Source organism: Ochotona curzoniae, unplaced genomic scaffold (genome assembly GCF_017591425.1).
Source record: "Ochotona curzoniae isolate NIBS_2020 unplaced genomic scaffold, NIBS_Ocur_1.0 scaffold_3223, whole genome shotgun sequence".
Classification (NCBI taxonomy): Eukaryota; Metazoa; Chordata; class Mammalia; order Lagomorpha; family Ochotonidae; genus Ochotona; species Ochotona curzoniae.
Genome location: NW_024467108.1, coordinates 11114327 through 11258505, shown reverse-complemented (window position 1 = coordinate 11258505; position 144179 = coordinate 11114327). Strand labels below are relative to the sequence as shown.

Below are 144179 nucleotides of genomic sequence, written 5' to 3'. Positions count from 1 at the left end.
AGTGACAAAGCCTTTTATAATAGGAGAATTTCAGTCTCAGATCACTTTCTATCTCCTATTCCCCAGGAGAAAACACACACACACACACTTCTGTTGGATGAGAAGATGTGGAAAGGCTCTAATCTCTCTTCCTGCTTTGGGGATGAAGACATTAAGACCTAGAGAATTAGTGAGTTAGGGCAGTAGAACCAAGGCTCGGACCTAGGTTCCTCCAACTTCCAATGCAATGCACTCTTCTGTCTAGTGCAAAAGGCCTCCCTCTGCCTAAGTACCGGTATAATTGTTTGAATACTGAAACAGTGACTACAGAAACAAAAATGAAAACAGAAGTCCAGGACAGCTTGACCTAAAAAGAAAAGTGAAATTAAATGTAGCCTCTTGCCTTCCCACCCAAATCATGTCAACAGGCATTGACTCCAATAATGAGACTGTATTAATATTACCCTGGCAAGAAATAGGCTCCTCTTCCTCCTGGAATTCTCATCAAATATTTTCTGCGTGAGACACAATTACTGGACATACAGTTGGAATCAGTGTAGCACTCCTTGCAGCTGGTATGTTACCTGTAAATTCAGGTGCCCTGCTGACATCTGCCCAAGTGAAAGAGCAAATTCATAAGTTGATCTGCTCATAGACCTAAAAAACAAGTGGGCTCTGAACAGGGGAGGAGCGTGGGGGAGCTTCTGGAAGTCCTGGCCCAGAACAGCATCCTTAGTCCCTATTGCAGAGGGAATAGGATAGAGGAATAAGAAAGAGTAGAAAGAAATTTCTAGTGGGAGGACAACTCACCTATTCCCACACATCCCATTCCAGTATCTGAAATGGTGACAGAACAGCTATGGATATACCCAGATGCCACTTAGAAACTTAGTCCCCTACCCTAAGACATATATGAAGCCTTTCTCAGGGCTGGGCCACTTCCTAAAGTCTGTAGTACATGAACCAGCTCTCTAATCTCTTGCAACTGCTTCTGTTTGTTCCACACCTATTTCCCCCAAAAGAATCTACTTAGCCTAAGTATGCATTTCAGAGAGGTGAGAAGGAGGGATTCTCTTGATAGAATCTGTCTTCTCTGGGCTCCAGTCCTCTAGGACAGACACTAAGGAAAGCCCATCCCATACACCCTTTGCCTTAATGAGTCCACCAGGAGCAACAACACACAGTTTCTGAGACACCAATGCTACCTGCTTTCCCTTTCTGCTTCTCCTCTCATTGATTTTCTCTGGGACATGAAACTGGCTCTATGCACATGAGGCAGACCTAAGTGCCATTCAGGAACAGTTCTTCACCACTAAGGGGCAAGAGTGTGGAGAAATAGTCCCCTCTCCCTGACTCCAGATGGGCAGTTATACAGCATCTTCAGTACACGGCCTCAGTCCCTTTGGTTCTGCATCCCAGCAGCTCACAGTGAAGCTGCCTCTGTGAAGTGCCTTTATTCTGTCCTCATCTCTCACTCGTGCTTCCTGGGGTTTCCCTCTGGTAAACCTACAGCATGTGGGCCCTTGTCTCCAAGCACAGGACACTCTGCAAGTGCTTCTCTTTTCCCTTCTATAGGACAGGCAAGACTCTCAGAGCCCCAGCTCTCTAGGCAAGCTTGGCAAGAACTCTCTGCACCAACTTTAAGAAAACTACACCAAAATAAAATAATAATTTTTTAAAAAACTACAATTCCCCTCTCCTTAAGGCATGATTGCTTCCCATGTGTTTCCTATAGCAATGGAAAGAGCATATGCTTGTTCTAAACAGGATGACAACAAGACAACACAAACATGACTTGTCCTCATCCAGTTGAAACACAGCTGCTATAACTGGCAAATAGAAAATCTGGGTTTCTGATCTGTGTGTACCATTATCTTACTGGCCTTGACCAAGGCACATTCACTTCTGACATTTGTGTCATTATCTCTTAAAGGGATTTGGGGTAGGAGAGCTAGGAGTTGTGGGGGCTGTAGGAAGAACCAGTTGATGACACTATACACTGAATAAGCCTCTCCAGTTGCCCAGTTTCCACCCCTTGTAAAGCAAGGGAGTTAGCCGAAATGACCTCTTGGCCTTCTCCTGTTCTAAAAGTCACAGAATGGAGGTTCTGGTCTGCACAATCGCTCCTCAACCTGTGGGGATAATTGTCAAGATGCAGAGAGAGAAAATGGTAATTGCTGTCGCTATTGTTTTCAAGATCAGGCAGCCTGCCCTTTGTAGCCTAAGACATGTGGTTGCTAATATTCCCACATGCCACACCCCGCTGGGACCACAGGAAAGGCAGCATGCCTGCCTGACCAGAAAGGTGAGGATGGCTCTTGCCACCTGTGAAGGCTTCACGGCTGAGCTCTCTCTCTACACTGTAATTCATGAAGAGGAAGTTGTTACCAAAGAAAACTAAAGTCTGTGTGGATTCCCCCAATGACATGATGACATAGTATCCAGTCCCCTCCTCCTAAACCAGGCTGCCCTCACAGCTGGGAAGTAGCTACGGAAACACACAGGAGGAAAAACCATTTTCTCTGTTTTGAAATTGTTCTTCTCCTTATGAAAGTATTACATGTCTCCTGCCGGGACTTTGTGAGCCACAGCACAAAGGAGATCCTGCAGACTGGGTCCTGTACTGGGCTCAAGACACCCACCTGCTGGGCAAATCCTTTCATTTCCCCAAGCCACAGACTGCTCCTGGCAGGAAAAGATATGTTCCTAGCAGAGCTGTTGTAAGGATGAAATGGGACCGGTGACACAGGAAGAGCTCCTACAAGTACATCACGCACTTACTTAAGCTCTAGGAAGGTAACACATGGACCCCATAAGCACACAGGTGCTGCAGCCTAAAGGCAGAAAATCAGACTCCAACTGCCACTTACTGGTGATCTCAAGCAAGTTCTTTACCTTTTACGTTTCAGTTTTCTTACCTCCAACTACTATCTCATAGAGGAATGAGGGTCAGCAGTTAAATGTGATCATTTACATGAGGCTGGCAGATCCGTGTTTAGCCAACACAATCCTCAAAAGCATGAAAGTCATTATTTAGTGCACTGTCCACAGGAACAGACCTGGACAAACGAACAAGTCAGCATTTCTAATGCCGCCTCCTTCCTCACCCACCCATGTGATCTCTTCTCCCAGCAAAGCTTTCTTGGTCCCCTCCATTGCACCTCAGCCAATTTAATTCTGAGGTGTGTCCCTGCTTTGTGTTCATTTCCATTCAGTTGTATCTCTCTTCAAACACATCACCCAACCCAGAGGAGGGCTGTGGATTAAACAACAGACCCAGAAACTGTGGTCCTACAAACGGAAACCGCATGTCCTATCCACAACTAGATGGCTTTGCTGACAGGTAGAGAGAACTGCATTTATTACCACTGCGTGGCTATCAGGCACCAGCCCAGAAAGGAGCAGGAGTCAGCTTCAGGCCACGGTTGGTCAGGAAAGAGCTGCCAGAACCTAGGAAAAGCTGGGGGAAATGAAAACTGCCAATGAAGTTGGCACCACACAGAAAAACAATTGAACAAAAGAATTGTTGGCTGAGTTCAGCAGTAATTACATTTTTAGGAACTGCAAGAGGCTACTGCATGCAATATAAAAGATGTGGCCTGAAAAGTCTCAAACTCTACTGCAAGACTTTTCTGGGGCTCAGTTTTCTTAGCTGGAAAATGGGAATAAAATGGTGTGCCCTATTTCTTCTGTAAATGATTGCAAACATCACAGTCAGATAATGACCTTGAAGAACCTGGAAACTTACAAAGTTTCTGCATTTCTGAATTTCTATTTTAGCCATAAGGAAAAACATTCACAGTAACACCTTTAAGCCTGCCCAACTGTGAGCTATATTTGGGCTCCCACTATGTTCCTGCCTCTTAACACAAGCTCCGGCGGCTGAAGCTACTTAAAAAAATATCTGAGAATAAAAAGAATTATTGGCTGATCCAGAAAATCCATTTTCCTAATCGTTAGGACCCACAGAAACATCCATCCCTGCTGTGAAAGAGAGAGAGAGAATGATTTGGTGACTAGGTAGACCTAAGTTCAAACCCAGATTTGACTATTAACAGCTACCTAAGGCGAATCAGTTAACGAACCTGAACCTTTTGGTCCTCATCAGGAAAAAATGGACTAAGACGCCTCAGCGGACCAAGTTGCTGGGATAGAAAATGGCAAGGTAATTCGCGGTAATTGTATCTCCCAAGTCCATCTCTGAATCAAGAAAAATTATAACTACAAAAATTCTTAAGAATGTTTTATTCAAGAATAATTTGTCAAGGTCACAGAGCCCTTGAGATATGTTCCTGTAAGTTGCCTTCCATTTGGGGCAGCTGAGTGCGATCATGGATGCCACAGCCCAGCAGGGTCCTTGTCAGGGGACTGGACCCATTCTCCCCTTACTGGGCAAACCATCCCAGCTTTTTTCTGCTCCTTCCGTTGGTACAGTATTACAAATTGTAATTTTCTGCGGTTCTTGTATAACTTTTGTTACACTCTTTCAGAGCTGCAGATTTTCTTACAGATGTTTATACTTGATACAAATTATTTCAATATTCAGTACTGAACATAAAACCAGAAAGTGTGACTATTACTCCTGTTTTGTAAAATGACTCCACATTTTAATTACCACAATTTCTGTCTGGTTGATTTTCCCCCTGTTAGCGAGGAAGAAAGTCCTGGAGCACATCTTTAGAATTCTCTGAAGCTGCAAAGCACTTGGGTTCTGCATAGCTCGGTGCGTTTCTGGAGGAATGTGCTAATCAACATCTACAAAGCCATGTGCTGCAGTTCCAGTTGAGAAACAACTACCCTGGACAGCCTCTGCTGGGAAGAGCAAATGAGGAGAAAGGCTGATCCAAAAGGTGCTCCTCTGACGAAAGGAGCTCAAGTGCCCATCTTCAAGCTTCTTGTTTGCCTGTCACAGCAGCGAGGTATGGTGACAGCAAAACTTTAGCAGTTTTTCTAAAACACTGCATGGGAATCTTGGCCAGACACATGCAACCCCGCGATATTGGGAGCTATATGAACTATAGGAGGCATTCAATTGGCTTTTCTTCCCCAAAATTCTGGACCAAATCTAAGAAGTGTTTGGAAGACATTGTTACCACAGTGGTGGCTACCATTGCGTACTGGGTGTTCTGTGTTTATCATCTCTAAGTCTCAGAGCAGCCCTGAAACAAAAGTATTATTATTTTTCCATGTTACAGATGGGAAAACCAAGCCTTATAGAAACTAACTTGAACTTAACTTGCCAAGAGGCAGGTATTGTGGTGCAACAGGTTAGGTCATCGCTAGAACACTCACATCCCATGTAAGAGTGAAAGCCATCAAGAGTCATACACTAGGGCTGGTGTAGTTCCATAACATACTCATCTCCTCACAGTGCTCGCATCCCATCTGGGTGCTGGTTGAGTCCTGAATGCTGCACTTTGAATCCAGCTCCCAGCTAATGCACTTGGGAAACAGTGAAGGGTCTTTGGACCCCTGAACCCAAATGAGATATCTGGCAGAAGCGCCTAGCCCCTGGTTTTGGATCAGCTCAGCTCTGGCCATTGTAACCATTTGGGGAGTACTCCTCATTCCTTAGGCTGCTCCTTAGAATGCTGAAATTCCATATGGGTGTCAACTCGAGTTGCAGATGTCCTACTTTTAATCCAGTTCCCTGCTGATACAACTAAGAAAGCAGCAAAATATGTGGGTCCCTGCCACTTACATATGAGACCTGAATTGAACTGGTTCCTAGCTCCTGGCTTGTGGTTCCTGGCTCCTGGCTTTGACCTGGCCCATTTCAAGTCATTGCAACAATTTGAGAGTAAACCAGTTGATTGGAAGATCCCTCTCTCTCTTTCTCTCTCTTTGTATGTATGTATGTTTTTCCCCCTCTTCCTCTGAGTCTTCCTCCACCTTTCAAATAAATAATCTTTTACCAAAACAAAGTCAAAGACAAACCTTGATGCCATCTCAAGTTCCCATCCTAAAGGTTTAGTCTCCTAGGCTAAACCTTCATTTGCTCTGCCAGCATTCCACATGGGCAATGATTCATGTCCCCTCTGCTCCACTTCTCATCCAACTCCCTGGTTGTGGGCTGGGAAAGCAACAGAGGGTGGTTCAAGTGCTTGGGCCCCTGCACCCATATGTGAGACAAAGAAAGAAGCTCCAGGTTCCTAACGTCAGGTTAGCTTAGATCCGGCTATTGTAGCCATTTGGGAGTGCACCAGTGCACAAGTGGTGTTTCTCCTCTGTAAACCTGCCTTTCCAAAAAAATTAACAAAAACAAGTTTAAAAGAGAAATATTACTGCTCTCACCTGACACCAGACTGCTCATTTCATTTTGCAACCCTAACCTTGTGAGCGCTGATTTGAACCCAGAAACTTGTCCTACTAATAATGACATATGAAATCCATGAACAAGCAGACCAGAAAGTGAACTTCACAAACTTTAACTGAAAAAGTGAAGCGTCAGAGTAGGTGTGCATCTCAGAAGAGACCGACAACCCAGTCTGCATTCAGACTAGAGTTTTTAGGACATGAGTATGGATCCCCATTTCCTATCCCCTTCTCTCTTTACTTCTTTCCCTTCTGGGAAAGTCTGAGTGGGATATTTCTGGATGTAGATCCCCTTAAAGAAACCTCTTCACAATACCGGCCATCTGCATCACTCCGTGAGGTCAGTGTATTCCTTTTGGCAAAGGACAGACTAGGGGACACAGCCAAGAGGCTGGGCCCTGCTTTCAGGACTTGTTTTCCAGTTCCTTAGCAATACGGTTTTTTTTTTTCTTAAAAATTTTCTCTGCTCTCCTAACACATAGACTAATACCTACCTAGCTGTGCTAATAACCTCTCTTGGCCCCAAAATAAAAATCTCCCCACTCTTAAAAAAAAAAAGAGTTTAATAGTGGAATTGGAAGCATGATTGTGGAGAGAGGCCTGAAGCCAAGAAATCTCAGCAATGTGTTCCACGTGGTATGGAGCAAGCACATTTGGAGAGTGACCAACAGGACCTATTAGAGAGAAAATAATTGACCTGCCAGAGAAACTGGCTGATTTCTGCATATAACTTGACTTTCTTCAGCTGACAGAGACATGCCAGGATTAAGAAGACATGACTAGTTCCAACACGAAAGTTGTTGGATGGCCAAGGACATTAGTAGTGATTCAGCACCACCCATGCAAGAAGTCGGAGATTGAAAAAGGAACAGATTAAACATTGAGTTGTATTCATTGCAAATCTGGAAACAAATGTATTTTGGGGATTTTAGGGAGTTCCTGACCAATAAGCCCTTGAAGACCACCACCACCAGAGATGGTGAGGCAACGATGTTATTCAGTAGTACTAACCAGCGGTGACAATCTGATCAAGCATGTCTATTTATTGTAAGCACGTATAAACTTGCATAGAATAAGAAGGAAGGCAGAAGGGCATCTCCCGACAATCCTCCTACCCAACAATGATGCTATAAATGGCTATGGAGGCATGTCTATCTGTCTAGACCCTCCAATTATGTCAACATGTACAGCATGTCAACATGTACAACATGTACAACTTCAAGGCTGGCAGGTATGCTGTAGATCACAGGCAGGTAGGCTGTGGGTCATGCACAACACATAGGCTGGAAAGCCAGCCTCAGGTCACATTCACCACGTGTGGCTGGCCGGTAACAGAGACCACACCTGATTTCTCAGAGTTGCTTATCAAGGAAGTCCCAGCACAGCTCATCCAAGGACAGAGAAGACAGACGGGTGCAACCCACTGTTCCACTGTTCTCACCTGTATGAGCAGTGAACAAGCCAGGTTGAGGTCTTGGTCAGCCGAAACTATTGTCAGGGGTTCCCTGGGGACACTGTGTGCAGTATGCCTAGGACTTTCCACATAGGCTAAGCAATCCAGGGGTGATCTCCCACAGGGAAAAATACTATGTGCCAGCTGTAGGCAAGGTCATTGCATATCTTATCTACTTTAAACCCTACAAAAGTTCCCCTTTTCAGATGAATAAACTGAGTTCTTGCAGCTGGTAACTGAGTGCCATGATGAGAACCAGTTTTGTCCAGCTCAAAGTCCTGTGATGATTCAATGCAAAAATGAGAACACTCAGACATGGAAAGATAACCATGCCATTACAGCTATGCGCATAAAACACTCATGGCAAATGCTTACTATGAAAAAAAGTATGTCTGGGTTTCAAAATATTATACACCAAAACAAGTGAGTCTTTGGATACTTTATTCATTAGCTTTTTTACATTTTTTGATTATTATTTTTATCATTATCATTTTATGATACAGTTCCATAGGCTCCTGCCATTTCTCTTATCCCCTCCTCAATTTCCTCCCCCCCCCCACCTAGTTCCTCTATATCATTACTAAAGTGTAGTTCTTCATACACAGTCATATGTCCATCATTGTGGGCATGGACAATGGCAGAGAGTCCAGCATCCTATTGTCAAGATATAATAATAAACAGTTTTATTGTAAGTCCATTTTTGTCTGGAAGTAGAAATGCATACTGCATTGTAGCCTCACATCTGGATATTAGTCTGTTTCACAGCTACTGTATACCCCCTTAAATGAAAAGCCATAATACAAAATCAATAATAGAAAGAAAAATAGAAATTTAAAATTTCATGAAGTTAAATAATATGTTACTAGAAATGGCAGTCTCCATTACACAGCTACTATACATTCCCTTAAATGAAGAGCCACAAAACAAAATCAATATCAGAAAGAAAAAAGAAATTAACAACACCATGAAGTTAAATAACATGCTATTAAATGACTAACGTGTAGCTGAAGAAATGAAAATCAAGAACTTTCTTGCAGAAAATGATGCTACTGCATGGTTTATGAGTCATTGAATGATTTAATCGGAAGAAAGTGTTTTGAAGAAATGAAACCAACAAAAATCATCAAAAGGCATGCAATATAGTTTCCGCTGATTTTTGGTGGCAAAATGTGTCTCTTCTAGACAACAAATGAATGGGCTTTGCTTTAAATTCAATCTACTAATCTATGACATTTGATTGATGAGTTTAAACCATTTACATACATGGTTAATATGTATGGGTGGTACTTTGGTCCTGTCATTTTAGGAACGGGTTGTTCATTGGTTTGGTCTTCTGTTGTCTTTTTACTGGGATGTTCTTCCCATTTGCCTTTGGTTTTGGTGGGTGCTATTCCTCTTTTCTGTCAAGAGAACATCTTGAAGTATGATTTGTAGGGCAGGTATAACTTTACTGTGGAAGAATTTTATTTGATTTTCAAAGACATAAGAAAGCTTTGCTGGGTATGTTATCCTAAGCTGACATTTTTTTTTCTTTTAGAATCTGGAATATGTCACTCCATTCTCTTCTTGCCTGTATTTTCCTGTGAGAGATCTCCTGTGAGTTTAATTGGCATTCCTTTATATGTCAATTGATTTTTTTTTCATGTGCACATTTAAGGATCTTTTTCTTATGTTTAATTGAAGAGAGCTTGATGATCATGTGTCTTGGCGAAGACTGCTTTTGATCAGGCCTTTTGGGAGTTCTGTGCCCCTCCTAGATCTTGTTTCCTAATTCTCCAGATTAGGGAAATTTTCCTTTATTATTTCATTAAATATATTTATAAAACCAGTTTCTCATAAAAGAGTCCCCTCTCCGCCAGCCTGAAGTGGAATTCTGATTGGGTTCTTTCTGAACGCTTCAACCGCTTTTGAGAGAGAAGAAACCCTTCCAGCTGCAACCCTGCGCCAGCACAAGGTGTTCTGCACTTTTGGCTGGCACGCGGAGACGCCGTGGGCAGTCACTATGGAAACAGGGCTCAAGTCGCCCTCGCCGAGGGAGGAGGACCCCTCCAGAGTCCCCAGGAACATATTGTTTCCTTTGCTATGGTTCCCTGTGGTTTCAGCAGCGGCGCAAGCCTTGGCTTTCTGGATTATTGTTTATCGTGCCCAGACGTTGACGATCGCCTGGTCAGAGGGAGGAAACGGCTCTCAAATGTTTGCGATGTTCCCGTCCCAACAGGCTGCAGGTGGCGTTGGCTAAATGAATTTGAATAAGAGTTAGAAGTGTTTTCCAGAACTGGCCAGCCTTTCCCAGAAATAGGATTAACTGTATTGTGACAACCGAGCGACACAGTTTTCAGTGGATGAAGCAGTTTCTGTAACTTGCAAGCAAGCAACTTGAGGAAAAATCTGAACTTGGCGAGTTGACCACGCAGGTGCAGCAGGCTTTCCTGCAATATTTTCAGACAACCAAACAAAAAAAAAAAAAAAAAACCAGTTTCTCCTTCTGCACCTTCTGGGACTACTATAACTCTTACATTAGGCCTCTTATTAGTGTCTTTCAATTCTTGAATACTTTTTTTTGGCCTGATCCAGCTCTGCTTCCAGCTTTTTGTCTGCTTCCCTCTGATGGCAGAAAATATCTTCCAATTCTGAGATTCTTTCTTCTGCTTGCTTCATTCTATTTTGGAGACTCTCCACTGTACTTTTCATTTGCTCTACTATGTTCTTAATTTCAGCCTTGATTTGCTTTATTGCTGCTATTTCTTGTATGAGATATTCCTTAAATTCTTTGAACTCTTGTACGTGCTTCTCATTGTTGATTAGAAGCTTTAAAATGAGTTTTCTGAATTCTGTGTCCCCCATTTTCTTGATGTCTTCCTCAGTTAACTCTGAGGTTGGCAGAGGGTTTTGCTCCTTTGCAGGGGAATTTTCGGTAATATTTATTGTCCCTTTGTCTCTTCTTTTGCTCTTGATCATTATACTTCTGGTTAGCAAAGTCTTCTCCTTGGGGCAGGTTTCTAAGCTGTGTCACCCAAGGTCTACAATGCAATTTTACTTATTGCAGTTGGGACACAACTCTTTGCTTGCAGCTACTTGTGCCACTCCCTACAGCGAGTTCCACGTCTGGATTCTTATGTTGGATTTCCACAAAAAATTCCATAGCCCCAACTCCTGGCTGACCAATCTCCACCCCTGTGATACTGTGCTGAGGCTGCACCATTGTCTGTACAACCTTTCTCCCACTTCCAGTTGGAGCAGGTCCCAGGATTAGGGAGACACTAGGTGTCCTATATAGTTAGGTTGTTGGTGGCGCTGATATTGCCAGAACCTGTTGCACATTAGGTCTGCGTGTTACACAGTGAGTGAAACTCAGTGAGTTCTCACGAGCTCAGCACATGCACAGTTCACTGTCCCCTGCATTCCTAAAACTTTTGCCACAGTGTACAAAATGGCACCTGACGTACTACTACTGGAGTTCTTGATCTGCTGGCCATCAGTTCTGAGGGCTACCCAGACCTGGCTTGGGTGGAACCTGTAGAATGCTACATTGCTGCAGTTCACTGAGTCATAAATGAGTTCACTCCCAGCTCAGCATATGCTCAGTCCTTTCCCTTGCCTTTGCCTCCTTAGGCAAAATGGCACCCAACTCGGCTCTAGGGGACTGACTTGGCTGTGAAATCCACCCTGTTCTTGCACTGCCTGTCTGTGATCTGCTGCTCTGTCTCTGCTCCTGGTCAAGTCAAACGGACCAGCAGGACGGACCGTTCTTTGTCTGGGTTCACCTCCCAAGCTCCCAGTGAAAGTACCTTCCCACCTGGTTGTTGGAGTTTTGGCTGCTTGTGGAGTTCAGATCACCATTTGCTGAATGTCGCTGGATTATCAGCTACTGCAACACCACACTATCGTGTCCACTGCTTTCTTGTGTCTGTCAATCTCCAGGTACCCCTGTGCTGTTGTTCTGTCCTCTCTTATTTCCTGGAATGTGTCCTCTCTGCTTCATCCTGATTAAATGTTTCTCCATCCATTTAAATGTGTCCTTACCCTATTCTGCCATCTTGATTTCCTCTCGTTAGCTTTTTGAAACTCCCTCACAGACCTGCAGTGTGAGGAAGGAAGGGACAATGCCTTATGAGAGGTACATGGCAGCTCAAAAGAGAGAGAAATGGGGGGGAGAGAGAAGAGAGACTATAATGATTGTACACTTACTTAGTGTCAGCTTCCTGACTGGGTTACACAGTTCTTCCTTCAACCACCCTGGGGCAGGGTGGATATGTGGCACCATTTGTTATGCCAACGTTCCATATGAGCACCAATTCAAGTCGCAGCTCCATGTCAATGCATTTGAAAAGCAATGGAGAATGGTCCAAAATCTTGGGCTCCAGAACCCACATGGGAGATCTGGGCTCCTGGCTTTGGCCTGGCCCAGCCCCAGCTATTGCAGCCATTTGAGGAGCATACTGGTGCTTGGAAGATATCTTTTTCTTTCCCTGTCTCTTCGACTGTCTGTGACACTCCCTTTCAAATAACTAAATCTAGTGAAGGTAAGTCTAGTGGAGGGAGTTTAGGCTCTTAGAGGCTTCTTCCTGAAGAAGCTCCTCTCTGGCATTTTAGTTAAGATAGATTAAGATTAAAACAGTTAAGATTTAGTTAAGATAACAAAAGCAGAGTACAGGGAGGCAGACAGGATGATGGGGTTGGCCATGGCAGCACATGTACAGCAGGATTTTCCCACTGAGATAATCAGTCATTTTGTTTGTGAAGAGAGCTCCAGACGCAACAAAGCAGTAGTCAGGTTGGCCAGATTTGGCTTGCCATTAATTATGAACAAAAAGAAAACAGGAAATCCGGGTCATGAGAAACTTGGAGATTTAGGTAAGAAGAAATACAGGCTGTCCATATCCACAGATGACGTATGTGGTGACACAAAAATGCCAAGAGAATCTGAAGTCAGATTACCAAGTCTAGTTACAGAGATATTCTTTGATAATAAAATGAAATGTGGTATTAGTCTTAAAAATGACAAAATTCTGACAGATAAGATTACATGATGAACGCTAAGTGAAATAAACCAGACACAAAAGGAGACAGTGAGTGACTCCTACATTTGCATTAGGTTTTAGAATAGTCAAATTCACAGAGACCGAAAGCAAAATGGTGATTGTCAGGAGTTCAACGGGAAGGGCAATGGGAGTTAGTTTCTAATGGATACAGAATCCAATTGGGAAAGTTAAGAAAAAAAAAAAGTTCTGGAAATGAAGCAGATGTTAAGCTACCACTGGCAACATCTACATCGCATCTCAGAGTGCTTGGGGCCGGAGTTCTGACTCACTCCTGATCCATTTCCTGCTCATGCATGCTCTGGGAGGGAGTAGATAATGTGTACTTGGGTCCCTGCCACCCACATGGAAGACTCACATTGAGTTCACTCCTGCCTTTGGGCTAGCCCAGTCCCAACTATTGGGAGCATTTAGGGAGTGAACCAGTGAGATAGTTCTTTTTTACTCTCTCTTTGTGCCTCTCTTTTTGCCTTTTAAGTAGATAAAATTAATCAGTTAATTGAGTTTTTAAAAATTCTGGCAACAAATAGTGATGTTGGTTGGACAGCATTGTGAATTTACTTAATGTCACTGAAATATACATTAAAATGACTAAAATGTTCCGGGCACGGTAGTGTAGTGGTTAAGGTCCTCCCCTTGCATGCGCCAGGATCCCATATGGGCACTGGTTCTAATACCAGCAGCCCTGCTTTCCATCCAGGTCCCTGCTTGTGGCCTGGGAAAGCAGTAGAGGATGGCCCAAAGCCTTGGGACCTGCATGGGAGACTCAAAAGAGCTCCTGGCTCCTGGCTTTGGATTGGCTCAGCTCCAGCCGTTGGCAGTCACTTAGGGAGTGAATCATCAGACAGAAGATCTTCCTCTCTCTCTCTCCTCCTCTCTGTACACCTGGCTTTCCAACAAAAATAAATAAATCTTTAAAACAAACAAAACAAAAAAAGACTAAAATGGCATTTTAGGTTTCATATTTTATCACAATTTAAAAAATAGAATTTAAAAATTTATGTGCAGGGCCCAGCACGGTGGCGCAGTGGTTAAGGTCCTCGCCTTGCACGTCCGGGATCCCATATGGGCACCGGTTCTAGTCCCAGCAGCCCCGCTTCCCTTCCAGCTCCCTGCCTGTGGCCCGGGAAAGCAATCAAGGACGATCCAAAGCTTTGGGACCCTGCACCCGCGTGGGAGACCCGGAAGAGGCTCCTGGCTTCGGACCGGCATAGCATCGGCCCGTTGCGCTCACTTGGGGAGTGAATCATTGGATGGAAGATCTTCCTCTCTGTCTCCTCTCTGTATATCTGCCTTTCCAATAAAAAAATAATGAAAATAAATCTTTTAAAAAAAATTTATGTGCATAAAGATGCACATTAAGGAATGCCAAGGTGAGGTGAGCCATACCAGATGTGGTTGCAGTGCCCAAACAGCACACATGAGAACGTGGGGGGGGGGGGGGGGTGGGGGGGGGGAGGGCAGAGGCAAAGCCAGCAGGGGAATGTGGGCTCCCCTACTGGACAACCACTCCCACTGGAGAGCATGAATTGGGATGGGAGCGGATCAGGCCAGGCAGGGCTATAACACCTGTGGGCCTCAATTGAGCCAGATTAGGAAAGGGCCAGATTGGGCTGCTGTCCCAACTGGTGCAAGCAAAAATTAGAGTGGGTGAGGGTTGGTTGGGCTTTGCCACATCATCAGATGGCAGAGGCTGGCACTGGGGGCTAATTCTATTAAGTTAACTGCCAGAACCACCTGGAGAGTGCATAATCTGGGAGTGGGAGTGGCCTAGTAGGGAGATAGTGGGTACCTTCCTGGAGGGTGACCAATCCCATTAGAAAGCACAAAAACCAGGATAGGGGCAGGGGTGACTAGACAAAAAGGTACCTGCCAGTAGGTGTGTGGGCTGGATAGTAGGTTGGTTGGGTTGAACTAGGCTTCAATGCCCATTGACAAGTACGAGAGCTAAATGGGATGTGGGACAGACTGAACAAGCCTGTGGTACATACTGGCATGCATGGGAACCAGGGTAAGGGGCAGGCCTGGTGAGGATTATGGGGAGGCGCCCCAACTAGGCTGCAGCTCCCACTGGTTTGTGTGAGGACCGAGTATGAAGTGGGTAGGATCGAGCTGGACTACAACTCCTATTGGTTCAAGTGGAAGACATTACTGGAAACAGAACTGACCCAGCATGTGCATAAACTGATTGGGGCAACAGACGGTGCCAGACCCTGTACTGGCAAACTCACACAAGAATCAGGTTTGGCATCATCTCAGATGAAGTTTCTTTGGAGATCTCTCCAACTGAACTGCTGATCTCAGAACCCCAACCATGAAGGGACTATGTCAGCCAGTGGATTCTGAAGAGGTTTCATCGCGATAGGAATGGCGAAATTGGCGGCAATTCAGACCTATTAAATTATCAAAACTGCTTGAGCAAGATCCTCGGAGTGTGCCTCACATGGGGGACCTGGGATGGGTGGGAGGCTGGGTGGAGCTTTTCCCTTTGTTTCTCCCCTGACTCCAGATACAGGAGAGAAGATGATGATATTAGTGTGGAAACAATGGGATTACCCACTTTCCTGTAGCCGTTGACCCTTTGTACCCCAATCAACTAAGTAAGATTAATAAAAGAAAAAAAGTATGTGCATAAAGAAACTTATAACAGCCATTTGACCACAAGCATTATTCATATTTTTATGCAGTCCTCAACAAAATATCAATAGCATTCTCCACAGAACTAAAAAATGCAATGCTAAAATTTGTATGGAAGTAAAAGAGCCTTGAAATACCCAAGCCAATCTTGAATAAAAAAGAAAAGAGTTGGAGACATCAAAGACTTTACTTAAATATATGCTATACAGCTGTTGACACCCGAACAGTATAGTACTGGAATGAAAGCAACACAAAGGCAATGAATAGAAATCTCAAAAGTGAATCCTCGTATCTGCAGCCAACTGATCCTTGACAAAGTTATGAAACATACCCTGGAGAAGGAGGTCTTTTTAAAAGTAGTGCTGGGAAAATTGGATATTCATACACATAAGGTTAAACCTACATCACAACCACATCTCAAAAAAATAAAGTTAACTTAAAATGGGTTAAAGATCTAAATGTTGGGCCTTAAGCTATGAAACCACTAGAAGAAAACTTGGGGGAAACACTTTAAGACATTGACATATGCAACAACTTTTGGATAAGAGTCCAACAGCACAGGCAACAGAAGCCAAATAGAAAAATGGCATTATATCACATCCAGAAGTTCCTGCACAACAAAGGAAATAATAAATAGAATCAAGATACAATTGACAGAAAGAGCAGAAAATGTTTGTGAACTCTTCATTCAACAAGATTAACATCCAGAATGTATATAAAGAACTCAAGAAATTCTGCAGCAATAAGATAAATAATCCAGTTAAGAAATGGGCAAAGAATTCAAGTAAGAAAATAAGAAATGCAAATGGCCAACAAATGTATTTTTACATGTTCATTGTCATTATCCACTAGGGAAATGAAAATCAAAATCTGTAGAAACAGAAGGATTAGTGATTGCCAGGATTGGGAATAGGGAGAAAATAGAAATTGTTGCTTAGTTGTCATGAAAGTCCCTTTTGAGATAAAAAACATACTTGAAATAATGGTGATTGTACAACATTGCGAGTACATTAAGAGGCACTGAATTATGCTCTTTAAATAGCTAAGATGGTAGATTTTTTTAAATGAGGGAAGAATGTGAACACAATCCCCCACTATCGCAAATGATGCCGTTGTTTTCTGTTCTTGGGGAAACCGTAGGGGTCAGCACATCAGGAGTGGGAAAACCACCTTCAATACCATGGTATCGCCCCTGCTGTGTAAATCTACAATGGTAGATTTTATGTCTCGTGCAATCACAGTAAAGAAAAATACAATTCTACCATTTAAAAAATAATATTTGGAGGAACTTATTGTACATGAGTACAAATGGACATTCTTTTTTTTTAAGATTTATTTTTATTATTTTTTTATTGGAAAGGCGGATATACAGAGAGGAGAGACAGAGAGGAAGATCTTCCGTCCGATGATTCACTCCCCAAGTGAGCGCAACGGGCCAATACTATGCCAATCCGAAGCCAGGAGCCTCTTCCGGGTCTCCCACGCGGGTGCAGGGTCCCAAAGCTTTGGGCCGTCCTCGACTGCTTTCCCAGGCCACAGGCAGGGAGCTGGAAGGGAAGCGGGGCTGCCGGGATTAGAACCGGCGCCCATATGGGATCCCGGGCGTGCAAGGCGAGGACCTTTAACCACTTGCGCCACCGTGCCGGGCCCAAAATGGACATTCTTAAACGTGCAAACTTACAGGTGGGCAGAGAGGATTATACAGGTGGGGGAGATGTGGCTTCCAAGTTCACGACCCTGAACTAGCTGCCTAAGACCACAACAATAATGATAACCTTCCCCTAGACATCTGACTACATTTAACAATGTGCTTTCAAATGAATTACTTCCCTCCTGTTTATCTTATGTTATTCTGAAATCAGATATGTAGTTCACTGAGGGCTCTCTTTTATTCCAAAATCTAATACTATAGATTTGTCTCTACTGATTTATCTGAACCCTCCAAAATATTTTCATGGTCATTATGTTTTTATTATTTACTTCTCTTAACATTATATGCTCAATTCATAGATTATTTTTAATAATGTGTTATTAGATTTCCATGCTAGTTTCTTTCTCTTTTTTCTCATTTCTTGCTTCTCTCTCCTTAATCCTGACTTCAGTTTCAACACTTAGTTCAGCAGTTCTTTCAAAGAGGACCTGTGAGTAGTAAATTTTCTCAACCTCTATCTGAAATTGTCTCTTACTTCCCCTCTCAGTCTCCACTGAATAAGTAGCCATGAGTAGAAACTAAATTGGCAGTTGCTTTCTCTCAGTATTTATTCCCCTGTCTCTTGGCCTTAATTGCTGCCATTGAGAAGTTTACAAGGCATCTGTATGTCAAAGATTTTTAAAGATTATCCTTAAGTGTTGCATGTTTTGACCGAAGTATCTAGCTTCTGTGTGTGTGTGTATTAAATCATGCTTGAGACTCACAGAGTTTCTTGGATCTGAATGATATCTTTCGTAAGTTACAGAAAATTCTCAATCATTGCCTGGTCTGCCTTTTGGGAGTATCTATTAAATCCATTAAGTTTCTCCTTCCATACTTCCCAATTTTTAATATTTCCAGTGTATTTCCCATATCTTTTCTCTCAGTGCTTATTTTCAATGTGCTCACAGACTAATTCAACTCAGTGGATATTTTTATTTTGGCTTTTAGATTTTTTTAAAGAAGCTTACAGACCTAAAAGTCACATGTATGAGGACCAACCAGCATGATGGCTCAACTGGCTAATCTTCCTTCCACCTGTAAGCACTGCACCCTATTTTGCTGCTAATTTGTGTACCAGCTGCTCTACTTCTCATCCTGCCTATGGCCTGGGAAAGCAGTGGGAGATGGCCCAAAACTTTGAGATCCTGCACCCTCAAGGGAGACCTGAAGGCAGATCCTGACACCTGGCTGTGGATTAACTCAGCTCCAGTTATTGTGGCCATTTGGGGAATGAACCAGCAGATGGAAATTCTTTCTGTCTCCCTCTCTCTATAAATCTATCTTTCTAATTTTACAAAACTAATAAATCTTCAGAAATCACGCATTTGCATTTGGTACTATAGGATTTTCATTATATACATACACTGTCTAATGTCCTGAGTAAACATGTTTAGCAATTCGAGTATTAGACATTTCTTTACTGTGAAAATACCATTTGAAATGCCATCTCCTAATGTTTTTGTAGAGAACTAGATAGTAAACTAACAATATTTATCTTCACCCTATTGTGAAGGACTTCTTACTTGTACCTAGTTATAGCCTAGCATGCATCAGTCAACCTTTTCTATTCCCTTCTTCCCTACTTCCCTCTTCAGCCTCTGGTATCCTCAAGTATGTGTAACATCTATAAGCTCACTCACACCTTTTAGACTCCACATATGAGTGCATGTTATTTGTCTCTTAGGGCTTAGTCACAGAAAGTGCGAAATATTTATAATAACATGGATGGAATAGGAAGTCACCATGTTAAGTAAAACAGCCAACAGATGGGAAGTAGTCTTCCCTTGAAAAAAAAATGAAGCCAGGCTTTTCAAAAGAGAAGGTTCTAGAAAAGCACATTGCAACTATCTTCTCACACTACTGACATAATGGAACTTATTAGAACTTATGAATAGAGGCCCAGCATGGTGGCCTAGCAGCTAGAGTCCTCACCTTGCACGCACAAGGATCCCATATGGGTGCCAGTTCTAATCCCAGCAGCTCCACTTCCCATCCAGCTCCCTGCTTGTGCCTTGGGAAAGCAGTTGAGGACGGCCCAGGGCCTTAGGACTTTGCACCCATGTGGGAGACCCAGAGGAGATCCTGGCTCCTGGCTTCGGATTAGCACAGCACGGGCCATTGTGGTCACTTGGGGAGTGAATCATTGGACCAAAGAACTTCCTCTCTGTTTCTCCTCCTCTGTATAGCTGACTTTGCTATAAAAATAAATAAATCTTTTTTTAAAAAAAAAGAACTTATGAATAGAACTTATTAGCTTCTTTTTCAGTGTTCTCATGGCATTTAATTTCATTTATTTATTAACATAATTCTAATTTGCTTTTATATTCTGTGTGATCTGCATATTTATTTGCATTAATATGTAATAATTATTTCTAGGGTACAATGTGATATTTCAAGACATCTATATGACATGTGCCAATCAAATCATGTTAAGTAACATTTCCATCTCCTTATTTCTCTGTGCTCAGAGCTTTTGAGGTCTTTATTAGGTCCCCTCTATTAATGTCATGGGGACCCAAGCATATTAATTAAAAGCCCTCATTTTGAACCCTCAGTGCCATTTGTTTCTGGTTCGTTTGGTTTCTGGGTCCTTCTGTGGAGAGGCTGGGGAGGAAAGGCAGAGTGGAAATCAACCATGAGAGCTGATTACAGACCCAGGTGAGCTGCAAATGGAAGCAGATCCACCATACCCCAAACAGGAAACCACTAATTAGATTTTTGAGCTAGACATAAGTGACTCCTAAATTGCATGTTAATTCCAAGCCTCACTGTACAGTAATTTAATTTTCCTGAAACAAAGATGTGCTGGCTGAATGTGTCTGTACAGGCATGATTGTGCTGAGTATTCTGCAACCGCAGTTGTAGTGATGTGTAAATCATAATGCACCGAGCCATCATTTGCGCCGGCGGCGACGGAAAGCTGTCATCATAAATTATTATTGCTATCGTTCTCTTGTCTCGGCCTTGTGAGTATCTAAAAATGGCCAGGATTTATTTTCCTAGTCAGACAAACAAATCTCTATTATTAGATATAAAACAGGTCTATGAGTTTAAGTCCCTGCCTCATCAACATAACAAATACCTAGAGAAGCTAATTATGAAGGAAAGTGGTTTATCTTGGCTCACAATTTTGTGAGTTCAGAGTCCAAGACGCAATGAGTCCCATTAGCTGGACCACCTGGTGGCTGGAGAATGGCAATGGCAGGAGCAGTAACATGGCACCTGTGCCCTAAATGGAACTTTAATACAGAATCACATGCACACGATTCAATTTGCCTGAATCAAAGAAGAGAAGACAACTACCTTTAGGTATGATGCAGCAACAGTTACACTCTGCAGCAACAGCTGTAGTTAGCAGAGTAGCTTTTATAACCAACTATCTGAAGATATCTCTCTCTCTTTCCCCCTCTTTCCAATCCTCCCTCTCCCTTTCAATAATAAACATTTTTTAAAAGAATTACTTTTTTAAAAAGTAAAGAAAACTGTTCATACAAAGCTTCAGGCTGAACTCAATATTGTCAAGCAAGTATTTTTGAGATACAGAAAACACTCTGACTCATAAACAAGAAAAAATAAGAATAGATTGGAATCCCCCCCAAAAAAAGATATGAGAGGAAATAAGAATTGATTGAATTACAGGAGGAAGTAGGCAAAAAAAAAAAAATAGATGAAACAGTGTTTTTGACAAGTAATACCCAAAATAATATGGAAGTCTCCCCAACCCACACCCACTGCAAGTTTCAGAAAGAAATTCTCTATGGACTCCACTCTGCATTTTCACTCTTCTTTCCCCAGTGTTCCAGCTCCCTTCTGCTCCATCTAGTGCTTATTAGCTTAAGTCCTGTACCACTTTATTATTGCAGCCACCTGGTGAAATCACGATCCGAAGTGCTCTCAACCCTGGAGTTTCTTCAAGTTGCCTTCGGAGTGGAACACTTGCAAAATAAAGGCACTTCAAAAAGCCTGTTGGGCTACAAGATCCCACCCAAAGAATGTCATTTTCCTTCTTTCCACATTCTTTCCAGCTGCAGCAACAGCCAGGATTCTCAAGGGGTGGTACTGGGAAATGGGTTAATGTGTTTTCTCACCCGTTACAAGGCTCACAACTGACACTATTATAACAAAGACACCTTAAGAAAAGAACATAGTAAATTCATTTAATAAAATTTTATGTGATATGGAAACTAAATTGCACGGCCGGGTCTCCCAAAGGTTAACTCCACAGCACAGCTTGTTTCTCAAAGGTGTAACAGGAAGGGCAATCATGGCCTGATACATTTAGCCCATGGCCTGACTGCAATTTCCCTCCTTCCTGCCTCCCATTCTTGCACGTCCTGACTGCAATTTCCCTCCTTCCTGCTTCCCCTTTTTGCATGTCCTTGGGGGAGCTTAGGTGTTGCTTAACCATTGGGAAGATCCTGGGAGGGGCCAAGCAAACTATATAAGAGAGTTCGACTTTGAATAAAGGCCTCACTTCACAAGAATGAGTCTCAGTGTGTTGTGTGTCTTGTGTGTCTTGTCTGTCTCATAACCCTAGTCCCTCCGCTCGACTCGGGGCTCGGGGTACGTGGCAATGCAGGCGTTGCCAACAAATGGAGGTTCCACCGAGATCGAGAAAGAGAGGATACATGACGAAGGGTCGTCCCAGGAGGCTGGCCAGCAGGTAAGTGGGACGTATTGTAAGTCTTTCCTAAACTGGTAGGAAAGGGAGTTTTATTTTGAAATATAGGTAGGTTTAAGATTTATTTTGAAATATAGTTAATGTTTTAGATTTATTTTGAGGCATAGTTAGGTTTTAGATTTATTTTGAAGTAGAGTTAGGTTTTGGTGTTTAATTTATCCTGCGAAAAGGAATATAAAACGGGTTCAGCCTTCTCCCAGGATAAATTGGACACCGAGCTTGAAGAACTTCTACATAAAATGGGGAATGCTGTTGGTCAGAACAGGCTGACCGGAGAGTTAAGCAATTCAAGCAAGGTAGATTCAAAATAAAAGAAAAAAAGAAAAAAAAAGAGTAAGAAAGAAAAAAAAAATGAAAGAAAGACACGTGTTCTGCAACTTAATTTAACAAAAATAATCTGATATAAAGTGGTCCACTGTTGAATTAACCTAAAACATGAGAGGAACCTAAGTACTTGTTTTATAAAATAGCTCCAGGTTAAAGTATGTCAAAGAAGTGTTGGAAATCGCAAAGGGTTTAAGAGTTATATGTCTCTGTTCTGATGTGTTTGGTGTTTGTGCATATGTTTAGTCATTATTGTTGGTGTTCTATTATTTTTGTCCGGACAAAAACTAGATTTTGTTTTATTATTCTTTCTCCAGTTCTATCTTTGTCTTGAGTTGTTAAGTTGTTCTTGTTCAGAACTGGGTGCGTGTGTGACTGACTGACAGACAAGATGTGACGGACGATGACCTACCCCCTTTCTTTCTCCTGGTAAATAATTTTAGAGAGGTCTAACAAATTCAACAGGCCCTGGCCACACCAGACTCCCTACCTCCACTGGGGAAAAGTTCCTATGATGTTTTCTTCTATGATATTTGATCTTCAGCTTACAGTGTTGTCTTGGCATTGAGCATACAGTTAAATGCTAAAGGTATTTTATTATTTAACTCATTAGGACCTCTAAATTCTTCAGAGTTCTAAACCAAGTCTCATGACTTTGAGCGTTCTAGTAGGATCCCTGGAACTCTCAAAGATTGAGACAAAAATTTGAGTAGTGTAATTGTCATTCAAAATAATTTAGATTATCAGATGTTTCCTAATTATGAAATTGGCCCTGATTGTGAATTATTTGTGTTCTTATTTACAAAGAAATATGAGATTTTGCCTTACAGGAAAACAACAAATTCGTTTAAATTGTACAGTGAAAATGGTTATGAGGTGTATAACTTCTGCATTTTGCCTTTAAGACAATGGAGTTCGAGTCTGATTTCTTGTGAGAAACAACAGTGTTGTAACATCTCTTTCAAGTTATTTTCACCTTATTGTTAAGTACTTGAAGTTTTTTGAAGTGTGCATACATAAAAATGCTAGTAAATATCTAAAAACAAAAATATCTCTAATTTTTAAAGCTGTTAAAAAATCAAAGCATTGAACTTTAGTCTCTGTTTAATTGGTAACTTTATCAAATGTCTATACAGGTTCAGTAAGCTCTATTCTTGTTCCAAACTATGAATTTAGTAAAATTCTTAAAAAGTTATGAGAAGAGCTGTGATTTCAGGAGTATTTTCTATTATGTATTTACTTTGAAATATTTGGGTGATCATTTACATGTGATAAAAATTTTTTGATATGTTGCTGTTCAAATCAGTTTGGATATTTTAAGGCCTCTTGGCATATTTAATATGCTTAACTCTTCTGGTTTTGGGACTTCTAGATGGGCCCCTAGCAGCCTCAAAGTCAGAAGAATGTTTCAAAGGTTGGATCTTTTAGTTCGAAAAGTTAATTGTAGGACAGACAACTGATTCAATCTGTTAAAAAAAAAAAATTGGGGGGCATTGCTAAAATGTAATAGTAAACTATAGGTATGGTTTATTCAGATCATTAAAAGCAGAATGTAATTCTAAACAACTGGTAATTTTAACACACTTAAGAGAATTCTCAAGTAACTGTTACAAAAGCAGTTTTGTTTTATAATGTGTTATCTGATATACATGTACATGCTTATGTGGCAAGCTATGTAGTCTATCCTAATTGGCTTATAGATGAAAATATTCATAAATGTGAATTGCTAAGCTAAATCCTTTTGAAAATAATATATGGATACATGATTAAGCTCTTGGAGAGGCATGTCTATTTCTGTTTTCTCAGGACCTACAAAGTTTGTGCAGCTGAATGGTTCCGAAAGAGAAGCCTCTCAAGTGCCAGGACGCACATCAAACACCTGATGACTTCTGCCTTCTAGCAGGAACCACTAGATGGACTGACCCCCAACTGCTGCTGTTACCCAACTGCTGCTGTTACCCAACTGCACCCCCCACTCACCAGGAAGAAGCTAAGAGCTGATGACTACGCCCCTTTCCCTAAGAACTTTTGGGATCCATTTTTCTGTTTGGAAATGTAAGAGCCAGATGGGATGATAAGTAGTTGGGGTCTCCGGTTCCTGCTAAAATTGTGGTATACATGTAACATTTTAGCTCTGTGAGATTCTTGATTGTTGGTATTTTCAACAATATTTGAACATTGTTAAGATCCAAGTGACCCTCATGTCAAGGAAAGTTATTGTAAATGGCATTAACTGGTAGCATGGATGTTTAAGGAATGGAGCAGAGTCTTAGCCTTGGGACTGATGGTTGGTAGCCATGATTGCAATACTGTTTACTCTTCTTTGCTGCCTATGCAGGCAACAAGCCCCGGAGCAGGTCATCATTTGACAAACTATGATGACTTTAGCTGTGGAAAATCCTAGAGCTCAAGTCCGGTTGAGCATGATGTGTATTGGGCAGCCAGAGACGGGTAAGATCTGGCAGAGCTGATGACCAACCTAAGACAGGGACCCCACATGCCCCAGGTGGGGCTCCCCATGACGGGTAAGGCATCAACTGACTGCTGGACAACCTAAGACAGGTGTCCATTAAAAACAAAAAAAAGGGGGACATGCACGGCCGGGTCTCCCAAAGGTTAACTCCACAGCACAGCTTGTTTCTCAAAGGTGTAACAGGAAGGGCAATCATGGCCTGATACATTTAGCCCATGGCCTGACTGCAATTTCCCTCCTTCCTGCCTCCCATTCTTGCACGTCCTGACTGCAATTTCCCTCCTTCCTGCTTCCCCTTTTTGCATGTCCTTGGGGGAGCTTAGGTGTTGCTTAACCATTGGGAAGATCCTGGGAGGGGCCAAGCAAACTATATAAGAGAGTTCGACTTTGAATAAAGGCCTCACTTCACAAGAATGAGTCTCAGTGTGTTGTGTGTCTTGTGTGTCTTGTCTGTCTCATAACCCTAGTCCCTCCGCTCGACTCGGGGCTCGGGGTACGTGGCAATGCAGGCGTTGCCAACACTAAATGACTAAATTTTTATGGCAATTGTACAAAAATATGACTGGAGAATAAAACATCATGATCTAGGGCTTGGTGCAATGGCCTAGTGGCTAATTCTCACCTTCCATCTGCTGGGATCCCCTATGAGCATCCTCCTGTCCCGGACACTTCACTTTCCATCCAGGTCCCTGCTTGTGGCCTGGGAGGGCAGTAGAGTATGGCCCAAGGCCTTGGGATCCTGCAACTGCACATGAGACCCAGAAGAAGCTCCGGGCTCCTGGCTAAGGATAGGCTCAGCTTCAGCTATTGCAGCCACTTAGGGAGTGAACCAGCAGATGGAAGATCTTTGTGTATCTCCTTCTCTCTGTATATATGCCTTTCCAATTAAAACAAAAATCTTTTTTAAAAAGGTGGGGGGCATAATCTAATGGTAATAAATCAGGGTGACCTTTGCAAGGTGATTTTATTTAGATTCCTCTTAGATTCCATGGGTGATTTTTCTTCTTAGGGTGTAAAGCAGGGTACCTGTCACATAAGAATCCTCAAAAAAAAAAGAGAGAGAGAGAGAAGATTAGACAGTGATCCTTTTGCTCCTGGGATTTTCTCAGTTCCCTGCAGCTTAAAATACTTAGAATATCATGATGCCATTCTTTGGGGTATCATGTTCTGAGACTTAATAGTATTATCTATTATTCCTTTGAATTTATAGCAGGACACCGTTACTGAGCTAAATGAAACCTATCATGAAATCCCCTTTGGATGAATGTGTAGAAAAACTCACTAGCATCGTGATATATCAGGAAGCTATACCACTTGTCACAAGAGCATCTCAAACGAACTCTGGTTGAAGTTCTAGCTGCTCTATTTTTCAGGCAGCTTCCTACTAATGCACCTAGGAAAGCATTAGAGGATGGCCCAAGTGTTAGTTCCCCGGCATATACTTGGGAGACCCAGATAGAGTTCCAGGTCCCTGGCTTCAGCCTGGCCCAGTCGATGTTGTTGCAGTCATTTGTAAGAGTAAATTAGTGGGTGGAAGATACCTTTTTCTCTCTGTCGCCCTGAAAATCTTTTTTTTTTTTTTTCAAAAAATAAGGATCCAGAGTGGTAGCCAAGTGGCTAAAATCCTTGCCTTACACACACTGGGATTCCGTATGGATGCCAGTTCATATTCCAGCTACTGCATTTCTCATTCAGCTCCTTGACTGTGGCCTGGGAAGGCAGTTGAGGATGACCTAAAGTCTTGGGACCCCGTACTCATGTGGGAGACCCAGGGAAGGCTCCTGGCTCCTGGCTTTGGATTGGCTCAGCCCTGGACATTGTGGCCACTTGGGGAGTGAATCAGCAGACATTTCCTTCATTTTCAAGGGCGCTTAGGAGCACTGTGGAAATTTACACACAGTCAAAGCTCAAGATTTGTGATTGCTGAAATTCAACCACTGAATATTACTCTGTGTCAATACTTTTGCCATTTCACCTAAAACTCGATTAAAATAAGTTCAGAGAGAAGGTCCCCATTAAAGCATTATCCTGAGATATCCAGCCCCCTCCTCAGTGTGTCTGTGAGCCTCATTCTTCCTCTTGCTGAAGTTGGAGACTGATGTATCGGTCTCCAGGTTGGCCCCCTCTGGTCTCTCTGGCTCTCAGGTGCCTGTGTGGTTGCTTTGAGGTCGCCAGTGTGGTAACCTGCTCCACCGTTGGCTGCAGAAGCTATTCCCCACTGACTGTCATGGACCACCCCGTCTGGCCCCTGAGCTCAGCAGTCAGCATCCCGCATGGGTCCTAATGTGCTCAGGCCACATAACAATTTGTGGACCATGATGATTTAAGGCCTGTCACTTGGACAGTTCCCTCAGCCATCGCTAGCCTGCAGGAAAGGCTGCCTTGCCAATCTGCGGACTTTTCTGAGAGATTTGTAATGCCTTTGAGACCTTGGTGAAGCAAGCAGGATATCAAATCATGTATTTTATATCCTTACACCTCAGTCATCTTGTCCACTGGTCTGCCACCATTCTCAGTGTCTAGTACCCCTACATCTCCCTTCCTCTTCTCCATTCTCCCCTCAGTAACAAGTCTTCCTAATTTGTCTTTCCTCCAGGAAGGAACATTACTTATTCCAGTCTCCTTATGTCATCCTCATGGCCTAGTACTCTGAGAGGAAACATGAGGCGAAACTAAGACGAAGTGAAAATGCAGCAGGAGTTATTTTGAAAGTATGATTTGCTGCATAAAACACTAAGAAGTCTGAGGGCTTCATGTTAACTACTGAATAAAGCACAGTAGGCTTTTAGGAACCTTCAAGACAAAAGCGATCAATAAAGCTTAAAGATCAATAAAGCTTAAAGTTTCAGGAAGTCTTTAGGAGTCAAGCTGGGTTTTGAAAGGTGACTACCCCCTCAACAAGCTGGAAATTTGGACCTTGCATTGCAGGAAGGGAAACCATGGGGAGCCACAGCATGGCACACAATGAGGTATGCCAGCCTGCAATGGAGCAAAGGGTTTGTTTAGGAAAAGAGGGCATGACATGTGAGAGAGGGAGGCGATAGCCAGATCCTGATGGACCCTGAATGCCAGATGAGGCTCTGTCACAAAGGTTGCCTTTTTCACGCTTGCAAAAACCCAGTTCTGTCATTTTACAGATGAAGACACAGAAGTTCCAAGTGACTAAAACCAAATAGTTGGAGTCATTGCAGTAGCATAGCATGCTCATCTTCCACCTGTGGTGCCAACATCCCATATAGGTGCTGGTTCATGTCCCAGATGCTCCACTTCTGATCCAGTTCCCTGTTAACGGCCTGGGAAAGCCAGTCCTTGGGTCCCTGTACCTACCTGGAATACCTAGAAACAGCTCTTGGATCTCAGCTTCAGACTTGCCCAGATCTGGTCATAGAGACCATTTCAGGAATGAATCAATAGATGAAATATATCACTGTCTTTCCCTTTCTCCGTAATCCTTTCAAGTAAAATAAATATGTCTTAAATAAATAAATAAAACAAGTCAATGAATTCCAAAATATTCTGTTATCAAGTCTGAATTTTCTTACAAATAAATAAACTCATATGATAGACACTATTTTTATCTTTCCTCATGATGGCTCCACAATAAGTTGACTTCTCTATACCACAGTCATCTTCAACCTCACCAACACACACACACTGGTCGCCGGTTCTAATCCCAGCAGCCCTGCTTCCCATCCAGCTCCCTGCTTGTGGCCTGGGAAAGCAGTTGAGGACAGCCCAAAGCCTTGGGAACTGCACCTGTGTGGGAATCCCGAAAGAGTTCCTGGCTTCGGATTGGCTCAGCTCCAGCTGTTGCGCTCACTTGGGGAGTGAATCATCGGATGGAAGATCTTCTTCTCTGTCTCTCCTCCTCTCTGTATATCTGCCTTTCCAATAAAAATAAATAAATCTTAAAATATATATATATATTATATATATAATATATATGCTAGCCTATATATACTAGCCTGTATCAGTCTCCCAGAGTTGAGGCACTGTCCTAATCGCTTTCTTCTTGTGGACAGACTCCTCATGAAGGACAGGGAGAAGGCCGTGGGGTGATTAGGGATTCCAGCCATGGCATTAGTGTTTCCTGAAAGTCTCTCATGAGCTTGCACGGGCAGTGTGCTAGGAAACATTACGTTGACTCTCATAGATTGGTCCCTCATGAAGGACAGGTAGAAGGCTCTGGGATAATTAATGGTTCTGGCCAGGGAACTTCCTGATGTTTCCCAAAATTCTCTTGGCTGGACCCCAGTCCCTAATGAGCCTGCATGAACAGGGAGCTGTGAAGCAATTTTTATAGGAACTGTCACTGGGGTCATGGACTCTGGGTGCTTAGTACCTTCTCTTCAGAATCTCCATGAACCTAGCCCATACTAATTCCATCTCTGTCTTACCATCAAAGAGCTGGTGCCTGAGTTTTTAGCATATCATCAGAATGGGAGCAGGAAGCCACCAGTCCCACCCTTCTGATATCCTTTATCTCTACATCTTACTTTGCAAACCAGAGTTATCCTAATGAAAATCTCCTTTCATGTGAGGCAAGAAATGAAGTTGTTGCCATGTTTCATGTTGAATCCCCCACAACAATGTCACCATTACAAACTCCGTTCAATTGGATTTGAAGTGTCATTTAACATTTGCTTGTCAGAAACAGACTTTGAAAAATGAGACAGGGATGTTAACCGAAGCTGATAGGCAATCGTTGCCAAGGCAGAGCTTTGCCCATGGAAGTCCATTGGGCAGGGTGAGAATTTGGGGAAGTAAACAAGTATCTCAGAAGAGACAAAACTAAGACAAACTCTCCTTCGAGCATCCATATCATGCTGGCAACTACACTTTCAATTGGTAAGTAGTGTGCACTGCTCAACCTCTCTACCTGGAAAACTGATACAGGTCTAATTGTCCTTCAAATGTTAACACTTGGTAACTTCCCTTAACCTAATTACTACAGTTTCCATATTGCAATTTGGTTAAGTGTATTTTCTTAAATCTATCTTCTTTGCATCCTAACCAATCTTTAAGCAAGAGCATGGATTTTTGGATTCATTTTTATTTCATTCCTTCTCCATATGTATTTTTAGCTTTTTTCCCCATAACTTCTCTCAAAAAAATGGGACAGAATTCTCAACAGATTATCTTAATGGACTACTAGTTCTGTTTCTTTTGAAAAGTCCTTTCCTTTATATTATGTAATTAGAAAAAAAAACATTGCTTGCATACGCCAATGGATTTGAGGCAATTTGTAAAGTGTACTAAATGTCAGTAATTAAAAAAAAATTGACATATTTATTCAAAAGGCAGAATGACAATGAGAAGGAGAGACAAGGTGAGAAATAGAGATGTTTCATCCTTAGATTTACTCCCCAAATACCCACAACAGCCAAGGGTGGGCCAGGCTAAAGGCAGAAGTCAGAAAGTTCTTTCAGATTCAAGTATCCTGTGAGGGCTCTGGAACATTTCCTTCCTGAATTAGAAGACATTACTTTACAATGGGCCTCTAGGGAAATCTTCACACTGTTAGTTAGAATGACTCATTTACATTTCTGTTTTAGAAGTTACAGGAGAGCAGAAACTATATTAGTCAATGCCTCCAAGCAGGGTACCACAGTCAGAGGCGAATGGCCTGGTAGCCCTCAACCTTTTTTATATCCTCATCAACTTATTGCACCTTAAAAATGTGTCAACAGTGCCTCTAATAACTTTCCAAACATCATAGCTTAACAATACAGCACTGTGCAGCTACCTGGCTGTTTACGCTGATGATCACATGACTGACAGACACTGGCCAGTATCAGGAGACAATATCATAGCACAAATTGCTAGCCCAGAAAAATATGAAAATTCAAAATTCCAAGTACAAATTCTCCTGAATGGTATAGCTTTTACACCACTAAGTTAAAGTTTGTCCATATATATGTACATTCAAGAGTATCTGGGAAAGACCATGAAATTAAAATAAGCAAATGGAATCTATTTCAGTTTAGGCCTGGGAAAGACCTGGGAAAGGCAATGGAAGATGGTCCAAGTACTCAGGCCCCTGCTACATATGTGGGAGAATTGGGAGATCCTCCTGGCTCCTGGCCTTGGCCCTGGACATTGCAGCCATCTGGGGTGTGAACCATAAGATGGAAGATGCTTGTCTGTCTTTCTCCTTTTCTCTAAGTCTGACTGTCACTTCAGTAAATAAACCTTTAAAACACACATACAGGGCCCGGCACAGTGGCGCAAGTGGTTAAGGTCCTCGCCTTGCACGCCCGGGATCCCATATGGGCGCCGGTTCTATCCCAGCAGCCCCGCTTCCCTTCCAGCTCCCTGCCTGTGGCCTGGGAAAACAGCAGAGGATGGCCCAAAGCCTTGGGACCCTGCACCCGCGTGGGAGACCCGGAAGAGGCTCCTGGCTTCAGATCGGCATAGTATCGGCCGTTGCGCTCACTTGGGGAGTGAATCATCGGACGGAAGATCTTCCTCTCTGTCTCTCCTCTCTGTATATCTGCCTTTCCAATAAAAAATAATAAAAATAAATCTTTAAAAACACACACACACACATACACACACATGCACACACAAATTTCACCAATTTAAATGTAAATCACATTAAAAAATACTTTCACAGAAATATCCAGAATAATGCTTAACAAAAAGTATGGGCATCACGGCCCAACCAAGTTGACACATTATATTAACAGTAACAGGGACTTTGATTCATTTGCTTTCGACATTCTTCATTCTTTTCGACATTCATAATACAAGGTGTCTGATGAATGAATGGCTTTGGGCGAATAAAGGAGCAATCTTCTCAGAGGCGTGAAACATCCAGTGCAGTGTGACCCATATATTTTCTTTCCCTTTCTTATTCATGTTTTATTATACGTTTTAAAATATAAAATTTTAAAAAACAATTACAGACTTTCAAAACAATGGCAATGTTCTATTTAAAAAGATTGATTGATAATCTGGACTTTTAGGCAAAAATGCTAAAAACATCCTCTGAAAACAAAACTAGGTCAGTGTCCAAGAGTGAGAAGAGTGATGACATATGCTTGTTCATGACTGGAACTACTTAATATTTTCCTCCATGGCCTTACACCTTCACTGGGCACCTACATGGAATAGAAGTGCACCCAGCAAGGGCTCTTAAGCCATGTTAACTACAAGTAGATATTGTTCTATTCAGGGTTTTATCCTTTAAACTTAGGGACGCTTCTTCCCCACGTTTCCATCCCTTGGTCTATAGTTGACCCTTCAAACTTGACATATGACCCCTGAAGGCAAAGCGATAATGTCAGTAGATAGTTGCCTATAATTTGTGCTAGCTTTTTCCACAACAAACCCAAGACACCAGGCACCACTAGTGAGCTACATGAGAGGTCCTTTATATGGCGAGGGAGATAGCCATGGAGCAGGGAGAAAGTGTGGGCAGAAAGAAACAGAAGAGCAAAGTAGAGAGAGAAAGAAGAGCAGAATAGAGAGAAAGGCACCTTTATAGCTAGAAGTAGGTGTTAGGAGTGTGGGGTCAGGGATTTGGCAGACACAGCTGTAGGTGGACACCAAGGATAAATGCCTGAAGGCATTGGTGGGGCAGGGCCATCAGCATGGAGATCATAAAGTGCAGGGATTGGTGGAGAGCACAGTTTAAACCTAAAAGTCACTTCCTTGGGCAAGTGGGCCTTAAGGGGTCTGAAACCTAGGAGATTTATGGTAGTGCTGGGTCAGCAGGTATTCAAGGTATTCAAGGAGGCCCTGGGCCCAGGATAGTATGGTAGTCTTTGGGGCACTGTTCAAGTTGCTCCTTACAACTTGAATCATATTATGATTAAAAGCGATAGAAGTTTATATTTTTTAATTGATTACATTGCAATATGTGACACATTTTTATAGGCACTGGGATTTCCCCCACCCCTCCCCAAACCCCCCCATGGTGGATTCCTCCACCTTGTTGCATTACCACAGTTCAAATTCAGTTGAGATTCTTTCATTGCAAGCATCTACTAAGCATAAAGTCCAGCATCTTATTGTCCAGATAAGTTCAACGGTTTCTTGGGGAGACCATCTCTGGTCTGACGGTAGAGCCGGCAGAGTATTATCCTGATCAATTAAAAGTCCAACATTACATCAGTAACAATTTATAACGTTATGGAATTAGTTGACATGGTATTGAGTAACCAATGTGTTAAAAGAGAAAAAAAAAGAATGCAAGTTCTTAATAATCTTAATGGTTTCATAATTTTTTTTATTTTTGATGATATTTACATTGCTGATTATGTGGGAAGGGTTGAGAATTAGGGCAAAGTGGATAAGACCATTGTTTCTTCTTTTTTCTTCTTCTTGTATCTGGAGGAAGGGGGGGGGGATAAGAGAAGAAACCACATCCAACCTCCCAACTGCCTCACTACCAGGGAATGGGGAATGGCTACCCAATGTCATCCCAGGGTCCTCAATGTGGAGCATGTTCAGAGGGATCTGTTTCAGCGGTTTCAATAGTCCTGAAATGTTATTGTTCTCACAGATGCAAGGATGAGGAAATCCTTCCAAAGTCCATTGGCTGGCAGTTCACCAGTTCTCCATTTACCCAGAAATTAGCTATCAAGTTTTACTAGGGTCGTTCATCAATTTGTTCTGCCCTACTTCCTCTGCTTCCTCTATGCAGACCAATGGATTCTGCAGCCCAGTCCTGCCCATCACACACTTGGCCCTCTTGTACACCAGGGGGAGCCACAGCCCAGCCAAAGTGACCCCCAGTATTCCCCCACTGGGCTGGCCCAAAACCCTAGTTCCAATTTCACCCTTCAGGTCACTCTTATGCCAGCAGGTGCCACCACCAATCTGGCCAGGTCCAGCCTTGGTTCCCATGCTCACCAGAGGGAGTTACCATCCATCAGAGAGGCACCCACATTTTCCCTAACAGCTCCACTCCCTGCCCCGATCTTGCACTTTCCAGGTGATTCGGTTGCCTAGCTCACAGGACTTTTCCCAGTCCCAGCACTTGCCAGCTGATGCTGTGGCAAAGCCTAACCAGATTGCACTTACTCTGGTTTGTGCCTGTACCAGTGAATACAATCGGTTAGCCCAACCTGGCTGTCCCTTAATCCAGTTCACATGCAGGCCAACAAGTGTTGCAGCCTTACCCAGCCTGGTCTGCCTCCAGTCACAGCTTTCACACTAACCAGTAGGAGCAGGGGCCAAGCAGGAGAGTCCCCACTACTACCCTACTGGGTTTGCACCACCCTCCCCGAGGTCTTGTGTGTGCTCTTGGATGCTGTAGCACAGTCTAGCATGGCCTGTCTCACCTCAGCAGCCAGGTTTGACCCTGCTCCAGCTCATGCTGGTGGGTGTTGCCACCCAACCTGGTCCAGCCAGCACTCAAGTCCTGGCCCTAATGTGAACTGGCTGGTGCTGCACCCTAACCCTACCTGTCATTGCACCACATCTTGGTTTTCAGATCTGCCAGTGGGTATTATAAACTGGCCCAGCCTGGCCTGCCCCATATCTGACCCAAACATATGCTGGTGGGTACTGTAATCCAGCTTAGTCTGTTCTGGGCTGCTCCTTGCCTTGCTTGATTCTTGTGCTCACCTGCAGGGAGTGCAACCTGACAAAAGAGTTCCCCCACACTCCTTTATCAGGTAGCAGATCTCACACACACCATTGGGTCTTTGGCCCAGGCTGACTTAATCCATCTCCTGTCCTGGCAGAAACCGTGGCCATGCCAACTGGCTCATACTCAATCTGATTCTTGCTGTTGGGTGTTACAGCCCAACCACATCTGGTTCATGCCCAGACACAGGGCTCACATGGCTCAGCAGGAGCCGAGATCTAGCCTAGCCCATTCTATACCCACTCTGGCTCTCACGAGCACCAATGGGTGCTGAGCTCTAGCCCAGTCCAGTATACCTCAAACCCAGTCCACACCCATGCTGAGGGACACTGCAGCCATGTCTAGCAGTGGGAACCACAACCTAGCCAGGGCATTCCCTTACCTCCCCAACCTGGCCTATTCCCAATCCCAGATCTGGCATGCCAGTGGTTGCTGTGACCCAGCTTGGCATGCGCCATTTCCTGTCTTGGCCTGTCTACAGCCTGGCCCCTCTCAGTCTGCTCCCATCCCTGGCTCATGCAAATCAGTAGATGTGATAGCCTAGCCCAGCATGTCCTGCACTCCAGCCTGACTCCTGAGTTTGCCAGTGAGCTGAGATTGGCCTAGCCCTGCCCTGTCTGCCCTCCTCAAGAGCCAACCCACACACTTGCTGACAGTGGAGCTATTTCTCCAATTCGACCAATATCCAGGCCAGAATCACATGCTCACCAGCAGGAGCTACAGCCCACCGGAGGAGTTTCCCAAGTTCCCCCATCAGGCCCAGTTCCCAGACCCAGATCCCAGACCACATGCCAGTGGATGGCAGACCCTCATCAGGCATAGACTACCCTCTCCATCCTGGCCTATATATGAGCCATAGATGTTGCAACCTGGCCTGCCTTTTAGGATGTGTCTATGGGTGCTGCAGCCTGAACATAATACAATATTTCATGAGAGTATTTCATCTAACAATAAATAGAGGTAGGTACTCCTGGAGTTGCTTGGGATTTTACCTGATTTATTACAGACCTTTGTTTAATGGTATTGTTGAAGCAGCCACATTGGGATGATTTTTCTAGCATCATTTTTGATAACAAAAATTGGAAACCAAATGTCTCCATCAAAAAAAAAAAAAAAACGCTGCTGATTTAGCATGAAGTTGTTTTTTGTCTTTACTATGCCATTTAGCATGAATATGTTCTACAAAATTAACTGAAAATATACATAGATGGGCCAGGCACAGTGGCTTAACAAACTACACCTCCACCTGCAGCACTGGCATCCCACGTGGACACCAGTTTGTGTCCTGGCTCCTCCACTTAGAATCCAGCTCCCTGCTATTAGGCTGGGAAAGCAATAGAGGATGGTTCAAGTCCTTGGGCCCCTACATCTACCTGTGAGATCCTGAAGAAAATCTTCACTTCTGGCTGCCAGCTTCATACTGGCATAGCTCTGGCCGTTGAGGCCTTTTGGGGAGTGAACCAGCAGATGAAATACCTCTCTCTCTCTCTTTCTATGTGTGTCTCTCTCCCTCTTTCTCCTTCTCTCTATTCTATTTCAAATAGAAATAAATAAATCTTTTTTAAAAAAGAGAAAATATACATGGCTCTAATCAGAAAATTTTCTCCAGACCTACTAGGGCACTGTATTGATGGAATAAATAATATATTACCTTAATTCAGACCCAAAAAATTATATTTACACATCTGGATCTAGAGATTTGTATCAAATATTTGAGGACCCATATGCACTCAAGCAAAGGGACTCCATCAGCAATGAAAGTGAATGACTCTGAAAAATATGTTGAATGAAGAACAACAAGCCACAAAACAAAACATTTGGAATGACACATGATACATAAAGTTCATCCTACCAAACTTAACACTTCACTACTTAGAAATGTACACATCCTAATGTAACTAAAAGCATAGAGGTCATAAACGGAGATACTGAATGGTGGCTTCCCTCTGGTAAACAGGACCTCACTGTTTGCCAGAGAAAGCGGTGCCAAGGCAGCACACTGGCACGGATGCTTGCTCAATCTTCTGCAGACAGGATCTCCACTTTAGGGATAGGAAAAGTGAGTTAGGCTGCATGTCAAGGTAAAGGCCTCTGTGACTGGGAGGTTACTGTTGTTCTACCATAGCTTCTTCCCAAATAGTTGTAGTGTTGAAACTTTGTACCATAGAACTGTCCATTCAGTTTTCTAGAATTTTCTTTCCTTTATCTTAGATTTAACTTCACATACCCTGGCTAGAATAAAATATGGTTGACTTAAATAGGAGCTGCCAATCAGGAGTGAGCTAAAAATGAAGGTTGCAGTTGAATAGGGAGATGTGATAGGAAAAGATGCAATTAATAAACCTCCTCACAACAGGAACTGAGTCATCTCTAAGTTTGCAATTTTGAGTTTATGAACATTTTAAACAATCTGTGAACACTGTTAATGAGAAGGCAAAGCAGATGATATTAAGAAATTTATCACATTAAAAACGGATCACAGTTCCTACCCACTGCCTCCTACCTCATCCAGCTACCAAATACACAAGTCATCTTGTTGAATGGGACTGTGATGGCTGGAGAATTCATTGCAGAATTATAAGATGCCTTACATTAGATAGAAGCACCATCTTAGGAGAACAGTGGGTAGAAAATAGTACTTATCACGTGGACTTGACTACAGTGTTTCTCACTGCAGGTTTTCAACCCCCAATCCAGCCATTCATCCACTCATTCCTTCCTTTGACCATAATCCAGGCACTTATGTAAGACACTGGAGGATGAAAATGTAAACATGATCTTTGCTACTGAAGAACTCCTTATTAGAAAGCACAAAGAGCATCAATAATTAAAAGCAGTGAGTGTTATGATCAAATAAACACAAAACCACCTACTAGATGGTTCTAAAGCCACCAGGCAAACAGCATAAAAGGTGGATGCTGCAGCCTGGAGATGCACATTAGGAGTCCCAGGAATGCTGCTGAAGTCCAAGGAAGAACTGGAAAAGCACAGCAAAGACTCTTCAGGAACATGATGGAGATCTGGATTTGGAGAATGAGTGAGATTGGGTGAATGAAGGGGAGACCAGGAAGTTATGACTAACAGTGCCATGCTGTTCCTTATGAAACAAGGCTTGTTCTTCAAGCTGGAATCATTTAATCATAAATATGTTATGGCTGCCTCCAATCAGTTCCTTCATTTCTGAGACAATTTCATTTTTTCAGCACGTACAAACTCCAATTTGTTCAGGACAAAACCCTTCAAGATCCAATAAATGGAGGAACTGCAACAATCCTGGAGTATCCAGAATCTAAAAATCTATATGAAAATAAACAAATTTAAAGAATAGTGAAAGTAGCTTCCATTACTTGTGCGTCAACTCTACACCAGGTCCTGGTCAGGGTACTTTATGAGCAATACTTTAAATCACCTTCAGTGGTATGCTTTAACGCATTGCAGCTGGAGGCCTGGCACAACGGCTCAGTGGCTAAACCCTTACACACACCCAGATTCCTTATGGATGCCAGTTCATGCCCTGGATGCTCCATTCCCCATCCAGCTCCCTGCTCGTGGAGTGGGAAAGCAGCAAAAAATGGCCTAAAGTCTTGGGACTCTGAACCCACGTGTGAGAACCAGAGGAGGCTACTGGCACGTGGCTTTGGATACATCCAGCTCTGGCCATTGTGACCACCTGGGGAGTGAACAAACAGAAAATCTTTCTCTCTCTCCTTCTCTGTACATCTGCCTTTCCAATAAAAATAAACAAATCCTTAAAAAAAATAATAAGAGACTGTAGCTGAGGCCCAAAGTTGTGAGTTTACATACCCTAGGTTAGGTAGAGGACCCATGTTTGTTTGATTTTAAAACTTGAAGAAATAAACTTAATTTAAAAAATGGTAAAGCTTTAAGGACTCAGAGTAACCCCGTTCTAGCTCTCCCCATTTAGAGTGTTACAGGAGAAACTTGCCATCCGATGCCTCTTATCACCCACCGAAGGACCCACTTCTCTTGCAGGTGAACTGAGAGTAAAGAGATGGTCTTAAACTGTGTCCTCTTGGAAACTTTCCACAAGTGATGCACACTTCTCAGGAGCATTTCCAGCACTTCCTTACAGGCGTCAATCATCAGCATAACTTCCAAGAAAACCACAGACAACAACTCTGGCTTCAACAAAATAATCTGAAGTTACACTGTGTGATTAAATTTATTACTGGTGAGAATTACTCAATTATATCTTACTTTCTCTAATATAGAATAGATGCCTAGATGTGACACCATCCAACAATTAAATGAATAAACAAACAGTAATTCATATTGAACTACGATACCCCACCCCATTCCCAGAATAAACAAGAAAAATCAGCTCTCATTTCCTTTTTTTGAAATTAATTTTATGTATTTGATGGTGTTTACAGGTTTGACCAGTATGGGAAGGATAGAGGAGCAGAAAAAAGTGGGTGAAATCATTGTTCCTGATTCTCCATTTCTTCTTGTCTGTGGATAAAGGCGAGAGATAAAGAAGGAAGCCACACCCAGCCTCTCAGATTTCACAGTACCCAGGGATGGGAAATCGCCACCCAATATCAAACCAGGGTCCCACTATTATAGTGCATGTTCTAAGGGTTCTGATCAAGTGGTTTGGATAGTTCTGAAATGCTGTCAATTTCACCAATGGAAGGGTGAGGCAACCCTCCCAATATCCATTGGCTGCCATAATTAACCTCAAGTCTCCATTCACCCAGATTTTTGCTGTCATTTGCTGGGGTAGTTGTCCAATTTGCCCTGTATTTCCTCTGTGACGTTACCAAATGGGCTGCCATATTCTCCATGTACATCAGGGACTGCATCCACTACTATGCCTTTTTCACTCTTGGGCAGGACCAAGGACCAGGGCCAAGTGATGTGAGCCTCACCAATCCCCTTCCCCCACAGCTTATGAACCCAGCACCCATCTTGCAGGTGGGCCAAGGGACTCACGCCAGGCAACCTGAGCCCCACTGGATCCCCTACCCCTGGGGCTCACAAACCCAGCACCCACCTCACAGGCAGGCCCCAAGACCCAGTCCAAGTGATCTGAGCTCTGTTGGATCCCCCACCCCCCGGGGCTCACAAGCCCAGCACTGACTGCTCAGGTGGGTCAAGGGATCTGGACCAGGTGAACCAAGTCCTTTCAGATCTCCAACCTTGGGGCTCAAGAACCCAACACCCACCTCAAAGGCAGGCTTCAGGACACAGGCCAGGTGACCCAAACCCTGGCAGATCCTCTGCCCCTGGTGCTCTCACACCCAGCATCCACTGACCCCTTGCTGGCATGGCTCACCTCACTTCAGCATCTAGTATCATGTTGCCCTAGTGTGAACTGGCTGGTGTTGTGGCCTGACCTGACCCCTCCTGCACCCTGTCCTGGGTCTCAGATCTGCCAGTGGATGTTATGAAGTGCCCCAGCTGGGTCTGTCCCCAGACATGATCCACATGTATGCCAGCAAGCACTGTAACCTGGCATGGTCTGGGCTGCTCTTTGACTTGGTTTTTACGCTCACCTGCATGGACTGTGTTCCTACAAAGGTGTTTCCCAAGCTCTCTGTTGGGTCTCCCCCCAGTGGCAGATCTCACACATACCAATGGGTCGTTGGCCCAGATTGGCTTTGTCCACCTCTTGTCTTGGCAGCAACAGTGGCCTTGCTCAACAAGCTCACACCCATTCTGGTTCTTAATGTTGGGTGTTGCAGCCCAGCCACACCTAGTCTATGTCCAGACACTGATTTCACATGTTTCGGTGAAAGTCAAGACCTAGCCCAGCCCATTCTACACCCACCCTGGCGCTCATGAGTACCAGTGGGTGTTAGAGTGTAGCCCAGTCTGGCATTCCACAGACCCAGTTCACAACCGTGCTGACGGAAGTTATAGCCATGTCCAGCCCAGCCTGCTGCCCTCAGTCCGGCTCTCATGTTTACCAGTGGGAATCCCAAACCAGAAATGGCATCCCATTAGTTCCCCAGCCAGGCCTGTTCCTACCCACAGTTCTTGGGTGTGCCAGTGGAGATTGCAGTTTCACAGGACCACCCCAATTCTTAAGCTAACAAGCGGGGCTTGTATTTCCACAGGATCACACCCACGGACCCCCCCATATAATCTACCCCTGGACCTGGTTCTTTCACATGCTGGTTAGTATCATGGTCCTGCCTAAAGTGACCTTTCCCCTGTTCCAACATTCAGTCAAGTCCTGGGATCTAGCCCTCCCAGACAAGCCCCCCACCACTAGCTTTCGCATGAATTGGTGCATGGTGGTCAGCAATGTTCTATGCTAGCAAGCCTGATTCAGGACTCCCAGCTAAAAGTGGCCAGTGTGCTGTATCGATCAGGTGCCTAGCCCACTGTCACTTTGTTTTTTGGGGTTTTTTTTTTAAGATTTATGTATTTATTTTTTATTGGAAAGTCAGATATACAGAGAGGAGGAGAGACAGAGAGGAAGATCTTCAGTCTGTTCTTTCACACCCCAAGCAGCCACAACAGCCAGAGCTGAGCCAATCCAAAGCCAGGAACCCAGAGCCTCTTCCAGGCCTCCCACATGGGTGCAGAGTCCCAAGGCCTTAGGCCGTCCTTGACTGCCTACCCAGGCCACAAGCAGGGAGCTGGATGGGAAGCAGGGCTGCCAGGATTAGAACTGGTGCCCAGATGGGATCCTGGTGCATGCAAGATGAGGACTTTAGCTGCTAGGCTGCCATGCCAGGTGGGCTCTCTCACTTTCTTTTAAAAAACACTAAACCATTGCTTTTGCAAAGCATTTCTGAACTGTACATGTAAACAAAAGAAATCCTCCCATATTTGAACTCCCAAGAGAAACAGAACCAACAAAGGAGAGCGAGAGATCCATTTTCAGGAACCAACTAACAAGATCTTGGGGCTGGCATGTCCCAGTGCAAAGCTGGCCAGAGAACTGGAGGCCTGGGAAGGGGTGATGCAGCGGTCCTGAGCTGAAGACGGTCTGGAGACAGACTGTCTCCTTTCCTGTGGGGCCTCTGCTTTTTCTCCTAATGCCTTCAGCTGATTGGATTAGGTCCTTGTATTCTGGAGGGTGGTTTGCTGTACTCCAAGACCATTGATTTAGGTCAACCATACCTTAAAAACATTTTTAGAGCAACATCCAGATTAATGGTTCACCAAACAACCAGAAACCATAGCCTAACCAAACTGCTGTGTCACACTTAGCATTAGGGATCTAAGCAGAACCAGTTAAGCCGATGCCTGTAAGGCAGGCATCCCTTGTGGGCCACCAGCTCAAGTTCTGATTGCTCCACTTCCAGTTCTGCATCCTGCTAATGCCTCTTGGAAAGCAGCAGAAGGTAGCCCAAATACTTAGGTCCCTGCACCCAGCTGGGAGATTCAAATGAAGCTGTAGCCTAATGGCTTTGGCCTGGCACAATCTTAGCCAGTTGGAAGATCTCTCTACTCCATGAAACTCTGCTTTTCAATACAATTAAATAAGTCTTAAGAAAAAGAAAAAAAAAAAAAAACACCTTACCGTCACACAGTCACAGTCCAAATCTCAGTATATGGAGTAACTGCCAAAATAAGACATAAAGAACAATTTAGACTTTTTTTCTCTTTCTTCATACCACAAGCTGAAGGCCTGAAAGTACTAACTCTGAAACGGTGTTAGGGCTAGGTGGCTCCTCCATATCCCCTTGCCTATTACACACCACTGTGTCTCATCTGAATTGTTGAAACAGTTCCCTCATAAGTCTCTGCAATGAGTGCCATCCTCCTGCTATATTTCAAAACCATTAAACTCATTTTCTACCTGAAAATGCTTTGTTGTAGATCATATAAAACTCAATCTCCCTAGAGTATGACCAGTAGGGTTCTTCATGATCTAGCCCCTGCCTGCTATCCAGCTCTACTTCCCACTCCTTACTTTGTTTAAAGTTATTTTTAATTGACAAATAGTGATTGCGTGCATTAATGGGGTACAATGTTTTGATTTATACATTGCACAAATTTCATTTGCTAATCAACACGCACATTGCCTTACTACTTTATTGTTTTGTGTGGTGAAAATGTTAAAAATCTGTTACAGCAACTCTGAAATACATTAACTTTGGTCCCCAAGCAGTGCAATAGGTGACTAAACTTTATTCTTCAGGGAAAATTGCAATCTGATTATATTAAACTAGACAGCTACTTGCAGATTCCAACCATCATGTGCAATTCATGGGCTGCTCCCTCTGCTGGTAATGTCTGCTCCATCTGGAAAATGCCAGCTCCTCTATGGTCACATGCCCCAGTCTCTTTCTTCCCTGACCAGGCTCACCTTTGCACCCACACGTCCCACAATAGGGATTTGTATGTTCCACTTTCTGAGCTCCCACAGTACTTGGTTCCTACTTCTATCAGTCACAGTTTATACATACGTTAAAATGCCCTTCATGGTGGGTCTCAGGACGGGGCGTCTCATGCCTGGATCCCGGACGGCCGCCATGGGCACATGGTGAGCCGTTCTCCCCGGGCCTGCTGGGTTTCGGGGGCCGCTTCCTTCGGGGTGAGTAGACCGAGGGGGGGAGGCCTCCGGGACTGGGCAGGTCCGGGGCCCACCCGCCGCCTTCATGGGGCGGTGAATGGGATTTGGGAGGGGCGCGACCTTGGGCCTGGGTTATTTAAACCTCCAGCACCCGGCTGGCAGCTGGTGGGTCTCAGGACGGGGCGTCTCATGCCTGGATCCCGGACGGCCGCCATGGGCACATGGTGAGCCGTTCTCCCCGGGCCTGCTGGGTTTCGGGGGCCGCTTCCTTCGGGGTGAGTAGACCGAGGGGGGGAGGCCTCCGGGACTGGGCAGGTCCGGGGCCCACCCGCCGCCTTCATGGGGCGGTGAATGGGATTTGGGAGGGGCGCGACCTTGGGCCTGGGTTATTTAAACCTCCAGCACCCGGCTGGCAGCTGGTGGGTCTCAGGACGGGGCGTCTCATGCCTGGATCCCGGACGGCCGCCATGGGCACATGGTGAGCCGTTCTCCCCGGGCCTGCTGGGTTTCGGGGGCCGCTTCCTTCGGGGTGAGTAGACCGAGGGGGGGAGGCCTCCGGGACTGGGCAGGTCCGGGGCCCACCCGCCGCCTTCATGGGGCGGTGAATGGGATTTGGGAGGGGCGCGACCTTGGGCCTGGGTTATTTAAACCTCCAGCACCCGGCTGGCAGCTGGTGGGTCTCAGGACGGGGCGTCTCATGCCTGGATCCCGGACGGCCGCCATGGGCACATGGTGAGCCGTTCTCCCCGGGCCTGCTGGGTTTCGGGGGCCGCTTCCTTCGGGGTGAGTAGACCGAGGGGGGGAGGCCTCCGGGACTGGGCAGGTCCGGGGCCCACCCGCCACCTTCATGGGGCGGTGAATGGGATTTGGGAGGGGCGCGACCTTGGGCCTGGGTTATTTAAACCTCCAGCACCCGGCTGGCAGCTGGTGGGTCTCAGGACGGGGCGTCTCATGCCTGGATCCCGGACGGCCGCCATGGGCACATGGTGAGCCGTTCTCCCCGGGCCTGCTGGGTTTCGGGGGCCGCTTCCTTCGGGGTGAGTAGACCGAGGGGGGGAGGCCTCCGGGACTGGGCAGGTCCGGGGCCCACCCGCCGCCTTCATGGGGCGGTGAATGGGATTTGGGAGGGGCGCGACCTTGGGCCTGGGTTATTTAAACCTCCAGCACCCGGCTGGCAGCTGGTGGGTCTCAGGACGGGGCGTCTCATGCCTGGATCCCGGACGGCCGCCATGGGCACATGGTGAGCCGTTCTCCCCGGGCCTGCTGGGTTTCGGGGGCCGCTTCCTTCGGGGTGAGTAGACCGAGGGGGGGAGGCCTCCGGGACTGGGCAGGTCCGGGGCCCACCCGCCGCCTTCATGGGGCGGTGAATGGGATTTGGGAGGGGCGCGACCTTGGGCCTGGGTTATTTAAACCTCCAGCACCCGGCTGGCAGCTGGTGGGTCTCAGGACGGGGCGTCTCATGCCTGGATCCCGGACGGCCGCCATGGGCACATGGTGAGCCGTTCTCCCCGGGCCTGCTGGGTTTCGGGGGCCGCTTCCTTCGGGGTGAGTAGACCGAGGGGGGGAGGCCTCCGGGACTGGGCAGGTCCGGGGCCCACCCGCCGCCTTCATGGGGCGGTGAATGGGATTTGGGAGGGGCGCGACCTTGGGCCTGGGTTATTTAAACCTCCAGCACCCGGCTGGCAGCTGGTGGGTCTCAGGACGGGGCGTCTCATGCCTGGATCCCGGACGGCCGCCATGGGCACATGGTGAGCCGTTCTCCCCGGGCCTGCTGGGTTTCGGGGGCCGCTTCCTTCGGGGTGAGTAGACCGAGGGGGGGAGGCCTCCGGGACTGGGCAGGTCCGGGGCCCACCCGCCGCCTTCATGGGGCGGTGAATGGGATTTGGGAGGGGCGCGACCTTGGGCCTGGGTTATTTAAACCTCCAGCACCCGGCTGGCAGCTGGTGGGTCTCAGGACGGGGCGTCTCATGCCTGGATCCCGGACGGCCGCCATGGGCACATGGTGAGCCGTTCTCCCCGGGCCTGCTGGGTTTCGGGGGCCGCTTCCTTCGGGGTGAGTAGACCGAGGGGGGGAGGCCTCCGGGACTGGGCAGGTCCGGGGCCCACCCGCCGCCTTCATGGGGCGGTGAATGGGATTTGGGAGGGGCGCGACCTTGGGCCTGGGTTATTTAAACCTCCAGCACCCGGCTGGCAGCTGGTGGGTCTCAGGACGGGGCGTCTCATGCCTGGATCCCGGACGGCCGCCATGGGCACATGGTGAGCCGTTCTCCCCGGGCCTGCTGGGTTTCGGGGGCCGCTTCCTTCGGGGTGAGTAGACCGAGGGGGGGAGGCCTCCGGGACTGGGCAGGTCCGGGGCCCACCCGCCGCCTTCATGGGGCGGTGAATGGGATTTGGGAGGGGCGCGACCTTGGGCCTGGGTTATTTAAACCTCCAGCAGCCGGCTGGCAGCTGGTGGGTCTCAGGACGGGGCGTCTCATGCCTGGATCCCGGACGGCCGCCATGGGCACATGGTGAGCCGTTCTCCCCGGGCGGCCAGTGCGCCATTGGTGCCAGGCTCCGCCTGCTGGCCGCCCGGCCCGGGAGCTCTGGGGATTTGGTTCTTTGAGTTGCTGCTTAATTAGCTCCAGGTTGAACCCATTGTGCTTCTTGGACCTGAAACAGGCAGTAACTCTTCCTTAGCAAAACTTGTAATCACTAATAATGCTGAGCACCAAATACCAGTCATGCAGAAGCTATGGCTTGGGGCTTGTCCTGCACAAGTAGCTCCAACAGCTGGCCAAAGTGTCAACTGGTAATGGAACAGAGTAGATTAGGCACGACTGAGCAAACCTTAGCCCACAAGTAAAACTAGAAACCAGGAGGGAGCAGAGGTCATGCCGAGCTAGGCTCTTGTACCTGCTGGTCTGTGGGAGCCTGGGACGCTAAGCCACAGTGTCTAAGGCAGAGTTCGGGACAGGGGAGGGGCTGTGCCAAGCTGAGTCAGAGCATCCATTGGCAGGCATGTGATCTATGGCTGGGAACAGACCCGGTTGGGGAGCAAAGGGGACAACCCTAGCTGGGCTGAGGTTCCCACCAAGAGGCGCGTGGCCTGGAAGGGGGCTGCGTTCTGATCTGGAAACAGTTGTAGTCTCCCTTGGCACGAGTGTGGACTGGGATTGAATGCACCGAACTGGGCCGGACCCCGACTCCCCCTGGTGTTCTGGAGGACCAGGGCAGATGTGGGATGGACTAGGCAGGGTCTCAAACCCCTACTGAGCCATGTGTGAGCCATACGTGGGTATGGGCAAACCATGTCTGGGCTGGAACATCCAACAGCAAGAACCAGATTGGGTTGAAGGCCAGTCAGGAAAAGCCACAGTTCCTGCTATGACAGGAGGTGGACTGAGTAGGGTTGGCTCATGGACCCACTGGTAAGCGTGAAACCTGGCATTGGGAGAGGTTCTGATGGAGGAGCCTGGGCAACTCCTCTGGCAGGGCACAGACCCAGCAGGTAAACGCAAGAAACATGATAGGAAACAGCCCAGAAAAAGCCATGGAAAACTACCCACTGGCATACAATTGGCAGACGTGGGGGCAAGACCAGGCTGAATCTGTCCACGTCATCCACTGGCAAATCCAGGCACCAGTGTGGGTCGACCCAGGTTCGGTCGCAACAAAGACTAGTGCACATTATGGAATGCCGAGGTGAGGTTGCCTGTACCGGAAGGGACCGCAGCGCCCAACCAGCCTGAGAACAAGAAAGGAAGTGGGCAGAGCTGGCAGGGGAATAAGGGAGGGTTCCTTTGCTGGACAGCTACTTCCACAGGAGAGCATGGGCTGGGATGGGGGCAGACCAGACTAGGCAGAGCTACCACACCTGTGCGCCTCATTTGGACTAGATCAGGGAAAGGCCAGGCTGGGCAGATTATTCCTACTGGTGCAAACAAAATTAAAGTGGGCGAGGTTTGTTTGGGCAGCATCAACTGGAATCTGGGAGTGGGAGAGGCCTGGGAGGGAAATAGTGGGCTCATCCCTCTTGGGTTACCACTTCCATGGGAGGACATAAAACTAAGACAGCGGCTGGGGTGGAATGGGATGTGGGACAGACTGGATTACTGCTACACTTACTGGCAAACCAGGGTAGGGGGTGGGCCTGGTTGGGGTTATTGTGGGTCGCTCCAACCTAGACTACAGCTCCTGCTGGTTTATGTGAGGGCCAAGTATGTGCTGGGCAGAACCAGGCTGGACTGCAACACCCATTGGTTCCAGTGGAAGTCGGGAGTGAAAACAGAACCAACCCAGGAATTGCAACCACCAGCTGATTGGAGCGATGGACGGTGCCAGGCCCTGTACTTGTTAGCACATACAAGAAGTTTCTTTGGAGATCTTCCTAATCTAAATGCTGGACTCAGAACCCTAACGAAGAAAAGAGAGAAGACAGAACAGGTCAACCAACCATCTCAGCTATGATGGACTATGTCAATCAGTGGATTTTTCAAAGATCTCATAGTGCTTGGAGTGGCAAGATTGACAGTGATTCATAACTGTGGCAATATCAAGACCACTTGAGCAAGAACCTCAGAGCATGCCCTATATCCGGGACCTGGGGAGGGTGGGAAATTGGGTGGGCTTTTCCCTTAAATACCCCCCTTTGAATATGAAGCTAACAATATGGAAAACATACTAGTATTATCCACTTTCCTGTAGCCCTTGAACCTTCTTACCCTAATTAACTATGTAAAGAATGTCAAAATAAAATTTATTAAAGAAAAAAAAAAATGCCCTTCATGTGTTTGTCATTGCCATTATTGTGTGACTTGCTAAAGAATCAGATTTTTGTACTACTCATCCTTTATCCTTAGTTCAGAAGATAAAGCTCTGTGTAGTACCACCGTTTAGAAAATACTCAACAAAGGTTTGTAATGGCCTTTTACCTCTTTGTAAGCATTTCCTTTTACATTTAAACTTAATGAAAAGGATGATGGTGTTTGCTTAGTTTGTGTGATGCTTGGTACAGTGTTGGTGGCAACAGATATCCAATAAAAATCTGTCAGTTGAATGAGCCCTTGACTATTAAATTTGATTATCTCAACTTCAAGTATCAATTTCATTTTTGCTTTATCAAATCTTTCTTTGAGGTAGAAAGAGTCTCCTTGGTGTAGAATAAACTACTATTTTGTGATTTTTTTTTCTTTCCAGCCCCTACCTGTCCTAGGGCCTAACACAGTACCTAGTTTGTGCTAGCAATTAAGCCATACCTCTTGGTTAAGTGGCAAATACATTTTATAGCTGCATATTCTTTTCTCTGAATTAGAGTTTTCTTATGTCAAAACTTATCCCTGGGCCCGGCACCATGACCTGGCGGCTAAAGTCCTCACCTTGAATGCACCGGGGTCCCATATGGGTGCCAGTTCTAATCCCAGCAGCTCCACTTCCCATCCAGCTCCTTGCTTGTGGCCTGGGAAGGCAGTCAAGGACGGCCTAAGGCCTTGGGACTCTGCACCCATGTGGGAGGCCTGGAAGAGGTTCCTGGCTCCTGGCTTTGGATCGACACAGCACTGGCTGTGGCAGTCACTTGGGAAGTGATTCATTGGACAAAACATCTTCCTCTCTGTCTCTCCTTCTCTCTTTGCAATAAAAATAAATAAATCTTAAAAAAAAAAAAACTTACCCCTGATCCTAGTACAGTGAACCATAGAAAATTAGGCCAAGTGAATCTACCCAACTAGGTCATCTCTGCCCAGGAGGGAGAGGAAGTATGGGCCTCTTGTGATGAATTTGAACATCTCAGGACAGCAAGAATCTACTCTCCTCCAGAGAACAATATTTCACCCGGTGATCAGATAAAGGATGCAGGCCAGCAGAATAGAGCAGAGCAAAAGGCACTGCTGAAGAGGAGAGTTTATTGCACGTATCTGGGGACTAAACTGAAGTCAGAATCAACTGGAGTAAGTCCAACTTGTGGCCCCCTAGAATCAAAAAATAGCAGCTCATTCCAAATCAAGAAATTCCCTGGTACTGAAACTGAACACCATAATGTAAAAGCAGGACCCAGCCTCTTGTGTCCTTGCTTGCCCCTTATCAAAATGAATTCACGGGCCCGGCGCGGTGGCGCAAGTGGTTAAGTCCTCACCTTGCATGCCTGGGATCCCATATGGGCGCCGGTTCTATCCCGGCAGCCCCGCTTCCCTTCCAGCTCCCTGCCTGTGGCCCGGGAAAGCAGTCGAGGACGGCCCAAAGCTTTGGGACCCTGCACCCGCGTGGGAGACCCGGAAGAGGCTCCTGGCTTCGGATCGGCATAGCATCAGCCATTGCGCTCACTTGGAGAGTGAATCATGGGACGGAAGATCTTCCTCTCTGTCTCTTCTCTCTGTATATCCGCCTTTCCAATAAAAACATAATACAAATAAATCTTTAAAAAAAATGAATTCACTGAATTGAGGGAGCAGCACAATTGACCCTACCATGTTCTGACTCTGTTACCTGCTTCTCTGAGGATAAGATCATTGATGGCCAGTATTCTGTAGATGGCTTTCTCTGGGGAATTCCAGGAGAAAGTGTAACTACTACATTCATGTGACCTCCCCAACCAATTGGAGCCCACATAACCACCATAAATTCCCTAAAGAGCATAGCCTGACCAATCACAGGAAGGTCATGAGCTTCACTGACCAAGGAGGAACTTGCACATGAGCTGATCATGCACCTCTCAGCCCAAAGTTCAGTGTGTAAGACCCTTTACCCCTAACTCCCCAGTGAGCCCAGAAATTAAGCTCCTTTCTCTGCATTTTACAATAGATACCTGCTTTCTTCCACCACTCCAATGTCACTGATTGGCTTTCCACATGTGGGGCGAGTGGGCAAACAGACCCAGTTTGGGAGTTGCAATAATGCCTCCAACCAGTTTGGGTGTTGTTCAGCAATAGTACCTCTTGGGCAAGTAGTCCCTGGAAGATGATGATCCATCTAACATCAAGCATTTTTGAGCAGAGTTCTGGGCATCCTAGCTCCTTTTGCAACTCAAGTCCTAATTCCCACACTTCCACACCCTTACCTGTCACTACTTTCTTGACTGTGCTTTCTGTGTTGAGGTCCAAGGTCAAGTTTCCAGGCCTAACAACAAATATGACTTCTCCATGGTGACCCTCAGCCCCTCTCTCAGGTGGTGTGACAGCTCAGCAGAAGGAGCAGGACCTTTGGAGTCATCACACCCAGGCTGAATCTCCCTGACAAGCTGAGTAACCTTGTACAAGCATCTCAATGCTCTGAACCCTGTTTCCTAACAGGCATAATACTATCTACTCCATACAGTAGTTTGTGTGTTAAATGATACAGTAAGGAGTAGTAACTATTATCAGCATCGTTCACCCTCTTTCTCAGTACCAGGAAAACATTTTCCCATTTAACTTCAATCCCAAAGAGTCAATCCTATCTCCCGGGTATTCCTAGTGCAGACTAACTTAGATGAAATTGTGTCTGAGTCATTAGCCACCCTTTCAAAACACATTGCTCTTCAGAAGAAAAGCTGTGGGAACCTGAGCATGCACTGAAGCTCAGCAAACACTGCCATCTACCGTAGGACTGTGGTATATAAGAGGAAGTACCTTACCTGGTGAGAAGCCCAGGAGGCACACTCACTGACAGAAACCCACTAGTGGCTTCCTCCCTGCCCCCCTTTTTTTTTCCTGATTAGCAAAGTGAGATTAGGGAAGACCTCCAGCTGCAACAATCAAGAAGGGGACTCCAAAAGAGGAAACTCCCCTACTCTTTTTTTTTCTTTTTTAAAGATTTTGCTTATTTTTATTGGAAAATCAGATTTACAGATCGAAGACAGAAAGATCTTTCATCCACTGGTTCACTCCTCAAGTGCTGCAATGGCCAGAGCTGAGTTGACTGAAAGCCAAGAGCCAGGAGCTTTTTCTGAGTCTCCTGTGCAGTTGCAGGGTCCCAAGGCTTTGGGCCATCCTCTGCTGCTTTCCCAGGCAACAGGCAGGAAGAGGATGGGAAGTAGAACAATCAGGACAACTACTGGCACCCGGAAAGGCTGTTGGCACTTGATGCTGTAGGATTAGCCAGTTGCACCATCACATCAGCCCCTATTTATTTATTTGAAAGTCAGAAATACATATAGAGAGGGTGAGACAGAGAGACAAAATGAGAGAGGGAGATCCTCCATCTACTGATTTATTCCGCCAAAGGCTTCGACATCCAGCGCTGACCTAGAGATTCATCCAGGTCTCCCACAGGGGTAGCAGGGATGCAAATATATGGGCCATCCTTGCTACTTTTCCGATGTCATTGGTAGGGAGCATGATTGGAAGTGGAGCACTGGGACACAAACTGGTCCCACATGGGAGCCAGGATCTCAGGCAGCAGCTTTACCTGCCATGCCCCAACACTGGCCCCTCTTCCCTACTCTTCCAATAACAGCCTGAGACTCTTTCCTATAGCTCTCCAGGTTTCTGGTGCTAAATAACAATCCCTCAGAAAATCAACACTCAGGATGCACTAATCATTTTCTTTCTAATAAAAAAAAATTGTTTTTTCTCTGACCATAGGTAGGCAGGAAGCTTTTCTATAAATGATGCACATTCTGGGCCCGGCATGATGGCTAAAGTCCTCACTTTGAATGCGCCAGGATCCCATATGGATGCTGGTTCTAATCCTGGCAGCCCCACTTCCCATCCAGCTCCCTGCCTGTGGCCTGGGAAAGCAGTTGAGAACGGCCCAAGGTCTTGGGACCCTGTACCTGCATGGGAGACCCAAAAGAGACTCCTGGCTCCTGGCTTTGGATTGGCTCAGCTCCAGCCATTTTGGCCGCGTGGGGAGTGAATCATTGGATGGAAGATCTTCCTCTCTGTCTCTCCTCTTCTGTCTATCTGCCTTTCCAATAAAAATAAATAAATCTTTTTTTAAACAAAAATGATGTGCATTCTGATGTGACTCTTTCTAACCTTATGTCTGCTGGAAGTATCTTAACAGGTGTCCTCTTAACTGACCATGGTATCTGGAGATCTTAAAGGTCGTGTAATTCAAAATTGCACAGATACCGAGGCTCAGAGAGGGTATGAAACATGACCAAGTTGCACAGCAGTCAGAACCAGATGCTAGTCCAGCTTCCTGCCAACTGCCTGCACCATTGACAGGCAACCACATGTTTTCATCACCACAATACCACACCTTCAAAGTGACCAGGTGTTACTAACAGACCAAGCTTCAAGGTCACCTTCTTATGTACCACGTGATCCTTTTCTATATGGTACCCCAAACAGCCTCAGCAGTTTTTGAGAGCTTGTCAAAACTATGGACCCTCGCACCCCACTCCTTCTGGATTAGAGACTACTTAATCAAAGATAACTGAGGGACCATCACAACTTGCCCCAAATCATGCGCTTGACAGGAAAGACTGACCTCAGGTCTTACAGAGTACCAATGTCACACGCCCATGACACACAACCTTTAAAACCAAATTCATTTTTCCTAATTTTAATCCAATCTCTGGATTTAGTTTCAGCCTAGTCACACTCACCTTGCCACCTACAAAGACTCTTTAGGTAATTCCTTATTAAATCTGTTCACCTTGCTGTCTACACATGTATTTTCTGGAAGAAAACAAACTCAACCCTATTAGCCATGGAGTCCACTATTTTTAAATGTCAGAAAGTGATCTAACATGTGGTGTCTTTACTCCTTGGAGGGCTGGATTAAAGACAAGGTTGCTGGGGAATCAGAGCACCTGCGGTAATAAGAACCTAGGCCTCTGTCTCCGAGCAACAGAGAGCTCAGGGAGTAATTACAGGCTCTTTCTATTGCACTCCGCAATTTTCAGAGCACATCCATATCCTGTTAAGTCTTCCACACACCTCATGAGGTAGACAGAACAGGAATTATGATTAAGGAGGTTCAGAAAAGTTAAATCATCTTTTCCAAAGTCAAAAAGCCAGGGAACGGTCAGGCTTGAGCCGGAATTGGACCACATTGTTTTTCCCACGCTTTCATGCTTCCTATGACACACAGTGGGAAAGAGCTGGCATCAGCTGAGAATAACGATATACCCAAACCCACTGTCATCGGGAACCTGGGAGGTGTAGGATAGAGAAAGGAGAAAAGGACTCCAAGGCTAAACATCTCAAATGCCATCTTTTAATTGGAGACTGGCACCCACAAAGAAAACCAATCCTCTTGCAGATGTGTCTGTGTCTGCATCCAAATTAAGGGCTGCTAGAGTATAGGAACCTTGTCTCTCCAAGCACTGGCACCCTGCTGGCCACAAGGCAAATTCACATTCAGAGTTGATACATGACTGAGTGAAGGTGTGTCCAGTCTAACTTCTGATTCTGTCTTTCACAAAGCTCTTTCAACACCTTTGGTTTTGTCCCCAGTGTCATTCTTATAGCTGTTCAGGAAGAAAAGAGTAATAGCTCATAAAGGTCACACCCTGGCCCAACACAAACCTCAGCTGCTATAGTTCGGACATATTTTTCAGCTGAGCCAACCCCAAACACTTGTATTACTCATTCTCCTCAAACACATCACATTTGACATTTCTGCCAGGACACAGATTTCCTGTTCCAAAGCAAAGCAAAATCAATACAATTTTATGAGCCATCTGCTGTGATGCATTTACCCCAGATGACAGCCTCTAAGCCCAATTTTGATCACTCCAGAATGAGTCCAAGATACGAAAGGGCTACATCCAAGTGGCTGCCAATCCATAAACCTCTCGATGTGATCCTGAGCAACGTTGCTGATTCCACCAATCATCCCTTCCACTCTGAGCTTCTGCACAGCCTGCTCTCATTCTCCCGGTTCTCCTGCCTTTTAGGGTCTCCTGCATCTGATCTGAACATTCCACCCGCTCTGTGACATTCAGATTCCTTCCAGGGTGGTCTAACTCTCCTAAATGACTTCTCACGTCTACTCTGGATTCTTTTACAAAGCAACAGGATCATTGCCCCAGGGAGAATGGAGGGCACACAAACAACCTACAAGTGGGCCTTTGCTCCTGCAAGTCCCTCTGCCTGGAGTCCCCCCAGAGAGCACTAACGGCCCACTCCCCAGGAAGCCTCTGTTCCCAAAGTGCAGGAGTTTCTCCACCCATCCTTCATGCTTTCTCCATCTTTCATTCACATCTAGACATCTGGCATGCATACCTTGACACCTAACTTATAATTTTTATATATTTGTCTCTCACTCTACTAGAAAACTCTATTAAGATGGATATCCAGTGTTATTCAATATTCATACTTCCTTGAATATCTTATGGCCAAACATGGTATCTATTTCAGATACACAAAAAGACGTGACCTGCACTCAAGGAGTTATTAAGGCTGGTCCAAAACTCTAGAGAACTTAGAAGCCACATTGGTTTAGGAAATTCACATAATAAAAGCTAACAGTTTAGACTTTGGTGCACTTTCTTTCACTGACCTATAACTTTCCCATTCACCACTATTTTTTGGACATTTTTACCTATAAACCTATTTCATTCTTAGTAACTAAGTAAGTAGTATGTAGTATTTCACATTAAATTTATCCTACGGTAAGTATTACTACCACTTCAGTTTTGCAGAGGAGAACATTACTGCTCCATTAAATAACTCTCAGGCAGGATTATCACCATTCTTAATCTATACACCACTGTGGTTTGTGCAATATAATTTTTCACTTTGGAGAAAGAGACACCAGAATATTACACTGAACATACAAACTTACCCCCCTTGAAGTCATTTAGGGCCACAAGAAAGACAGTTTGAAAACAGTAATAAACCAATTGTTATGAGAGGTGGTGTATCATATTGGGTAAACACATAGACACTGGATCCAGGCCAGCTAGGTTTTCATCTCGGCTGTCCACATGACGGCACCCCTCACTCAAGAGGCATATTACCAAGGCTGCACGGGGCTTTCCCTTTCCTGGTAACATGTCGCTGTGTAGAGTAGCTTAACTGTGATCACTTAAAATGTGGCATTCCTTAATAAAGACAACTTAATAGCATCTTCTAATACAAATTAAACTGATACATCTACCAGGCTCCAGATACCAAAATAACGCATTTGATAAAACTATTTTGGAGCCGGTGTTGTGGCATAATGGATTAAGCTGCATAATGAACCCAGAAAGGCAGTGGAAGACTCCCCAAGTTCCTGGGTCGCTGAACCCAGATGGGAGACCTGGATAAAGCCCCTGCCTCCTAGCTTCAGCCTGGCCCATCCCAGGTCATTGCACGCATTTGGTGAGTGAAACAATTAAAAGTGTGTATGTGTCTCACTGGAACTCTGCATTTCAAACAAGTAAAATAAACCTGTGAAAAAATAAAACCATTTTGGATATACCTGCTTTTGAAATAAATGCATTACTATTTCTATTTTATGTATTTTTAATTATTTTTTAATTTGGAATGCAGGGATAGAGATCTCCCATCCACTGGTTCACCCTCCAAATGTCCACAATAGCTAGGACTGGGCCAGGCTTCCCACCAGGGCCCCAAGCTACCGCTTCCTCAGACCTAGGAACCATAATGACTTTCTGATATTGCTAATATCTCGCTATACTTTTGTAAATACCCCCTATCTTAAAAAGCTGCTTCAAGACTCCTAGTTAATGTGGTAAGTGTATGACAGGACAGTTAAGGGGCCACTTGTAACTCCTACATGTCATACTGGGTTATGGTCCCATCCTTACTTCCAGTTCTACCTAATTCCCACCTAGGGAGACAGTCTGTGATGGCTCAGATGGTCAGGCCTTGCCATCCACATACAAGACTCAGAGTTCCAGGCTCCTGGCTTAACCCTGACCTAGCTCTGACTATTGTGGGCATTTGGGGAGTGAAGTGAACCAGCAAATGGAAGATGTGGAAAATTCTCTCTCTCTCTCTCTCTCTCTCTCTCTCTCTCTCTCTCTCTCTCCTTTATTTTTTATATTGTGTACACAGTTGAGAAAGATGAACACTCTGGTGGGCCTCCAATTATGGTGGGAAAGGTCAAGGCATGCAGGAAGGTAGGTGGGACAAATGTTTCACTTTTTTTTTTTTTTTTTTTTTTTTTGTCTTTTTTCTTTCTTGTCTGCAGAGCGGGGAGGAAAAGGGGCTATTCCTTACTGTCAGACTACATCAGCACCTGGAGGTAGGGAATGGTTATTTGATGATGGCTTAGAGACTCTGATGTGGGGAACAATGTTCTGAGGGTATTACTGGAGTGGTTTTCTTAGGTCCGAGATATCGTCAGCTTTTTTCCACTATGGTTGAGAAAATCTTTCCAAGGTCTATTGGCTGACTAAGTCCACATTAGTGCAGCCACAAACCCACACACTTGCTGTAAAGCTTGGCCAAGAGAGAAGCCCAACCTTTCCTACCTTCCATCCTCAAGGCATACAACATCCAATGATGGCCTAGAGGATCTAGCTGTCATGTCCCCCATGTGCATCTGGGCACACTGTTCACAGCACAGGCGTCAGCAGCCAAGTAGGCACATGCCTGATATATACACCCCAAGATTGGAACACATATCTTGTGATCTTCCTTGTAGTCAGGTTTTGAGTCCAATGACCTAGTTGAGGAATCCCTTGCCTGGGGTGACCTCATACTTGACTCGTGTGTGCTGCCAGTACAGGGTCGATGCATCTGCCTGGTCAGTTCTGCTCACAGCCCCATCTCTCACACAAATTGACAAGTGCTGTGGCCTAGCCCAGCCCAGGTCGCCGTAGGCCTGGTGCTCATGCACACCAGCAGGTGCCATGGCTTGGTCGGGCAACCTCTGACAACTCTCACCAGGCCTACCTCCTCATCTCCTTCCCCAGATTTTGTGCCGCTTGTGCTGCAGCCTAGCCTGTCCCATCCCAGCCCTCTGTCTTACTTTTTCTTTCTCTCTCTCCCTTCCCACTTTCAAATAAAAATTTTTTCCAAAAAAGTAATGCCATTCATGTCTTACTGGTACTTGGACTAATCCAGGGACTTAGCAAAAGAGAACAGTTGACTTGATGATGTGGCAAGAGTGAGGAGCTACAAAGTCCTGTGCCTGAGGGCTTGGCCTCTGAGCCTTCGTGCTGTTTGCATCTTGCTGTGCTGCACTGATGTTCCCTCTCCTCCTCTGAGGTTAGACCTTATCTGTGCATCTTCCCTGAACTCCAGGACTGGGTTTCCAAGTCTGTGTTTCTTGTTAGCATGTATCTTCTCAATAAATTCTCCCATTCTCTGGTCCTAGCATTACCTCCATTGGCTAGGCGGCTGTGTTGGCTTGCAGGGCTGGCACGGAATTTGGAAAAGGCACTTTACTGAGGCCAAGAGCAGCACCATGCTGGCTCCATCAGAATGAGAAGGCCACGTGGAGTCTGGATAAGGACCCAGACCCACATCTGTAGACTCCGCAAAACCATGGAGGACAAAGAAACTAAGTGGGAGCAATCTAGGTTCTGTTAGTACAGCAGAGGCCTCTTGCATCACATCCCCCCATGATCAGAGCTGTACCCAGCACAGCTCATCTTCCTGTCATGATGACTTTCCTCTCTTAACATCTTTCAAGGACTAACAGTTCAGTCTCACCTATCTCTTCACAGCCTCATCTACCTAACATCTTATCTGTGCTGCAATGGGAATCAAGCTCTCAGGATTCCTCAGTGTCCTAATTTCATCAACATTTTTAAACTAAATTTTCTATTCTTAACACCTGTTCACACATTTTATCCGGAGGCATCCTGCCACAGTGTATTGACCTGCAAAGTGAGAAACTGAAAACTAAAATACAAGCTAAGATTTTGAACACTGTTAAAATAATTCCATTTGCTCATCAGAGATGCTGGGAAAAGGAAGAAGTTTAGGCAACCATCACAGCTAGACAGCTAACCGCCCAGCCACTCCCAACTCATTGGTCGGCATCATGAGACTCCAATTCCAGCTGAAATCATCCTTTTAAGATCCTTCAGTGTCCTTCTGCTGTCCTAGCAGCAAATCCAGACTCCTCCTTGTAGCATATAAGGTGCCCCAGGTCTTGCTCCTGCTCTGTTAGTCCTGACTCCCCACCCCATGCCCTTCCAATGGCAGTACATTGCTTCCAAGAGAAAAATGAATTCCTGGTCTCTCCTGTCCATCACTACTCCATCTAAGCTGTCTCCAGGTGTTCACAGGTAAACCACAGGACTGGCATTTGCCTTGGTCCCTGCTTTCCCGGAAGAGCTTTTTGGCTAATCCCTGTCCCAATGGAAAAAGCCAGAGACTGAAGCTCAGGGCCTCAGCATGTCCACATAAGCACTGTGTACTTGGCCAGCTCCAAAACACCGTGAGCCCCCATTCCTGTTCACTGCACTTCAACTGCCTAAGACCCTGTCACATGAGAAGCTAACCCACACAGAATCTAAACTCTGAAGCCACTTAGCTCGTGACGTTCCCTTCCCTCCTTCCTCACTTCCTAATAACCCTGTTATTGAAGAACTCTTGCCTTCATCTTACCCCTCACAAAAGCACCTCAGACTACTTCATCTTCCTTGAGGGATATCCAAGAAATGCCAAGCGAACTCCAAATCCAGGGGGATGACAAGAACGGCTTCAAGTCTTAAGGTCTCAGGTCAGGTTGGATGCTGCTTTGGGGCCTGCTTCTGTGTCTGCATGTGGGTTTCAAAGAGCCTAACCTTGAACAGATTTACAACACAGATGATCCAACAGGCCCTGCCCACGCAGCATGCTTCTTTGACTCTGATTCACCTTTAAAAAGCTAACTCAAAGTGAGCCGGTCTGGAGGCAGCATTCTATCTTCACAGCAGTTCTATTTGTGTCAGCACAAGCAGGGGGCTGAAGCATACCATTCTGTTACAATTGCAACAATTACTCCTTAAATGTGATAATTACAGTTTGATCATTTTGCAGTCACAGGGAAGGTTGATTCCAGGATTGCCCCTCCCTGCTGGGACTTCTCTGGAAAAAAAAAAGCACAGCCTATGTTGCAGACCACGGGAACCATTTTTCAGAACCAGCTGCAAACATCTGGTACTACCTTTCCACCAGGGCAAACATTCTGAAATCTCTCTTTCTCTTGTTGTGTTACTATGTTTAAGTATAAAGCAATTTTCTGGATAATTTGAACCAGGAGAATTAGATCTTTACAATGGGCCCAGCAACTCAAGAGCCAGCTCTCTGGTCAGAAACCCTACTGCTATGTTGGTGTCCATCTGATGCAGGCAGCAACATGGTGTTTCTATTCAGTCCCTCTATGTAGACAAGAACTTACATTCAGGTAACATATTTCATAGCAACCTGGATGTCAGAATCTTCTCTGTAAGAGTCAAGATATGAAATCCTGTAACAGCTACAAAAAGAATGAACAAAATGAAGCTGTGGAATGAAGTCTGCACAGACATCCATGCAGATTACTTCAACATAAGCATGATTATATATTAAATCAACCAGTGCAGTAGGAATTTATCTTCAGTAAGAGTGAAATCCCTTGATCTTTAACCTGGTATACCTAAAGACACCTTTCTGCCCAGAAGGTCCTCACCTGTCATCCTGATTCAGGATTATTGCTCTCAAGGCCCCACAGGGTCCATAGGCTGCACATTTGCCTTCACTGACCATCTGCTAGTTTCCAAGTATTTGAGAATTCTTAGTATTTCTATTTCGAGAAATTTGACGTGCTTGCCCTAAGTGCTAGAAGTCACCAAATCAATGGCCTTTGGTCCTTGTGGCCAATATTCCGAATCTAACAATGCCAGCAGCCACGTGGGCTCCAACAGGTTCCTGTCCCTTTGGCTGCTACAGAGATGAGCAGGGCCACATGCCAATTTTCACACCCTCACCAGGTCCTCCACCACAGGCTATGTCTGCCATCTCATACGTGCCCCTGCCTGGAATGTGCACTGTCTCACCTTCTCCGTGCCAACTCCTCTTGTGTCTGCTGTTATTCTTGACCCTTCCCCATCTCTGGGTCTTCCCCTTTACCACTTCCTTCCCGTGAAATTTGGGATATAGAACATGGCTCTGCCACAAAATCACAATTACCAGTCTAAAGCTGAACACAGAATTAATGTATGACCCTGAATTTTCACTCTTCAGTATTCAGCAGAAGAATTTGAAACAGACACTTCAGATATAGTCATAGAAACATTCTTCATAACAGCCAAGAAGTAAAAACACCCTAATCTCTATTAATGGATTAACAAGCTGTGATGTACACATACAATGGAATATTAGCCATGAAAAGGAATGGATACATATTGCTACACAGATGAACCTCTGAAATTAAGTGAAAGGAACCAGACACAAGATGTTACACATGCATGGTTCTATTTACAGGAAGCATCCAAAACAGATAAATCCACAGAGACAGACGGGGACCGGAGTTCGCTAGGGCATTTGGAGAGTGGAGAAGGTGGAAAATGTGCTTCATAGGTGAGGATTGACTTAAGAGAGATGGAAATATTTCAGAATAAGACAGAGGTAGAAGTGTTATTACACAACATTGCGGATGTTCTAAATGCTACTGCTAGTCTACTTTTTAAAAGATTTATTATTTACTTGGAATGCAGAGTGTCAGACAAAGAGAGAGATTGAGAGAGAGCTCTTTCAGCTCTTCATTCTCCTATATCTCCCCCCCAAAATAGGGCTAGGAGTGAGGAACTCACCTGAGTTGCCCCTGTGTGCAGCAAGGAACCGAAGTCCTTGGGCCGTCTTCTGCTGCCTCCCAGGCAAGTGAGCGGGAAGCTGGGCGGAAGCAAAGGTGTGATTCAGTACCTGGCCCTCTAATACAGAATGTGACAGCTCACCCCACTGCTCTGCAATGCCCATCCCAGAATTGCTCATTTTTAAATGGCTAATTTTATGTCATATGAATTTCAACTCAGCAATTTTTTAAATGGGTGAAATTGCAGAAGGGGTGAACAAAAAAAGACCACCTTGAGGATAAGAACTGGAAACAGAATAAGGACATCAGGAATAAAATCAATCAAGGACCCCCAAGACCCCCACCATGGCAGAGACTGGGTGTTTGCAATGGCGCTGCAGAGTCTGGCTCCAGAGTCTGGCACTGCAGAGCTCCAGGCAGTGACAGGAAAGACCTACAGTAGCATGGGAGGCACAACCATCACCATAGGCAGTCCCTCTCCTGAGCCTCATGCTAGGTCAGCGGCAAGCCCAGAGAGCTGCCTCACGAGCAAGCAGAGAATAGGAAGGCCCTCTTAGCCACCACAAAAATGCCACGTTTTCTATGTGGTCCCAGCTTTGAATTCCAGTGAGTCTGTTCTGTGTTCCTGGACAAGTGGCCTAACCTCTCGGAATATTTTTCATCTCTGCCTACCTTAAGCAAATATTGTGAGGATTGAAACTTACATAAGCAAAATGCCCAGCATTCAATTCATGCTCAGTAATTTAAGACTATTATTAAGTAGGCAGGAATAATTCTCTCATGAAAGGAAGAAGTAACAGGAAATGGGCACCACAGGTGTTGAGGATGACAGTGGATACCAGCAGAAATACCACGACCAAGGCAAAATTAGGATAGCCCAATAGGACCTAGAAATGAGATATGCACTCTCCCTTCCCTTTGCTGCAGACATTACCTAGCAATCATGGTATTCTTTCCTGCTGCACTTGGATGGAGCTTTGTTCCAAGCAGCCATTGTCAATCAAAGAATTAGCATTTAGATGGAACCCATCTGCTCCCCCTACAGGCTATTTTTTTTCTTGACAAAACCAACAAAGATGACTTCATTCTTTGTGCTCTGTGTCCAAGGATGGACGGTGGAAGCCCCAGGGATGATTTCTCCATAGAGCATGCACGTTCTGAGCTCCATTTCTTACTTGCTCCAAGATCTGGAGTAAACCACGTCAGCCTTCTGAGCCTCATTTCTCCCTTCAATGAGACAAGAGCAATGGTACCCAGTTAAGAAGTTGTTAGAGTGCTCAACTGAGCCAAAATAGCTGGATAGACTCCTAAAGAGATAAAGTAATCTCTACTTGTCAAAAGTTTTGTGGGGAAGCATGTCCTGTCCTCCCGTTAGGGACAGGAGGGACTCAGGCCTTCAGCTCCTCTGCATCTCAACACAGACCAGAATCCAGAGCTGAGACTCTCAAATCCTGTTGCCCAAGCAGGTTCCTGTGATATCTGAGGCAGCCGCACTGCAATAAGGGGGGTTCTTCTGATCAACTACCTTGAGGTTGCAGCTGTAGGCTCTACAAGGCAAGGAACTCTCCCTGACCAGGAACACAGAGGCTCCGCAGCTGGGCAGCTCCACATATGACAGCAGTGCACGGACTGCACGCCCTGCCTGCTAAGAGAAAAGGCCCAGCTTTGAGGGCTGGGCAAAGAACACGTATCATTTGTTTTCAATGCCACTCTGCAACCTACTGCCCTTCGGGGATGCCTCTTGCTCATGGGTAAAGTAAAAGACCTTAAGGACCAGACCTACCTGTAGTAGTCTCGCTCTCCAAATCCATCTACTCCAAATCCATTAACCCAGTCTACTCTTCATTCCCATTTGAGTCAGGTCCTCTCTCACACACTCCAGGCTTTGGCAATTGTTTTTACTTTCCACACACAGCATACCCGATACCAACACCTACCAAGCCCATTGAACTAGACTTTGTTTTAACTCATTCTCGTAAAGAAAAGCCCTCCTAGGCTTCCGGCTTAGAGTAGAATAGGCTTCATATGCCTTACCTGGACAGTCTGATCTCCTCTCCATCCCCCGCAAAAGGGAATGCCACCCTGGGTCTTCCGTTTCCTCGTGGCTTAACAAAGTGCCTGGGGAACTGCGAGTGTTTATTATTATTATTTTGCTTTTCATAATACAATTACATAAGCTTGGGGATTTGCCCTTCTACTCTCCTAATTGCCACTCCCCCCCCCCACTGTTTTCCCCCATGTTATTACACAATGGCATCGTCCTTCAGCAGCAGTCCTAAGTCCATCATTTTGCTATCTAAGTGTATCCTGACATTTCAGGTGCAGACAACAGCAGAGTCCACCATCCTACTGTTAAGAAAATTTTCACAGTTTCATTGGGCATTCATCTTTTATTTGGGAGTAGAGATGCATACTACAAGGGATCTTCACTTGCCAAAAAGGTTTTCAAAAGGGATCAGCCAAAAGAATAAATGAGTAATCAATGAGAAACACCAGGCTACCACATTGCAGAGTACACAAGTTTTTCAGTGCTTTTTTTGCTTCTTCTAATTATGTTTTCACTTGAAATACTGTAACTGGTGGATGTATGATTCGGTGCTATTGTCAGCCTTCTAGCTCATTTAATTTCCCCAGAATTTCAGGTGCAAGAGTCCGTGGTTATTTTCATGTCATCATTACATAGGGCATGCTAACCTTCTCTGTATCGTTTCAATTTTAGTGCATCGCTGCGGAAGCAAGCACAAGTTGGTGGTTACTTTCAAGCCATGAACCATGTGGTGTTAGTATAAAGCTGTGCAAAGCATTTGCAACAACGAGCTCCTCTGAAGGACTGATTACACACAAACCATAAAATCTGCTTCAGAGGAAGAATCAGGATTGTCTTCTGTTCTGGGCACTGACGCCCCCTAGTGTCAAGATCTCTTAAGAAAGCCAAAGAAGAAAATCAAGGCTTCATTCACCCGCTTTTATAAATATCCCGGGGTTCCTTCACTTCACCTATTGCAAGGGAAAAGGCTGCGTCATCTCTCCATGAGGTCCCCAGAGCAGTGGCTGCAGTGTGAGGTGGCCATGTTCCTCAACAGCTAGCCTAAAACTTCACTGACACTGAGGCACTTCTGGGGATGAAACTGAAAGAATGAAAACAATTTTCTCAGTCCAGGATAGCACAAAGATGGTGAAGAATTGCGACGGGTCTGAAACCTGACCTGACTCACAAGCTATGAAATCAGCCTGCCACAACAGATGCCAGAGAAAGCCATGCTATGCCTTGGCTGGAATCAGTTCTCACACCCAGCACAGCCATCAACAGGAGCATCAACTCAACTGGGTTGATTTCCTTTTGCTCAGCATCCAATGGGCATGATACATACAGGCCCAGGTGAAGGCCTGAGCACATGATGGCTTGCATTGCAGCGAGGAACCCTGAGCATCACGAGGCATTCCGCTTCAGAGGGAGGTGTTGTGTTTCCCAAAGCAGTTCATTATACAAACCACCTGACAAAGACAGGGCATAACAAACAGCAGAGGAGGCTTCTGCTCGCAACACTTGCAAAAGCATTGTTATGGGTAATAATCTCCCAGGCTGAGTCAGATCAGCAGGTGTTAGCACTGCTTATCGATGCTGCTCTGTGCCAGGCTAAGCATGCCCTGTGCAGTAGCCTTTTATTTTTCTCAATAAAATTATGTAAGAACAGTAACAAATTTGGAGGAACTGTTTTATGTAAATTAAGAATGATTTCCAAATGACAACAGTGGAAAATCTAACACCATGCTGAAGCAATAGGGCAGTCTCAGGAAGGAGCTATAGTTACCAGCTGAATCCCAACTAGACTTACTCTGTCTGCTTTCCCTGCTGCTTCTTCATTGCACTTCTCTGGCCCACTGGGTAGGAAATGGTTGCCCCAGGGGCCAGCGCGATGGCTCAACTGGTTAATGCTCCACTTTGCAGTGTTGGCATCCCATACGGACACCAGTTTGTGTTGCGGCTGCTCCACTTCCCATACAGCTACCTGCTTGTGACCTGGGGAAGCAGTGCAGAATGACCGAAAGCCTTGGGACCCTGCACCTACATGGGACACCCAGAAGCAGCTTCAGGCTTCAGATCAGCTCATCTCCAGCCATTGTGGTCACTTGGGGAGTGAATCAACAAACAGATCTTTGTCTCTCCTTCTCTCTGTAACACCTGCCTTTCTAATACAAATAAATATAGGGGAAAAAACCAAAAAGGTTGCCCCAACCCCTGAACCTCTGTGTTCCAGTTCCTACCAGTCCTAGAAGACTACCAAGAATCCCAGATTCTGAGTGATATTTCCACAAAAAAAGCACGATTGGTTCAAATTTGGTAAGGTGAGTTGGGGAGGAAGCTTTGCGGTGATAAAAATAATAACCAATAGGTATTCATGGAGAAATAGACCCACTTTTTCCCTAATCATTACTTAATTTAAGGTAAGTAAAAATACTGTCTCACTCACTGGTCAGTGAACTTTTCCAGTTTATATTTATCATAGTTATAGTCATATGCATACCATATTACAGGGCTTGCTTCAACAAAACACTGTTTTTCAAATTTATAATGGTGCCTTAATGTACCCACACAACCGTTCTGATTTTCACTTTCAATATAAGATTCAATAACTCACTCATATATTCAATGCTTCATTTCAGACTCTGTATTACTTGATTTTGCCCAACTGAATTTACAGTGGCATTACATGCCAATAAAGCCATTATAGATTGAAACTATCGTAAGTCAAAAATGCACTTAACACAACCAACATGTCAAGTATCACAACTCCACCTCATCCACCTAAAACGCACTCCAAACAGACATTAGTCTTCAGTTGGTTAAAATCTCCTGACACAAAGACCATTATAAAAATAGTGGAGTGTGGAATACTTCAGGTTAATTCCCAAAGATTCTACTAAAATAAAAAACCAGAATGGTCACACTTGCACGCACCATTAACATGCACGGCTGATACCACATGGGTCTGGCATGCTGGCAGGTGTGAAGGGCCATTGCCCTGAGGTGTCAGCAGATACCCAGCCTCAGCTGGGAGCTGTTCAAAGCTTTCTTTATTCACAACAGGCCAAGCAGACAGTGGGAATGTATAAATATCTAAAGCAGAGGGAGGGAAACCTTGTTTCTGCCAAGGGCCACGTAAGTAGTTAGGATTTTCGGGTCATTCAAAATCATTGTTGGAATAGATGTTGGAAGATTCTGGGTCACAGAAGTATTGAGTTAAAACTAATAAGCGGGTCATGGGGATGCTTCAGCAACAGTGCCATCCATTTCTGACCCTGAGTCACAGTCCACTGTCAATGCCAGCATCACAGACAGAGCTTGTCAAAAGTCAAGGCTGGGGACTAGAACAGTACTTCAACTCCAATTTCTCCTGAACGTGTAGCCCTCTCACACCATAGTAAAGTCACAAAATTGTAAATCATGTCTGAATTAAATACATTTTAACATGCTTCATTATCATTTTAAGACGAGCTCGTTGGAATGAAACCCTAGCATTATCTACCAGTATATCAGGTTTCATGTCCTTAAGATTTCTAAAAAAGATTTAATGATTTCATCAACTGCAACACGGGACTGATTAGCACCTGCAAGTTATTACTGAATCACTTCTGAATATTCACACTATTTTCTAAGTTTTTACTATTACACGTATCACCACAAAGTAAGCCATCGTTTTTAAGTAACCTGGCTAAAGTTGCGATTATTTCCTAAGACTAGGTTCTTAAAAAGTGACACTAGTGATTCCCTTTTTTTCAATTTAGTGTTCCATGTATATTATTGAACTGCTTTTCTGATACATTATACTAATTTGGACGCCTATCAGCATACACAATTGCAAATTTGGTAGCAAATGAGAATTGATTTTAAAAAATAATCTTTATTGGTTTAAAAAAAAGCACTTTTTTTTTTCATTTTCTCTTGATGAGATTAAACTTTTAAATTTTTGTGTTCCCCATGTTTTTTTTTTTAAGGTTTATTTATTTTTGTTGGAAAGTCAGATATACAGAGAGGAGGAGAGACAGAGAGAAAGATCTTTTGTCCACGAATTCACTCCCCAAATGGCCACAAGGGCCGGAGCTGAGCCAATCTGAAGCCAGGAGCCAGGAGCTTCCTCCAGTTCCCCCATGTGGGTGCAAGGCCGGAAGGCTTTGGGCCGTCCTCGACTGCTTTCCCATGTCACAAGCAGGGAGCTGGATGGGAATCCCGGTGTGTGCAAGGTGAGGACTTCAGCAACTAGACTATCACACCGGGACCTTGCATTGCCAATTTTTAAAAATAGCGTTTCAAACTCTTTCTCTTAAATTGGATGTTAAAGCTCTTGCTGGAAAGAATAAAGTGTTCCCCTTCTAATGTGCCTCAGTGTTTAGAATTTGGTGTTTATTAATTAGCTGACAACATTTTGTGTACATTTAAGCATGAAACTTTGTGTCAACTATTCAGATTCTGGTGAGAAAAAAATAAGCCATAAAAAGCCTAAACTGTACACATTTCCGGAATTACGAAGAACGTTCACATATGTTAGTGCTTTTGACCAGCACAAGTAGCCTGAATTATCAGAGGAATAAATAGTAAAAATCAGGTCCGCTTTGGAAGGGGAGGAACCATCTTCAGAGAGGGATCAGCGCCAGTAAACTAGTCCTCCTGTCCACCAGGGAGCGCCATAGCAAGAACGACCAGTTCGTGGACTGCATTCGTGGCCTCCCGCTATGTGATCTCCCAGAATGCTCAGCGAGCGAGCCCTCCAGGTCCAGGTTGCCGTGCGGGTCATAGGCCCAGTCGCAGAACAACCACTGACTGTCCCCGGGTTGGTCAGGTGTCCGCGTGCCTGGCCCTGGACGACGCGCACAGTCGGGAAGGGCAGCGGGGGACGTGCTAGTGACCAGCTGGGCCTTCCCGAGAGCCCCAGCCTCGCTCGACGGCGGCTCGCGCCTGCGCGTGACGTGGGTGCTTGTCATAGGCTCAAAACCACATTTCCCAGCGTTCCCATCGTATCAGAACTACATTGCCCGAAAGCCTGAGCGGCAGTTCGCGCATCTTCTTCCGCTTTCGCTCCTCGGAAGCTGCGGGGACATGAGGAGTCGCTGCCTGTGGCGGCTCCTGCGCTCGGGAAGCGGCGTCAGCGGCTGGTTCGCGCCCCGCGGCGGCCGCTCCTCGCCGGGCTTGCGGAGAGGTGAGAAGGGGCGTCGTGCCGCGGTGTCCGCACGCCCCGCCGGCCGACGGGGCCCGAGGGTGGAAGGCGCCACGCCCCTTCCCGGCTGCCACGCCTGCCCGGGGCGGGCCCTGCGGGAGACCGCCCTCCTCTGGGGCAGCGCGGGGGCGGGGCAGGCCTGCGGCTCGGGCCCCGCGTGCTCCGCCCTGCCCGCCCCATCTGCCCTGCCCTTCCTCTCCCGGGAGCCTCCCTCTCCTGGCTGGGTGTTGCCCGAGGCCGTCCTGGCGTCTTTGTCGCCTTCACTCGGGGGACCCCCGAGCCCAAAGTTCTAGTAAAACACTGTGAGCGCTGGAATGCACAGGTTTGGCCAGTGGACTCGTTTAAGAGTTTCTGACTTTGAGACCAAGAATGCGGTTGTCCATTGCTTCCTTTTATTGATGGTGTGTCAGGACTGCACCTGCGGGTCCACCCTAATGTTGCTGTCTAGCCGCCATACAGTCGCCAGGCTTTTTGTTTTTTTTTTTTACATTTTTATTTAAACTTAGCAGTTTATCGTATTCGGGTGAGATTTTACAGAACTTTGTGCGTTATAGGGCAATCAAAACAATCTAACAAGCCATATATTAACAGTTGAAGGGTAGGACAGTCTTAAGGTGGGTGAGCAGAGGAATCACCAATAACTTAGCTAGTGAGAAATAACTGAACTCTGCATGCTACCTAGTGAGGTCTAGGAAAAGCCAGATCAGGAGCCTGACCAGTAAGGTACAGACTGAGCAATTATAGGCCAGCTGACTTCTTCCTGTTTAAATCTTTCTATATTAGTCCCTCTTTATCTGAGCTAATTTTGGAGCTCCTAAGCGACCCTGACCTTGGTGGTCAGTGCAAAAGAGGATGGGGACCAGAGAAAGTTCCTCTCCTGGGTCCAGAAGGAAATTTTCACCAGTCATTTGATTACAAGCTTGCAGTGCTTAGTCTACATATTAAATATTCCTGTAGAAACCTGAGGATCTCGAACAATTAGCATTTGTTGAATGCCGCGTGCAGAACGACAGAGCTGTCAGGTCAGGAGTAAGGGACGGGCTCTAGGGGAGGTCAAGGCATGCGGCAGGAGCTACAGACCGCAGCCAGTTCACTATGAAACTGTCCTCTTCTCTTGTCAGGTTTCTCGACCACCGTAACCAAGGAAGCCTATGACAGGCGGCCCGTGGACATAACCCCGTTAGAGCAGAGGAAACTAACTTTTGATACTCATGCATTGGTCCAGGACTTGGAAGCTCATGGTAAGAAACAGTGATACCTTTGAAAGAAAATTGATAATTATTTGTCTAGTTACGATACTATCACTATTAAGTACACTTCAGAGTAGCTATTTAAATAGAAATGCAACTCATACATAGTGTACAGCCAGGACAAATAGTGGTTAAAGTGTATTTACTGATAAGCGAAGTGCTCAGTATGTACAGTGAAAATTATCAAAGTAGAAGTGAGTTAGTGAGAATTTAGATTCTAGTACGCTTTTAGAAAGTAACTTTAAAACCCTTTAGTCTGCGCTGTAGCTGATGCTGCCACCAGATATGTGCCAAGGCCAGGGACAGTCTGGTGCCACAGGGATGAAGGAGAACAGGAGAGTTGGGAAAGAAATGGTGTCCTGAGAGAACCCAAGGGCAGCCCAAGACCAGCTTCTTCAGAAAGCCCTGTTTGGAAAGATCGCTGGCATCCTAAGACATGTGATTACTGGAGCCAGAGAGAACCGTAAAAACCTGGCCTAGAGTGCGAAGGCCAGCTCCAAGTGACCACAGGGGCTCGGCCTAGGGGCCAGGCTCCTGGCCACCCCTGAAAAAGTTTTACTTGGAAAAGTTGCAACAAGAGTACAAAGAACAGATGTGTAATCTTTCTCAAATTCTCCTGTGGTAAACACTTTGCTCCATCTGCTTTACCCTTTGTTGAGTCTCTTTTCCCCCTCCCACTCTGTGGAGGAGATCCTGTCTTCTAAAAAGGCCATTCCTTTTACATGAGTAAGCTGAATCCACCCTCTGTGTTCCAGTTTTGCCAGCTGATCTGATAAGGAACATTCTGGCACTTCCCTCCTCACTTAGATGCAGTCTAATGTGATGTGCTTTATTCGTTTCTCAGGTCTCTTAATCTGACACCTTTCCAGAGTCGTCTTTTGTCTTTTATTATTACATTAAAAAAAGTTGAATGTTTCTCATTTGAAAAAGTGAAACCAATCTAAGTGTTCAAGAGTCTGTTTTTGTCTATGCTGATCACAGTGTCTATTTTTTATAACAATACAAATACCAATTCACTGCTTACAGGATTTGACAAAGCACAAGCAGAAACAATTGTATCAGCACTAACCACTTTATCCAATGTCAGCCTGGATACTATCTATAAGGAGATGGTCACTCAAGCTCAACAGGTAATCCATTCCTTTTTCTTCTGACAGTTTTATTAGATATTCTTTTTCATTGACACATTTCTTTTCACCCACCCACCTTCAAAATACGTGTATCTTTATTTTTCCTTATAAAAGAATCACAACAAAAAAGAACCTTTCATGAAATTATCAAATTAGAATTACATCGTCCATCCACTGGCTCACCCACCAGGTGGCGACAGCTGCTAAGTCTGAGTCAGGAGCTTCCTGCAGGTCTGCCGCTTTTCCCAGGCAGGGAGGGCAGCAGGGAGCTGTGAGCAGGAGTGGAGCAGCCAGGACATGAACTGTCACTCAGATGGACGTCAGTGTCGGAGGCGGGTCATTTACTCACTGCGCCACACAATTCCGGTAACAGAATAGAATTTTGCCAAATCATTGGTTTCGTGTGGTGATTATGTTTTTGAATCAGGGCATATAGTAGGCTGTTAATAAAACAGCTTTTCTGCCACCTCCATGGTATAGCAAGTTAAGCCTCCATCTTCAGCCGCAGCATCCCATGTGGCACTGGAATCCAGCTGCTCCACTTCGGAACCAGCTGTGTACCGTTGTCCGAAAAAGCAATGAATGATTGCCCCAGCGCTTCCTCCTCCCTTCACCCATGTGGGAGACATGGGAGAAGCTCCTAGCTCCTGTGGCCATTTGAGGAGTGAGCCAGCAGGGGTAAGGTCTCTGTCTCCTCCCTCCCTGAACTGGATCACTGATTTATGTCTATTAATCATGAACTAATTCACAGTAGTTAATTTTAGGGACTTATCTCTTTTTTTTTTTTTTTTCTTGTAACATCTGTTTATTTTTATTGGAAAGGCAGACAGACAGAGAGAAGAATCTTCCATCCGCTGGTTCACTCCCCAAGTGGCTGCCACAGCCAGCGCTAGCTGACCCGGAGCCAGGAGCAGCTTCTGGGTCTCCCATGCAGGTGCAGGGTCCAAAGGCTTTGTGCTGTCCTCTACTGTTTTGCCAGGCCACAAGCAGGGAACTGGATGGGAAGTGGAGCAGCCGGGATATGACCAGTCACTGCAGCCATCTGGGCAATGAAAGATGGAAGTTTTCTGGCTCTCTTTCCTTCTCTAATTCTGATTTTGAAAAAAAGAAATCTAAAATATATATATATATTCTTTATAGAGTTTATACAAAAAGGGTTAGTTCAAACACTAGCCCAAATTCCCATTTTTTCGAGTCAGAATTTATTTATTTAATTTCAAACATTTATTTATTTTTATTGGAAAGCTAGATACTCTGTTCAGTGGTTCACTACCCAAGTGGCCACAACAGCTGGAGCTGAGCCAATCCGAACCCAGGAACCCAAATCCTCCTCCATATCTCCCACGTGGGTGCAGGGTCTCAAAGCTTTGAGCCATCCTCAACTGATTTCCCAAGCCACAGGCAGGAGCTGGTGGTAAGCGGGGCCGCCAGGATAAGAACCAGTGTCCATATGGGATCCTGGCGCATTCAAGGGCAGAACTTTAACCGCTACACTATCATGCTGGGCCCAAGTCAGAATATATGACCCGGGTCCTTGTTGGGGTTGCAGTCCCATACTGATTAACGTCAGGGAGGACTGTTTCAACACTGGCTTGATTTTTAGAAAATGGAAGCTGTAACAATTCCCACACATGACCAAGAGACAATTTAACCTTGGTGTGTAGCGTACATAAACCTGTAAGAATGATTTTCAGATGGCATAGTCACAGAAGGCTGAGGTTAAAAAGATTTCTGGGGTCTGGGCCCAGCAAGGGAGCCTAGTGGCTAAAGTCCTCACCTTGCATGCACCGGGATCCTATATGGGAACTGGTTCATATCCCAGATCCTCCATAAGCTCCCTGCTTATGGCCTGGGAAAGCAGTAGAAAATGCCCAAAGCCTTGGGACCCTGCACTCACATGGCTCCTGGCTTTGAATTGGCTCAGTTCCAGCTATTGCAGCCATTTGGGGAGTGAACCGGTGATGGAAGATCTTTCTCTGTGTCTCTCTTGTCTATAAATCTGCCTTCCCAATAAAAATAAATCTTTGAAAAAGAATTCTGGGGTCAGGCTGTCTGTATTTGAATCCTGAGTTATTTGATATCGTTGGTCTCTTGGCAAAAAAAAAAAAAAGCTTGTTAGGCTATTGTTTTGTAGAGAAAGTTTTCACTTTAATCCTGTCATTTTTAGAAACTTATTTTACTTGGGAGCTGGCACCGTGTAGCAGGTAAAGATGCTGCCTGCAGTCCCGGCATCCCATATAAGCACAAATGCTAGTCCCAGCTGTTCCACTTGTAATCCAGCTAATGTGCCTGCTTAAGCAGCAAAGGATGGCTCACTCTTAGGGCCCCTGCACCCACAGTGGAAGACCCAGCTGAAGCTGCTGGCTTCAGACCAGTCTAACTCTGTCTACTGCAACCATCTGAGAGTGAAGCAGTGAATTTAAGAGCTCTCTTTTTGTAACTTTGCTTCTTAAAAAATAATTCACTTTAATCAAGATAGAGATAAAGAGAAAAGAGAGAGAAGGAGAGACAGAAAGAGGGTTGTTCATCTGCTGGTTCACCCTGAAAAACAACTGTGATGCCAGTACTGGGTTACCTGTATCTGCTTTTAACTTTGGCAAAGAAGGATAAACAGTAAGTTGGAAAATTAACAGTCTTATGAAGGAACTAGAAAAGGTCAAAGAAAATTTGCATTGCCTTGTAATTCTACTTTTTCACAAGAACTCCTTGATGCCCCCTTACATTTTCTTTGCAAATCATATCTACAAAAGCTTCTCTACAACAAAGCAAAAGGACTATAATTCCATGTATAGCCCAACTTTTCTTTCATATATTTGTTTCCATGTCAGACATTGGAAAGATACCCAGAAATTTTAAAATTAAAACCAGTTCTAGTCCCAGCTGTTCAATTACATAATGAATTTTCCCAGTGTAGAAAATCCCTTAAAATCATAGTAACAAAATAAACAAGTTTTCAGAAAACATTATTTGTTGAGGAACTCTCAGGGACCATGTAAACATTTTTTGCAGATTCTTTTCATTAAAAGCCCTATATGTTTATATCAACTGGAAAATAGTTTTTCTTTCTTGCGTCTTGTTTTCATTTTGGTGTTTCAAAATATGTAGGTTTTATGTGTGTGTGTGTGTGTATATATATATATTTTTTTAAGCAAACTATATTATATGCTCTGGCATGTAAAACTCTCAAATTTCATGTAATTCCATGTCTGAAGTATACCATTCCATGAATCAGTAAGCTATTTTTACTCTGTCGTTTGTCTTTTAGGAAATAACAGTACAACAGCTAATGGCTCATTTAGATTCCATCAGGAAAGACATGGTCATCCTAGAGAAGAGCGAATTTGCAAATCTGAGAGCAGAGAACGAGGTGACTCAGGTTTTAACTTATTACCAATAAATTAACTAATCTCACACTTATCCTACTCAAATAAACAATAACGCCAGATAATAATTTTACACGTTTGTAAATTGTTTTTTAGATAAAAGAATATTGTTTATTCATACTTAATATTTTAGATATAAATCGTAGTTTGTGTACTAAAGAATGAGTTGTATTTTTCACATATGAAAGATACATAAAATAAAAATCCTTGCATCAGATGTCTAGTGTAGTTCATCTTAATATTCTCAGGGCTGAATGTATCATGGTCCACTTCATGGGTCCTTCCCTAATTGCCTTTATCACTTAAGAGGAATACATGTTTTTTATTAAATGAGAATTTTAGGTTATATAATCTATCATATTTTTTAATTAAGAAGATTATATTTCAAAAGCAGAGTTTAATACTAAATAGTTCGAATGTTTTTAAAGAAATTATTTCCTGAATATGATTGTGTTAATTTTTTTGTTACTCTGTATTAGAAATCAATAGGTTGTTAAGATTTGCTAACCCAGAGTTTTAAATTTTTAAAATAAATCATTATATAAGCTTTTATTTTTATGCTAATTGTATGTGATCTTTATTATACCTAGAAAATGAAAATTGAATTGGACCAAGTTAAGCAGCAGTTAATAGTAAGTGAAATTTGTTTTTTCCTCTTTCTAATTTCAGTACAAGTAGTTATTACAGAATCATTTGTTCAAATATTTTCATTTTGGGGGCCAGTGTTGTGTGGTATGTTAAGTTGCTGCCTGCAGTGCCAGTATCCCATATGAACACAAGTTTTTTTTCTTTTTTTTTTTTTAATTGATTACATTGCATTATGTGACACATGACACAGTTTTATAGGCACTGGGATTCCTCCCTCTCCTCCTCAAACCCCGCCCCCCCATGGTGGATTCCTCCACCTTGTTGCATTACCATAGTTCAAGTTCAGTTGAGATTCTTTCATTGCAAGCATCTACAAAGCATAGACTCCAGCATGTTATTGTCCAGATAAGATGAACACAAGTTTCATCTGATCTGCTCTACTCATCCAGATCCCTGCTAATGCCTGGGAAAGCAGCAGCAGATGGCCCAAGTGCTTAGGCTCTAGCACTGTGTGGGAGACCTGGAAGAATCTCTGGGTTTCTGTCTTTGGCCTGGCACAGCTCTGGCCATTGTGGCCACTGGGAGTGCACCAGCAGACAGAAGATCTGTATCTCTTTGTCTCCCTCTCTGTAATTCTGCCTTTCAAATGAATAAATCTTTACAAAAAAATGTTTGCGTTTTCTTTAAAGCATGAAACCAGTCGAACCAGAGCAGATAATAAGCTAGACATCAACCTGGAAAGGAGCAGAGTAACAGATATGGTAATGAACTTCTAAGAGCATATGCTTTGTTACTCATTCCTTTTAATTCTTTTTAGTCTTTTTGTTGATCTTTTGTTTCATATCTTTTAGTTTACAGATCAAGAAAAGCAACTTATGGAAGCAACCACAGAATTTAGCAGGAAGGTAATTAGTATGTAAAAATTCATCTTATATAATTTTTGTGTGACTTCTTGTATGTCTGTCAGTTTGGACTTAAAAGGCCAGCCAGCCCTGAAGCATTCAAGATGCCTGGCTGTCACTTAACATTTCTCCACCGACTTGTGAAAGCTGCCATACACAGATGGTTGTACTTGAGCTGTGGCCCCTGAATAAGAATCAAGCTTTCTGTACATAGTACTTTAAACTATTTTTATATTAAAAAATAACTTTTTTATAAGAGGCAAACATTCAGTGTTAGTGTTCCACAACTGGTAATTATATAAATGCCTAGGATAAGTTTTAAGATCTTAGTAACTGTTGCTTGAGCATAACTCACATTTCTAACTTAGTCTGGTCATTATATTAAAAGCTACTGGCTTACATTCTTTTCAAGATTTATTTTTATCAAAAAGGTAGATTTACAGAGAAGGGCAGACAATAAGATCTTCCATCCACTGGTTCACTCCCCAAGTGACTGCAACGGCCAGACCAGAACTGAGCTAATCTAAGCCAGGAGCCTCCTCTGGGACCCCCAGTGTGTGTATAGGGTCCCAAGGGCTTGAGCCATCCTACACTGAATTCCCAGAAATGCTGCAGTGGAAGAGAGGCAGCCAGGACACAAACCAATGCCCATATGAGATGCCAGCACAGCAAGGTGGAGGATTAGCTAGTTGAGCCATTGTTCTGGCACCACCAGCCAACCTTGTACTAGACATCAGTCTTGCTCATTTCATAGAAAGGAGCCATTTGTCCTTTCAGGCACCCTATCTTCTTCTTTTTTTTTTTTTTTAAGATTTATTTATTTATTGGAAAGTCAGATATACAGAGAGGAAGATCTTCTGTCCAATGATTCACTCCCCAAGTGAGCACAACGGCCGGTGCTGTACTGATCCAGAGCCAGGAGCCAGGAACTTCTTCCATGTATCCCACACAAGTGCAGGGTCCCAAGGCTTTAGGCTATCCTCGACTCTTTCCCAGGCCACAAGCAGGGAGCTGGATGGGAAGTGGAGCTGCTGACATTAGAACCGGCGCCCATATGGGATCCCAGCGTGTTCAAGGCGAGGATTTTAGCCGCTAGGCCACGCCACCGGGCCCAGCACCCTATCTTCTTATACTTCTTGGTAAAATAAAGAGATAAAAATGAAAATATTAAATTCACTTAGAACTAATTTTTCAGTGCTAGATGCCATCTTGTTTCTGCTCCCTGCCCCTCTGCTCTATGTACATGGCATTTAGTGTTCCCCCTCAGATCTGTTATTTTGGTATTGGTGCCAGTTCAAACAACTTTCCTTTTGTATAATACACTTAATGTTTTAACCATGAATATTCAAAAGACTTTATACTCATATAGTGACAGTTATGGAGCTTTCAAATTATCTTTTGAGGCTTTTAGCAGGACATCCTTACTATGTGATAATCCTAAGACATCATCTCCAAATTTAAATAGAAGAAAGTGATTTGTCACTTTATAACACTCATTGGATTTTAATATAACTGCTTTTACTGTTTGCCCAATTTATAATTTTGTAATGTACAGTTATTAGCCCAGATATTTTTTGTCCACAAAATTGAGTTTCTTTATTGTTTCTTACTACAGGATACTCAAACCAAAAGTGTTATTTCAGAGATCAGTAATAAAATTGACAGTGAAATTGCTTCCTTGAAAACACTCATGGAGTCTAACAAACTTGAAACAATTCGTTACCTTGCAGGTAAGACTTGATCTCATTTTATTTTCAGTGCTGTTCATTCCTACTTCCTTATATAAATATGTTAGCACGGGGTATATAACATACTCCTTATTGCTTGGTACTCTGTAGTGCTGTGAAGCTGTGTCAGGCTATATTAGATTAAACAGGCAACTGCATAACTTGCTAATAGAAGAAAGCAAGTTATGGATGCTGAATATATAAACATAAGCACAAAGTTATACAATGTTAAACTGGGTACTACACCATGAATAGTTTTTTTATTTAGCTTGTGTTTTTCCATAGGATTTGAGTAGAAGTCAGATAGTAAAGTGTAGGTGTTAACACAGCAGTCCTGTGAGAGGTTAGATGAGCTTTTCCTTGAGCCAGCTGAGCACATGCCCCATCCAGATGTCACATGATGTGCCACACACAGGCTCCCCACCTGACAGTTACAGGCCCAGTGAGTTGAAAGAATGCCCTGGTCAAGTGGTAATTATAAATTCTTCATGTAATTCAAAAAGTATTGCAAGTCTTCAAAATCCCCTCCTCTGTGTATTTACTCTTAGTCTGTGTTTCTAGGCTTACTCTTTTGTTTTGTTTTTCTTAAAGATTTATTTCTGTTACAAAGTCAGATATACAGACAGGAGGACAGACAGAGAGGAAGATCTTCCATCCAATGGTTCACTCCCCAAGTGAGCACAACGGCCGGTGCTGCGCCGATCTGGAGCCAGGAGCCAGGAACTTCTTCCATGTATCCCACACAAGTGCAGGGTCCCAAGGCTTTGGTCCGTCCTCGACTCTTTCCCAGGCCACAAGCAGGGAGCTGGATGGGAAGTGGAGCTGCCGGCATTAGAACCGGCACCCATATGGGATCCCAGCGCGTTCAAGGCGAGGACTTTAACCACTAGGCCACGCTGCTGGGTCCTAGGCTTACTCTTCTGTATATAATCATTATATATATTTCAAAAATTTTGTCATTATATTCCACAACTTTGTAGAGTTTAACCAAATATCTTAAATAATTTCCCTCATTAGTATGTATGTACACATTTTATCAGAAAACAGTAATATCCCATTGTATGAAAATGCCATTACCCTTTTATGAAGAGGAATTTCCATTTTTCATTAATAAGAACAGTATTACATGGAAAAGCCGTGTTTGTGTGTGTACCTACTTTAAAATGTTAATGAAAAATAAAACTAAAAGTTCAGGGGGCAGATATTTATTGGTGAGACACCTACATCGGGAGTAACCTGGCTTGCCTCCCCGTCTCCTCCCCAGTTCCAGCTTCCTGTAGCGCACACCCTAGAAAGTAGCGACTCAGACAACCAAATCCCTGCCCCTCACTTGGGAAGGCCCGAATTTAGTTCTCAGCTGGTTTGACCATTATATACATTTTGGGAATAACTCCATAGAGGAACTTGTATTGCAAGTTTATTGTGGTGCAAAACAATCGGAAATCTGCACAGCTTTGTTGTAACATATTTTCTTTGAAGACTTTCTATATCTTTGAGTAAGCACACAAGTCCCTATCCTACCATTGTGCTAATATTTCCATGCAACAAATTTCTATGGCCATTTAAAATTGGGGGGTAAAAAGATACCTTTAAGATTTATTTTTATTTTTATTGGAAAGTCAAGATTTACAGAGAAGGAGACAGAGAGAAAGAGCTTCCACCCTTTGGTTCACTCCCCAGGTAGCCACAGTGGCCAGAGCTGAGCTGAGCTGAGCTGAGCTGAGCCAATCCAAAGCCAGCAGCCAGGAGCTTATTGCAGGTCTCCCATGTGGGTACAGGGTCCCAAGGCTTTGGGCCATCCTCAGCTGTTTTCCTAGGCCACAAGCAGGGAGCTGGAAGGAAAGTGGAGCAGCTGGGATTTAAACCTGTTCCCATAAGGGATCCTGACATATGCAAAATGAGTACTTTAGCTACTAGTTTACCATTCCGGGCCCAAAAAGACTTTTTAAAAAATATATTGATATTAGTATGTAGCTGAATAAATAAAATTTACACCAAGAGTGGTTTTATGGGCCACCACCACTGAATTGGGGAAGTGGTCAAGGAAACCTCCAGCTAATATCCACTTCTCTTGACCAACATTGAGTGGCTCAGTATTTATCTTTTTGGGCCTTCTGTTTAATGTTTGAAGAAAGAATTCTAATGCTACAAAGTTTGAAAACTGTTGTTAAATTCTCTGGAGACATTCAGTTCAACAGCAGTAGTTGACATCTTCTAATTTCCTTGGAGAAAAAGTCATTAGATTATAAATTTTAAACATGATGTGAGACTCAGCAGTTGAGAGACAGATATTCGTAAAGAAAGCGCCCATCTGCTGTTTGTAACACCCACAGTGGCCTGGTTCAGCCACATCTCCCAGGGGGTGGCAAGAGCCCGGTTTCCAGTGCCATCGTTGCCTCCGAAGGTCTGCATCAGCAGGAAGCTGGAATCCAGTCACAGCCAGGCACTCCTGAGTATCCTGACCACTAGGTTAAACTTCATAAGTATAAACCTTAATCAGTTTGCTTATTTACTTCCCCATTGTATATTATTAGTTATCTTTGACTTCTAAATATCATGTATCCAACTTCACTTAGGCATTCAAGGGACTAATATTGCCTTACCATTGAATTCTGGAAGCAGAGGTGTAGTCTACCGCCCAAAAGTTGTAATTTGAACTTACCCTGTATAGTCTGTTCTGGGCAGATGAAAAATAAATTAACACATATGGAATCTTAAAATGTACTGGAAGGGCTAACACTGTGGCATAATAAGTAAAACCGCTGCCTGTGACACCAGCATCCCATGTGGATGCTGATTCGTGTCCCAGCTGCTCCCTGCCAATGGCTTGGGGAAAACAAAAGAAATGACCCTGCTCTTTAGGTCTCTGCCACCCACATGGAGGACCCAGATGAAGCTTCTGACTTGCAGCTTCACCTGGCCCAGCTCTGGCTAATGCAGTCATCTGGAGAGTGAACCAACAGATAGAAGATTTTTCTCTCTTTCAATAAATAAAGCTGTAAAAACTAAAAAAACAGTACCAAGAACGTAGCCACCAAGGCATTTTACATTTTTGAAGAGGCCAGTGGGAGACAGAGGAAGATGAAAAGAGGCCATGGAAGGTGATAGCAAATTCTAAAGCAGTGCTCCATAGTTAGCATGGTCAAGAAGTAAAAGCTGAAGTAACAGCAACATTGAGAAACTGTGTATGTGTTACAGTGACAGTGTTGTGTATTCTAATAATGGAATAAAATATCACTCCTCACCAGAAGCATATGTGATAATCTGAAAAACTAATATTTAGTTTTTTAATCTCTTAAATTAGCAAATGTTATAGTCACACTTTATAAAAATAATAAATTAGATTGAATCTCTCAGGTGTCCTGTATAAATACAGATATCAGAATCGCTTTAAAAATTACTTCAGGTATACCTGATCTTGAATCCTTGCTCCACCTAGTGGCAAAAACTTTGGACTTGTTGCTTCATCTATACATTGGGTTTTAATTACACTTATTAAGACATATGTAATATATGTTTATATGGCTCAGAACACTACTCCACTATAAGGATCAAATGAGGTAACTTATAATTGCCCAGATACAGCATTTCTTAGTGTTAATCTTCTCAATGTCCAGCTTCCCTCTAGTATATTGAGAGAATCGGTCCCACTTTTTAAAATTAATGAAATGATGGTCTTTAATCATTTGCTTTGCTTGCCTAATATCCATGATTTTCCATTTTAAAAAAAATTGTTCTGTGCCTAATTAAACTGGAAACCAGGCAGTTCCTAAAGATACATTTTCATTTGTCATAAGACCTAAAATTAGGATTTATAGTTTATCATCCTAAGGTTAATGATTAATGCTTACATATTCTCACATATACATAGGCTACATTTCTAAATTACTGTATCTACCTAAATACAGGAAGTTTGTTGTTTAAGATGAACTGCCATTAATCTTGCCCTTACAGATACCTTTTATCCTTAGTTAAATTTTCTAGGGAATGAAAACCATAGAAAATTATTTGGATTTCATTTGTTGTTTTTCATTTTAACTGAGAGCTGCATTTCTGTGCCTGCAAGATAACCTCAAGTACATGATTTCTAACGGCTTTTCTCTCCCCACAGCATCAGTGTTTACTTGCCTGGCAATTTCATTGGGATTCTATAGAATCTGGAAGTACTATTAATGCCCCTCGGCTGCTGCCAGTGACTTCTCAGAGCACCACGCAAGGAGGGGTTTGTGGTAACACTGTCGTTTGCAGCATCACTTTACCACAAGATGATTCAGAGTGCATTGGACTAAGGAGAAGTGTTTTAGAATGGGAAGAGGTATTTTTATTTCATTTGTATCAGCTATGTTGAAAAGTTGTCATTCCCAGCCTGATTTATTTGAAAAAGGGCATTTTGTCCTTATTTTGATTGTTCGTAAAAACTAAATCAGCTTTATGTTTGAACGGTAAATTTGTTTGAAAAAACCATTGCCTAACCTAGCCTTATTACTGATAACTGCTGCAATTACATTTTTATATAACATAAAGATTATTAAACAATTGTTTGGAAAGTGACCTCTCTTTTTTTATAGTGAACTAAAATGTTAAAATGTGTGCTTTAGTACAAGTGAATAACCATGTGAAACATATGGTTGCTTTATTACATGGATTTAATATTTTTCATACAAAACCAGTTTATCCCGTATCTTAAGCCAGTGTAAGTTAACCCATCTTACATTTACTACATAAAACACAGCTTTTAGTAGTTTCATTTATCTACTGAAAACTGCAAACTCATGAGGAAATTCACATTTTTATTCAATTTGTATTAGGTCTACTTTTTTTTCCTTGTAATATAATTATGTTCTAAGTTCTTCAATGTTATCCAAATAAAGAAGCAGTGGCCAGAAAGTGCTAAACATTTCAAAAGATTTCATGAATTGGCAGTTAAACTTTTGGTAGTGAATTTTTCAAAATAGCCTTGTCATTTGTTTAGCTGTAAATAGGAACCTGGAATATACAGTAGTCAAGAGACAGATTCATCTGGACCAATGAATGAGTGACAGTAAGATTCTCTTTGTACTCTAAAGAACTCGGTGCTGGAGCGGGCTCTGGGGTTCAATGGATTCAGCCACTGTCTGGGATACTAACATCTACTTAAGACTGGCTGGGTCAAGTCCTGGCTGCTTGCTTCAAGTCCAGCTCCCTAATAATGCACCTGTGAAGGCAACAGACCCAAGTACTTGAATCCCTGCCACCTCCCGCGTTGGAGATCAGGCCAGAATTCCTGGACGGCCGGCGGGGTGCTGAACAATACAGTGCATAGTAACTTCCCACAGGCACAAAAGGTGAACGTGGCTTCCTTCTCATGGAACTCACAATCTTAGTGGAGAAGGGAGACATTAAACAGGTAAATAATTGTTACAGTCTTCAAAGGTACTGAAATGATAAGAAGAAATTCTTTGCTTTATGTGAAGGAAACTATCATAGCATAACATTTTTAGTGTGCTTCGTCCCCTTGTCCACTCTGCCCCAGGTGAAGTAAAATGACTTACCCACAGCTAAAAATTTGGAAGCAGCAGCCCAGCTTACCTTTTCCCCACATCTAACTTGTTGGTCAATAATTTCATTCCATTCTGTTCTATACCAGCAGGCCCTAACTGCTGTCTGCCCCAGGATACTGATATCTGAGACAGGGTACATCTGTCTAACTCTGGAGTTCAGGGATAAGAACTTTATTAGACTGACCATATTCCCCAACATCAGTTTCATCAGTAAGTATGTTTGTTGAGACAAGCATCAGTTTGTCCGTTCTTCATCTCAATTATGTTTACAACTCATATAGGAGGGGCATTATTTACGGGACTTGTTCATAACAAAGACACACAGTCCTCTTATAACCAGTAAATAGATCTGTGTTCATTTTACTGTAGAGATTTAGCAAGTGAAGTGCTTTGCATCGGATAATGAGTAGAAGCATCCAACACACCATACCTTATCCCCATTGCTTCCAGATCCTATATCCTTTCCGCTGACGCTTCATTTTAGTGTTAGTTTTGGAGTTTTTGATTTTTGATTTTGGAAATACCTAAAAGAAAATGACTGAATTATGTTCCCAGGTTCATCAAAACTACACCTCTACGGGCCAGCGCCATGGTGTGGTGGGCTAAGCCTACTACCTGATCCCATTTCAGCAATAGTTTAAGGCCCCACTGCTCTGCTTGTGACCCAGCTCCCTGCTTAATGGCCTGGCAAAGCAGTGAAGGATGGCTCAAGTCCATGGGAGACTTTGAAAAGGTTCCTGGCTTGTGATGTGCTCAGCATTGGCGGTCACAGCCATCTGGGAAGTAAACCAATAAATGGAAGCTTTCTGTCTCTCTAGCTCTTTCAAATAAAAATAAATCTTTAAAAAAAAGGGGGGGAAAAAAACCTCTCCATTCCACCATTTGTACTCTAAACAAAAACAAACAAAAAAAAAACTTTTGTGATTGAGGGCACTTCTAAAAGTTTGGGAAAAATACAAGTTCATTTTTGATAAATTTTCTCTCTGTAGCTTTCATTATATATATATACATGTATACATATATAATTTTTTTTAATTTAGTTATTTTATTGGAAAGGCAAGATCAGATTTACATAAAGAAAAAAAACAGGAAGATTTTCCATCTGCTAGTTCACTCCACAAGTGACCACAATGGCTAGAGTTGAGCTGATCCAAACGCAGGACTTTCTGATTCTCTCACGTGGGTGCAGGGTCCCAAGGCTTTGGGCTGACCTCAACTGCTTTCCCAGGCCACAAGCAGGGAGCTGGATGGGAAGTGGGGCTGCCAGGACACAAACCAGCACCCATATGGGATCTTGATGGGTACAAGATGAGGATTTAGCCATTGAGCCATTGCACTGGGCCTTCATGATATATATTTTCCATGGACTTTTTGAATCACCATCTTTTTCCAGCTTGTTAAATGCCTGCGGAAGAGCTGGTATGAGAAATCTTCTATTGACCTCAAAACTTCTTAGTTATTATATTTGATTATAATACTGTGGGAGTGTTTCATTTATACTGAGTTTAAGAAAAAACTAATTTGGGCATTTAGCTTGTGTCACCTGTAGCTCCAGAGCAGATGCTAACGTTCCATTCATACTGCTTTGGTTAGTGGATAGACTAGGTAAGAGTCAAAAAGCCTTCAATGTAATTTGAACAGTTCAAAGGTTATAATGCCTCATTTGTCAGACTTCAGTTCTATAATAATATTTAAGTAATGTTTTTTTAATACAGATCAAGAAAACGCAGTAGGAAAGGCTACGGGCACCCTCTGAAACTACTGTTAATTTGGAAAATGAGAGCCACTTTGGAATATTTGACAGCAAACATGCTTAATAAAACTCATCTATTTTGGCCTAGCACAGTAGCCTAGCGGCTAAAGTCCTTGCCTTAAACACACCAGGATCCCGTATGGATGCCTATTCTAATCCCAGCAGCCCTGTTTCCCATCCAGCTCCCTGCTTGTGGCCTGGGAAAGCAGTAGAGGACGGCCCAAAGCCTTGGGACCCTGCACCCGCGTGGGAGACCTGGAAGAGGCTCCTGGCTTCGGAATGGCTCAGCTCTGGCTGTTGCTGTCATTTGGGGAGTTAACCAACAAAGATCTTCCTCTCTGTCTCTCCTTCTCTCTGTATATCTGCCTTTCCAATAAAAACAAATAAATCTTTAAAACTCATCTATTTGTCACAGCTGACTTCTAAGAGGGGTGGTATCCTCATTTTACAGCTGAAGAAGCAAGCCCAATGAAGAAACAAGCTATAGGTCACTGAGCAAATAAGTAACCCAGACCTAGGGCCCTTCACTGCTGTAATCTCACACTCTTAATATACTAATATTTTCCAGCTTGAGTACCAAAGAAATGGACAGTCTGTTGGGTCACAGGAATAAAACAACATCCTTTGATATCCTTTTCCCCTCTGTATTTTATTAACATGACAATAATACATAAGGGTGTTATAAATAAGTATGTAATTTGAGGATAATATAACAACTTTAATTTTGCTGCCACAGAATGAATCACAATCATAGTGGCTTACATGGGTTTACTTCATAGCTCTTGTATAAGCATTCTTAGGGTTGGGTTACCTTCATGGAGCCAGGGCTAACCTTACTGCTTGACCATCCTTGGTGTTGTCTTCATTCACAAGGTACAATGACCATATCCACATTCCAGAAGAAAGGGACAAAAGGAAACGGCCCTTTGCTTTTTGGATTATAACCCTAAAGATTTACATACCATTTTTTTGCTCACATCCTAATGATTATGGTTATCTTAACCGTAAGTGGGGGCTTAGAAGTTGGTCCCTACCCCCAAAAGCCACAAGCCTAGGAACAGCCTGTTAACCTCGAAGAGGAGAGCAGAAGACAACCAAGGTGCAGGTTTCTGTTTAGTACTGTTTAGTACTCTTCCGCCTCACTTCAACAGAGACTACAGACACGGCTCTGAGAAAACTGAGCCAAGTGTTACAAACACTTACAGAGCTGGCATCAACGGAAATTAATCACCAGGTCAGCAGGGGCAAAGGCTGTGTGTAGTCCCACAAGGTGAGTTCCCTGAAGTTTATAATTCAGTATTGGTTATGAGAATATAGACTAAACTGCTGCTGCCAAGTTTGAAATCCCAAATTGATGTGTGATCCTAGACAGAATTACTAACTTCCAGCTATAAAATATACAAACTTAATATCAATGTTGTAAGGATTAAAAGACTTGCTTGGCACAGATCTCCCAAAGTGAAGTGCCCATTAAATACTGACAACTATTACTACAGTCTGAAGGCCTTTTGGCAATCACAGATAAATTAGCAAGTGAAAATAAAGTTATTAAAATTTTTTTTTTACCATGTGCTTACAAACCCCTCATCAACTTAAACCAGTTTCAGCAATCAGATGCACTCTCCGCAGGGCCGACTGATCCTGATGATACTGAGCCAAACGGCCTTTGGCATCCAGGCAAGGTCCAGAAGATGTACAGGCTGATGTGAAGTAGCAGCAAAGCCCAAAGCTAACAACCAGATCATTAGTAGGAGGCAGGATCTAAACAACTGTTCCAAGATAGTCACAGATCTTTGCTAGTTCACAGAGGGAAGAGGGGAAGAAAAATGAAGGCATTCAAGTCAAAACTGAAGTATAATTCTGGATCAAACACATTTAAGAGTCAAAAGATGAAGAGAAAATAAACCCATGTGTTCCTAATTCTGCCTCTTTACGTTTCTTTTTCTTTATGGGGACTGCACAGGTAGAATTCGGGAGCAGATTACTTACATAAGTTTTTCTAGCAAGCACACATTTTCCTGTTTTTGCAAGAGCAGATTTCATTTTATTGAAAATTTTCATGTATAAAATATTTGGTTGTACTGTGCTTTTCTATAACTTAAAAATCTTATGTTGCATTGTCTCCCAAGTCTAGATGCTCTTTTAAAAGTCATGGGGTTAGTGCAGTGGTGTAGTAAATTAATCCTGCACCTGCCACACCAGCATCCAGTATGGGGTCAGTTTCTGTCCTGGTTGCTTCATTTCCCTTCTAGCACCCTATTTATGGCCTGGGAAAGCAGCAAAGGATGGCCCAAGTCCTTGGGACTTTGCACCCACATGAAAAATCAGGAAGAGGCTCCTGGATCCTGGCTTTTTGTTTTTTAAGATTTATTTTATTTTGTTGGAAAATCAGCTATACAGAGAGGAGGAAAGGCAGAAAGAAAGATGTTCCATTCATTGATTCACTCCCCAGGCAGCTGCAATGGCCGGAGCTGAGTCGATCCAAAGCCAGGAGTCCAAATTCTCTTCCAGGTCTCCCATGTGGGTGCAGATGCCAAGGCTTTGGGCCGTCCTCAACTGCTTTCCCAGGCCACAAGCAGGGAGCTGGGTGGGAAACAGGGCTGCTGGGATTAGAATAGGCACCCATATGGGATCCTGGTGTATGCAAGATGGGGACTTTAGCCACTAGGCTACCATACTGGGCCCAGATCCTGGCTTTAGATCAGCTCAGCTCAGCTCAGCTCACACCATTGCAGCCACTTAGGGAGTGAACCCATGGAAGGAGGATTTTTCTCTTTCTCTCTGTAAATCTGCCTTTCCAATAAAAATAAATAAATATTGAATTTACAATAGAATTTTTAGTATATAGATTTCTTTCGATCAGCAGATTACACTATCTTTAAATTAGTTCTTTATAAATTTCTTGACATCCCCATAAGAATACTTTGGGATAGGATATATAATTTAAGTCTAATTTTTTTTTAATTCCTGTGACATTTTTAGAATTGACATAATAGCATATCTGAGTCTGAGAAAAGCTTATGTAGGTTAATAACAATTTTTAAAAGAAAAACAAGCTTATTTAAAGATTTCACTCACAGTACCTTCTCATAAACATTCCCCCAGAAGACACCTTTTTTTTCACTCTCCTTTTCTCTTTGCTTGACTCACAGGAGTCATCGTCCTGTAAACAAAGGAAAACCTCAAAGTTTTTAATGCTAGCACACATTTTCATCTTTTGGCATTGTCTGGGGGAGGGAAAGATGCCAAGTGTTTTCAGGTGCATAGATTTTTTTGTAGGGTTTTATGTAAATGAGTTCTCAAATCTGAACTACCAGTGCTTTGTACCATGCTAATCACTAATCAGCAGCACCCTGAGAAATCATGCAGTTCTGTTTTGTGCCAGAGACCTAACTTGTACCGCGTATTATACAATAACCTATTTACAGGTATCCCTAAAAGATAAAACCTTGCTATTTCTGCTTCTATCTTAGCATAAGTTTGACCATGTATGACTAACTTAATTGCAAAAAGAGTTAGTCTCTTTGGGCTGTCTTACAAGCCCCACAATGCTAGGAATCGCAGTTCTTGGCCTCTCTATTCCCTTCCTGTGTGTCCATGCAACCCTTTGTTGCTCTTGTATCATTTCCTACTTGTCTTTCCCCAACAATACACACTACTGTTTCTGAATACTTCTAACCTGTCTTGGTATTCTCATATCCTAGAACAGAAGACCACCAATGCTGTTTATCTACAGGAAGGAGCAGAAAAGACTAGAAGCACAATAGATCTTCTCTAGATGTTAACTACCTTTGAATATTTCTTTCAAAAATGCTTTGGGGGTGAGTGGTGAGGTGACGAAGATGTCAGGACCTGTATCCCAACCAAACATCTTAGTTCATCTTCCAGCTCTGCATTCTGACTCCAGCTTCTTGCTAGTGTGGACCCTACGGGCATGGTACTGAGACCTCAGGTGATGGGTTCCTGCCTCCCACATGGGGTACCTGGGCTAGACTCCTCAGTTCTGGCTTTGCTCTGAACCCCGGGACAACACAGACATTTGAAGAGGGAACCAGTGGGTGCCTTCTCATTAACTCTGCCTCTCAAATAAACAAAAAATGTAAAACAGAAAATGCTCTATATCTAGTTAGGTAGTACAAATCTGAAAACTCAAGAGGACAAAGCACATACCCTTGGGGAAATCCCACACTGAAACTAGTTCCCTAAAGTGTACCTACCCATACTTTATAAAAAGCTCAGTTAATTTAACTTACATGCCAGTAGTGTGTACACTGTTATCTATTACCACCTAGAGATACAGAACCATGCCTCTGTCCCTCCCCTCAGCTGCAAAATTGCTATAACGTATTTTTTAAGGGAAAATTTTCAAAGTAAATTTCCATACATGTATAGTAAGAAACCAAGGGTAAGAGTTTATAAAGGTAGTAATAAGTGGTATTAAAGCAAGAAGTTATGTAGGTTGAAATCATGGCTACACATCTAATAAGCCATATGTAACTTTACGAATTACTATAGCTAATAGACTTGATTTCTTCATTAGTAGAATAAGGATGGAATCTGCTGAAAATGCTCACATGAATCCCAGCTTACAATAAGTACTCAGTACCTGCTGAGGAACACGATATTTCTGAGGTGAAGTTAGATGATGCCATGAAATATTTTTGGTGCTTCAATAAAACAAGCAGCCAAGCTCTAATGTAAATGATTATAAACCATTATAAAGCATTATAAAGGGTGGGGAGAGAGATCCTGTGTGTCTTGAGTGACCAGGAATCAGCAAGGATTCCAGTAAGCAGTGCTGACAGCTTTCAAGGTATACAGTCAGAATGAACAGATGCTTGGTGGTGGGCAAATGTGGAGTAAGAAAAGACAGGCCACATGTAAGGGAGAATAGATTTAAAATAAGGCTAGTGAAGTAGGTCAAGACTGAATGTCAAACTCAAAAATGAGTATTTAATTCATATAAGTTAGATTTGCAGTCCAAAACAAGACAAAAATCAAGCTGGCTGCTGTGGTTTGAATAGGGAAGGACTAGATACAGACATTCTTTTGTATTAGTTAAGAAATCAGGTCTGAGATCACCTCAGATGAGGTTTCTTGGGGATACATACCCACCCCCCAACTGAATTGCTGGACTCAGAACTCCAGCCATACAGAAAATTGCAGATTCCATGGTCTGATCATGGAATGCACGTGTCAGAACTGGGCCTCCTCAGTGGCTTAGAGCAGTGGACAGCATATCCAGTTGCACATGGAGGATATGGCAGCACACTGGAACCCGCAGAGGACACCTGGTACCATAACAGAGGAAGTTGATCAACTACAAGACAAATGGAGATTCTAAAGTAGACTATGTCAACCAGAGAATTCTGGAGAGATTTCATCATGCTTAAAGTGGCGAGACTGGCAGTAATTTGGAACTGTTGAACTATCGAAACCTCTTGAGCAGTGTCCTCAGAGCATGCCACACATCGGGGACCCTGGGATGGATGGGAGGCTGGGTACGGCTTCCCCTTTTCTCCCCTGTTCCCCCAGGTACAGGAAGGAAAAAAAGGGAATTTGGAAATAATGGTCACACCCAACTTCCTGTAGCCCTTGACCTAATCACCCTAACCAGCTATGTAAAAATCATCAATAAAATTTTAGGAAAAAAAGAAAAGATGGCTACTTTATGTAAAGTAAAAAGCTAGGAAGTTTTTATTATAAACAGTTGATAAAATCTGTATCAAAAATAATTCATCCATGATAGGAATTTACTTCCCTATGGAAATAAAATATAAAATGAACTTAAATCCCTACACTGTGTCACAATAAGCTGTCCATGCGGTCACATCACGGTCATCTTCACAGAAAAGACGCCGCCAAAGTTCCCAATGTGCTGTCTGCTTCCTTCTCTCTAAAACTAGATGGCTTGAAACACATCCCAGGCACCACTTGGAATTTCCTGTAGTCACTTTCAGGGTTTTCTACACACCACCTGTTTTTCTTTACTAGAAAGCCAGGGAGTCACAGAGATCTCCCATCCTACATCCTGAGTTTTAAATTCATAACTCCTGTTTTGAAAAGAGCTGAGGCTATGTATTCAGAAGATTATAAACTGAACACTGAATCTAGCATTACAAACCATAAATTCAGACAAGTTACACTTAACCTCTGAGTCCATTTCCTTATAATGTTGAGAGCAGGTGCACTGATATACAGTAAGATAACAGGTGAAAGAACTTTGCACTGGTGAAGTGTTAGATAAAGTTTAGTTTTTATTAATCAGCAAACCTGCAACAGGATGTTGTAATAACTTCAATGCTGGCTCTTTTCCTTCTTTTGGCTTTTTGGGAGGATCTGAAGCTGTCTAAAATAGATTCCATGTAAAGCACTTTATTTTGGCTACAAAATAATTATTAGAGTATTAAAAGAACACAGCCTCCAGCTGACCCAGAATTCTTACTGTTTATTTAAAAAAAAAAAATCGGACCCAGGGCGATAGCCTAGTGGCTGAAGTCCTTGCCTTATAAGCAACTGGGATCCCATATGGGCGCCAGTTCATGTTGCAGCTACTCCACTTCCCTTCCCTGCTTGTGGCCTGGGAAAGCAGTAGAAGACGGCCCAAAGCCTTGGGACTCTGTACCCAGTGGGAGACCCAGAAAGGGGGCCTAGCTCCTGGCTGTGGACTGGCTGCTCCAACTGTTGCAGCTAGTTGGGGAGTGAACCAGTGAGTCAAAGATCCTTCTGTCTCTTCAGTAAATCTGACTTACTAATAAAAATAAATATATCTTAAAAAAAATTCTGGGGTGGGAGGTGGGCTACATCAGGTTAAGCTGCTGCTTGGGATGCCTGCAACCCGTATCTGAATACCTGGTTCAGGTCCCAGTGTCTCCATGCTTCCATCCAGCCTCGCTGATGCCCTTGGGAGGCGGCAGAGGAGAGCCTAGGCACCGGAGTTACTGCCACCCTGTGCAAGACAGAGATGGAGGCCCTGCTCCATGCTGCTGTGAGCATTCGGGGAACAGACTGGGAGATAGAAAATTCTAATTGTCCCTCTCTCATTCAGCCTCTCAAATAAATAAATATTTGGAAACAGTGTTTTTTCCTTACGTGGTACATAATGGTAACAATATCCGCTACACGTCTAAGTCACAGATTGTTGTTGTAAACTAAATATATATAGATATGTATATATATATATGTGTGTGTATGTGTGTGGATGACATTCCTAAATGGAAAAAAAAAAGTTAAAGCCAGACTCACACCCAAACAACCCCATCCAAAGCTTGTACTCTTAGCTATTCTTACACTGTTTCTCAAGAAAATTAAATGTGTTAAGGAAGACACTAACCAAAGGCACGAAATTGGAGACCTGCATTTTTTCCAACATTTCCCTGAGTCTATCCACCTCTGCTCGATGCTCATCCAGCTGACATTCTAATTTTTCTCTGCGCAGTCGTTCATATTCCAACTGGGCCCGCAGCTCTGAGATGGTCCTGTCAAAAAGAAATTTGCTTTCCATTAGCCTCCAGTGTCAACCTACAATTATTTTTAGTAATCACAGAAAGCCCCCACACATTGTATTTAAGGCAAGTAAGACAAATCATTTAACAATTATGTATTGAGCACTTATCTAGGCCAAAACCTCCCTAACTTAGTAATGCAGGAAGACAGACAGTAAAGAAAATAAATGAGGGAACGCATATACATGAGTGAGAGGCTATAAGTCCCATCGGGGGGGGGGGAAAAAAAGTGAAATGTTGTAGATGAGCCAGTTAACTTCATACACAGTGGCTAGGGAAGGCTATACACAGAGAGTGGCTCTGAGTGAAGTCCTAAAGGAAATAAGATGCCTGTGTAGACATGAGGGAAACACCATTGGAGACAGAGTAAAAAACAAATGCAAAAGCTCTAAAGCAGAATCATACCTGAAGAAACTAAAGAAAATCAAGGGGGGATCCCCAGCGCCTATAAAACTGTACTACATAATATAATGTAAGCAACAATTAAAAAAAAAAAAAAAAAAAAAAAAGAAAATCAAGACCAATGTGGCTAGATTAGTAAAGAATTAAAGGAAGAATAGAGTAGCTCAGACATGTAAAAGCCAGAATAAGGAGGGTTTTATAAATTCTAGTAAGGATTGGGCCCGGCGCAGTGGCCTAGCGGCTAAAGTCCTCGCCTTGAACGTGCTCCCGGGATCCCATATGGACGCCGGTTCTAATCCCGGCAGCTCCACTTCCCACCCAGCTCCCTGCTTGTGGCCTGGGAAAGCAGTCGAAGACAGCCCAAAGCCTTGGGACCCTGCACCCGCGTGGGAGACCCGGAAGGAAGTTCCTGGTTCCTGGCTTCGGATCGGCATAGCATCAGCCGTTGCACTCACTTGGGGAGTGAATCATCGGACGGAAGATCTTCCTCTCTGTCTCTCCTCCTCTCTGTATATCTGACTTTCCAATAAATAAATAAATCTTTTAAAAAAAAATTCTAGTAAGGACTCCAGATTTTAGTCTGAGCAAAATGGGAAGCCACTGAGGAGTGTGAGCACAGAGGACATGATCTCACTCGTGCTAACGTGACAGCTCTGCAGGTGTTTGTCCTGCAGGTTGAGATGTTCATGTCCGACACTGGATCATGGAGTTCAATTCCCAACCCTAGCTGACTACCCAGCTTCCTGCCAAAGCAGACCTACGAAGGCTGTAGTGATGGCTCAAAAAAATTAAGTTTCTCACCCATGTATAAGATCTAGATTGAGTTCTCAAGCTCCCCACCAATGCAGGCATTGGGGAGTGAGCCACGAGACGGGCGCTCCCAGTCTCTGAAACTGTTGAGAACAGTCTACAGGATAGGTGATGAGAGCTAAAGGGAGGGACAGGAAGCTGGGTGATAAAAGGAACAGAAATCTCAAGGCATGCTAGGTTGTGTATCGGGCAAAATCTCAAGGCATGCTAGGTTGTGTATCCCCAAAAAGGGCAACTTGAGTAACACTTCGGATACAAAAGCAAATGGGATTAAGACTGAGGACAGGAGAGAATGTCAAGGCTAGAAGTAAAGCAGACAGGGGAAGATTATCCCCATAAGGAGGGAAGAGCCTTCAAAAAGCTTATGGAAAAACAGAATTAGAAAGTAGTGCAAATTTTCCAAGAATTTTTGAATCTCTACCATTAAGCTATGTTTTGTTGTACAGTTTGATCTAAATAATGGATGACAAACAAAATCTAAAGGACATCCCTCAAACCAATACTCTGTAAACAGAGTATACATCCTAAGATGCAGTTAATCCCAAAGTGGAGAACAAATACCAGAGAAGAATTAGAAGAAAAAAAAAAGTTTTAATCTGCAGTGTTAGCTGATAAGAAACTAGATCGGGCAAGAAGGCCAAAGCAATCTTTAGAATTTATACTGAGAGAGCAGCTCACAGAATTGTGAGGATTGTGTGAGATGATGTAGGTACGACACTTAGCACACAGGAGGGCCTGGCCTGCACAGCAATGCTGACAGGTCATACAAGCAGGATGGTGGTAGTAATCCGCTTTAGTAGAGAAGCAAAGGAAATCCAATGTTAATGCTCATTGCTAGGAAGTAACTTTGATCTAAGAACTCTCGAGGAGGTTCTTGGGTCAAGGTCAATATTAAAGTCAGTATCTCAAACTACATTAAGAAGTATAGAGCCCAGCACTATAGCACAGAGTTTTGTAAAGCCACCACCTGGGGTCCCTGCATCCCATATGGACGCCAGTTCATAAAAATACATAAATCCTAAAAAATTATAGAGACAGTAGACAGCTACTTAGCTAATATAATTTGCAAATTATAAAGACAACCTCTAAACAAAAAAAAGTCTGTCACAACTTTCTGTTGTCTAAAGTGTCATTAAGAGATAAGAACATTTCACCTTAGGGATTTGCTACTTGAATTACTAAAATATCCATCCACAGAAGGATAACACATCAGTTTTTATCAATGATTTAGACGTTACTAAGAACTCTCATAGCAGTCTTCTTTGTGAGTAGGTCCAGAGAGGGGCTGAAGAAAAGGAAGTAGGATACTTTAAATATATGAATTACAGATACACAACCAAAGGAAAAGACAGGAAAAGCAGAGAACAAAGAGGAATCCACATGTGGCTCCCCTTATACATCCATGGTGGATTAAGCTGGAAATCCGCCCTTGTCCACCCAGAAAGCAGACACGAGCAGGGAGACGATGAGGCAAAAGAGGAACGAACAAGGCCTCCTCTATTCCAGCAGGCAGTCACTACTTCAAGGAATCCACTGCCCAGAGAGCCAGTCTGGGCTGCTTGAAGTAAAGGTGGGCCAGGCAACTATTTACTCACTGCCTCTAGACACGAAGTACCCTCTGACAGGCACTATATGCAGTGAATACCGCTCTGGGGTTCAGAACAAAAGTGGATGTCCCAAACTGTTGGGGACTTTCGCAGAGGGCATTATCTGTGGAAGCTGAAAGTAACAGTAGTCTCAAGAAAAAACAAAAGTCAACTCCATATGAAGGGTCAGTTTTGCAAAATGGGCAGTTCTAGAGATTGCACAATGTTATAAAAGTAATTAACACAAATGTCTTAAGACAGTAAAAACAGCTGAGATGGGTGCATTGCAGTGACTCAACTGTCTCATGGTCCCCCTGCAAGAGCCAGGATCCCATATGGACACCCAGCTGGTCCACTTTCCATCCAGCTCCCTGGTTATGGCCTAGGAAATCAGTAGAGCATGGCCCAAAGCACTGGGATTCTGCACCCATATGAGAAACCTGGAGAAAACTCCTGGCTCCTGGTTTCAGATTGGCTCAGCTCCAGCTGTTGTGGCCACATTGGGAGTGAATCAGTGGATGGAAGATCTCTCTCTCTAATAAAAACAAATAAATCTTGAAAAAAAGAGAGCGAGAGATGGTAAAGTGTATTTTACAGGTATTTTACCAAAATTTACAAAAAAAGAAAAAATTAATGCCTTCTCCATCTGAGGGCTTAGAAGGAAACAGAATAGAATGTAATACCCTTTTCACCAGGTTATTAAAAAACTTGCTGATCAACAAACCCTTGCATGGTATTCAGAGATGTAAATAAATACAAACTGTTAAAATTTTGAAGGACATTACTTTTCATACTCGATACGTTCTTTCTTCTGCTTTAAATCTTCTTCTGTTATCCCTCCCAACTGTTTATAGTTGCTGACAGCAATTTCCAGAAGGTGTCTCAATTCTACAATTTTCTTATAGGCTCTCACTGCAAGACAGAGTTGAACAGTAACCTAATTTAGGGAAATAACAGCTCAATTGCCCACAGGCTACTGGTACTGCCAAGCATATTTTCTCTACAGCCACAGTCTACACAGTTGGAGACAACGGGATAGTCAGGGGCAGACACACAAAAGGATAAATATCAATAACCGGAGAGTAGCATGAGCAAGCAATGAAATATCTAAATTAAAGATTCCTTCCCTGTTGTCCGAGTATGTATAACATCATTAAGACTGTAAATAATATAAAAAAAAAATTAATTTTTTGGGCCCGGCGCGGTGGCGCAAGTGGTTAAGGTCCTCGCCTTGCACGCCCCGGATCCCATGTGGGCGCCAGTTCTATCCCGGCAGCCCCGCTTCCCTTCCAGCTCCCTGCCTGTGGCCTGGGAAAGCAGTCGAGGACGGCCCAAAGCTTTGGGACCCTGCACCTGCGTGGGAGACCCAGAAGAGGCTCCTGGCTTCAGATCGGCATAGTATCGGCCGTTGCGTTTACTTGGGGAGTGAATCATCAGACGGAAGATCTTCCTCTCTGTCTCTCCTCTCTGTATATCTGCCTTTCCAATAAAAAATAATAAAAATAAATCTTTAAAAAAAATTTAATTTTTTAAAAGACCAGTAATATTTTAGGACAAATAACATATTACAGATCACACAGCATAAAATTAGAAACACTGAAATATGCTTGACTAATTTAAAACAGCCAAAAACTAATCCTAGCCAAAATATTGTGTCTACTCCCATGTAATACAGATGTAAGAAAATACTCTTGTGTATGAGCTATCCTCAACTATCCAAAGTGCAATCTTTCCATTGTTAAAGGGGTGGTTTTCAACCTGCAGTCATTCTGTCTCCCAAGGAATATTTCTGTTCATCAACACAATAGGTGAGGGTCAGCTCCTAGTAGCCAGTGGGTAAAAGCCCATAAGGCTACTAAGTTCTACAATGAACAAAAGAACCGATCTCAACAAAAATATTCATCTGATTTAAAATATCAAGACAGGACCAGCTTAGCAAATCACACTATCTTGTTCCTAACACCACTCTGACATTATCTATCAGCAAATCAAAACTGCAGGTTCCATACTGCACATACCAGAAGCATCTGGAATGCTTTTCTAGAAGGTATATGCCAAAGCCTTATCATACACTAACAAATTTAGGTATCTGTACTTAATACACCTTCTCAGACAATTCTGAAGGGCAGAAAAATTTGGGAACCACCATAACTACTAGCAAGAAAGGTAGTGGCAGGGTTTATGGCAACAAGAGATGAACCCACAGCCTGAGACATACATATTCCACACTGAAGTACTAGTTCAAGACCTGCCTCATCCGTTCTGAATCCAGTTCCCTGCCAGTGCATCCTAGGAGGCAGCAATGATGGCTCAAGTGTCTGCTGCCTTACCACCTACACGAGAGACCCAGAGTTCCAGGATGCTGGCTTCAGTCTGGTCCAGCCCTTGATGTGGTGATGGAAGTGGATCCTGGGATGGAAGTTCTCAATCTCTCTCTCTCTCTGCCCCTTTCTCTGCATGTCTGTCTTTCTGTATTTCTCTCGTCTGTTTTATAAGCAGATGAAAAATAAATGAGATTTTAAAAATTGTTTTTAAAAAAGGTAGGGGCCCGGCGCGGTGGCGCAAGTAGTTAAGGTCCTCACCTTGCACGCCCCGGATCCCATATGGGCGCCGGTTCTAATCCCAGCAGCCCCGCTTCCCTTCCAGCTCCCTGCCTGTGGCCTGGGAAAGCAGTCAAGGACGGCCCAAAGCTTTGGGACCCTGCACCTGCGTGGGAGACCCGGAAGAGGCTCCTGGCTTCTGGTTGGCATAGTATCGGCCGTTGCACTCACTTGGGGAGGGAATCATCGGACGGAAGATCTTCCTCTCTGTCTCTCCTCTCTGTATATCCACCTTTCCAATAAAATCGTAATAAAAATAAATCTTTAAAAAAAAAAAAAAAAGGAAGGTAGTAGGAAATAAGAAAAACTTCATGGGACCTGCATTGTGGCACAGCACACACTAAGCCATGTGTACCAACATCTCATATGGACACATATTCAAATCCCATCTGCCCCACTTCTGGCCTATCAAGCTGTTAATGCACCTGGAAAGCAGCACAAGATGCCCAAGTCCTTGAACCACTGAATTTGCAAGGCACGCCCAGATGAACTTCCTGGCTCCTGGCCCATCCCCAGCCACTGTAGCCCTTTGGGGAGTGGGCCAGCAAGTAGAAGACCTCTGTCTGTCTCTTTCTCTCTAACCCTGCTTTTCACATACATAAATCTTCTCTTTAAAGTGTTACCTTAAAAAAAATAGTTTTAGGGCCCGGCACGATGGCGCAGTGGTTAAGGTCCTCGCCTTGCACACTCGGGATCCCATATGGGCGCTGGTTCTAATCCCAGCGGCCCCTCTTCCCATCCAGCTCCCTGCCTGTGGCCTGGGAAAGCAGTCAAGGACAGCCCAGAGCTGAGGCTCCTGGCTTCGGATCGGCATAGCATCGGCCGTTGCGCTCACTTGGGGAGGGAATCATCAGATGGAAGATCTTCCTCTCTGTCTCTCCTCTCTGTATATCCGTCTTTCCAATAAAAATAAAATAAATCTTTAAAAAAAATAGTTTTAGATAACTAGCTTGTATAATAACATTTAATATTTGAGAGGATGTGTTTTGAAATACTTGTTCCATAGGATCGATTTAATGAAGATTAGCTCCAGGAATAGATTTCAACTAAAAAGTAAGACATTTTTCAACAAAAACTGTAAAAACTACCACATATTTACGGAGTACCTATGATACGCAAGGAACTCTACCAAGCACCTCCCACATGTAAATCCTAGTAGGATCTCTGTCAAAAGAAAATGAAACTCCTGGAGGAGAGTACCTGACCACTGAAGGTGACAGAGTGGAAGCTAGATGACATGTGACAGGAATGCTGAGCCAGGAAACCTCTCTGATGCCATAACCATGAACACAATTAACTAAAAAGTGCTCGGAATTGAGGCTCACACTTTCAGAAAGTTTGGAATGACAAATCTTCTATAGCAGTCCTCTTTGCTCTGGCAAAGTCAAGCATCCCAAGAAAAAGCCAACTAGCTTAAATAAGACAGCTACAAATAACTCATGATTTTATATACAATATCACCTCATTGGCTGCAAACACCCCAGCTGGGCACCAGTGAACATCATGGTATAGCAAGGATGCAGAGAACATACGTATCAAGTATATCGTCCTAGGAAACCACTCTAGTCATATTCTTAGTCTTTCCTAAAACATCTTGCTAAAATTTTTGATTCCTGACAATGATCCTTCAGTAACATCTTTTGTTTTTCAGGTAATTTAGAAGAAACTGAAATGCTAAAAAAATCAGTGACTTCTTTTCTGCTGTTCAAAGTCCTTGCCCATTCTCAATACAACAAGAAAATCTAAGCACAAGCAAAAAAAGAGATAAATTAGACTTCATCAAAATTTAAAACTTCTGACCGGGCAGATACCAATAAGAGAATTAAAAGATAATGTATAGCATGAGAGGAATATGTAGCTGAAAAGAAACCTATATTCACATATACTTGTATAATGCAGTAATAAGCACAATATACATACTCAGTTGAAAAATACATAAAAGATCTCAACAGACTTTTCTCCAAGGAAGGCATACAACTGGTTAATGAGCACACAGATCTTCAACATGATCTGTAGTTATTAAGGAAACACCAATCAAAACTACAATGAGATATCACTTCCCATTCACCAAAATAGCTACACATGAATAAGACAACAATAAGAAGTGTAAGTAAAAATGTGGGGAAATTTTAACTTATATATTGCTGGTGGGAATGTAAAATGATGCAGCCATCCTGGAAAACAATTCGCGGTCCCTCACAATGTTAAACAGAATTACCTGATAAGAGAGCAATTTCACTCCTACGTGTTTACCAAAGATAAATAAAAACATGTCCAGAAAAAAATTTGTAAATAATGGTTCAATAGCATTATTCCTAATAGTCAAAATGTGAGAACTCAAATAGCCATCAACTAACGAATGGAAATATAAAATGTAGTATATCTATACAAGATTATTATGGATAAAAAGCACTTATCCATGCTAAAGATGTACATGATCCTTAGAAACACTGTGTTAGGTGAGAGAACATCATCCAGTATGATTATGAATATCCACTATATACAAATCTATAGAGGCAGAAAGTAAATCAACGGTTGCTAAGAGATCAGATTGGGGCCAAAAGGAGTGGTCATAACAGAGTGACTATGAATGGTAGTGGGGCATCTTGTCAAGGTGACAAAAAGACATTAAATTCATGGTGGCAGAAGTTTCACACATCTGGGAACATACTAAAAATGATTAAATTGTATACCTCAAATAGTTAGATTTGATGATATAAATTGTTAAAGCTGCCACTGCCAGGAACTACTGAAAGGATCACTAAGCCCTGAGTCTCACTATAGGATAATATGGCTGGGCTGCTGGTTGGGAAGTCCAGCTGTTGCCAACATCTTCAGGCTCTCCCCTGATTACACTCATCAGAGAAGAGGCTCCCAGGCAATGGGGCTAGTCTGCTGTACATATACCAGAAACCAGAGCTGGGGGTGTCCCTGGTAGGAGTTGTTGAGGCTCACCCCAACCAGGTTGCAGTTCCCACTGGTGTGTGCAAAGGGCAGGTCTGCGGCATGCTGGGTTTGGCTTGGCCACAGCGCCCATTGGTTTGCATGGGATGTGAGACTGGGGATGGAACTGACCAGACAACCACAGTGACCAGTGTGTGATCCTATACTGGCTGACACATGCAACAATCAGGTCTGGGGCCACTGCAGATCCAGTTTTTTAGGGGAAACTCCAACTAGACCACAGGTCTCAAAACTCTGGCCACAGACATAATCACAGGATTTATCATTCCACCTAGGAGTTACATGTACTGGGACTGGGCCTCCTCGATTGTTGATGCCTATGAAGTGGGTGGCATGCCCAGGTACAAAAGAGGGCCTGCAGAGGACATCGAGTGCCATGTTAAGAAGACAGAGAGCAAAACAGGTTGGACAATTTTCCTGGCCAAGTTTTGGCAGCAAGTATCTGGGTAAGTGGATGGATGTATCATTGTAGAGTCTGCCAGCCAATGGACCTTGGAAGGATTTTCTCAGACTTGGAGCAGTGAAACCAACAGCATCTGAGAACTATCAAAATTCCTCAAGCAATACCCTTAAAACATTCTTCTCCATATAATGGATTCTAAAATGACATCAAGTGGACATCCCCATCCTCAGGTACTGATATTGTTTAGCAGCTGGGAGCAGCCCCCTTTCCACTCACTCGTTCCCCTCCATGTCCCCAGATATAGGAGAAAAGGTAAGAAAAAGAAAATTAGAAACATTTGTCCCACCCACCTTCCACCTTATCTTGATCCTACCCACCCTATTCAGTGGTCCCCATAGGCTTATAGTCTTGTCAAATATGTAAGCAACATTAAAAATAAAAAATTTTTTTAGGGCCCGGCGCAGTGGCGCAAGTGGTTAAGTCCTCGCCTTGCACGCCCCGGATCCCATATGGGTGCCAGTTCCAATCCCGGCAGCCCCGCTTCCCTTCCAGCTCCCTGCCTGTGGCCCAGGAAAGCAGTCGAGGATGGCCCAAAGCTTTGGGAACCTGCACCCGCGTGGGAGACCCGGAAGAGGCTCCTGGCTTCTGGTTGGCATAGTATCGGCCCGTTGCACTCACTTGGGGAGTGAATCATCGGACGGAAGATCTTCCTCTCTATCTCTCCTCTCTGTATATCCGCCTTTCCAATAAAAAAATAATAAAAATAAATCTTTTAAAAAAAATTTTTTTTTAAAAAGGGAAAATAAAGGTTTTATGCCCAGTGCGATAGCTGGATTGGCTAATCTTGTATCCTGTAAGCACTAGGATCACATATGGTTACTAGTTCATGTTCCAGCTGCTCTATTTCCCAACCAGCCCCATATGTTCGACCTGGAAAAGCAGTGGAAGATAGCCCAAAGCTTTGGAACCCTGCATTCATGTAGGAGACCTGCAAGAGGCTCCTGGCCCCCAGATTCGGATCAGCTCAGTTTGGATTGTTGTGACCACTTGGGGAGTGAACCAGCAGATGGAGGATCTTTCTCACCATAAAGAAAGAAAAAAAAAAAAAAAAACCTGCTTTTCCAATTAAAAAATACAGCTTTGATACAATTAATTCTTCTTGCCCCTATTTCCTACTGTAGCCACATTGATCATGATCAATTCTATTTCCTGACTTTACATATATGGCCTTCTCTGCTTTTAATGTCCATCCAATCTCTTCCATATGGCCTAGTCTCAATCATTCAGTCTTTTCTGAAACATCACTCCTCAGAGATGCCCAATGGTTATTTTATTTTCAGCACCATTAGACTTTACTTTTTTTATATAACTATTTTCTTATCAATTATTTGTCATCTTTATCCTCCCCCTGAATTCCACCACTATCAGAATACAAGCTCCTTTGTATCAGCTACTGTTTCTCTAAGAACTACAGCAATGCCTGGAATACAGTAGTCACTCAATAACTTCTTGCAATTATCTGTTAAAATACTTTGCCAACTAATCATGGAAATCCTTGACGTGTCCTTCCCTGTCTCCTCTGATCCATTTAAATATTTTTTCTCTATTTTTATAACTTTTCCCTTTTGAGGGAAAAACATCACATCCTACACATCTCTAAGTGTTCAGGAAGCCCTAGGACAAAAATTTTTATTAATTTCTGGGCCCAACAGATATCAAGTTATTTTTACTTTGTTGATAGTAATTGTCTTTAAAATACTTATGAAATTGATCGTATCTAGTACACATGATATTTCTGAAAGGATGAATTGTTAACACAGATAGCATACTTACTTCTCGCGTCTGTTTTATCCAACTCACTGAGACATAAATCATCTTTGGCATCAGTGCTTCCCTCAACACCATGTCTTATAAAAAACTTCATATCATTGTCATCAAGTTCATTCCCGTCATCTATATCATATTTCTGTAGCCCTTCCAACAGTTTCACCGATGCCAAATGGGCAAACCTGCAGAAAAAGATAAGCAATTAACCATAATCACAACCTTACTCAAAATTAAACTGTAGTTTGTACTTAACAAAGGTAACTACACATTACACATTAGGCTACCACCCAGCCACCAAAAAACAAATCCATGACACTTTGACACATATTCAACTACATGGGAAACTCAGTTACCAATTCCTAAGAATCATTCTCTAAATGCTATTGGCAAAAATCCAGTAACAAAATCCTATTTAGTGTGCTTCCAGACAGTGCTGGTAAGTGCAGAGAAAGCTCAGAATCACCCTGCTTGATTCTCTATATTTACTGCCTTGTTTTGCCCTAATTTTGACTGAAAATCAATGTCTGTCCCAGTGTGAAGGCTAACAATAAATAGCTCTACCACCTTAAAACTTCATCCTTCTTCAACTCAAAGCATTTGGTTTTTAAAACTTAATGAAAAAATAATGATCCTGACCATCTATTTTTAAAGTTTTCTTCACTCTTTCCCATATCTTTATGAAGTTTCTAGTAAAATGCTCCTGGTTTTGAAATTATTGCTGTGATTATATTTGATTTGCACATTTTCCCATAATTTTGCTAATTGGGATTTTATTTTGATATTTAATTATAGTATTTTTTTAAATTACTAAATACAAAAATCTCAAATCCTATTTTTCCACAATAACAAAATCATTCACTCATACTTACAGCTTTATCTTTTATCAGACACTGCAAATCATTAGATATACTAATAAAAGTACACAGTAAGTTGTAAGTTTCAGAGAGCTCTACATGATTGGGTTATAATTTAATGGTTATCATGTGCTGAGTGCTTGCTTTATATGAAATTCAAGGTTATCTCTATAATACTACTGTCACATCTAGTATTTTGGGTCCTGAGGAAAAAATGTGGACCAGATATTATGAATAATTCCAAATATATCCACTGTACTCAGACATTGCTATGACAGAATAAAACTAGATCAATAAATAAAAGAGTTCAGAAATAAGCCCACAAATATATACAGATAATGGATTTTGACAGAGGCAGTTTACAACAAATAGTGCTAGAAAAATGAGATACCCATATGCAAAAACAAACATGGAGGCATACCTATACCATATTCAACCACATTGAAAAATAGTTTAAAAAGGATCAGAGAGCATGACATAAAATCTAAAACTACACAAGTGCTAGGGAAGAAAGGCTGGGGAGCAACAGGAGGAAGATCACAAAATGGCAGGACTTTCAGCAGCAATGGATATACTCACTATCTTGACTTTGGTGATAAACTACAGGCGTGTATGAATGACAGTATTTCTAAAAACTAAGTTTGTTTTCATATAAAAATGATTTTGAAATCCATTCCTAATACGTTCACACATGCATTTTCCTCTGGCTAGTACTGTGGTCCAGCAGGTAAAGCCTGCAACACCGCATCTCATATGGTCACCAGTTCGTTTCCAGAAGGCTCCACTTGCAAATGGCCTGAGAAAAGCAGTGCAAGAAGACGCAAACTTTTGGGTCCAGGCCACTCACATGGAGGAATGGAATGAAGCTCCTGTCTCCTGGCTTCAGCCTGACCCAGGCAACTGTGGCTGGGGAGTGAAGCAGCAGACAAGAGACCTCTCTTGGCCATTCTCTCTGTAATCTTTACTTTCAAATACATAAATACATAAGTCTTTTTTTAAAGTGCATTATCCACAAAGATTCTGGAGACCTCTCATATATCAAAGCTCATTAAACAACTATTTATGCCAACTATACTTTGATAAAGTTACTGTTAAGAAATAAAATAGGCCTGAATTAAATACTGATTCCAGATAAAATGGCACAAAACTGTAACTCCAAGGTTCGTGAAATCCCACAAAAAAAAAAATTTCAGAAACAAGAACGCACTAATAAAATTTGCATGATATGTGTGATGAATTATTGGGCCCTAACATTCAGTCAAGCCTTATCTGGAGCTGTTGGCCTACCACTTTACATGCAGGCAATTCTGAACCTCATATGGTTTCTCAAGCATACAAGGTGTTAAGAGCCCCTCCTTTTTCAAGTGCTGCTTCTGTACAAAAAAAAAATCTTCCCTAACCTCTGTCTAGATTCTGTCCTCCTGCTATTTCCTTCAGGACTCTTAAACATTGCCATCTAAATTATTTCTCCCCCAGTTCTCAAATAAGCAAGCATGGGCATTGTTTTCACCTATGCTCTTATTTTTCCAGATATATTATGTAATGCTGTACCTAATGATTTTTATTAGAAAAAACTCTATTGTATATTTATTTCACCACAAGACTGTGAGCTCCTTAGGGATAGGAATTACGTCTTCTCTCTGTTATCCAAATACAACCTCCGTGACTTGCAGTAACATAAGCAGGAAGCTGGATGAAAGAGCTATCAAATGGACAAATGATGGACTAATAATCCTTGAGGGTCTGACCTGAAGTAGCTAGCAGTATTTAATGGGAGCTACATTTAGTTTAAATATAAGTATCAGGAGTCCAGGTAAGTCTGCTCAAACGTCAGGTGTCTAAATCTCCCAGCCACATGGCTGTAGTGGGAAGAACCCCTGCCAAGCCAGGATTCCTGCTGGGGATCCTAGCTCCCTACCACTGCTGCCAAGCAGTGGGTGAATCCTGGGCTTGTGGGTGGCCAGAGCAACAATGGAGCGGGCCTTTGACCACTAGCTACTCAGTGGCAAGTTCTGGGGTCTAATGGGGTCAGAAAATACTGCCTTGGATAAGGCTACAGTACATGTAGGTGAGGAATGAATCCTGAGGGACACTCAATGACAGGGCCATTTTACTTGCAGGTAAGCGAGGGGACTGAGACTTGGTGGTTTGGAGGGGAGAGACTAGAAGATCTCTATGGGCCAGACTCTTGCACCAATGTTCCATGTTAGCATGGAACATTGCTGACCACCACACACCAGTCCATACAAAAGCTAGGGCTGGGGGCCTATCTAGCAGGACTAGATCCCAGAACTTGACTGAATGTCACAACAGGAGACAGGTCACATTAGGTAGAGCCATGACACTAACCAGCACATGAGAATCAGGTCGAGGGATAGACCTGGGAATAAGTGGGCCAATACCTGTGGAAATGCAACTCCCACTGGTTAGCTCAAGAGTTGGGGTGGGGATGAGCTGAACGAGGTGTGATCATGGAAACTCCCAACAATTACGGGTACAAGGACAAAGAATAGTCCGGGCAGGTCCAAACTACAGCACCCACATGAGCATCTTAAAACAGAATGTGGGTAGAACATCACTGATCACCATATACTAGCCCACACCGAAGCTATGGATGGGGGCCTCTTTGGCAGTGTTGGGTACCATTGCCCGACTGAGTGTTGGAGTTGTGGAGTGGTCACATTTGGCAGGATCAAGACACTCTCCAGCACACAAGAGAACTTGGGCTGGGGGTAGGCTCTGTGGGGTTGTGTGGGCCCAACCCTTTGGAATACAAGTCCCCCGGGTTAGTTCCCAAGCTGGGGTTGCAATGGTCTAAGCTAGGTGTGACCACGCCATCTGCCATCACTCATGGGTAAAGGAATCCACAACAGTCAGGGTAGGTCAAGGCAGCAGCACCCAAATGTGCATCTTTAAACAGGATGTGGGGTGGGCCGGGCTGCCACTGGAAGGGGACAGAAGGGGCAGGGCTGAACAAACCTTAACTCACAAGTAACAACAGAAATCAGGTTGGAGCACAGCTCATGCCAGGTAGGTCCTTGCACATACTGATCTGTGTGAGGCAGAGGCACTAAGCCACAGCATCCAAGGGGCCACGACAAGTGAGGGGCTCTGCCAAGCGGAGACAGAACAACCACCGGCCTACACCTGCTCTATGGCAGGGCAGAGGCCCGGTTGGGGAAATAACAGGACACCCTAGCTGGGTTGAGTTTCCCACCAAGGAGCGCATGGGCTGGAACTGAGGCTACATTCTGATCAGGATACGATCGTAATCTCACTTGGCACAATTGTGGACTGGGATGGGAAGCACCAAGCCAGGCCAAATTCCAACACCATCTGGTGCTCTGGAGGACCGGGGAGGGTTGTGTGACAGACTAGGTTAGGTCTCAGCCCTTACTGAACCATGTGTGAGCTTGGTAGGGGTATGGAAGAGCCATGGCTGGGTTGAAATATCCAACAACAAGAACCAGCTTGGGTCGGAGGCCAGGCAGGAAAAGCCACTGTTCCTCCTAGGATAGCAGGCGAACTGAGTAGTGCTGGCTCATGGACCCACTGGTATGCGCGAAAACTGGCACTGGGACAGGTTCTGGTGGAGGAGCCCGGGCAACTTCTCTGGCAGGACACAGTCCCATGCAGGTAAGCGCAAGAAGCACAATAGGGAACAACCCAAAACAGGCAATGAAAATTATCCCACTGGCATACACATGGCATGGGTTGGGGGCAGACCAGCCTGAATCTGTTCACATTACCTTCTGGTGAATCTGAGCACCAGAACAGAGTGTGGGTCGAGCCAGGTTCGGTTGCAACACATACCAGTACACAACAAGTAATGCCAAGGTGAGATGAGCCGTACCAGATGTGGCTGCAGCACACAACCAGCACATGTGACAATCAGGGAGGAGGCAAAGCCAACAGGGGAACGTGGGCACCCATGCTGGATAACTACTTCCACTGGAAAGTGTGAATACGGATGGGGGCAGTTCAGACTAGGCAGGGCCATAGCACCTGTGGGCCTCACGGAGAGCTGACTGTTCTGACTGGTGCAAGTTAAAATTAGAGTGGGTTGAGGGGTGTTTGGGCTTAGCCACAGCGTTAGCTGGCAGAGGCTGGTACTAGGAGCCAATTCTGACAAGTCAAATGCCAAAACTACCTGGAGACTGCATACTCTAGGAGTGGGTGTGGCCTAGTAGGGAAATAGTGGGCACCTCCCTCAGGGTTACCACCCTCACTGGACAGCACGAAACCCAGGCTAGGAGCAGGGGTGGCTTGACAGAAAGGCACCTGCCAGTGGGTGTATGGGCTGGATAATAGGTTGGTTGGGTTGAACCAGGCTTCAATGTCCATTGACGTGTGCGAGAGCTACTTGGGATGTGGGACAGAATGGACAAGCCTGCAGAGCATACTGGCAAGCATGGGAACCAGGGTAGGGGGCAGAACTGGTAGGGGTTTTGGGGAGTCGCCTCAACTAGGCTGCAGCTCCAACTGGTTTGCATGAAGACCGAGTATGAAGTGGGTAGAATCGAGCTGGACTACAACACCCATTGGTTCACAAGGAAGACAGGGCTGGAAGCCGAACGGACCCAGTAATCCAATGTGGGGCAGGCCGTGCCACAACATTCACCAGCTCATACTAGGCCAATATGGAAGGGAAGATTATGCCAGGCAAGAACCTAACACCTGCTGCCATGCATGAGATCTGGGAGTGGGCCAAATGGGGGAATTTGGGAAACTCACCTAGTGAGTCAAAGCACCTGCTGGTGAGTACATGGTCCAGGCCTGGGTGTTGGGCAGGCTGGGCAAGGTAGCTCCAACTGCTGGTTAATGTGTGGGTTGGTTTTGGAAGGGGGTAGACCGGGAAGGGTCAAGCAAAACTTATCTCACAGGCAAGCGCAGAAATCAGGCTGGAACACAGGCCATGCTTAGCTAAACCATCATACTTACCAGTTTGCATGAGCCAGGGATGGGAGCAGACTGAGGAGGACCAGGTTCCAGCACCCACCAGTGAGTGTTGGGATTAAGGGCAAGCCAGAATTAAGGGCAATTAAGGGAATTAAGGGCAGGCAGTTGGAATTGGGGTTGGGCCAGGCACAGCCAGGCTGCAGCACCTACTGGCAGAGGCAGGCCATGCCAGACTGGGATGCAGCACCCATCCAGCACATGTGAGACCCAGGGGGAGAAGGGGAGAACCTGGTGGGCAGGATCAGGCTGGGCTGCAACACCCATTGGTTTGCGTAAAAAACAGGGCCAGAGACAAAACTGACCCAGCAATTGCAACCACCAGCATGTGCATAAGCTGACTGGGGTGACAGACTGTGCCAGACCCTATATTGGCAAGCATACATAAGAATCAGGTCTGAGATCACCTCAGATGAGGTTTCTTTGGGGATTCCCCCCAAAAGAATTGCTGGACTCAGAATCCCAGTAAAGGACTGCAAGTTCCATGGTCTGACCTTGGAGTATATGCATCAAAGTTGGGCCTCCTCAGTTGCTCAGATGGAGCAGTGGACAGCATATCCAAATGTACATGGAGGATATGGCAGTCTATTGGAGCCTACAGAGGACACCTGGTACCACCACAGAGGACAGAGGACAGAATAAGTTGATCAACTACCCCAAACAGGTGTTGGCAGTGAATAACTCTGCAAATGGAGACTCTAAGGTAGACTATTTCAACCAGTGAATTCTGGAGAGATTTCATCATGCTTGGAATGGCAACATCAGCAGTAATTTGAAACTGCTGAACTACTGAAACCTCATGAACAGAACCCTCACAGCATGCCCCACATTGGGGACCCTGGGGTAGTATAAGGTGGCTGTGTTCCATCCCAGGGTGCAGAGGCACTTGGGAGGTTGGGTGTGGGTTCTCTCCTTGTTTCCCCGCTTCTCCCAGGTACAGGAAGGAAAAAAAGAGAATTTGGAAATGATAATCTTATCCACCTTCCTGTAGCCCTTGACCCTAATCAACTATGTAAAAATCATCAAAACTAATGATTTAAAAACAAAGTATCAAAGTATATTCCATAATCTATGTGACATCTTTATTATCAGCTTGATTATTTCTTTTTGTCACACAGTATTTCTCAACAGGATGCTACCAACATTTTGGTGGGACAAGCACTGTGTCCCACTGATCTAAGCACTGCCGAACCTTTAGCTTTCCTGATACGACCTCACTAAATATTAAGTAGTGATGGTCTCCCTCAGTCATGGTAACAAACCTCCTCTACATTCCCAAATGCTCCCCCTCCTAAGAAAGTGAACGATCTACCTCCCGGTTGAGAACCATTACTTTAGTGAAGGGAGTGGCATAATGTTAACTGCCAATTCATGTTAAACATTGCCATTCCATCTGTATTTCATCAAATGCCTGAAGTTAAAATCCCCAAATACTTCTGAATACAGGATAGTATATGCAAAACTCCAATAAAGAGCAGCAAAACAGACAGGGATCCATACCTTTTAGCCACATCACAGGGTCTCTCCCCTGCTTTGTCGGCAATATTACTGTCTGCTCCCATTTTAACTAGCCATTGCAAACATGCTATGTGGCCTTGTTCAGCAGCTGTTTAAAAAAGTAATAAACAGGAAACAGAGTTGTCAGTAACTACTTACTGAAATTCTAGACATTCACATTATAGAGTACTTCTTTTTAGAGCACTAATCTTTATAACAACTGAGAAATGCTCCATTTACTCATTCATTAGACATTTAATCAAATACTTAGTCTGCTTATATCCTACACAAAGATCTTACAAACATAAAAATTGAAGTTCATATGTGTTAACATCACAAAGCCAAATGAGCAATAGATTTGAAACTATTATTTTTTTCTAATCATTACCTTGGCTCCTTGCTTCAGCCTGACTCAGTCTCTGATCATTGCAGACATTTGGGAAGTGAACCCAGGTTTCTCTCCCTGACTGTCTGTCTGCCTGTCTCTTCCCCTCAACCCTGCCTTTCAAATAAATAAAAGTAAATTTTAGTTTAAATTCTGACACACAGCCCTACAAAGCCATCTGGCAAAGGTAAGAACTTCTGTTCTGCATAATAGAAACACCAGAAGGGAGCCTACACATGTACAGCCAACTAATCTTTGACAAGAAAACCGAAAATAATCCAGGAAAAGCCTGGTCTATTCAACAAATGCTGTTGGGACAATTGGATAGCAACCTGCAGAATTAAGAAGTAAGACCTGCACCTGTCACATTATATAAAAATCAGCTCTAAATGGATCAAGGACCTAAATCTACATCCAGAAATTATCAAACTATTACAGGAAAACATAGGAAGCACTCTCCAAGATATAAGAATATTAAAAGACTTTTAGGAAAAGAAGTCAAAAACACAGGCAAAGACAAAATAAACAAATGGGACTACATCAAACTAAAAGTCTTCTGTGCTGCAAAGGAAACAGTTAACTAACTAATGCAGCAACTAACAGAATGGGAGAAAAATCTTTGCACACTGCACAACTGACAGAGGACTAACATCCAGGATTTAAAAGAGCTTCAGAAACCCAGGGACAATTAAAAAAAAAAAAAAAACTGTGAAGAAACGGATGAAGGAAATGAGCAAACATTTTTCAAAAGAACACATTAAAATGGTTAACAGACATATGAAAAGATGCTCAGGCTCTCTAGCCATCAGGGAGAAACATTGAGGGTCCACCTAACTCCAACGAGATCAGCCTACATTCAGAACTCCACTAACAACACCTGTTGGTGTGGATGTGGGTAGAAAGGTACCCTCCTTCACTGCTGGTGAGAGTGTAAGCTGGTACAACCACTATGGAAATCAGTATGGACAGTGCTTAGAGAATTGCAAATAAACCTGCCATATAACCCAGCTATCTTGCTCCTTGGAATATATCCAAAGGAAATTAAAACTGCATATGGAAGGGGATCTGTAATCCTATATTTACAGCAGCACAATCTACAATAGCAAAGACATGGAAACAACCCAGATGCCCGTCCAAGGAGTGGTCAAAGCAAGTGTGGTACATTTATTCTGTGGAATATTACTCAGCCGTTAAAAAGAATGAAATCACACCATTTGCAACCAGATGATCCCAACTAGTGAGACCATTATGCTCAGTGAAACAAGTCAACTCCAAAAGCACAAATACCATATGTTCTCTCTGATTTAAGGCAGCCTTCGTGCAAACTGTAAGATCAATAACCCTTTCCAAACTGTTTTTGCTGCTTCCCATGTGTTTTGATGTTTTTTTATTTCATTTTCATTTCTTCAAACAGTTTCTTTTGTTGAATTCATCGCTGGCTCATGGATCACAGGGTGGCATCATTTTATCCAAGAGGCTTTCGTGTTTTCTTTTCTTCGCCCACATGTTGGTTATTCTGTGGTGTACTTTTCAAACTCCATGGTGTGATAAATTTTTTGTTTTAACTTCATATCTGTTGTTTATTTTGTTTTGTGGCTTCTCATTTAAGGGACTATATAGTGATGGCATAATAGAGACTGTCATATTCAGATGTGAAGATACAATGCACTATGAATCCCTACTTTCAAAACAAAGATGGACTCCTAATGAAACTGCCGAGCATATCTAAACAATGGGATGCTGGTCTGACAATGCCTATAACAGCAATGTCAGGGCACATTTAAATAAAAGACAGGAACTTATGACTGTTTATGAAGGACTATACTATTGTAATAATATGGGTAGAATCGGTCGGGGGGTTGGAATTTGGGAGGGGGGGTCCCAGACCCTATGGAATTGTACCATAAAATTCAAAATAAAAAAGAAAGTTAAAAAAAAAAGTCCTGTTCTGTCCTTCTTGGCCTGACCCAGAGCCATCTGCCAGATGCTGGGTTGGCACACTCTTCTCTCTTTGTAGCCCATCTAAAACCAGCTAACAAAGGTTATTACAAGATTTCCGAGACCGGGCCCAGCACGGTGGCGCAAGTGGTTAAAGGTCCTCGCCTTGCACGCCCGGGATCCCATATGGGCGCCGGTTCTAATCCCAGCAGCCCCGCTTCCCTTCCAGCTCCCTGCCTGTGGCCTGGGAAAGCAGTCGAGGACGGCCCAAAGCTTTGGGAACCTGCACCCGCGTGGGAGACCCAGAAGAGGCTCCTGGCTTCGGATCGGCATAGTATCGGCCCGTTGCGCTCACTTGGGGAGTGAATCATCGGACGGAAGATCTTCCTCTCTGTCTCTCCTCTCTGTATATCCGCCTTTCCAATGAAAAAATAATAAAAATAAATCTAAAAAAAAAAAAAAAAAAAAAAAAAAAAAAAAAATTTCCGAGACCAGAACTCTAAGCAGCACCCACATAGGATGCCCACATCACAGATGCAGTATTACCCCACTGTGCCATTCCCAATAGCTGTATTTTTTTCCTGCATTTGGGAAGTTTTATCATATTACTTCTCTGAAAATGCTTTTACCCCTTTAGCATTCTCTAGTCCCTCTTGGACCCCAATATCTTGGATATTTGCTCTTTCAATGCTGTAGCAAAGATTATATCAACTTTTTTGTTATTGTTCTTTTTTTTTTTAAAGATTTATTTTATTTTTATTGGAAAGGCGGACATACAGCGAGGAGAAACAGAGAGGAAGATCTTCCATCCGATGATTCACTCCCCAAGTGAGCGCAACGGCCTATGCTATGCCGATCCGAAGCCAGGAGCCTCTTCCAGGTCTCCCACGCGGGTGCAGGGTCCCAAAGCTTTGGGCCATCCTTGACTGCTTTCCCAGGCCACAAGCTGGGAGCTGGATGGGAAGCGGGGCTGCTGGGATTAGAACCGGCGCCCATATTGGATCCCAAGCGTGCAAGGCGAGGACCTTAACCACTTGCGCCACCGCGCCGGGCCCTGTTATTGTTCTTTAATTATTTTTTTTTCATTTGTGTATTTTCAAGTAGCCAGTCTGAATTACCACCTTACTATTATTCAAATAGCCAATTCTGTCTTCTGTTTGATCCTTTCTGTTACTGATGCCTCCCTATAGTAACTGTTCAGTGTAGTTCTCAGTTGAAGGATTTGTTTGATTTTGAAATGACTTTCACTGTGTTAATGATTTGCTCTTCTATTTTCCTAAGTCTTTGTGTTTCATTATAACATCTATTTTAAATTAAATTCTGTCTGTATCAGTTGCTAGGGGCAGCACTGAATGGGACACTGGCATCCCATATTGTTTCAAGCCCCCTCTGTGCTTCCTCCCCAACTTCCTGCTAGTGCACCTGCTAGATAACCCAAGTGCCTTGGCTCCTGCCACCCACATGGGAGACCCAGAAGGAATCCTGGCCTCCTTGCTTTGGACCAGAGCAGCCCCACCCCTTTGGGGAATAAATTGACAAATCAAAGATATCTATTTCTCTCTCTCTCTCTCTCAAGATATTTCTCTCTCTCTGTGTGTCACTCCATCTCTGTCTTCTTTTAAAAATATATCAGTCGCTGTCTGATTTCTAGTACTGTATTTTTAGTGCATTAGGTGAGCTCATGATTCCCTGAAAGTTCTTCATGCTTTCTGGCCTAAAATGTCACCTGCACATTGAAAGATTGGAGTTTATTTATAATCTGGCTTTATTTGTACCTGCCTTTCAGAAATTCTAAGCACTATGCTTATTTTCTAGAAGCTCTTGGGCACTTAGACCATTCCAACACTAGATGGCATTTTATGTCAAAAATGCTATTTCAGCATCCCAGGTGTGTTGTAAACCTGCAGTTGGTGTGTTGTTGAGAATAAAGTGCTAGTGGTTTCCTGTAAGCACTGGGGTTAGAGGCCTTTGGCTTTAACTGGTACTGGGTCTTGGCAGCAGGCACTGAGCTCTAAGGCAAAGTTCTGTACTAACCTTCCCACCATGCTCCAAAGTGGCTAGTCATGATCCTCAGCATACCAGAAATTGGGAGAAGTGATTGCGTCTGTTTCTTGGCCCAATAGCTAAGGAGGATCCACAGGTTCAATCTTCAGGCACTGGCCTGCTACCTGGGGCTGTGAGCACTACCAGCACTAGGTCTGGCAGTGGCAGGCCTACAACTGAGTTTCAAATCTAAGAGTCTGGGTTCAGATTCATTGATGTTGTGGTGCTTGGGGTGAAGAAGTCAGCATTTCACTGGGAACCTAGGACTGAAGAGTGGCCTCTGGCCCTTTCCTAGCCCCTCCACCTCAGCCTGCCTTCTTCCCTCTTCTGGCAGGATGAAGCAGGTAGGTCTGAGTGAAAGAGTCCACCCTGGCAACTATGGCTGAGGAAGCAATGGGTATAGCGCCTGTGAAGCTGTAGAACAGGAGACTCACTGAAAGACTGAGGAGTAAGGTAATAGCTACAAAATCTGTGACCATTGAAGTTAAACATCAAAATAAATTATTAGCTGAAATGGATTCATAGTTTGATTCTACAACAGAGCTTTTAGGTAAAACTATGGAGAAACTAAAAATTGTACCCAGAGGAAGCCAAACAAAGCTTTTGCACTGTATGGTGCTGGGTTTTTTGTTCATATTTTTTTTTTGTCATTTACTGAATTATGAAACTGAGGTGATACAAAAACAAGGCAGCCCTGCTGCAGCAGAAGCAGGTGCCCCCAGAGTGAGAATCCCAGCCTCCAGGCGCGCCCACCTGGGTAATGGCCTCTGACTCTCCAGACAGAAAAGCAGGTGGCTCATTCACAGGCTGGCCTTCTGGACTGAACAGTAATTACTGGAAACTGTACATGTTTCTCCTCCATGTCATAAATTAAAACAAAATCACAGCTATATGTTTATTGAAAAAAATTTTTTTAAATGTCTAGAGTCTGGATTTACTTCCCTCTACTTTCCCTTCAGCTAGCAGGCGTGAAGTTCCTAGAAGCTGGGGAACAGTTGGAGATGGAGCATGAGGCAACTCTTTCTTGCTTCCCTTAAAAGCAGCTTGTGATATACCAAAACCAGCCTCCGTGTCTCATCGCTTATGGGGGTGGCTCATGTGTGAGGAGCTGCTCAGATCAGTGCCTCTGGGGACAGATCACTGAGTATCTTATTCAGCTGCCCTCTTGCTCTAGCTCCCAATTTCTTTCCACTGTTTAAGCTTCCCAGTCTGGTATTCTGTTAGTCACCCTCAGTAAACTGATACTATCTTCAGGGCTCACACCTTAAGCCTCCTCCCCATGCATAAATCAAACAGTGGAGAGCTTAACCCATGAACAGCCAGCAGACAGATGCATTATTCCTAATCCACCATAAAGATCTCATCAATGTGGGAACCTTCCCATATCTTGGGAAAAAAAAACTCTTCAATTCACACTTTTCCCATCTCATTCTTCCCTTGTGAAACTACTGATACACATGGTACTTAAATTGTATACTGGAAAAATATAACCAATAGGAACAGAATATGATACGTGGGACTTCCAGAAGTTACATACGAAATAAAGCCCATTTCAGAAACACTGCTTTAGCAAGCCTACTACTGTCCTCATACTCTAGAAATTACCTGCCATAAGATCAGGAAGAAACTTTTAACATAATATCACAAATAAACCAAAATGGAAATTTCAGGTGCAATAAAGATTTGCTCTTTGATTTTAGAAATTAAAAAAAAGCCTGGCAAGCATAATTCTAATAGTGAAAAAGAAAAATAAGAAAAAAAACACCTGAATCCGGTCTTGTGGTGCAGTACATTAGGCTACCCTTGGGGACACTAACATTGCATATCTGGGATAGAGCCCCAAGACACTTTCAACCCAAGCTCCGGCTAATGTGCATCCTAGGACACAGCTGCTGGTGACTGGCACATACAACTGAAGGCGCAGATGGAGTTACAGGCTTTTAGCTTTGGCCTGGTACAGCTCAGGCTTCTGTGAACATCTAAGGAGTGAACTAGCACATGGAAAATACATACACCTACCTCTTTCTTTCTTGCTCACTTTTAAGTAAATTTTTAAAAGAATAATACTATTAGGAAAAAGAATGCAGAGAAAAGTGACAGAGACCTTGAAAATGTGTTCAGATCTAATGTTTACTGATATTTCTATGGAAGTAGAAAAAAATTTTATGAGAAATTATTACAAAAAGAAAATTCTGTTGGAACTTTTAAAAATATCTATTGTTGAGAGAAAAAGAGGAAAGAAAGCTCCCATTTCCTGCTTCACTCCTGAAATGCCCTTAACCAATGGAGCTGGGACTGGCAAAAGCCAGAAGGCTGGGAATTCAATCCAGGCATCCCTTGTGCACACAGGAACTCAACCACAGGAGCCAATCACTGCTGCCCCCCAGTTCTACACTAACAGAATGCTGGAATCAGGGGCCAGAGAGGGTATCAAACCCTGATTATGGGAGACATAACCAGCAGCTTCACAGGAAAAATACCTGTCCCAGCTATAACTTTTTTAAGAGATATAGTTTCTACTTTAGCTTGAATTAATAGATCATTTTTAAATTTTTATCCTATGAAACTTCACTAACGAGTCCTTTCACATTTATACCAACCCAATCAAGTCACAATAGAAACTCTGCTAGAATTATGCTCATGTGATAATGCAGCAATATTTGCATCATTAAAAAAATATTACAATTGACTTGAAAATTAGACTAATACAGAACCAGACATTGTGGCATAACAAATAAAGTCACTGCCTTAGATAATATCCCAGCTGCTCCACTTACAATCCAACTCCCTGCCAACTGCCAGAGAAAGCAGCAAAGTGTGGGCCTCTGCCACCAATGTGGAAGACCCAGATGAAGTATGTGGCTCCTGGTTTCTGCCTGGCTCAGGGCTCGCCTGTGGTCATCTGGGGAGTGAATCAGCCGACACAAGATCTGTCTGTCTCTTTTCTTTGTAACTCTCAAATTAACAAATATTTTAAAAATAGGAAAATCAGATGTTCTGCATACCATATGATGTGGACTGGTATATACAGGTACATCAGAAAACACTTTTATAGTTCCATGTGTCAGAACTCAATATGAAGCAGAAATTATAACTTACCTTTATGCATAGGAGTTGATCCATTATCATCACGTTCATTCAAATTGATTACTCCATCTTCTACTAATTTCTTAAGCATTTCCAAATCACCCTTAGAGGCAGCCACATGACCTGGATATGCTAAAGCTTTGAATAAGCAATTAAGCATTTCAGTAAACATTTTATCCCTTTCATCCCTTAGTATATTTCAAGTTTCAATGTTTCCTCGAGTATGAGACTGCTGTAAAGGAATGAGTTCAACTAATGCAATGACAAGTAATAAAAAGAATTATAAAATAAGATTATTACTAACTATGCTACCCTTCCTCCTTTCAGGATGTTAAAACACATGAAAGCAGTGCATCGGAACTATTCTTAGGCCTGTTCTCTTTCATCCTGTTACCTCAAAATACAAGCTGGTGGTCATTTTCAACACTATATAAAGACACACTTGGTGTCAAGGTCTATATTTGCCTACATCACTCTTTTCTTCATTTGAATGGAAATAAAGCAAAATAATCTCGAATCAAGTTAGGTATGGGTGCATGTGTGTTTAAACAGTTGTATCTAACTGGGTACCTAATACTTAGTAAAATGTTTTTAATGATGATGACTACATATTATTGAGCCAAACACAATAGTAAGCACTAGTAAAGACTGCCTCATTCAACATTAAGAAAATCAAACACTTTGCCATTTACACTTTATATAAGAGAAAAATAAATAAATAAATAAATAAATAAAACAAATACTTAGCAGTAGCTGAGCTACTGTTTGGGACACTTGTACTCCATGGTGAAATGCTAAGCCTTAACAAGATGCAGCTGATGACAGCTCAAGTGGTTTGAAGCCTGACACCCAAATGGGAGACTCAGGCTCCTGGGTGCTGCCTGGCCCTGAACTGACGGCCACTGGCAAGCATCAGGAGAATGAAACAGTGATTGCAAAAATCAACTAATCTGTGTGTATGTGTGTGTGAGAGAGAGACAGAGAGAGACACAGAGAGAGTCTGTTGTTCTTCAAGTAAAATAAACATTAAAAAAAAACAGAGCTGACACTGTGAAGCAATAGGTTACACTGCCACCTGAAATGCTGAAATCACTTAAGGGTTCTTGTCCTAACCACTCTATTACCAATCTATTTCCATGCCTATATACATTAGAAAGCACTCAGAAGAAAGCCCTAATACCTGGTCCCTGTCACCCATGGATGGAGTTCACAGCTCTTTGCCTCAGCCTGGCTCAGACCTGCTGAGTACAAACATTTGGGGAATGAACCAGTGGATGGAAGATTTCTCTGTCCCAGCTCCCTCTTCAGCCCGTTAGATTAGTAACTACTAGGAAAGGTTGAAAGATACGAAGACCCTGAATGACTACTCAGAGTCCCTCTCAAACCTGGACTGCCACACACACTTAATTTCCACATAATTTAAGCCATTGAATGTTGCAGTTTTCTTATTACAGTAGATTAGCCTTTCAACTAACACACATACAAAATAATATCTTTGTTTCTATGAATACATTCATATGCCTTAGAACTAAAACAGAAGACCCGAGAATAAGATGACTAATTCAAAACAATAGCTTATCACTGGAGAGAACAGTAACAAAGTGAACAGCATTAGGAATAGACTCCAGGGATATTCTACTCTTAAGTTTAGCAATACTAACAGTTCTCTTATTGTTAATCTCCAAACACTATTGTCCAAAATATTTCACAATAAAGAACCTGGATGAATGTGCAGACAATGATGCATAATAAATTTGAACATAACTTTTGCCTTATAACTTCTCTTTTCTTTCTACTCTATTAAATCTATTATCACTGTATCATATGCTAAAACATCTCAGGTTCATTACTTACTTTCCTGATCTTCTGGGTATTTTTCTTCATACTCAGTCCTCTTGATAAACTCCAAAATGTTTTGCTTAAAAAACCTCTGTGCCAGGTCTGATGCATTTTCTCCATTATCGTTAAAGGCCTTTAAAGCTTGTGTCCCACTACTCATCCTACTAAGTAGGAATTTAAAGCAGTGAAGGTGGCCTTCCATGGCTGCTAAATGAACTATGTAGAAAAGAGGGGAACATTAATTTTATAATGGAAATAAAAACAACTTGAGAACACATTAAGTCTAATGCTCATAGGGAGATAACTACTCCCACACCACATGAAGGGAAAGACATCCTCAGATCTAGAAAGAACCTGGTGCCAACCTCAAGCTCTTGATGCGGTTAGCCTTTGATCCTTGCCCAAGCAACACATTAATCAGCTACATACGAGACTTACTGTAAACATACCGAGAACAGATAAGGATCACAACCGATCAGATCCCACCAAATTATTTTTAAAAACTTAAATTCAATGGAACAGGCATTTCATGTAATGCATAAGAACTTCTTGGGACACTTGCATGCCATACTACAGTTTCACCTTTAGTTCGAATCCCAGCTTCCTGCTAATGCACTCCAAAGCAGGCAGCAGACTCAAGTGGGAGACTCAGATTGGGCATCTTGAGCTTCTGGCTCTCAAGCAGATTTGCAGAGTAAATCAATGGATGGAAGTTCTCCTTGTCTGTTTCTCTTATCTCTTTTTCTCTCGCCAACCCCTCCCTACTACATTTCTCTTTTTCTTTTCAAAAAAAAAATAATAAAATAATAAAAACTAATTAATTACAAGTTGTCTTTTAAAAATAACTTAAAATATTAACTGATTAAAAGTAAAATCTCTTGGGCCCAGCGTGATAGCCTCGTGGCTAAAGTCCTCTACCTTGCATCTCCACCAGAATCTCATATGGGAGCCTATTCATGTCCTGGTGGCCCCACTTCTCATCCAGCTCCCGCCTTGTGGCCTGGGAAAGCAGTTGAGAATGGCCCAAAGCCTTGAGACCCTGCACACAAGTGGGAGATCTGGAAGAAACTCCAGGCTCCTGGCTTCGGATCGGCTCAGCTCTGGCCATGTGGCCACTTGGTGAGTGTCAGCAGATGGAAGATTTTTCTGTCTCTCTTCTCTCTGTACATCTGACTTTCCGAAAAAAATAAAATAAATCCTAAAAAAGTGAAATCTCAATTATGCAATTTATCACTGCATGAGCAAGCGGTTGTAAAATAAATAAATACGGGTTCAGCAGCATGGCCCAGTGGCTAAAGTCCTCGCCTTGAACGCGCCAGGATCCCATATGGGCGCCGGTTCTAATGCAGGTAGCTCCACTTTTCATCCAGCTCCCTGCCTGTGGCCTGGAAAGGCGGTGGAGGACGGCCCAAAGCCTTGGGACCCTGCACCCGTGTGGGAGACCTGGAGGAGGTTCCTGGCTCCTGGCTTCGGATCAGCATAGCACTGGCCGTTGCGCTCACTTGGGGAATGAATCATCAAATGAAGATCTTCTCTCTCTCCCCCTCTCTGTATATCTGACTTTGTAATAAAAATAAATAAAAATAAATAAATCTTTTTAAAAAAGATAAATAAATAAACTCAATACTTCAGGGAAATAATAGAGATAAGTTAGAAAAATCATTACGAAAATATTAATTGCTTTGTCACTACATATGTTATTTTTCTTTTTTTAAAAAAAAAATATTTTGATTGGAAAGTCAAATATACAGAGAGCAGAGAATGAGAGAAAAGATCTTCCATGCGATGATTCATTCCCCAAGTGACCGCAATAGCTGGAGCTGAGCCAATCTGAAGCCCGGAGCATGGAGTTTCTTCCAGATCTCCCACATGGGTGCAGGTTCCCAAGACTTTGGGCCATCCTCAGCAGTTTTCCCAGACTACAAGCAGGAAGCTGGATGGGAAAATAGGGCTGCCGGGATTAGAATCGGCGCCCACATGGGATCCCAGCCCATTCAAGGTAAGGACTTGAGTCGCTAGGCCACCACGCCAGGCCCTACTTTTCTATAATAATTCATTATTTACTTACAAATAGGAAGACTGAATCAAAACTACAGACTATGCATATACCGTTCTCATCATTTCCACCCCAAGTCCTTGAAAAGAATGGAAAATATATATTTTAAAAGTACAAAGGACTAAAGAAACAAGAAACCCAGGAACAGGCAGGAAACGTTTTAAAAAGGAAAAAAACATGCACTGGAACTGACTGAGGGTTAGTCGTAATCCAAAACCTCCAAAAGGAAGGAACACCAAGTGCCTATGGGGATATGCAAGCCTAGAGGCAAGGAATGCAGAGTATTTACAACTCTGAAGACATGATCACTTGTGAAATAAAAGCAAGCTATGCATAAGCCTTCATGAGCTGTACAGCAGTGTCAAGTCATCAGTTCAACTCAGCAGACACAAGCCCCAGTGCCCAGAAGTTGAGTGACCGGTATGTAACAAACACTCTATCCTTATCCAGTTACCCCTTCCTTTAAAAAACTCCCACTGACACTTAAGAATTCTCTAACTTATTCATACTATGTACTCAAATGTCACTGTACACCTATCTAAACATGTCAAAAGCTGGATTCCTTGTTTTTGTCACATTTTCTTTACACAGTCTTCCCCATCTTAGTCAAGGAAATTCTCTCCTTTTCATATTGTTCAGGCAAAACCCTCAAAACTACTCTCAACTGCCCTTAGTAACTCCCCACATCTAATCCATTAGCAATTTCTACAGACTTCTTCAGAATATACACTACTTACAGAATTCAACTACTTCTCCCTATGTATACCACCCACACTGATCCAATTCAAATGGTAGACTTCATAACTGCTTTAGAGTGCTAACTACTCTCCCTATTTCTGACCCTTGCTACCCTCATATCCTTACTGTAATCTATTATGGACATAATAGCCCAAATGATCCTTCAAACATAAGCTATGCCCTATTACTCCTGTGCTCAATGCACTCCATGATTCATGTTCCTTCTGTGGCCTCATTATGTGTGATTCCATCCCTCATTTCCATCTCAACCACACCAACTTGCCATCACTTACATACGTGAGGCACCCCCTTGTGCAAGAAGCTTCACACTTACTGCTACTTCTGTAATGTTCTTCGTTAGAAATAACCACAAGACCTGCCCCCTCATCTCCTTTAGGTCTTTATCCACACAGTGAAGGCTTATCTGGCCACTCACTTTAAACTTCATCTACTCAGAACTCAGCTAATACCACCTGCTGGTGTGGATGTGGGGAGAAAGGCACGCTCCTTCACTGCTGATGAGAGTGTAGGCTTGTACAACCACTGTGGAAATCAGTATGGAAAGTGTTTGGAGAACTGCAAATAAACCTGCCATATGACCCAGCTATCTTGCTCCTTGGAATATATCCAAAGGAAATTAAAACTGCATATGGAAGGGGATCTGCAATCCTATATTTACAGCAGCACAATCTACAATAGCAAAGACATGGAAATAAACCAGACGTGTGTCCAAAGAGTGGTTAAAGAAACTGTGGTACATCTACTTCATGAAATATTATTCAGCTATTAAGAATAAAATTATACCATTTACAACCAAGTGGTCCCAACTAGAGACCATTATGCTCAGTGAAATGAGCCAATCACAAAAGAATAAATACCATATATTCTCTCTTATATAAGGAAACCAACATGCAAAGTGTAATTTCAACAATTCAATCCATACTGTTTTTTGGTTGCTTGCTTGCTTTTTTGGCTGTATCCCATGTGCTTTGATGTTTTTTCAGTTATGTTTATTCCAAATAATTTTTTTCCTCTTGTCAAATTAATCACTGGCTCATGGATTACACGGTGGCATCATTTTTCCCAAGAGACTTTTGTGTTTCCTTTTTGTCGCTCAAGTGTTGGTTACTCAGTGGCATGTTTTTTCACTGTGATGTAATTTGTTGTTAATGTTGTTGTGGCTATTCTAACTCATACCAGTTGTTGACCTGGTTTCATGGCTTCTCACTTATGGTAATGTATAGTAATGGAGTACTGGGGTCTATCATATACAGATGTGGGGGAATAATGGAACATGCATCCCTGCTTTCAGACGAAAGACAGATTCTCAATGCAACTGTTGGACATGTGTAGACAATGGGATGTTGGACTGCCTGACATTGTCTGTACCAACAATGTCACGGTACATTTAAATAAGAGACTAATAGAATTATGACTCCTTATGAAGGACTACACTACTGTAGCAAAATGGAAAAATCTGTCAGGAAGTGGGAATTTGGGGGGAATCCCAGCCTATACGAAATTGTACCACATAATTCAGAATTGAATATAAAAATATATTTAAAATTAAACAACAACAACAATCACCTACTCCAATACTGTCTATTTTCCTACATTATGTTTACCCAAATACTTCTTCCTGTGTTTTGCTCATTGATTTTATTATTATAGTATATGTGCTGCCGAAGTGAGCACTGCTCATTGATTTTAATAACTGTCTCTCCCCTCACTACCAGCTGAAGGGAAGACCTCTGCCTTATTGGATGTGATCGCCCATTTCTTAGAAGCAGGCACTGACATAAAATTAGCATTCAATAAACACACAGCAAATGAGTAGTTATTTTGGGAGAAGTTTGAACACAAGCAGTCTAAACATGAGGCCACATTCTTACCTTTTGCAATGGTAAGAACAATTACATGGTTTTGTAATAATTACACATATTTAAGGAAACAAAAATTGGATCTTTCTTAATCAGCAGACAAAAAATGCTACAAAAATTATCAGGCATTTTATTAAAAAAATTTGCAACTCAATGAGTTGTACATTTGAATTAGTACTTTTTCTGTATACATAGCTAAATTTAAAACTTTACCTTTTAAAGAAAATGAGCAAATTAAGTCATTTTCAGATACAAAAAATAAATTTAGGTTCATATGAACAGATCATCACCAAATAAACATTAACAGTTATACTTCAATAAAAATAAATAAGTAAAATTGAAGAGGCCCTAGGTAGTTAAAAACAAAGGAGGGAGGTGAGGGCTGAGTGGGGAGTTACATTAGGAAGGTCTAGCCTGCCAGTCTAAGGCATCAGAGGCTCTATAGGGACCCAGAGAGGTTCCAAATGGCAATGTGATTTATCAGACCTGTTCATATTATTCTGGCTGACCTTCTTTTTGATATATTTGTATCTTAAGATTCCCATAAGGTAGGCTCGATGCCACTAGGTAGCCTAGTGACTAAAGTCCTCGCCTTGAACGCGCCAGGATCCCAGATGGGCTGTTTCTAATCCCAGCAGCCTCGCTTCCCATCCAGCTCCCTGCTTGTGGCCTGGGAAAGCAGTCGAGGACGACCCAAAGCCTTGGGACCCTGCAGAGGCTCTGGACTCCTGCCTTTAGATCGGCTCAGCTCCAGGTACTGAAGCAGCTTGGGGAGTGAATCATCAGATGGAAAACCTTCCTCTGTCTCTTCTCCTCTCTGTATATCTGATTTTCCAATTAAAAATAAATTTTTAAAAAAATGTTAAACATAAAAAAAGAAGATTCCCACAAGGTGTAATCAAGGTATCATTTCACTCTAATCACCATGATCTCTCTGCCTTCTGAATTTCTGTACAATTTCTTAAAGAAGATATGATCTATAGAGCCTGATCAACTGGTAAACTTATCACAAGATAAACAACTATAACAGCAAATTAATTCAAATATACTAGTGTTTTTATATTAAAAAAAAACAACTGTACTCAAGTATCACACTCAGAACACTCTTCCCCATATAGGGGCTCCACGGAGTCATCAAATGACCATCCCCCGTCCCCAGCTGCTGACATAGTTTGGCACCAAGGAGCAGCTCCCTCCCCAACCTCCCCTGGGAACACAGGAGAAAAAAAATAAAACATTTGTCCCATCCACCTTTTCATATCTCCATACCCACCCACCCTAATCAGAGGTTTCACATGGGCATGCATTTCTCTCAATTATGTAAATAACATCAAAATAACATAAAGTAATATTAAAAGAAAAAAATTGTCAATGGAGCAGGCATTATTTTGCTGATTATGCTTTCAGGACCAAAAAATTCAAACAAGAACATAACATTTGGATTTTATGAAATCTTTAAAAATGTTCAAAAATAAAGTTTTTAAAATGGTCACTTCAAGATTTTTATTACTTGGTTTTATTAGAATGAGAACAGCTTAAATGTTTTAACTGTGATCAAACATTTAGAAGTTCACATTAATGAAAATTGAAATAGCTGCTTTGGCTAAATACCTGGGAGATTTCCATTGTAGTCCACATCTTCTATGCTACATCCCCATTTAACAAGAAGCTGCAAACAGCCAAGTCGCCCATGAAAAGTGGCGTAATGTACAGGTCTCCATTCTCTCTTATCAGCCACACTGGGATCCTAGAGGGAATATTGACAAGCATCCAGTTTTTCTCCATTTTGTAGGGAAAACACTAAGCTCAACAGCTAACGTTTACAAATAAAAATTGAAAGCTGTTCTTAAAACTGTCAAGCAAACTATAAACGTAATAGAAAACGTATCACAACCACTGACTGCAACACATGAGCTAATAGGATACTACAGAAGTTTTATAATAAACAAATTAAACATAAAATATATCTAAAATATGTAATATAAATATGTACTGTATATAAAATGTAATATAAAATATGTAAAAGGTTATATAAAATCATCTTTTAAAAATGATTATACGGGCCCAGCGCAGTGGCGCAAGTGGTTAAAGGTCCTCGCCTTGCACGCAAGGATCCCATATGGGCGCCGGTTCTAATCCCGGCAGCCCCGCTTCCCTTCCAGCTTCCTGCCTGTGGCCTGGGAAAGCAGTCGAGGACGGCCCAAAGCCTTGGGAACCTGCACCCGCGTGGGAGACCCAGAAGAGGCTCCTGGCTTCGGATCGGCATAGTATCGGCCCGTTGCGCTCACTTGGGGAGTGAATCATCGGACGGAAAATCTTCCTCTCTGTCTCTCCTCTCCGTATATCCGCCTTTCCAATAAAAATAATAAATAAATAATAATAAAAAAAATGATTATACACAAAAAAGGAAAAATAAATGAAAGAATAAAAACTGAAATTAAAAAAAAAAGATTAAAAAAAAGATTATACAGCCAGCATTGTAACACAGTGGGCTAAGCTACTGCAGGTAATGCTGGTTTCCTATATAGGCACTAGTTTGAATCTCAGCTATTCCTCTTTGCATCCAGCTCCCTGCTAAAGTTCCCAAGAAAGCAAAGCTGCAAAAGGTGGCTCCAAGTGCCTGGGCTTCTGTCACTCACATGGGAGACCCAGATGAAGTTCCTGTCTTCAGCAGGCACAGTTACTAGGGAGTGAGTCAGTGGGTGGGAGAGCTCTCTACATTTGTTTCTGTAATGCTGCCTCTCAAATCAATCAATCAAAAATATAACTAATCACATAAAACAGCTTCTAAAAATGAACTACCAACCTCAAATACAATGAAAGGACAATTCAATGATCAAATCATATCACTGAGCGCTCAAAAACATTAAAAGCTATTAAAAATTCTTAATTTTTAAATGTTTTCCCTAATTACAGATGCACATTCTCAATACAATGCAATTATTATAATCAATATAAGCATTTCTTTATATATAAAAGCTTCTTTTTTTAAGATGTATTAATTTATTTGAAAGGCAAAGAGATAGAAAACAGAATTGACACAGAGCCCTTTTGTCCACTGACTTACTCCCGAAATGCTGCACAGCTGGAACGTGGTACGTGGGTGGCAGGAAACTCAAATACCTGAATCGTCAATATGCTACTTCCCAGGAATATACATACTTGACAGGCAACTGAATTCAAAGTGGAAGAGCCAAGACACAAATCAGCATTCCAATACGGAATGCAAACAATCCAGGCAACAGCTTGCTCTGCTGTGCCACAGTACCCACCACAGGAGGATTTTTTTGTGTTTTACCACAACTGAATAATGGTAAAAATAAATACTGCAATAAATAAACAAAATATATATAGAGAAAAATCACTTAGGTGGACACAAAGAAATGCATAAAGATTTTCAATCACTTGGTTACCCTTATTTGGAAGCTGCAGACTCTTCGCACACTCTGAACCAGCATGAAGAACCTAATGCCTGGGAAATTCTTCATACTTTGTAGGGGAGTAAGGGAAGCAGCAGGAAAGGAGATTTATCTGAATTACCGTTCCAACTTTAAAGATGGAAACGCTAAATGGAAAAACTAAATTACTTTCCCAGTCATATAAGAGATTTTTAAAGGTGAAAAGAAGTAATCAAACTACCAAATACTACCCCATCTATGATAGTATACAATCACTAGTTGACAGGAGTCCCTCACCACTCCACTTCGGAGCATTATTTGTAAAGTAAACGAGTGTCCATGAGTTGCAGCAAGATGTAAAGGGGTGCATCCACGATCATCTTGAGCGCTCAGATTTGCTCCATTGATTATTAGAGCCTAAAACAGAGAAATGCACAGGAGCTTACACAAGCATAAATGATGAAGGTGCAGAATATTTGCAGGCAAGTAATTTATTAGCCTACAGCTAAATTATCATTTATGTTGCTAAACATGTACAACAACCAAATTAGGAAATTCTTGGCTAATCATTTCTTTAACATTTATTATTTATTTTTATTGGAAAGTCAGATTTACAGACAGAAGGAGAAACAGACCTTATACCCTTCAAAAACATTAATTCTAAATATATTACAGATCTACGTAACCATAAGATGCAAAACCATAAAACTCATAGGAGATATCACATGATAAAGTCTAAGTAACCCAGGGTTGGCAATAAGATTTACATACATCAAAGATGCAATCCATGAGAAGAGTTGATAAACTGGACTTTAATAAAGTAAAGATTGCTGTTTTGCAAAAAACAGTCTCAAGAGACCCAAAGACAATTTACAGACTGGAGAAAATATTTGCGACAGGTAAAGTCAGTAAAGCATTGTTCCCCAATATATATATAAAATTCTTAAAATTCAAAAACAATAAAACAGTCCAATTTAAAATAGATCAAAGACCTAGCCCTGGCGCATTAGCCTAACGGCTAAAGTCCTCGCCTTGCATGAGCCGGGATGCATGTATATGTACATATGTATGTCTCTATATATGGATATATAAAATAATGAGAAATCTTCAAATAGTTCATAGAAAGTGAACACTCCAAGACTGTAATTTTTTTACACCAAAATAAACTTACTTTCAATCCTGTTTCCCACGTTCTTAAGTGTTGTCATATACAAACAACTGGGTATAAGACCCCTTTTTCTCTACAAAGAATCCAAAATACTTTACTTCTAACACACTTTATAAATCTGATCTATCCACAGTTCATAACAGGCCACATGACAAATCACCTACACTCAGTCAAAGTTACATTATACATTATACAGATTAATAGGACAAATCTAGGTTCAAATTCTGACTCTGTCACTGACATAAGCAAAGAACTTACTCTGAAATCTGTTTCCTGATCTACAAAAAGAGGAACTCACAGAATCTCTATGTCAAATCAAACACTGTGACTGTCACATAAGAATACTGAATAAGTGATACACTCCTATTGGATTTGAACATATTTCATGCCAACAACACTTCTTACCTCAAAAATCAAACCAGTTTTTAAGTTTAGCTGATATTTTATTTCATCCATTATAAAACCTCAACTTTTTCCTAAATTCTACAATTCTCCTTGTCCATAATGAAAGGCAGATTTTACAGAGAGGAGAGACAGAGATTTTCCATCCACTGGTTCATTTCCTAGATGGCCACAACTGCCAGAACCCCGTCAGTCTAAAACCAGGAGTGAGGAGCCTCCTCCAGTCTCCACATACATGCAGAGGTCCAAGGATTTCACCCTCCTCCATTGCTTTCCCAGGTCATTAGCAGAGTGCTGGATCAGGAGTGAAGCTACGGGCCCAGCAGGGTACCGTAGAAGCTAAAGTCTTTGCCATGCACGAGCCCTGGGATCCCATATGGGTGCTGGTTCTAATCCTGGTGCCACACTTCCCATCCAGCTCCCTGCTTGTGGTCTGGGATAGCAGTCGAGGACAGCCCAAAGCCTTGGAACCCTGCACCCACATGGGAGACCTGGAGGAAGTTCCTGGCTCCTAACTTTGGATTGGCACAGCACCAGCCATTGTGCTCACTTGGGGAGTGACTCATCAGATGGAAGATCTTCCTCTGTCTCTCCTTCTCTCTGTATATCTGCCTTTCCAATAAAAATAAATAAATCTTTAAAAAAAAGATGACATTCTCATTTAAAAAAAAAAACCTCAATCATACGTTTTTCTTTGTGTTTTCTTTCACTGAGTAGAATTTCTGTCACTTCAAATTCCCAGACTTCTTAACAGCAGGGATTGTTTGTTTACACAACTTCACATTCTGCTAAATTCCAGTCCACCTCACACATTGATTAAATGCAGACTCTACAACAAACTATATCTTGCCAAATGTTAATGTGTTCCTTTCCTAGGCAATACATTAAGTAAAGAATTTCAGGCATGGCAAGCACTTCAGTCTTTTCAAGCAGGAATAACAAAACTATATGAGCTGGATAGCTTATAAATAATAAAAATTTATTTCTCACAATTCTGAAGAGTTAGAAACCCAAAATGAAAAGGCTAAGACTGTTGTCTGGTGGCGGCCTTTTCTGCATAGCCACACTTTCTCCCTGCGTCCTCACATATAAGGTAAGGGATGAGCTAGCTCTCCATGGACAAAATGCCTATTCCAATGGTACTAATTCTACTCGTGACAACAGTCTTCATAACCTAACAACCTCCCCAAAAGCCCTGCCTCCTAATACTATCATCTTCGAGGTAAAGATTTCAAGATTCAAGACTTCCATATCCAGAGATTGCACATACACAAATTTAGACATATTAGGAAAAAACATGCTGGACGCAGAAACACTTTGTTCCTTGACATGATTCCTTTCATCCTATCCTATAACCACTATTTATGCAGCAATTACATAATTTGTCAATAACCTAGAACTAAAACCTATGGAAGGATATTCAAGGGTTATATACATATGCCATACCACTTAATACAAGAGACTTGAACATTCTCGTTTTTTGGTAATCATGGGGAATCCTATAGCTAATCACACACACATACAAACTGACATTTGTATTTATTTGGGGAAGACACAAACAGTAAGATCATAACAGCAAACTAAAAAAGAGATCATCTGGGCATGACTGCGACATCTCTCAAAACAACTCACAGAGCCACTACATCAGACATAAAAGGATCACTGACTGGGCTCATACCATATTAGTAGGCACGAGATACAAAAACATCTGAGTCATACGATCCAGCAAGTTCTTGTTTAAAACATAACTCTACTGGATCAAATAATTAGAACTATTGCAAAGCCAACATAACAATGTTAAAGTAATTCAACTTAATGAATTTTAAAAAGTATCCCAAGTGATTATTACCTGCATGCAAGCATCTTGACCTCTGATTGCAGCTATGTGAGCTGCTGTCCAACCTTTTGAAGTTACTTGCATGATATCAGCTCCATGCCACAGTAGCCAATGAAGACACTAAGAAAATGTTACAAAGTGAAAAAAGGAGATCTTTTAAACTTCCCATATGCTTTAAATTGAATCAATTCTCACAAAATTCCCACTGTAACTTGAGAAGCACCTTAAATGAATTAGGATACCAGATTTAACTACAAATTAAAAAGTTACAACTGCAGTGATATGGCAACCAACTTGGCCTTACTCTAGGGTAAATAATAAAGGATAGTAAGAATTGAGGCAAACTGAAATCAACCTTTCTTCTTTGTAAGGTGTAGACGCTACTTAATTATAGCCAAGTGTTACTATGAACAAAATATCAAAACCAAAGATGGTAAACAGAGACCAATATTGTGGCACAGCACGTTAAGCCAGCACCTGTAATGCACGATTCCTACAGTTACCAGTTTAAGTCCCTGCTGTTCCATCTCTCATTCAGCTCTCTGCTAATTTGCCTGGGGTTGCAGCAGAGGATGGCCCAAGCACCTGGGCTCCTGTACCCATTTGGGAGACCTGGATGAAACTCTTGGCTCACTGAAACACAATGTCACATCAATCAAAGCCATACCATTTGTTTAAAAGGCTTATTTTGGTACCATTTGCTTGTCATAGAGATTAGTAACCAAAACACATTTGTAAAAATGCAGTCTTACTACCAATCACAGTAAGTCGGCAAATTCAACAAAAATAATGTGCTAGCACTATTCTGAGACAGCAGAATAAAACCATTATAAACATTTCTAAACTGCTTTTGCATTTCTCTTAGATAAATGTAAGATTGACAGGACATAAAATCTGCTTAATTTAAAAGATACTGATCTGGGCCCGGCACAGTGGCCTATCGGCTAAAGTCTTCACCTTGAACACGCAAGGATCCCATATGGTCGCCGGTTCTAATCCCGGCAGCTCCACTTCCCATCCAGCTCCCTGCTTGTGACTTGGGAAAGCAGTCGAGGACGGCCCAAAGCCTTGGGACCCTGCACCTATGTGGGATACCCGGAAGAGCTTCCTGGATCCTGGCTTCAGATTGGCATAGCATCGGCCGTTGTGCTCAGTCAGAAGATCTTCCTCTCTCTCTCTCCTCCTCTCTGTATATCTGACTTTCCAATAAATAAATAAATCTTCAAAAAAAAAAAAGATACTGGTCTTACTAGAGTCTGGGAAAATCTGGGGAAGGGAGGACAAAAGCAGGTCAAATAAGGGCTAAAAAAAACACTGTTAGATAGAAACAACAGGTTCTAGGGCCCATCACCATGGCTCAACTGGGTAATTCTCCACCTCCAAACACCAGCATCCATATCGGCACCTGTTCATGTCCCAGCTGTTCCACTTCCCTTCCAGTTCCCTACCTGTGGCCTGGGAAAGCAGTAGAGGATGGGCCAAAGCCTTCAGACTCTGTAGCTGTGAGGGAGACCTAGAAGAAGTTCCTGACTCCTGTCTTCAGACTGGCGCTCAGCTCTGGCCATTGTGGCTCCTTGGAAAGTGAACCAGCAGATAGAAATCTCTGTCTCTCTGTAAATCTGACTTTCCAATAAAAATAAACCTTTTTTAAAAATGACTGAAAGAAATTAACTAGAGCACATATATAACCACAGTTAAAATTCCAAATTGCAACAGAAAAAAAAAGCAGGGTGCAAAATGACACACATAATGTGATGCCATTTATATAAAGAATGTCATGCAAAATAATTACATAATCATATACAATAATAGCATAAAACATAGACAGGAATAAACCATCCCAAAGTTTGTACAATCATTACCTTTGGAGTTTGAAAGTAAAGCAGCACCTGGGATGCTCAAGTATTTTAAAGATATCTGTAGTATCAATTACTTTCTAAAAATCTGAAACTATTGTAAACTGTTAGTAAAGATATTCTTAATGCAATCCTCTATAAGCTATACCCGCTGCCTTTCTATGGAACCCAGCCATAATAATAATGCGAGGCAGTACAAACCAGTGCATGTGAAGAGACCTTGCACAAAAAGGCCCACATGGAGATGAATTAAGGTGTCATTTCAGTTAGCATTAACCACCACACAATCCTTTCAAAGACGACAGCTCCATCTTTCAAATCTGCCAGCTGAAGTCCTAGAAATTATGGACTAGAGGTGGCCAGCATAGTGAGACAGCAGGTAAAGCTCCTGCCTGTGACACCTGCATCCAATATGTGCACCAGTTTGATGCCAGTTACTCCACCTCTGATCCAGCTCCTAACTAATGCACCTGGGAAAACAACGCAAGACAGCCCTTGCACCCACGTAAGAGGCAGAAGCAGCTCCTGACTTCACACTAGCACAGCTTTAGCCACTGTGGCCATCTGGGGAGTGAAGTACCAAATAGAGGATTTCTCAGCTTCTCTCTCTCTTTTCCTCCCCTCTCCCTCTTTACCTCTTTCTAAATTTTTAAATAATGTATTTTTATTGGAAAAGAGGATCTACAGAGAGAAAGAAATACAGCGAGAAAGATCTTCGCCCACTGGTTCACTCCCCAACTGGCAACAACAGCCAGAGCTGAGTCAATCCAAAGCCAGGAGCCAGGAGTTTCTTCCAGGTTTCCCACACAGATGCAGGATCCCAAGGCTTTGAGCCATCCTCTACTGCTTTCCCAGGTCACAAGCAGGGCGCTGGTTGGGAAGCAGGGCAGGCCAGGACATGAACTGGCACCCATATGGGATCCCAAAGAATGCAAGGCAAAGATTTTAGCCACTATGTTACAGGGCCAGGCCCTTCTGTTTAATTCTTTCAAATAAATCAGTCTTTAAAAAAAGAAAAAAAGAAAAAAGAAATTGTACCAGAGATACATTGTGGCTGAGATCCAAATTACTGATTCAAACATGGATACATAGCAAAGTGAAATTGAAATATAAATTTACTGAAAAGAAAAATATCTATAGCATTTAATATAAGATTCATCTGTTTACTAAATTTGAAAAACACAATAGCTGTCAATTTGCCTCAGCTTCATAAAACATACATCTTACCTCCAAACTTCCAGAATGTGCTGCCCAGTGTAAAGGGGTAAATTTATGGAGAACATCAACTTCATTAATGTTGGTTCCACGTTCCACTATTTCTGAAAGCTGCTTCACGTCTCCGGCTCGTACTGCATCATGTATACTATCAAAATGTACCTTCTTCCTCGCACCTGCTGAAAAATCAAATTATTCAAAATATATTTCTGAACTGTAATGAGAAACTGAGAGAAAAAGAAAAAAAAAAACAAACAAACAATAATTCAACAAAAAAGTATAAAAATCCTGTTACGGTCCCAAATGCTTTACTACAAAGATATTTGTGATTAACATCCTATTCAGGTACCCAGCTTCCATTCTGTCAAGTAGATGCACTGAAGTGGATACTACTCCCTTACATGCAACAGAAAATCAACAACTCTTTGCACTCACCAGAGAACTGAAGTCTTGGACACACTGCCACCTCACATAAAGAGTGGAGTTCAGTTCACTTGGTCCCAAGAACCAAACATGATTAAAAGCACTCACACAGTTGTGTAGAATACTTGATTGGGACTGAGAATACAGCAGTCTACAATAGGAAGCTACTCATGGCCAGTGTCACATAGCCCTATGCTTTCATAGATTTTACCTTCAGAAACTCCGGAAAGGTAATCACTGTGAGGAAAAAAATTAAAATTAAAAAAAAAAAAAACAAGAAAAATTACTTCACTTCTTTGATAAACTAGAGGGGAGAGTAACTCTTTTGAAATACACCCATTATATCCTCCTTAAAAAACGGCCTACTCCTCAGTGAAGACTTTAACAGATCACAAATTTTAGTTGCTTCTCTCAAGTGTTTTAGATTTTAAATCTAACTTTCCAAGCATCAAGAATACACTGTGATTCTTGATAATGCATTATGACTCATAGGCAATAAAGGTATTTGAGCATGACCACTTATTGGAGAAAGGACAAAATAGTTTAATCAAAGCATTCTTGAAATAAAATAAAAAGACAGGATTCCTAACACATTTTGAAAACAACTTAACAAATCTGTGTTGCTGTCCTTAGCCATTATTAGAACTCCAGTTATCTAAGCATTAAAAAATCATGCCTAACACACTGGGATCCTATCTTGCCCCAGCCCTTAGCAACAGGCTCCTTCCTTAGCATCCACTGTGTACTGGGCATTATGAAAGGAATGAAAAATAAACATGAATTTAATATTTTTTTCCATGGGCCCAGCACAACAGCATAGTGGTTAAAGCCCTCACCTTGCATGCCCGGGATCCGATATGGGTACTGGTTCTAGTCCCAGCAGCCCCGCTTCCCATCCAGATCCCTGCTTGTGGTCTGGGAAAGCAGTCGAGGACGTCCCAAAGCCTTAGGACCCTCCACCCACATGGGAGACCTGGAAGAGCTCCTGGCTCCTAACTTTGGATTGGCTCAGCACCAGCCATTGCACTCTCTTGGGGAGTGAACCACTGGACGGAAGATCTTCCTGTCTCTCCTCTTCTTTGTATATCTGCCTTTCCAATAAAAATAAATAAATCTTCAAAAAAATATTTTTTCCTTGCCTAACACTTTAAATATATTTAGATAAACACAATAAAAACAAAAACCTGACAGCAAAATCCCCATAAATATATAGGTAAAATTAAGATCTAACAGAGAAGGAAACATTTCAGTGAAATCTTGAAGAACAATTAAGGTTCATGCAGAGGAAGCAGAATCATTATCTTCTTCTAATTTCATCTGCAAACTACATTGTTCTCTTTGTATTAAATCACATTAACTCAAGAATTGAATTGTTAATTATCGTGCACTTGCTGTGACCTTGAGAATCTAATGTATTAAGAAATTCCTTACTGGGGCCCGGCGCGGTGGCGCAAGTGGTTAAGGTCCTCGCCTTGCACGCCTGGGATCCCATATGGGCACCAGTTCTATCCCAGCGGCCCCGCTTCCCTTCCAGCTCCCTGCCTGTGGCCTGGGAAAGCAGTCAAGGAAGGCCCAAAGCTTTGGGACCCTGCACCCACATGGGAGACCCAGAAGAGGCTCCTGGCTTCGGATCGGCATAACATCAGCCGTTGCGCTCACTTGGGGAGTGAATCATCGGACGGAAGATCTTCCTCTCTGTCTCTCTTCTCTGTATATCTGCCTTTCCAATAAAAAAATAATAAAAATAAATCTTTAAAAAAAAAAAAAATTCCTTACTGAAAAAAAAACTAAAATTTATCCACAAGGAAGACAGCAAGAAAGGCTCACATGCAGGAGCTCTCACACACACACACACAATGTTATGTTAATACCAGAGATCAGACCTCCATATTCTCCTTTAGCACAGCAAGAATGACAAATGGTATACTATCCACACTAACCAACCTTCTGAAACCATGCTGTCTTTCCTGAGTTAAGTTCCCATTCTAAACCGCTTCTGACTGGGCACTGCCTGTCGTCAGAATATAATTCATGCTCTCACTATGACACTCTATGCCCTCCCATAATTTGACTCCATATAATTTTATGGCTTTTTCTCTTGCCACATTCCATCTCCACTTATTCATCAACCTCTCCATCACTAAGCATTAATTTAGTGTCTACTCTAAGAAAAAAAAGGATGAAAACATATCTCCAGGGCCAGTGTTGCAGCCAAGTAGGTTAAGCAGCTACCTGTAGAACCAGCAGCTCCAGCTACTGCACTTCCAATCCACCTCCCTGCTAATGAATTTTGGAAAGCAGATGACCCAAGTGCTTGGACCCCTGCATCCATGTGGGAGACTTGAACAACACTCCTAAGCTCCTGTTCCATCTGGCCTGGCCTGGCCCCAGCTGTTGTGGCCATTTGGAGAGTTTTTCTATTTCAAATGAATAAACTAAACTTTAAACAAATGATTTTTAAATTTATTTTAGTGGAAAATACAGGTTATAAAATAATATTGTAAAAACAAAGACAGAAATATAAGATCTTATAGAAGCACAATGACTTCTATCTCACGATAGGTGTGAAAGGGATGAAACACAGGGCTGGAAAAGGTAACATCTCAGATCAGTCTGCAAAGATCAGCAGTCTTTAAGGTAAAGTGGGAGCAGCCAAAGGCGACCTCGGCAGCAGGCACATAGTATGGCAAGCGAGCACACACACAAAAATCTTATAGCTGACGCGTAAAACATAGAGCTCAAAGAACAAGCTGGGAAAAAGAACAAGAGACAGACTATGAAAGAACTTCAATAAATCTGACCTTGAGCAGACAGCAGAAAATAACTGAGAAATGTTAAGCACAGAATTACAGTGCAGATTTGTGATGCTGAGTTTACATGGCTGGTTATAGTGAGAATCTGCTGACAGAGGAGCAAACATAAGACTAGAGTATCAGGGAGACTATGTGAAGAGGGTATCTAACACAGACTGGAAACCAAAGTTTGAGGCCCTCTGCTAAGACAGGAAAGAGGAGAAAAAAGGAGACAGACTCAACAAAGACTAATGGAAACCAGATAAAGTGAGCTTAAGCAGGAAATAAGGAAAGAGTACCAAGATAACTCTAAGGTTAGGATTGGGGTCTATTGCATCTGGCTTTAGACAGATACGGTTCAATTAACTGGGACAACACAGAAGAGACGAATGGATACAAAATCACACTGTAGCCACACTAATCTTAAAGTGCCCAAAGCAGTTGGGGGGAGGAAGTAGTTGTATATACAAGTCTGCCATCCAAAAGGGATTCAGACCTCAGTGTTCCCTCTATCTCAACGTCAGAAAGCTTTATTCTTTATTATCCTTACTATTATTCACTTATTTATCTGAGACACACACACTGAACACTCCCATCTTCTGGTTTATTTCCCAAGTCCCCTGAACCCAAGCCAGGAGTCAGAGCTCAATCCATGCGGTGGCAAGCACTTGAGCCAACTCTGTGCCTGCCACCCTCTGCATCAGCAGGAAACCACAGTCAGCAACTGGAGTGTCATCTAATCCAGGTATTCCAATGTGTGCTGTAGACATCATAGCCCAGATGTGAACACTAGGATAAATGCCCACTCCACAAAGTTCCTTCTGATCCCATCTTCAGTCTGTACGGGTACCAATGGCAGTCTAAGATCTTTTTATAACACTCATCACATCACTCATTAGTTCCTCGGTATTTTATCTTCTCCACCAGAAGGTATGTCCTTAAAACAGCACGCAATAGGCAATCAATAAACATTTACTGGAAGGTGGAATAACACAGATCTAGGAAAGGCCCCATCAAGGGGAAAAGCACCATTTAAGGGGAGGATGGGAGAAAGAAAAGAAAAAAAGACTTCCTGTCACCTCCAAAGGGTCTAAGGGATCCGAAATAGTTGACTAGAGCTGGTATGCATCAGGTTAAGAAGCTGGGGGAGGGGGGAGGGTTAAACGCAAAAGAAAAAGGGAGGAAAGCTGAAATAAGGAAGGAAGGTTGGAGGAGTGACAGCTGAGGATAAGCTAGTTCAGACAGGAGTGTGGCTACTGGAACTGAAGTCACAGAAGCAGTGCGACAACGCCGTGTGACTTACACGAGCTTGCAGTCTCCCTGGATGCAGCAGAGGGGCCGGAGCTGGCCTCGGCCGGCATGCTGCAACTCCTGGGACTCGGGGGCGGCGTGGAGTCCAGGCCCCGGCTGCTGCGGCGGTCCTCGCTGGCCCTGCCCCAGGACGCCGGGCGCTCGCAATCCGCCCCGCTGCGGGAGCCTTCCTCTTCCCTCCGTCTCTCCCAGGAGCCTGTGAGGCGGCGGCCGGCGTCTTCGCTGCCGGTGCCCCAGGAGGAGTCGCTGGCCGCGTAGCCGCGGTCCTCACTCACTCCGTCCCAGGAGCTGCTGAGGCTGGGGCTGCCGTCGGCGCTGCCGCGCTCCCAGGAGCCGCCGAGGCCGTGGGGCCGCTGCCCGCTGCCCCTGGCCCGGGGAGCCCCGTCCCACGCTCCACTGCGGCGGAGGCCGCGCTCCCCTCGGACGCCTGCCGCCCCGGAGTCGCTGGCCGAGTGGCCGCCAGCTTCGGAGGAGCTCGGGTCGCCGCTGAGGGAGTCGCGGTGCCCCCTCAGCCCCGCCCGGGGGTCGCTGTGGCGGTGACCGAGCTCTTCGCTGACCCTTCTCGAGTCCCTGCGGGAGAAGCCCACGTCTTCGCTGGCTCTGCCCGGAGAGCCCCGGGAGCGGCGGGCCTGGCCTTCACGACTTCTTTCCCCGTGGTCTGAGCTCACACTTGGCCTCGACTCGGCGTCGCCATGGCTTTTCTTCCCGACGCGGCGGCTGGTGCGGCGGCCGCCATCGTCGCACGCCGCTCCCCGCGAGTCCCTGAGGCGGCGGCCGCCGTCCGAGGGGCCTCGCTCCTCCGAGTCGCTTTCCAGCGTCCCAGCTCCGGGCCACCTGGAACCGTCGCCTGGGAAACGAGTAAACTTCCGGCGTGCTGCGGTCATTTCCAGTTCCTCACAGCCGAACGTCACCTCCGGATTCCTTTCACTTTTTTTTTTTTTCCTTTTTTTCCTTTCCCCTCCCCGCTTTTCCTCCCTAAGCTTTGCGCCTGAAGGAATCCGAGGCTAGTGCGGCCGCGTTTTTTTGGTAAGATTTCGCTTCGTTCCGCGGAGGCCTGTCTTGCCATTGCTCTGGCCCGGGCTGTCATTGCTCGCGACCCTAACAGGTGGAGGCTGCACGAATGCAGGGTGCGTCGGGGAGCTTTGTGGCCCGTGCCGGGCGGGGCCCTTTTCGTCCTTGGCGAACCTGCTAACCAGTGCTGTGTTCCTTCCACGCTGACGGGAAAGGCTCTGCTGGGGAAGTTCACCTTTGCAGCCGCTGTTTTTTGAGCCCTTCCAGTACCAGGGCTCTTGGATCATCGTTTGGGAGGTGTTGTCCCCATTTTAAAGGTCAGGAGGCTGCAGGTATCAGTAACTGGCTAACGCCAAGCTACAGGTAAGTTGTAAAAACACCAGGACGTGAGTCCAAACATCGCTGCAGGACGCCTGCCATTAGACTCGCAGCGTTTACATTCTACGGCTTGTCCAGATCTTTCCTTCTGACATCTTTGCTTGCTCGGCATGCATTCTTCCATTCACTGTGGCAAACGTGGATCAGGTTTTGTGGTAGCACCTGAGAATGCAGAAATAAAAAGCCGTCCACCTTCCAGAGGCGTCGCCTTCACCTAGACTTCAGCTCAGGTTTTTACCCTTATTGACTGGCCACTCTCTCTGCCTCCAGAAAAGATGAGCTGGGGTCCTTGGAACATGCCTCAACTTACTCCTCTCTGTGCCTTGGTGTGTGTGGCTTCTCCTATCAGATGGCTACCCAGCCTCACCCCAATTCCATGAACACGTTTGGGACAAATCCCATGATCCTACCTTTCGTGGGGGTACAGTAAATTGCCTAACAACTAACACAGCATCTTATAATACGAATAACTATTGTTTAGTTCCTATGCTCAGTATAGCACTGCCCTAAATACTGTTTATTAATGTCTTAATTTTCTTTTATAACCAGCCAGAATAGACATTTCTTAAAGGCAGAAAGATTGGGACAAATGCTGCAAGCTACACAGATAATTCGTTGTAAATAATTGAATTAGGATTCCAAGGCAGGTCTTGGGGTTTTATTGCATCCTCAGCATCTCAATTTCCAGAGCCTTTGTCATCATTTACTACATCATTTCATGTATACCTGTTTAGCAGTTAATTCGCATTCCTTCCACAGGGACTCTGAGCTCCTGAGAGAGAGGGACTGTATTCTGACATTTCTAACTGCTAGATAATTCAGTTAAAAGAAGGGGATTATGAACTGTCCTGTGCTTCAGTGGATGGGCTGATGTAGTCAGACAGATGAAAACAGCAGACTGAAAACAAGTTCCATTGGACGTAATTAGTCATCCCAATTTCACTCTCAGAAATAGAGCACCTGAAGCATTTTGTCTTTCACACATTTATGAGCAAGATGAGCCAGTTTCTGCGGTAAGTGATTTATCATTTTGAACTTAATCTGTATTGTTATTTCTATTTTTACAGACAAACAACTCAGGGTTGACCAAGACAAGATCACCTAAGTGCGAGATAAGGAATTGGAAGCCACTATGACTAACTCTGAAGTAGTAGTGCTATAGTCACATAACAATGGTAAAGGCTTTAAATTTTTTTGGCTATGCTCTATGGAATGACTAAATGAAAAGGCAGCATGTTCTTAAAGGATACAATATGACAGGAAGGATCAAAAAATGGAAAAGCCAACCTATCCCAAAATAAAAGGAACTATAAAAAAGCAGAAAAGAGTGAGTGACATAAAACCAGAACTGATCATAATTAGACAGTATTTGAAAAGAACAACAAATAGATACTCTAGGCAAATCTGAGAGAAAAAGATACTGGGGGCAAAAAAGGAACATATTAAAGAAATGAAGAAAACTTCAAAATTCAAGTGAACTTTTCATATTAGTGATGCTAAAACTGTCCCATGGTAGTCTGGCCGCAACAAAAGGTACCACAAACAAAAATAAGGGTAGTGTGCTTCTTAATGATGAAACTGGCACAGCCTAACCCTTTTAAAATTTGAATGTATAATACCTATGACTCAGGCATTGTCTTCAAAATAACTTGATCATCTGTATGTTCCATGATAGCCACTGCAATATTTTATAATAGTCATAAATGAAAGAATAGCTAAATAAGCCACATTTATAATAGAAAATATATCCTAGTAGAAATGCAGATATATCCAGCACATAGCCTAGCTGCTAGAGTCCTTGCCTTGAACACGCCAGGATCCCATATGGGTACCAGTTCATATCCCAGCAACCCCACCTCCCATCCAGTGCTGCTTGTGTCCTGGGAAAACAGTCCAGGACAGCCCAAAGCCTTAGCACCCTGCAGGCTTGTGGGAGACCCAGAGGAAACTTGTCTCCTGGCTTATCATCAGCTCAGCTCCAGCCATTGTGGCCACTTGGAGAGTGAACCAACGGACGGAGGATCTTCCTCTCTGTCTCTCCTCTCTGTGCATATGACTTTCCAATAAAAATATTTAAGAAAAAGAAATGCAGATCAATGCAGTAATCAGCATGAAAAAAATTTTAAGATCTAGATGATGAAGAATGGCATAGGGGCTGACATGATGGCTCAACACACTAATCCTCAGCCTGCAGCACCAGATCCCATATGAGCATTACTTCTAGTCCCAGCTGCTCCACTTCCAATACAGCTCCCTACTACTGCACCTAGGAAAGCACCAGAGGATGGGCCAGGTGCCTGGGCCCCTGCACCTATGTGGGAGACCTGGAGAAAGCTCCTGGCTTCAGACTAGTCCATTTTGGAGGAGTAAACCAGCAAACAGTAGATCTATCGATACTTCTAAAAATAATTATAAAATAAAAAATTCTGTCTACTTTGTAGAACAAGAGGATGTAAAATTTTCATCCATCTTAAATAAAAACATAAGAGCACAGAAAAACAATCATGTAAAGTAAGTTTTTAAGATTGATTTGAAAGGGCCCGGTGGCGTGGCCTAGCGGCTAAAGTCCTTGCCTTGAATGCGCTGGGATCCCATATGGGCGCTGGTTCTAATCCTAGCAGCTCCACTTTCCATCTAGCTCCCTGCTTGTGGCCTGGGAAAGCACTCGAGGACGGCCCAAAGTTTTGGGACCCTGCACCCATTGCGCTCACTTGGGGAATGAATCATCGGACAGAAGATCTTCCTCTCTGTCTCTCCTCCTCTGTATATCTGACTTTCCAATAAATAAATAGATCTTAAAAAAAAAAAAAAAAAGACTGATTTGAAAGAGAGAGGCAGAGATGTTCCAACCACTGGTATGCCCCATCCTTCCCCCACTCTGCACCCCACAGCCACAGTAACAAGGTCTAGGCCAGGCATTTTTTTTTTTTAATTTTTTTTTTAATATTTTTTAACAATCTTTACATGGTTAATTAGTGCATAAAGGGTCAAGGGCTATAGGAAAGTGGGTAAGACTATTATTTCCATATTGTTTCCGTCATGTATCTGAGGTAGAGGGAGAAGCCCCACCTGATTTCCCACCCACCCCAAGTCCCACATGTGGGGCATGCTCCGAGATACTCGTTGAAGTGGTTTCAATAGGTCACCAGTTTTGAAATTGCTGCTAATCTTGCCTCTCCAAACACGATGAGGTTGTTGAAAAAATCCATTAATTGACCTTGTCCATCATAGCGTCTCTATTTGCCCGGTATTTTGTTGCCAACCTATAGCTGAGGTGGTTGATTAACTTGTTCCATCTTCTGTCCCTTCATGGTTTGTGTTCTGAGTCTGGCATTTCAATTGGGGAGATCACCAAAGAAACTTCGTCTGAGGAGTTCCCAGGCCAGATACTCGTATGCACCAGCAAGCACAGGGCCCAGCACAGTCCATCGCCCAATCAGCTGGTAGTTGCAATTGCTGGGTTGGTTCTGTTTTCAGCCCCGCCTTCTACTGGAACCAATGGGTGTTGCAGTCCAGCCTGGTTCTGCACAGCACATACTTGGTCTTCACCTAAACCAGTGGGAGCTGCATCCTGATGAGAGCGGCCCACAATAACCCCCACTAGGCCAACCCCCTACCCTGGTATGCCAGTATGTGTGACAGACCAGTCCAATCTGTCCCACATCCCCCTTGATTCTCGTACATGGCAAATGGCATTGAAGCTTGGATCCATCTACCCAGCTCAACAGTCAAGCCTTCACGGGTGTGGTTGAGTGCCTCTCTGTCTAGCTACCCCAGCCCCTGTCCTAGTTCCCGTGCCTTCCCGTGGCAGTGGTAACCCAAGAGGGGGGAACCCACTATTTCCCTCCCAGGTCTCTCACTCCCGGATTGTGCACATTCCAGGTGGTTCTGCAGTTTAACTTGACAGGACTAGCCCCCAGTGCCAGTTTCTGCCAGCTGATGCTACGGCTATGCCCAAACAGCCCTCTCCCATTCTAATTGTAGGTTGCACCCATAGGAACAATCAACCCATCCTGGCTTTTCCCTGGTCTAGTCCACATGAGGTGCACAGGTGTTGTAGCCCTGCTTAGTCTGGTCTGCCCCCATCCCAGTTTATGCTCTCCAGTGGGAGTAGCTGTCCAGCAGGGGAACCTCCCTATTCCCCCGCTGGCTCTGTCCACTCCCCTCCTGTTTCTCACATGTGCTGGATGGGCACTGCAGTCACATCCGGCACAGTCAAACTCCTCCTGGCATTCTGTAGTGTGGACTGGTTTTTATCACAACCAAACCTGGCTCGACCCTTACTCTGTTCTGGTGCTCAGATATGCCAGTGATGATGTTAACCGATTAGCCTGGTCTGCCCCCAATCCATGCCTAAGGTATGCCAGTGGGAAACTTCTTGTGGCCTGCTCTGGGCTGTTTCCATTCATGCTTCTTAGGCCAGGCATTTGCTAGGAGCCTCTCCTCCCTGCAGGTCTTGCCCGTGGGTGGCAAGAGTGCAAGCACTGGTTCATCTCCCACTGCCTTCCCAGGTCTGTCAGCAGGCAGCTAGATCAGAAGCAGAGCAGCACTTAACAAAATGTTCATATACCAAACAGTGGCTCTTCCCAGTGCACCATCATGCTGGCCCCAAAAGATAGTTCTTAGGACAAGTAGTCCAGAATACAGGTAGGAACTAAAAGCAGATGAACTGCATCAAAAAATGTATTGATAACACTACAAACAAGTTTTGGTAATGTTGCTAAATGTTAAAACAAAATTGCAGAGGTTTTCAAGTTAAGTGACTCAAGGAAATTTTTCTAATGGACATCTCAGCATTTCAGAGAAATCTCTGTGGACTAGCAGGCTATGGTTCCAGTTAATACAAACATCTAGTCTTCCACCTCTTAATTTTTTAAAAGTAGTGGGTAAGTAAGCTCTCCCTGTAAATCCTCTGTAAGTTAGTTCCAGGGATACCTTCTGTCTATGTAGTTAATAAAGTCCCCATTATCTGAGTTGGCCCTGTTTAGATTAGGAGAGAACATCCCACTTGAGTAGACGTACAGGCCCTTTATTGACACTGCTCTTTGTGATTTTGCTTTTCTACCTCCAGTTTACCTCTTTAGTAAGCAATATCTGTATTTGCAGGCATGCTTAGAAAGTCCTTACATCTTCCTGAATGTTATAGAAACCTATTCTAGGACACTTGTTAGATGCAAAATAATTTGTAAGGCCACCAGAAAAGCATATAGAATTCTCTATTTTAGTTTATGGTTAAAAGAGTATTTAATTTTT

General features: G+C 43.4%; 2 protein-coding genes, 1 long non-coding RNA gene and 3 pseudogenes across 6 annotated transcripts; 3 read left to right on the top strand and 3 right to left on the bottom strand.

The window, feature by feature from the left end:
- Nucleotides 1–16489: 16489 nt before the first annotated feature.
- On the bottom strand, nucleotides 16490–16630 carry LOC121145531 (annotated as a pseudogene).
- Nucleotides 16631–62924: 46294 nt separating this feature from the next.
- On the bottom strand, nucleotides 62925–63019 carry LOC121145540 (annotated as a pseudogene).
- A 4313-nt stretch (nucleotides 63020–67332) lies between these two features.
- CCDC90B (coiled-coil domain containing 90B) lies at nucleotides 67333–82428 on the top strand. 4 transcript variants are annotated; one of them, XM_040964197.1, is made up of 9 exons: nucleotides 67337–67474; nucleotides 68614–68733; nucleotides 69769–69872; nucleotides 73138–73239; nucleotides 73846–73887; nucleotides 74533–74604; nucleotides 74695–74748; nucleotides 76361–76475; nucleotides 80584–82428. In XM_040964197.1, the coding sequence occupies exons 1-9, from the start codon at nucleotides 67375–67377 to the stop codon at nucleotides 80643–80645; spliced, it is 771 nt and encodes a 256-aa protein (XP_040820131.1). In that variant the 5' UTR covers nucleotides 67337–67374; the 3' UTR covers nucleotides 80646–82428. The 4 variants fall into 4 exon arrangements, with proteins under 4 accessions (XP_040820132.1, XP_040820133.1, XP_040820131.1 ...); XM_040964198.1 differs by lacking the exon at nucleotides 73138–73239 and having other exon boundaries at nucleotides 67333–67474; XM_040964199.1 differs by lacking the exons at nucleotides 74533–74604; nucleotides 74695–74748 and having other exon boundaries at nucleotides 67335–67474.
- A 1995-nt stretch (nucleotides 82429–84423) lies between these two features.
- ANKRD42 (ankyrin repeat domain 42) lies at nucleotides 84424–137769 on the bottom strand. The gene is made up of 13 exons (XM_040964264.1): nucleotides 137530–137769; nucleotides 133024–133187; nucleotides 129953–130060; nucleotides 126834–126950; nucleotides 124747–124882; nucleotides 118477–118677; nucleotides 116635–116760; nucleotides 109173–109278; nucleotides 101869–102044; nucleotides 94854–94980; nucleotides 91099–91243; nucleotides 86849–86928; nucleotides 84424–85561 (listed from the first exon to the last, which is right to left on the bottom strand). The coding sequence occupies exons 1-13, from the start codon at nucleotides 137585–137587 to the stop codon at nucleotides 85549–85551; spliced, it is 1557 nt and encodes a 518-aa protein (XP_040820198.1). The 5' UTR covers nucleotides 137588–137769; the 3' UTR covers nucleotides 84424–85548.
- LOC121145428 lies at nucleotides 113871–114211 on the top strand (annotated as a pseudogene).
- Nucleotides 137770–138856: 1087 nt separating the features above from the next.
- Nucleotides 138857–140186, top strand: LOC121145483. Its single transcript, XR_005882021.1, has 2 exons — nucleotides 138857–138911; nucleotides 139994–140186. It is a non-coding gene; the product is annotated as an uncharacterized LOC121145483 (long non-coding RNA).
- Nucleotides 140187–144179: the final 3993 nt, after the last annotated feature.

Excerpts from the sequence above, each read along its gene's own strand:
- CCDC90B (XM_040964197.1), top strand. The coding sequence starts at position 67,375 with ATGAGGAGTCGCTGCCTGTGGCGGCTCCTGCGCTCGGGAAGCGGCGTC. Across the intron at positions 73,888-74,532 it reads AAGTTAAGCAGCAGTTAATA|CATGAAACCAGTCGAACCAG; the intron begins GTAAGTGAAATT and ends TTTTCTTTAAAG. Across the intron at positions 74,749-76,360 it reads CCACAGAATTTAGCAGGAAG|GATACTCAAACCAAAAGTGT; the intron begins GTAATTAGTATG and ends TTCTTACTACAG.
- ANKRD42 (XM_040964264.1), bottom strand. The coding sequence starts at position 137,587 with ATGCCGGCCGAGGCCAGCTCCGGCCCCTCTGCTGCATCCAGGGAGACT. Across the intron at positions 116,761-118,476 it reads ATACCCAGAAGATCAGGAAA|CTTTAGCATATCCAGGTCAT; the intron begins GTAAGTAATGAA and ends GCTTATTCAAAG. Across the intron at positions 86,929-91,098 it reads TCTCCAATTTCGTGCCTTTG|GACGATGACTCCTGTGAGTC; the intron begins GTTAGTGTCTTC and ends CTTTGTTTACAG.